Source organism: Abramis brama (assembly GCF_963993115.1).
Source record: "Abramis brama genome assembly, chromosome: 17".
NCBI classification, from domain to species: Eukaryota; Metazoa; Chordata; class Actinopteri; order Cypriniformes; family Leuciscidae; genus Abramis; species Abramis brama.
The window spans coordinates 4,320,348-4,464,526 of NC_139979.1; the positions used below are offsets into that span (position 1 = coordinate 4,320,348).

At 36.4% G+C, this 144,179-nt stretch overlaps 6 protein-coding genes across 7 annotated transcripts in view; 4 read left to right on the forward strand and 2 right to left on the reverse strand.

Annotated features, from left to right (window-relative positions):
* Nucleotides 1–4,684, forward strand: part of gpatch3 (G patch domain containing 3) — a 6,764-nt gene extending 2,080 nt beyond the window's left edge. Inside the window, exons 3-7 of the mRNA XM_084088018.1 lie at nt 1,488–1,662; nt 2,757–2,816; nt 2,944–3,065; nt 3,432–3,559; nt 4,371–4,684. Of these exons, the coding sequence (XP_083944144.1) occupies nt 1,488–1,662; nt 2,757–2,816; nt 2,944–3,065; nt 3,432–3,559; nt 4,371–4,557 (672 nt within the window). The 3' untranslated portion in view covers nt 4,558–4,684. The remainder of the gene's footprint in view (nt 1–1,487; nt 1,663–2,756; nt 2,817–2,943; nt 3,066–3,431; nt 3,560–4,370) is intronic.
* Nucleotides 4,685–5,804: 1,120 nt separating this feature from the next.
* sacm1lb (SAC1 like phosphatidylinositide phosphatase b) lies at nt 5,805–23,523 on the forward strand. The gene is made up of 20 exons (XM_084088622.1): nt 5,805–5,918; nt 7,638–7,735; nt 8,802–8,876; nt 11,137–11,264; nt 12,329–12,478; nt 13,596–13,655; nt 14,045–14,078; nt 14,293–14,394; nt 14,470–14,555; nt 16,493–16,579; nt 17,105–17,173; nt 17,260–17,339; nt 17,416–17,514; nt 17,608–17,746; nt 18,148–18,217; nt 18,318–18,390; nt 18,480–18,573; nt 19,718–19,810; nt 20,216–20,273; nt 21,005–23,523. Exons 1-20 carry the CDS (start codon nt 5,890–5,892, stop codon nt 21,139–21,141), a joined length of 1,761 nt encoding a protein of 586 aa, XP_083944748.1. The 5' UTR covers nt 5,805–5,889; the 3' UTR covers nt 21,142–23,523.
* A 434-nt stretch (nt 23,524–23,957) lies between these two features.
* On the reverse strand, nt 23,958–39,387 carry slc6a20 (solute carrier family 6 member 20). The gene is made up of 11 exons (XM_084088621.1): nt 39,103–39,387; nt 35,994–36,134; nt 35,808–35,899; nt 34,657–34,884; nt 33,462–33,572; nt 33,142–33,383; nt 31,709–31,871; nt 30,343–30,547; nt 29,197–29,356; nt 27,630–27,795; nt 23,958–24,537 (listed from the first exon to the last, which is right to left on the reverse strand). The coding sequence occupies exons 1-11, from the start codon at nt 39,224–39,226 to the stop codon at nt 24,364–24,366; spliced, it is 1,806 nt and encodes a 601-aa protein (XP_083944747.1). The 5' UTR covers nt 39,227–39,387; the 3' UTR covers nt 23,958–24,363.
* A 6,645-nt stretch (nt 39,388–46,032) lies between these two features.
* ggctb (gamma-glutamylcyclotransferase b) lies at nt 46,033–51,313 on the forward strand. Its single transcript, XM_084089117.1, has 5 exons — nt 46,033–46,239; nt 46,882–47,036; nt 48,127–48,272; nt 48,417–48,549; nt 50,973–51,313. Exons 1-5 carry the CDS (start codon nt 46,176–46,178, stop codon nt 51,147–51,149), a joined length of 675 nt encoding a protein of 224 aa, XP_083945243.1. The 5' UTR covers nt 46,033–46,175; the 3' UTR covers nt 51,150–51,313.
* A 1,086-nt stretch (nt 51,314–52,399) lies between these two features.
* nod1 (nucleotide-binding oligomerization domain containing 1) lies at nt 52,400–62,493 on the forward strand. 2 transcript variants are annotated; one of them, XR_014603252.1, is made up of 11 exons: nt 52,400–53,083; nt 55,618–55,792; nt 55,879–57,679; nt 58,558–58,641; nt 58,721–58,804; nt 59,608–59,691; nt 59,864–59,947; nt 60,040–60,123; nt 60,221–60,394; nt 61,185–61,268; nt 61,862–62,493. XR_014603252.1 is itself a non-coding variant. In XM_084089641.1 (11 exons), the coding sequence occupies exons 1-11, from the start codon at nt 52,913–52,915 to the stop codon at nt 61,932–61,934; spliced, it is 2,808 nt and encodes a 935-aa protein (XP_083945767.1). In that variant the 5' UTR covers nt 52,404–52,912; the 3' UTR covers nt 61,935–62,493. The 2 variants fall into 2 exon arrangements, 1 of the variants encoding a protein (XP_083945767.1); XM_084089641.1 differs by having other exon boundaries at nt 52,404–53,083; nt 60,221–60,304.
* Nucleotides 62,333–107,408, reverse strand: znrf2b (zinc and ring finger 2b). The gene is made up of 5 exons (XM_084089642.1): nt 106,669–107,408; nt 85,140–85,235; nt 67,077–67,182; nt 66,811–66,893; nt 62,333–65,455 (listed from the first exon to the last, which is right to left on the reverse strand). The coding sequence occupies exons 1-4, from the start codon at nt 107,063–107,065 to the stop codon at nt 66,836–66,838; spliced, it is 657 nt and encodes a 218-aa protein (XP_083945768.1). The 5' UTR covers nt 107,066–107,408; the 3' UTR covers nt 62,333–65,455; nt 66,811–66,835.
* Between the last annotated feature and the right edge of the window lie 36,771 nt (nt 107,409–144,179).

Sequence of the window (144,179 nt, forward strand, 5' to 3'; positions counted from 1 at the left end):
TAGGGCCGGTGTGGTGAAGTATCCGGTAACTCTATAGTGATGGGTCCGGGCTGAGGACCCAATTAGTATGCCAGTAGTATGCCTGATCTAAATCTGTTCTCGCGATACGTTAAGGCAGTATCAGTGCAGTAATATCAGGTAAAGCTCATAGCACGATCTTCGGATAACGTTAGCTGTATGCTATGCTACTATCTAAGCTAACTAAAAAACACACTAACAACGAGAAATGTTTAAATTCACAATCTATAGCTTCGGTTAAATACTAGTATATGAAACGTATAATTTAAAATACATTAAATACATTAATGACTCGTTATAACGTAGTACAAACGTCTTCTATAATAAAGTGATTTTGTATGATTTGTAACCAGGCACTAAAGCGATTACCCATAAAACGTGCTTTGAACCAATCGGATTGCTTGGGTCCTCAGCCCGGACCCATCACTATAGAGTTACCGGATACTTCACCACACCGGCCGATATGTTGAAGATTTTCAAACAGCGCAGGCTGCTATTTAATTAAATAAATATATCCGTTTGAATTTTATGTAGATACACACACACACACACATACATACATATATATATATATATATATATATATATATATATATGAAATAGTAATATAATTAAACAAGTGATTTACATAAATAATCATTTTATTTAAATAAATATATATTAAATAAATACATCCATGAGTGAAGCATTAGTGAAGAGATGTTCATTTATACACACGCAACTCATAATACAGTATTTCAGTATCTCCTCAGAATGGCTCTGTTTTATATTCATTTGCTGGCAACCCGCCAAAATAAAAGCTTAATGGTTTAATGTTTGAAAATGAAGAAATAAAGACTAAATATTAGTATTGTAATTTTTACAGTTGTACTATAAAAAAGTTATTTTTCTTAAATACTCTATTTTACAGTACAATGGTATTATAACAATATATTTATTATTTTGTTTAATATTTTTTTATAGTCCATTATAGTTTTTAATATTATTTTATAGTCATAAAACAGTGGGAATGTGGCCTGTGAAAACACAAGTAAAGAGATATTTTATTAAAACATTCTGGTTACTGAAAGACGGTTCTTGTAAAGAGTAAACCATACTGTGAACACCTTTTACAGTTTTTCACGTTTTTCCCAATTCGTTCAGCCCTAAAAGGATTTTGCACTCAAAAAGTACAAAGCCATTTTATCAGGTATTTATTTATTAGATTTCAGATTATATTTGTTTTCTATGCAGATGCAATTCCCATTCATTCTAGAATAATAATTCTTTCCATATAGAGCTATTCAAGTCATCTCGTGACAATTTCTATATTTTTTCTTATTGCAGAAAAACTAAATATTGCATTGTTGTTGTTTTTTACAGTATCGTACAGCCCCAATGCGAGTTATTTACAGGGACTTTGATTTGCTGATGAATGTTTTTGCGGCCAGATGAATAATATGTGCATGTTGAATGTGTGCTCTCCGCAGGACGATGACCGCTGTGAGGAGTGGGAGCGTCACGAGGCCCTCCACGATGATGTCACCAGCCAGGAGCGCTCCAAGGAGAGGCTCTATGAGGAGGAGATCGAGCTCAAGTGGGAGAAGGGCGGATCGGGCCTCGTCTTCTACACAGACGCTCAGTTCTGGCACGAGGAAGAAGGAGGTACCATTGGCAAACAGTTTTGGTTGAAGAAATATCCAGCCCAAGTTCTAATAAAATAGCTGAGTACGTCCAGTGTATTATAATCTTAACTTTGTGAGATGTGCTGCGTCTGGAGCTGTATGAGTTCATATTGAAAGAATAAAGAGAGGAGCCCTCTTGACCCAGTAGATCAGATTTCAACTTGCCCTGACAAAATTTTCATTGACCCCGAAAAAAATTATAAATGTAAACCAAAAGAAAAAATCATAGTTTACATTATATTTTTTATTTTATATATATATATATAAATAAATACATCCATGAGTGAAGCACTGTGTTCATTTATACACATGCAACTCATAATACAGTATCTCAGAATGGCTCTGTTTTATATTTATTTGCTGGCAACACGCCAAAATAAAAGCTTAATGGTTTAATGTTTAATAAATGAAGAAATAAAGACTAAATATTAGTATTGTAATTATTACAGTTGTACTATAAAGTGGTTATAAAATAGTTAGAAAGAAATTTGTAATTAATTTTCCATAAATTAAGATTTTATGATTGTATATTTGCTTTTTTTATAATGAAAAAAAAAAGATTTTTATTTCATAAATTAAGATTTATCATTTTATATTTGCATTTATCATGTATACAATATAATCAATAATAAAATAATGTAAATTAGGTTAATACTTTTCAATAATAGTACAATACAGGAAACCCATAAACAGATGTATTTGTTTGTTTATTTTTACAATGATCAAGTTGGTTTTCATTTTCTGGAATGCAATTATTCATCATGTTGTATTTATTTGGCACTTTTTCTAATCACGTTGCAGCATTGCAATGGTAACAGAAGTAACTTTTGCTGAAACACGTTTGCTAAAACATTATGACCTGATTTTGTAATTTTCATCCTATTCTTACTGATTCTACCAACTAAGACTATCACAAGTTATTCTAGCATTTTTGACTAAACCTGATCTGTGTTAGTGAAATAGTTTAACCAAGCTGATAAGTTCAACAAGGCCATCCTTATAGTAAAGGAAAAGATGCTCGATGTGCATCATTATTGCTCATGTCTCATGTTGCTTATCTTTGATTTTTCACAGATTTCGATGAACAAACAGCAGACGACTGGGACGTGGATATGAGCGTCTATTATGACCAAGGTAGATCTTCATGATTAGATAATTATGACTGCTTTGATTTAAACCCAACGCAATTACAGACTGACAACACCTGAGTCCTGTTTACATGACATCAAACACAATGCATTACTGTGATTGTTTTCCTCAGACGGCGGCGACATGGACTCCAGAGATTACGTGCGCATGCGCTCTGAAAGGAGACTTCGGGAGGGTCTGGACGGGCTGCCGGGACGCCAACAAAAAATCGGCAACTTTGAGAGGTTTACAAAGGTTTGGATGTTTTTATAATCCACTGCTCAATAACTCACAAGTGTTGTCGGCGCCGATAGCCTCGTGGGCAAGTGCGTTGATATGTAGCGCCGCTGTGCTTCAGGCAACCAGAGTTCGAGTCCCGGCTCGTGGACCTTTCCCGATCCCGTCCCTCCTCTCTCTCTCTCTCTCTGCTACTTTCCTATCCTAATAAAAAAGGCAAAAATGCCAAAAACTAAAAATAACTCACAAGTGTAGACTAGTGATAGTTCTTCGCTTACCAATTTCAATGTTTAATAGCATTCGTTACGTTTGTACCGTTAGTCGCACTTTAAATCGTGAAACATTTTAAAAGGATCTGTGCTTAAAAGCTATTGTGTGTTGTAGGGATTCGGCAGGCGTGTGATGGAGAAACAGGGCTGGAAGGACGGAGAAAGTCTCGGGAGCAGCCAGGTGGGAATAACGGATGCTTTAGAGAGCGAAGGACAGCATCCCAACTGTAAGAGAGGCTTTGGGTGAGCGTGGACTTCACTGATCTACTGCACCGCTTTCATTTGCTTCACACATGATATCCTACGACTATTCTTAATTCAGAATGATTCATCAATCATACTTTCTACATCTTTACTGATTTTTATGAAGTAAACATGAGAATAACTTCTATATTGTTAGTAATATTTCAAGGTGAACACTTTATTGAAGCAACGTAGGTTTACTTGATTGTCCATACACTATTAATTTTGTACAAATGCAAGTATCAAATATGATCCATCAGTCTTTTGAGGAATGTTTATGTTCATCTCTCAATCATCATTGTATTGCATTATATGTTTTGAAACTTCAGAGCTTTGATCATAAAACTTAAGCATTTAAATATCATCTTTCTGAGACACATTATTGGCAGATAATAATGACTGATATTTATATGCATTTTATGTTAGTAGTCCATTTTAAATATCTCATTGATTTACAATACAAGCTATCAGAATTTCATCTTTTTGCATATTTTTGCTTAGTTTGGATCTTTGAATAAATTGGTGTTTTTTCCACTCCATATTCTCACTCTATCATACTATATGAGCCTTAAAATCCTGATGTATCAAATATGATACTTAAACACATATCCGAACTTCATAAAAGTCATGAAAATGTATTGGTCAAAAGATGTAGGAAGTCTGTAAATTACTTATTTTTCTCCACATTAGTAATATATCCTTTTATATCCTTAAAATAATTTCTACTCAACATTTTTGTGACTTACAGTAGACAACATTTAGGCTAGACTGATACATTATGACTAATGATTTAATTTCATATGTCTTGCAGGTACCATGGAGAGAAGCTCAGCTCATTCCTTCCGCTTAAGAAACCCAGAAAAGAATTTCATATATCAACAATTTATGATAAACCTAAAGACATTGATAAAGGTGATGAACTCCTGCGGCGTCAACCGAGCACCAGCATGAAGCACAGCCTCTGGCGGCCAGCGCACAGAACTGACTCCTCCAGATGACCGCTGTTTTCTAGTGATATTCACTAACATTTTATATTTATTGTCTGTCAAAGAATGTTCTTACACAGAGCTGTAAATTATTTTTCTGTAATTTCTGTATTAAATGTTTTCAAAGGAAAGAAACACACTTTGGTTTTGTCTGAATAATCTTTACACTGTTATGATGTGAATGTGCAGATGTCGTCTTCATCATCGTCATCATCATCATTATTACATAGATACAAATGTTACAGAAATTACCTTCTAAAGTATTGACAATGTAAGAAAATGTATGAAAAATCATTAATGCAATGTCATATTTAAGAAATTCTATATTTATTTTGAAAAAGCTTTAGTTTGCTAACCATATATTCATACACCCTCAAAATGACTATTAGTAATCTTTATCACTATTTTATTTTAGAGTAGTTTCTAAAAGAAGTTCTAAATATAAAAAAAAATTATACTAATGTGGTGGCAAACAAAATTCCATCACTGAATAAGAGACAAACATTTCCAATTGTCTTTGAGGTTTTATTTTCTTGCAAGAAAAGGCCAGCAGTCATACAGTCAACACAGAGTGTGACAGTGAAGGTAGGTCATCCTTCCTTTTTTATAGTCTTGACTCACAGAATGTTATCTTTCTAGGCCAAATTGATGGTATTTTCAACCATATGTGAAACATTCTCAGACATGTTCATCATATTTTACCCTAGAGTGGAGGCCCTCCTGTCACGAACCAACACTCTTTACCATTCCAATACAACTCCATATTAGAATAAGGTTTGTGTTTGCTCTTTTACTGTCATATAATGGTCACACACATCTTAGAGATACAATTTCTTCCACAACTAACATACAGGTGAAACTCGAAAAATTAGAATATTGTGCAAAAGTTCATTTATTTCAGTAATTCAACTTAAAAGGTGAAACTAATATATAGACTCATTACATGCAAAGTGAGATATTTCAAGCCTTTATTTGTTATAATTGGGATGATTATGGTTTACAGCTTATGAAAACACCAAATTCAAAATCTCAGAAATTTTGAAAATTTTCATAAGCTGTAAGCCATAATCATCAAAATTATAACAAATGCAGGCTTGAAATTTCTCACTTTGCATGTAATGAGTCTATAATATATTAGTTTCACCTTTTAAGTTGAATTACTGAAATAAATGAACTTTTACACGATATTCAATTTTTTCGAGTTTCACCTAATTGAGACTTTTATTACAAAATGGGACTTTTATCTGTCCTCCAGAGTTCATTTCCTGTTGATGTTCGCTGACTGTCGCTAGATTCCCGCTGCTATTGACACGTCACGAAGGTCAGGAACGAATTGATGGAAAAATGGCGTCCACCTACAACACCTTTAATCTGTGAGTATAAATTCACTACTCTGATACTCTGATACTCTGATTGATAACTGATTATCGATTAGATTAATCGAAGAGAGATCATTGGTCATCTTTGATCTGGTGAAGTCTATAAATAGTCTAAGGAAACAGCAGTGACTTGCATGTTCAGTGAACTACAGGCTGTGACTCAAAACCTAAGTGAGCTGCCTACCTAGACAACATTTTTGGGCAGCATTCTATTGAAGTGCTTGTCTAGACAGCACGTAAAGGCACTATTATTCCCCAAAATGTTAGTATGTTGATAGCTCGTGATGTTCTGATACACAGCTGGTGCTGCTGGTCATCAATCATGGTGATCAGATTCCAGTCAGTTCACATCAAAAATCAAACTAAAATTGTTTTATTGATGGTCAGCAGTAGATTGCTTGAACCTCTTTGCAATTCAGCTTCCTCATTTTGTTGCTGTTGTTGACATTGCTGGTGTTGATGATGATGCAGATGCCAACATCTTACAGAAATGAAAATATAAACCATATCAAGAAATAAGTCCAACTCCAATCAGCATAATTTGAAATATATATATATATATATATATATATATATTTTATGTGTATATATACAGTACCAGTCAAAAGTTTGGAAACATTACTATTTTTAATGTTTTTGAAAGAAGTCTCTTATGCTCATCAAGCCTGCAGTTAAAACAAAACAAAACAAAAAAAACAGTAATATTATGAAATATTATTACAATTTAAAATAATGGTTCTCTTTTTTTAATATACTTTAAAATGTAATTTATTTTTGTGATGCAAAGCTGAATTTTCATCAGCAAAAACATTTTCTCCAGTCTTTGGTGTCTTATGATCCTTCAGAAATCATTCTAATATGCTGATTTATGATCAATGTTGGAAACAGTTGTGCTGCTTAATTTTTTTTTTATAACCTGAGATACTTTTTTCAGGATTATTTGATGAATAAAAAGTTAAAAAGAACTGCATTTATTTAGAATAGAAATCTTTTGTAACAATATACACTACCATTCAAAAGTTTGGGAACAATAACTATTTAAAAAAAAAGAAATTAGTACTTTAATTCAACAAGGATGCGTTAAATTGATAAAAGGTGATGGTAACGATTTATATTGTTAGAAATGTTTTTATTTTGAATAAATGCTGTTTTTATGAATAAATGCTGTTAACGTTTTACTCATCAATGAATCCTGAAAAAAGTATTCCAAAAAAATATATTAAACAGCACAACTGTTTCCATCATTGATAATAACTGAGTATCAAATCATCATATTAGAATGATTTCTGAAGGATCATAAAACACCAAAGACTGGAGTACTTGCTGATGAAAATTCAGCTTTGCATCACAAAAATAAATTACATTTTAAAATATATTAAAAAAGAGAACCATTATTTTAAATTGTAATAATATTTCATAATATTACTGTTTTTTTTTTTTGTTTTTTTTTTTTAACTGCAGGCTTGATGAGCATAAGAGACTTCTTTCAAAAACATTAAAAATAGTAATGTGTATATATATATATATATATATATATATATATATATATATATATATATATATATATATATATATATATGTAGAATATGATCTGATTGATGATTTCAGTGGCGCATATTAATGAAATGAATGTGAGTGTTATGCCCTCACCTTAAACTGGATTTTACTACATTAACTACAGATAATCTTCACTCGTCTCCTCTCCTTTCACAGGCACACGACCCCTGAGAAGTTCTACATCGAAGCCTGTGATGATGGTGTTGGAGACGTCCTCGCCATTGACAGGGTGTCCACAGAAATGACCCTTACAGGTACAAAAGAGAACTGGACGCTTGAAACGCAACTCAAACGCAAATATTTCTCCTGCAGCGTAGAATTGATGAAAGGACAGACACCGTCTGTATCTGTACACACTGAAAAGTAACTTACCTCATTTTATGAGGGTGCTTATTGCATAAATGCTTGAGATGAAAGCTCCTTTGAGGTCACAGAAGCATTTGAATGAATCATGTGTTTCTCGAGTCATTCCTTAGTTAAACCCAAATTAGGATGCAAATGAAAAGTCATATTTGGTAAATGATTAGAGGTAGATCGTAATGGGGTTGTCAATGGTTCACAGTTAAATATCTAACATTTCTGATAAATACTCAGTGTAGTATTATCAAAATAATATATCATTTTGAAAAATATATCTCATTATTTAACATTTTAAATGATATTAAAATTATATATTTTGATTATTAAAAATAATAATTATCATTATTATATACACTGCCTGGCCAAAAGAAAAGTTGCTGCTTGGATTTAAAAAGGCAAATGCTTAAGAGTCTATGATTGGATCATTATTGCAGTGATTATTATTTTCTAGCATATGTTTGGCAACGGTTCTTCTAACCCTAATTGATGGAGCTTTTCATTTCTTAAACAACCTTGTAGGAAGACACATCATGGCCATATTCCAGGATGACAATGTCAAGATTCATCAGGCTTAAAGTGTGTAAGAATGGTTGTGAGGAGCATGAAGAATCATTTTCACTCATGAATTGGCTCCTGTCCAGACCTTAAATTAAATTTAAAGTGTTTGGGATGTGCTGGAGGAGACTTTACACAGTCTCTTGCATTGATGCATGTCTTGATGGAAATAACATCACATAATTTCTCAATTATCAATTTGAGGTCAATGCATCTTGACATTGTCATCCTGGAATATGGCCATGATGTATCTTTGTACATGCTTGTTTAAGAAATGAAAAGCTACACACTCCAATCAATTTAATAATATATTTAAAATATATATTATATTTTTCCTATAATATAATAAATAAAAAAACAGGACAGATACTGACAGATAAGCTTAAAATGATGTCTCTCTTTCAGTGAGGAAGGACGTCCCTCCTTCAGCGGTGACACGACCAATATGTGGCATCATGGGAACCATACGGCTGGTGGCAGGTACGATGTCTGAAAATGAATTGTGAGTCATAAATTACTCACCCTGTTGTTGCTCTAACGCCGTTTGCCCTTCTTTCTTTTATGGACACCAAAGGAGAATTTTTAAAAAATGTTCTGCTCGCGCTCGTCCATATAATGGCGGCGAATAGCGACCAGCTGGTGTCACAGACTGATGCAGAAGTATCACAGAATGATCCCATACGACACATGCCGTATATTCCAAGTGTTCTGGGGTGTACGATATGAAATTGAATGTAATATTTAATGAAAATCTTGACCTCGGCCGTTGGTCTTCTGTGCACGGCTGCACAACGTGCATGTTCGTTTGACTCTGTTAGCGCTGTAGTTCACTCCGTCTCGCCCAGAAAAAGCACACAAAATCAGGATTAAGAAACACGCATACCTTCTTCTCAGAGGTGAATATATTCGTCATAACAAGAAGTTATCGCGTTCACATCTGTCAACTGTCATTCTGACTGTCATCAGACAAACGGAGTTCTGGTCCGGAGATATTTAACTCTGTGAAGAAAATACACTGATTCTTCTAGGCGTTGTTTCGCGTTGTGTTTTTGTTCATCTTGATTTCTCACATTGTGTGCTTTTTCTGGGTGAGACAGAGTGAACTGCTGCGCTAATAGTTTTACGAACACGTCATGTAGCTGTGCACAGACCAATGGCCAAGGTCAGGATTTTTGTAAAATCCATTCAATTTTATATCGTACACCCCAGAACACTTGTAATATACGGCACGGGAGCATTCTGTGATACTTCTGCATCTTTTTTAAAAAGCTTGATGCTGGTCGCTGTTCACTGCCATTGTATGGACAAGTGTGAGCGGGACATTTTATAAAAATTCTCCTTTTTCGGTCCATAAAAAAAGAAAGAAGGGCAAACGGCATTAGAGCAAAAACAGGGTGAGTAATTTATGACTTAATTTTAATTTTAGGGTGAACTATCCCTTTAAATTCCACATTTAATAAAACATCAGTTGAATCTGTTAACATTAGTTAATGCACTGTAAACTAACATGAACAAACAATGAACAATTAGGCTGCGTTCACACTGCAGAGCTTAATGCTCAATTCCGATTTTTTGAAAAAAATCGATTTTTTTGCAAGGCCGTTCACATTTCCAATTAAATGCGACCTTTTGTGATCTCCTGTGTGAACGTGAAATGACCCAGAAGTGACCCGCATGCGCAGAAGAGTACTCAACGGTCAACGACGTCACTTGTTGTTTGCGGAAGTAGCTAAACTTCAACTAACTGTGATTCTCACACACACACACACACACACACACGAGTGCGCGCAGCGACCGTTACACAAGAGCCAGACAGCAGCCGCTGACCTATCTAATATCAGCACAAATAAGTTAACATAACGTTAGTCATATATAATGATGGTGGCCGTGGGCTTTTATTTATTTATTTAATTAACGGGCTCGTCGAGGTCGACCCGTTCGGCAGATTTACCTCAGCTCGACGAATATGCAGTCCGTTTTCAAACCGACGACTACTTCAACGCAGAATTATGACGTTTTTCGCGTATCAATGACGTGCGGGTCGGATACATGCGACCTGGCCGTTCAGACTGAAGTCGCATTTCAAAAGATCGGATATGTATCGGATTTGGGACCACATACCCAAGTGGCCTGGGTCGCATTTGAAAAGATCGGATCTGTGTCGTTCAGACTGTCATGAAAAGATCAGATACAGGTCGCATAGGGGCAAAAAAATCGGAATTGGGTCGTTTCAGCCTGCAGTGTGAACGTAGCCTTAGATTATTAACTGCTTTAAAGGGGTCATCGGATGCTCATTTTCCACAAGGTAGTATGATTCTTTAGGGTCTTAATGTAAGGTTTGTAACATACTTTGGTTAAAATTCCTCAATGGTTGTGTAAAACAACACCCTTTTTGCTCTGTTCACAGCGACCCGTTTCGGTGCATGTCTCTTTAAATGATAATGAGCAACTGCTCACCCCTTATTGAGAGTGTTTAGGCTTTTTGAGGATTAAAAAAAAGGGAGTGAATGGATTTTTTTCATTGTATGGTGTTTGTGTCCACCAGACACATTTACATGTAAACACCATATAAAAGTGAATTTTGCATCCGATGACCCCTTTAAAATATATTGCTCATTGTTCGTTAATGTTAGCTAATGCATGTACTAATGTGAAGAAATGAGACTTTATTGCACCTTAAAATGCATTCTGAACTCTCATTCTGAATGATGCTGAGCCCTGCTCTCTCTGTTTTTTTCAGGCATGTATCTCATCGTCATTACAAAGAAGAAGAAAGTGGGTGACCTGTTTGGCCACGCGGTCTGGAAAGCGGCTGACTTTGACATCATTTCATACAAGAAGACTGTTCTGCATCTGACTGATAATCAGGTTGGGTCGTTTTCCATAAGCATGCGTAGAATTCTCTTCCATCATGTGCGTCACTGGTGTCACCGCAGGGAAGTTATTATTTTGACTGGATTTTTGCCCACAATATTTATGGGACTTTTGAGCATCTCTTTATTTAAACAGAACCAAACCATGATCTTGAACCATTGAATTCTTCAAAATGTATTTATAGCCGAGATATTTTTGTTTTGCTTTAAATTTGGAGCGTGTATACTTTTGCTGCCTTTTCTCAAGAAAAGTTATCCAGGTCACATTTTTCCCCAACAATAATAAATAAATAAAAAAGATATTATAATAATATAATGCATAATGTGTTCTTTAAACAGGCAAAATAATATTTGAATGATTTTAGGGCAATGTGTGCCCATGCTTTCGACAGTTTTTGTGAGAATCACCCTTTTATAGTTTAGTGTGTCAAATAAATCAACCAAAATTCACTAGAGAAACAATGTGACATTGAATTTTTTTTGAAGAAGTCACACTTGTAAAAGTTGCACTCTTAACATGTTCATTGACTACTATTAGCAGGGCTTGACATTACCTTTTTTGCTCACCAGCCACTAGTGGTTTTCCAAAGTTACTTGCCATTCAGTATTTTCACTGGCCACAATTTTGACATTGATACCATGGAGAAAAACTGCTATATAGATATTTTTTTAATAATATCTCGTAATTTGGCAGCAGGACTATTAGGCTGCTGTCACTTTAAGACCTGATGCACTGATCCATTATTCTGTTACACATGCGATTTCTTTCTCAACTGTTTATATTCATTTAAAACATAACTGACTGTGTTTACATGAATAGTCACCAAGACCGGCATTTTGACATTATTTTGTGTGTTTTTGACTGTTTAAGCGCAATAAGCAGTGAAAAATAACTCAATTTATTACTGAGGGGCCTTTATGTGTGCACACTTTTTAGTCAGCAGAAATAAAAACATTATTCAAGTAAGTTGGGCTGCTTTCTCAAAACATTCCCTAAATGCAGCCTAACTTAGAAACGTTGTCTTATCGAAACTAATAATGTTTCTATGGATCTTCCAGATGCAAGACGACAAAGCCTTCCTGTCGATGATCAACAGCGTCCTGAATACAGACGGTTTCTACTTTGCCACGGACTATGACCTGACGCACACGCTACAGCGCCTGGCCAACACCAGCCCAGAGTTTCAGGAGATGACCTTGCTGGAGCGGGTGAGAGAGATGCTCAGTTCCAGCGTTTACATGCGTTTAGCAGACACTTTAATCTAAGGTGGCATACAAATGAGGAATACAACAAGCAATTCATTTTAAAGGGAACCTTTTTTGATTTTGTTTTTGGGGTCTACTACAATAGGTTTTCATGCTTCTAAAAGTTCAATAAACATAATTTTTCTCATATGTGACCCTGGACCACAAAACCAGTCACATGGGTCACTTTTTTGAAATTAAGATTCATACATCAACTGAAAAACTGAATAAATAAGCTTTCCATTGATGTATTGTTTGTTAGGATAGGACAATATTTGGCCGAGATACAACTATTTGAACATCTGGAATCTGAGGGTGCAAAAAAATCAAAATATTGAGAAAATCTCCTTTAAAGTTGTCCATTTATGTTTGCGATTGTGCTGCATTCACTCACAAAAATGTATGGTAGGAAATTTACAAAATATATTCATGGAACCTGATCTTTACTTAATATTCTAATGATTTTTGGCATAAAAGAAAAATCTATAATTTTGACCCATACAATGTATTGTTGGCTATTGCCACAAATATACCCGTGTGACTCGTGACTGGTTTTGTGATCCAGGGTCACATATTTTATATTGTTGCAGAACCTCTCTTCCCAGTCTGTCAGTTTAGTTCCTGTCTCTATGAAGCCCCTGTTAAGTTATGAACATATCTATCATGCAACATCACAGTTCTGTAATGCTCATTGCTTAAAGCAGTCTTATCATGATGTGTTTATGGTAACACTTTTCAATAAGGTTCAATTAGTTAACGTAGGATAATGCATTAACTAACAATAAATATGAGCAATACATTTGTTACAGCAAAATAAAAATAAAAATACAACTGATTATTGTTCATGTTAGCTCAGTTCCATTAAATATTATTAACAGATACAACTTTTGATTTTTAATTATGTATTAGTTGTTAATGTTAAAATTAACCTTTCATTTCATTGTTAGTTCATGTTAACTAATGTTAACAAATGGAACCTTATTGTAAAGTGTTACTGTTTTTATTTCATGTTTTTCTTGTGCTTTCATGAGGTATGACAGATGAAACTGTTATTATAGCCTCTTAAAATTGTTTTATACAGGCGGATCAGAGATTCGTGTGGAACGGTCACCTTCTCAGAGAATTCATGGCACAGCCTGAGGTAAACGCAAGATTGTTTTAGGTCGAGCTACTATTTTAAGAGGAACTCATTTAGACATTGTGTAGAGCACCACATGTCTCTGGGCCTGATTATATGTAGAAAAATCTGGTTACACTTTATTTTAAGGTGTTATTGTTACAGTGTAATTATATATTTAAGTACTGAGTAATATTAAGCAACTACATGTACTTACTATAGAGTTAGAGTAGGATTAGGATTTGGTTGAGGGTTAGTTGCATGTAATTATGCATAATTTACTGTTATTACTATGGTAAGTACATGTAACATATGTAACAAGGACACTGTAAAATAAAGCATTACCAAAAATCTTTATCTAAAGAATGAATTATGTTCCCTGGTTCTTTTTGACGTTGTGTTTTCTCTTACAGCTACACAAATTCGTCTACCCGGTTGTTCACGGCTGTATCCTTTAACCAGACAAACATTTGTCATCTCTGACACATTTCATTCCACATAAGTGTGTGAAATAGAAGTGTCTGTGTTCACTTTCAGAGTTTATTTTGGGCCTTAAATGTCTTGCATGTATGAATAACACTGTGCAGTGCTTATAATGTCTTCATATGTCACTGTCCATACGCTCTCAGACAGATATATAGTCCTTAATCTCCGCTCACAGTCATCACTATGAAGTCGTGCTGCATCAACGGCAAAATCTTTGACTGGATCATCGTTTCCAGGAGGAGCTGCTTCCGCGCTGGTGTCCGCTATTACGTCAGAGGTACGCTTGTGCGGTTTGAGACGGTGGCTGTTTTTGATTTATATGCTACTAAATGCTCTTCTCTTCCTCTTCCAGGTATCGACTCTGAGGGTCACGCGGCCAACTTTGTTGAGACGGAACAGATTGTTCAGTATAATGGAGGAAAAGCATCATTTGTTCAGGTAAGCCTCTGAAATGTAAGCATCCAAATATCAGTTTTCATGCTGTTATGCTAATCCATTTATTGAGGAATCATCCAGGGGTGCGTTTCCCGTACAACGACGTAACTCGCTGGTTAACTACCATAGTACGATGCATCGTTGAAGAAATCAACTAGCTATACACGACTGTTTCCCAAAACCATACTGTCACAAATTGGTCGTTCAACCACGTTGTTTAATGATGTCACGCTCCTGTTGGAGTAATAACTTATTTTAATGTATCTGTTTGAGATTGAATTAATACTAGACGTTTTGCTATAAATTACGGACATGGCATCTGAGGACTATTTCTCATTTTTCTCAGTTATTTTGCTTTATTTCCAGATTCAATCATAGGCTCGTTCTTATGTAGTAGAGCACGTTCGCACATGCGCACTCAAAACAACGCTTTAAATCTCTTGACAAACTAAAAGATGTAAATCACATTTGTATGTATTCTAAATAAAAGACACAGGTTGTGCTGAATGTCAGCTTGCTTATTTTGCTCACGACAAGGATTTATTAAGTCCACATGTCATGCAAACAGGAAACTATGATTGAAACCACAGCTCGAGAGCTGTCGTTCCAACCACACAACTTTGCGATGCTGTTTGCGAATGTTCGTTAGAACTATGGTTTCGGGAAACACTAGACGCGCTTCCATTACAGATTTGCGCAAAACTTTTGCGACTTTTTTTTTCTTTCTTTTTTTCTTCTAAATATCGATAAAAAACTATTGCGAAATGACGCCGTTTCCATTAACCGATGTTATGCGACTAAAACGTAATTTTTCATTCCAAAAATCATGGCAACGGACCTTGGTAGGTTTATCACAGCCACCGCACTAGACATTATTATTATTACTGGAAGGAAACGTAGGCGTGTTATCCAAGCATTAATGGCAAGGAAAGACCCTTATACTGTGAGCGGCACATATGAGGTGTTTCTGGGTGTTTCTCACTCATTTCTGCTTCGAGGTCTTGATTGTGGCACCTCTATGAGGTTTAGAATCCAGTATTTCTGTAATTCTTTTGTCTTTTATGAATTTAATAAAGAACTCTGTCTCATATTCTGTCCAAACACACCGCGCCTTCTAAGTCAGGTGACCTGTTAATGCTCAAAAACTGTTTCCATTGCAGTTTTGCGAAATATTCCTTTTTCGAACTGCCTGAAAAACCACCTCATGCGAGCGTAAAAACTTTTTTTTTTTGATTTTATGAGTTTTTGCGAAATTGACGTGTTTCCATTGGGCGTATATACAATTCGCAATTTCAATTTGAGCAATTTGAAGGGTAATGGAAACGCGGCTACTGACTCGTTGAACTATGCTGGTAACGACGGAACTTGCGACCATAGTTGGCTAACGATGCTTTTGGGAAACGCACCCCAGTGTAGTTTCAGTGGATAGTCTGGAGGAATTTTTTTGAGCTCTTAATGTTGGAGTGAATCTACATGTCAAATTAAACGGTTTTATTTAAAATTGAATGAAGCTTGGTATCTCTGCTAAATGTCTGTCCGTTGGCTCGATTCTCAAGGGTACAAAGACAAACAGCATCTGTGGGCAGCAGAGATGAATGTCACAGTGGTTTGATGAATCATGAACCACAGATATCAAATAAATATGTGCTTGTTTTTGATCTGTGAATCCATGCAGCCGTTTAATGTCACGATACTTACAGATTTAGACCCTCATGTTTCCTTTTCCCACAGTCGGGAGAGGAAACTTACCGGAATGTTGCTCTGCTCTTGTTTTATTTTTCTTGAATTTGTCTCCAATCTGAATGCTGGTTGCTAGTTTTCAATGTCATTTAATGAGCAAGAATCCCAACATTTCTTATAAGACAAAGTTGTGCTTTCTTTTGATATGTTTTAATGAATGAACGAATAATCCAGTAAATCTCTGTAATCTTTGTCCACAGACTCGAGGCTCCATCCCGTTCTACTGGTCCCAGAGACCGAACCTCAAGTACAAACCAAAACCACAGATCAGCAAAAGCATCAATCACGTGAGATGCTTTCTTTATTTTTCTTTCTTTGTTTTATTTGAGTCAAAACAAATAATATTATATTATATAATATATATTAAATAATAATAAAAGCCCTTAAGATATTGAGATGGGTTGATCTCATTGTTTATTTAAAACTTTTTTTAATCAATTATAAAGTTCTCTTTTAAACTTTAGATTAAAAAAACAACTAAATTTGTTTTCAAACCGAAAACTTGTTTATTATTTATAGAAAGAAAGAAAGAAAGAAAGAAAGACAGACAGATAAAAGTATTTATAAGTAGATTAATCATTTTAAATTGTGTATATTAATCAGTCTGCCATTATTGTGTGTCTCCATTTGTGTACCTCTTCTCTTCTCTTCTCTTCTCTTCTCTTCTCTTCTCTTCTCTTCTCTTCTCTTCTCTTCTCTTCTCTTCTCTTCTCTTCTCTTCTCTTCTCTTCTCTTCTCTTCTCTTCTCTTCTCTTCTCTTCTCTTCTCTTCTCTTCTCTTCTCTTCTCTTCTCTTCTCTTCTTTTCTCACAGCTGGATGGTTTCCAGAGACACTTCGACTCTCAGATCATCACGTACGGCAAACAAGTGATTCTGAACCTGGTACGTTGCCTGTATTTGCTCCGTTTACACTGAGGTGTCGCTCCCAGGCTGGAAATATCTCATTAAAATTTCTTTTTATTCTCCAGGTAAATCAGAAAGGCTCAGAAAAGCCGCTGGAACAGGCCTTTGCAAAGATGGTGGACAGTCTGGGCAACGGCATGATCAAGTGAGTCGATAAGAAAATCTCATAAAGCACTGATACAGATCCACAAATGCCGAACTCAGACTGTGTTCATCTGCAGGTACATCGCGTTTGACTTTCACATGGAGTGCAGCCGTATGAGGTGGCATCGCCTGCAGATCCTGGTGGACACGGTGGCGGAAATGCAGGATGAGTTTGGGTATGTGTTTGCATGCAAAAAGAGTTTTATCTGTTATCATCTAATGCTCCTGGGCATAATTTGAATGCTCTTATTTGTTTATTTTTTCAACAGCTACTTCCTGGTGGATTCAGACGGATCAGTCCAAAAGCAGCAGGACGGGACGTTCCGAAGCAATTGCATGGACTGTCTGGATCGAACCAACGTCATCCAGAGTCTGCTGGCCCGCCGCTCGCTGCAGTCACAGTTAGAGGTGTGTGTGATGAGACTACTTATTATCCTCCATGGGACTGTCATTAGACCAAAATTCACATTAAATTAAGGGTGTGTGATGTCACGATTATAAATATAGCGAATATCACCAAGTTATGGAAGTATGTAGGGAAATTTTAGCTATATTGCCCAGACCTACGTCAAAAGATGAGTCATTATTTGCGGTCCGTTTTGCCAGAAGACAGACTTTACGGAGACTGTTTGAAATGAGTGTAGTGTCTTATATGAGCTGACAAAATCATCGGCGATGCGAATGCAACCAGAAAACGTTCCTAGGGGATCCACCCTGATGGCTAGTTCCTAGATCTATCCGGTAAAGCTTTTAGTTCCTGTCTGTTAGCTGTGAGGTTTCCTCATATTTTATGTCTTGTTTATATGTAGAGGATGGGAGTTTTACATGTGGGGCAGCGGATTGAAGACCAGGCGGATTTTGAAAAAATATACAAGAATGGTAAGCAAAACTTAATGCTGATATTCAATATTCTGGCTATGTGAGACGGTCTCATTCATACCCTTTCTCTTCTTGCTTTCTTTGTTTTTATTCCCTGCAGCATGGGCGGATAACGCCAATGCGTGTGCCAAACAGTACGCCGGCACAGGAGCCCTGAAGACTGATTTCACACGGTAAGAAGGACCGTCTTCTGCTCTGCTTGTGTCTGAGAGTAAATGGTTTAGATGGATTGTAGAAGATGATTGGTTCTCTGTGTCCTCAGGACGGGAAAGAGAACCCAGTGGGGTTTGCTGATGGACGGGTGGAACTCCATGATCAGATACTACAAGAACAACTTCTCGGATGGGTTCAGACAGGTGAGCCTCACATGGACAAACCATTGTTCCTTAATTTGTCTTAAACACATTTTAAATAGTATTTTAACATTTTAAAAATGTATAGTTTATGGATTCAGTGGAAACTGTTAGCTCCCCGCCATTGACAAGATTTTTCTTCATTTATGACACAACGCTTCCCCGCTGTTAACAAGTTTTCCCAGCAATCCATGTTTTCACTGTTATACGGTAATACACACCCTTCTGAAAGAGTACAGAATCTCTGGATCAAAACACAAGTGAAGAAGCAACAAAAACAAGTAATAGAAGCTTCGCTTACGCTGATGGAAGCTAACGTGATCATCAAAAATCCAACAGTATTTAAATCAAAACAGCCTAACGTTAGCGAATGAAATGTCGAGCCAGGAAGAGTATAGACTGAAGCTTTAGGGGTGTTGATGGACTCAATCTGCTCCATCTGTGTTTTGATCATCGTTCTCAATCCCATCCAGACAAAGTCTTTGAACAAAACTGGGAAAATAACGTTTTTGTCAAAGAAAAAGATATTTAGAAAAACACTGGCACTGACAGCCAACTTTTGTATATATAAAAAAAATACACTGGCATGGAAAGTGTTCCAAACCCCTTTGACAAGAAATATTATAATGCATATTATTATTATTATTATTAGTATTAGTATTATTATTATTAAAATACTAATGCTTAAATAATTTAACTGTTTTAAAAACATTTATTTCAATTTAAATATTGATTGTTTTCATTTTAAAAGAATTAATTATTATTATATACAATGCATTTTTATGATGTAATGAATTTTTTGTAATTGTTTTATTTTCATTATTTTTCATTTGCTTATTTTTTTTATTTTACGTTTTTATGATTTAATTAATTTATAATTTATATTATTAATTATATAAAAATTAATAATACATTTGTATCATCTCATGAATCTTCTCAGCTTGGAAAACCCTTGTCTGGTGTAAATCAGTAGCAAATGCAAAAAAGACGTGTTGTGTTTAATTTCTTTGCTGTGTCTGTAGATTTCAGTCTTTTTCTCGAACAAAGCATCATATGACTTCAAAACACTCATGAATCCTATTAATTTTACACTGATCTGTAGATTGCAAGAATTCATGCTGTAAATAATATATATATTTTTCTCCAGGACTCCATTGACCTGTTCTTGGGGAACTATGCTGTGGAAGAGGCAGATATAAACACTCCTCTACATGAGCCCAAAGACTGGAAGTTCCTCACGGTAAGAAGCTCTGAACCCAGAGGAAACTTAACTACATTTGGCCTTTGTCCTGCTTGTCTTTAGGTCTCTTTATTTGTTTTCAGCAGCAGAATATAACAGAATTGTATGCAAGATCATTAAACCCCGCCCCTTTTTTACAGTCCACTGAGACTCCATTTTTGAGTGTCACGCCCACATCTCAACATCCAATCAAGACCCGACCTACATTTTTTTTCAATAATCCATTACACTATAATGTACATCACAATATGGAAAAAAAATATGTCGCTACTTCCATTTCTTCTCGAATTTAAACTTTCTGAATCAGTATTATTTTTGGCATTGATATGGAGCTTGAGATTAATATTGTCAAAAGACTAAAAATGATTACAATCAGTGCTAACATTTTTTCCCCCTCACTTTCAGCTGCCGATCATCATGGTGGTTGCTTTCTCAATGTGCATCATATGTCTCCTTATGGCTGGTAAGACACTGATTAACATTAATGTTAATATTAATGATAATATTAATATCAATATTAGCATTAATATTAAGGCAAGACACTACAGTCAAAACCATGTTTTTTTTCATGCACTGGTAAATTTTGAGATTTTGGACTATTTTGCTTCCAAAACACGTCGTCTTTCAGAATAATGGAAAGGGAATTTAAGTGTTTATTTTATTGCACTTTCCATCTGTAGATTTCAATGACAATACATATCTTTGATATACTTATCGGTGAGTTTTTCTCCTGCACCGAGTCAGAAATCTCCACTTCAGCAGCTTTACACACACCAAACTTTACAGTTTTATTCATATATCATTCACCTGATATACATTTTATTCCTAATAAATAACATGGTGACATGGATTTATGAGAAATCCAGAATCCCCTCTGTAAAAACCTTTATGTCAACAAAATTGTGAATTATTTGTGATTAAGATTTCTGTTCTGGAAATATATGCAAATATGTGCATATTTAATTAGATAATGCCTAATTTGCATATTTCAACACAACTTTTCAGAAAACTTTCAATGCAACATTTTTTTTGTTGCAATTCTTATTGTAATTAATCAACGTGACGATATCTTTTAGTTAACTTTTTTTTTTACTCCAATCACCCTTAGTGTCTTGTTTTAATAGTGATATTGTACTATTTGAATTAATATCAGTGCCTGTGTGAACGGTTGCTCATTCTCCTTCTGTTACCCAGGCGACACCTGGACGGAGACTCTGGCGTACGTGTTGTTCTGGGGTTTGGCGAGCGTCGTGACCGGCGGCGTGATCCTCTTCAACGGCCGGGACTTTGTGGACGCGCCCAAACTGGTGCAGAAGGAGAAGATGGACTGAACCTGCGTGTGTGGGAAGCAGCTTGGTCCCATCGAGTCTTCATCCTCCTCCTCCTCATCCTCAGTCCTGTCTTACTCTCAGCTTCACCGGGCCTGGAGCCTGTACTGAGGAAGAGGACGAAGGCCTGGGGCCGGATGGGACCGAACGCACGCGCTGCTCTCCACACGAGGATCGTATCACCCGGGACCATCTCACAGAGATCCCATAATTCCATCTTACATATAGGCAGCTTTACAGGCGCAAAATCAAGCACCTTAGACTTGACCATGAGGTTGTCGGCCCCGTCCTCGTGGTTCACACGTCCCGACGGCGTGTTTTCATAGACGCCCGTGTCTAATCGCACACGCCTGCCGATATTCCACCGGCGCTCACAAGTCGCAGCTCTCGGACTGTTTGTGGAAAACCAAACGCGTTTATATCGCATCTGCCGTCACACCGAAATCATTGTCTTGTTTTCTAATAAAGATACGTGCACAATAAGATACATTGGTAACACTTCACAATAAGGTTTGATTTGTTAACATTAGTTAACTACAACGAACACTTACTATTAATCTATCTATCTTATTATTAAATTATTAATCTTAATTTCAACATTTAATGCATTTTTAAAATCCAAAGTTATTTGTGAACAATTGACAAAATATTGCTCACTGTTAGTTCATGTTGGTTAATATATTAACTAATCAAATTAAACCTTAGTGTAAAGTTTTACAAGAAATGTTTTAAGGTTCTGTATGTTAGCATTGGCTGATGCAGTTGCTAGCATGAACTAACAGTGAACAAGTTTATAGCATTCATTTCTGAACGTGTTATAAATTAAACATGAATCACCATTTAATATTATTTTCTTATTATCTGTATTAAATGCAGTACAATATTGTTCATTTTTAGTTTGATGCAAACAAACCGAACCTTATTGCAACAAGTTTTGTTCTCAGCGAATATATTTTATGCTAAATTAATTTTTCTTATCCCGTTAGCAGTTTTTCTTCTGTTAAGCAAAAAAAAATGATTGAAACAAGAAAAAAACAAGACAAAAATCAATGTAATTTAAAATATATTTTTGAAAACAAATCTTAATATCTTCAATTCTGCATTACAGGGAAGTGTTTTTGTTTGTTTGTTCTGAGAGTGCTTTATAATTTATACATTTTTTACTAGAAAACAAGACGAACAGCATTTTGCATCGCGGCAGCTGCAGCATTTTGTAGTGAATTTGAGACGGACCCAGACTTCACGTGCGGTTAAATGGACTCGTTTTATCCTCGCCTTCAATATCACGGTCTTCCTCAGTCTTGAGATCTGGGAGCTTTTACGAATGAACTGTTTATTAAAGTGATTCAGCTGAACGAACTGATTCTGTTTGTAATCGAGACTGATTCGTATGAATCTTAACTTGGGACCGCAAGCGTCTCATTGTCCAAAGGAGTTTACAGCAGGACCGTCCCATCACTGAAGCGCTGTGCCATATCTCTGTGTTTCTCTCACGAGTGAAGGATCAACGATGCCTTATGTTTGCTGTGCTCTTCATCCGACCCCTCTGCATCTTCACTGCGGGATGTTCTCCTCATGTCTGGCTCCTGCTTGGGCGGAGAACGTTAAAATGATGTTAATTATTGTTATTAAAGTTATTATCATGAAGTCAGTTTCGGTCTAAATGGAAAAGAGTAATGACGAACGCTGTCACTCAAAACTAGTTTTATCCGCATTGACCGGAACATGTTTGCATGACATTCCTGGCAGGAATTTCAAAACCTGCTTTGATCAAGCTCAAATTGAATGGGAATAACAGGCTCAAAATGCCACAGCAGATCAGCCGAAGCGAGCACAAACCGTGACCCGTGTGTGTGTGACCCGTGTGTGTGTTTGTCTGCAGGGGTTCGACCAATTAACAGCATTCTCTCCACATGAACTCGATGGCCAGTCAAATTCAATGTTATTGCAAGAAAAAGTTGCACCTGTAGATTAATAATTCTGTCATTTATGTGCGTCGTTCCAAACTTGCATAACACAATGAGACGTTCATGCTGTTTATAGCAATAATTCATTGTGAACACATCTGTCAATCTGCAAAAATTATGATTTTATAAATCATTAATAGGATTCATGTGTCTTTTGAAGTCGTATGAAACAGACTGAGATTTAAGTCGGACTCTGCTGAATAATGTTTTTCTCAGAAATATCACGATACATAAAGTAAAATGTATCGCTAATGCCATTTCATGTCGACTTTAATGAGCAGATATTAATGCCATGGCAAAGAAACGATATGAAACATGGAAATGCATGTCTTTGAACATCCAGCAACACTGTAAATCTAGACGTTTATTTCAACTTGTTTTTGTTTTAGTGATGTGATAAATTCATTGTTTATTTGAACATATATTTTCCATGCATTTTCAAGACTCAAGATGCTAAAGACCAATAAAGTAAATATTACAGAAAGGCTACAAAAATATCCAATATAAAAGGAGAAAGTGCACTAAAAAAAAGGTAATGCTAAACACTACAATACACAAGTACAAGTTCAAGACTATAATATTCTTTGATATGATTCTGTGTACAGTAGGATTTTTTTATTAAGTGCTGGCAAACAAGATATTGACACTTCATCAGGACTTCAACTCAGTTGAGTCCAATAAAACATACAACTGATGTTTTGGCAAGAAATATATGACAATTATTATCAATAATTCACTGATATTCCTCAGAATGTTGATGTTTTATTACTCCAAATACACCACATCTTTCGCTCGCTCTATATACTATATATATATATATAAAAATAAAGAGCAAAAAATAATGAAATACAGGGGAAAACGTTCATTCATTTGTTCATTAGGCATCCAAAAAATTGTGATTTGACGTACAAAATTTTATTTACTACTAAAATAATACAAAAAGTTATTTACACATAGTTTTACACAATTTCATACTGTTTCGTACTACATTTACTGTAGTTCACAGTCCAGATATTCAGTGTTTGGAAATGTGTCTGCTGTTCATATAATGTATAAATAGTTTTATTGTTGCCGTAAGAAAAGAAAAAAGTCCTTTTGATGAATCAGATTTTCAAATGTAAATGTAAAAATGTTTTAGCCCTAATAGTGTTCATAACACGAGGATGCATCAGTCAGATACAGAAATATATATATCGTTTCTCCAGCTCACAAAGTAAAAATGGTCCCAAACGTGTGTGTTTTCCACGAGTCTTTGAGTTCAGATGTCGGAGGACACTGTGTTGAGTGTTTGCGGAGGGACGGGTGTTCCTCTCTGCTTCCTCCGACAGAAGGCGTAGAGAGCCGAGAGCGGGACACAGCTGACCGAAGACACCAGCAGGAGAACGATGAAGACCTGCCCGTACACCGGATACTCCTTCACCACTGACTTACCCTGCGTCACAGAGGAGGGAAGAAACAAACAGTCTTTATCTAATCATTGCTTAGCTTTGAACCTACAACTGTTTGGTTATAAGACCATTTATTTTCATTTGACATTTTTATGATTTAAAGGATTAGTTCACCTCAAAATGAAAATTTCCTGATAATTTACTCACCCCAATGCCATCCAAGATATTCATGTCTTTCTTTCTTCAGTGGAAAATAAATTAAGTTTTTTGAGGAAAACATTTCAGGATTTTTCTCCACATAATGGACTTCGATGGCAACCAGAATGTTGAAGTTCAAATCAATGCAGTTTCAAAGTGCTCTGCATGATCCCGGTCGAAAAATAAGGGTCTTATCTAGCGAAATGGTCGGTCATTTTCTAAAAAAATAAAATTAAAATTTATATACTTTTTAACCACAATTGTTCGTCTTGTGCTGGTCTGCGACGCGCCACGTATTACGTCATCACGTTGGAAAGGTCACGAAAAAAAAGAAAATAATAATAATAAATTAAAACTAGGGCTGTGAAACGATTAATCGCATCCAAAATAAAAGTTTGTGTTCACATAATATATGTGTGTGTACTGTGCATAATTATTTTGTATATATAAATACACACACATGCATGTATATACTTAAGATTTTTTTTTTATTTATACATAAAATATTTATATATAATACAAATTATATATACAGTATATTTAAGCAAATATTTCTTAAATATATACATGCATGTGTGTGTATTTATATATACAAAATAATTATGCACAGTACACACTCATATATTATGTGAACACAAACTTTTATTTTGGATGCGATTAATCACGATTAATCATTTCACAGCCCTAATTAAAACAAAGATGTCGGATGATTTTGAAGTTGGAGGAGAAAATGAGATGGAATCGCAGACCAGCACAAGACGAACAATTGTGGTTAAAAAGTATATACATTTTTTTTTTTTTTTTTTTTTTAGAAAATGACTTGTTTGATCGTTTCGATCGTTGATCGAAAATGATCGTTTCGCTAGATCATTCCCCAGCTGGGATCATGCAGAGCCCTTTGAAGCACTTCAGAGACCCTTTGAAACTGCATTGATTTGAACTTCAACATTCTGGTTGCCATTGAAGTCCATTATGTGGAGAAAAATCCTGAAATGTTTTCCTCAAAAAACTTAATTTATTTTCCACTGAAGAAAGAAAGACATGCATATCTTGGATGGCATTGGGGTGAGTAGTTTATCAGGAAATTTTCATTTTTTAGGTGAACTAATTCTTTAACCCTTTCATGTACAGAGGTCACTACAGTGGACGGCTATCTCAAAAAGCACTTTCTTGCATTTGCATGAGTTTTGATCCACAGTTGTACCTTGAGAGATCTCTGATGGAATCACGTCCTCATGTTCTGATATCAAAGATACACGAAGTTCAACTTGTATGAAGTTTTCGCATGATTTTATATAATTTTATTGATTGGTTTGTTAAACACACAATATTGCTGTGTTATTACTGTATTATGTTTAATACAGTATATCCTAGGTTTAAATCATAAACGCATGCTGTTCATTAAAGTGGACATTTCAAATCTTGTTTTTCAGAGCAATAAAAACACACAGGAAAAAAAAATCCTGACTGAGGTTATCATAATTCATGCATGAAAGGGTTAACTAGCCTAACTTGTAGTAAGAGTTTATTGGAAACTAAATTTTACATTTTTATGATTTAATTTAATTGGGTACCACTTGACAATAAGGTCTCATTTGTTAACATTAGTTGATGTATTAACTAACATGAACTAACCATGAGCAATAGGCTACATTTATTTCTGTATTTATTCATCTTTGTTAATGTTATTAATAAAAATCCAGCCGTTCATTGTTTGTTCATGTTAGTTCACAGTGCATTAACTAATGTTAACAAATACAACTTTTGATTTTTATAATGTATTAGTAAATGTTGAAAATAACATTAACAAAGATTAATAAATGCTGTAGAAGTGCAGTTCATTATTAGTTCATATTAACTAAAGTAGTTTACTAATGAAACCTTATTGTAAAGTGTTATTTATTTTAAGTAAGTTTAATTTTTTTAATTTTACAGTTTTATAATTTAAGTAATTCTTAGTAAGTGTTATATTTTGATTGTTTGTATTTTAGAATTATTTATTTTCATTTAAAAAATTTATAATGAATGTAATTGTAAGTGTTTTTATTGTTTTTATTTTAAAATTATTTTAATTTTACATTTTCACGATTTAATTTATTTTACTAAGGGTTTTATTTTGATTCTTTTCATTTTAAAATTATTTATTTTTATTTTACATTTTTATAATTTAAGTACATTTTAGTAAGTGTTTTCATTTTACATTTCCATGATTTAATTAATTTCTACTAAGTGTTTTAGGTAACACTTTACAATTAGTTAACATTAGTGAACTACTTTAGTTAACATGAACTAATAATGAACTGCACTTCTACAGCATTTATTAATCTTTGTTAATGTTAATTTCTACATTTACTAATACATTATAACAACATTATGTTGTCTTTGTTAACATTAGTAAATGCACTGTGAACTAACATGAACAAACAATGAACAGCTGGATTTTTATTAATAACATTAACAAAGATTAATAAATACAGTAACAAATGTATTGCTCATTGTTAGTTCATGTTAATACTGTACATTAACTCATGTTAACAAATGAAACCTTATTGTAAAGTGTTACCGTGTTTTATTTTGATTGTTTTTATTTATTTATTTTAAAATTCATGTTACATTTTTATAATTTATGTAATTTTTACTAAGTAGTTTATTTGAATTGTTTTTCATTTAAAAAATATATATTTTCAGTTGACATTTTTATAATTTAACATGATTTCATTTATTTTTATAAGTTTTATTTTGATTGTTTTATTTAAAAAAATATTTTTCATTTTACATTTTCATGGTGTAATCCATTTTTAGCCTGTGGTTTATTTTGATATTTCTTTCGATTTTACATTTGTATTGTTTCATTTTTCATTTGCACGATTTAATTCAATGTCAGTTTGTCATCCACTCCTAAATGCCCTGGAGTTTCCCAGTTTGACCCGTGCCGTACCAGATCTTTGTCCCAGGCCTGATAGGTCGGTGTCCCGCCCCGGATGTAGTTAATGATGTAGAAGATGAAGAGGCTGATGAGGAGTACGGGACTGATCACGGCCCACATCAGCTTCCAGTACCAGTTCGGCCGATGCCCCAACATGTCCTCGATGTCTTTCTCAAACCTGTGGAAGATGAACAACAATAAATCAAACATCAAAATCATCAGAGACATGAAAATCTGTGCTTTTTTAAAACTGAATAATTGTTTCCTTTTTTAGTTTTACAAGGTTCAAAGAAGAACAAATAACAAAGTTAGCATAGGCAATATTTTATTTATCTCATATTGCATTCATGTATGTTTGGCTTTCAGTCATACTTCATCAGTCCAAACTATATTAAGGGTTAAATACAAGTATTTGAAAGCGCATGGATCATACAAGACAAAGACATTTCTTAGGCCACTTATGGGCACAACATTTTATATTGGGTCTGAATAAATAAATAAAAAATATTACTTGCTAACAATTCTTCATTATTCATTAATTCTTAATTACTCCAACAATATTTAGTTGGAGGATAGTGATCACTATTTTTACTGGCTGCAAGTATTATATAAGAAAATATCTGTCTTTCCTGGTTATTTTTGTAGAAGAAATGGGGATTATAAAAACCTGATTATGCTTTTCCATACAAATATCCTCCAACAGTCGAATTCACGACGCAAAAATTCAATTCTTCTTTCAATTCATGAGTGTCAATTTTCAGTTCAGGAATCCCAGCTAGCAAAAATATATTATTAAAGTTGTAAAAACGTTATTTCGGAATGCTCTCTGAAAGAAATATATCATTTTTTGAAAATGTTTTAAAAAGGCTTTTTCTTGGTTATGCGAATGTAAAGAGAACATTCCATTTCTCAAACGTTTGTTACTTTTGAATGTTCTCTGAAATTCCAAAACAAGTAACATTAAAAAAACGTTACATGAACGTCCAACTAAATGTTTCATGTTTTGTTCCGTGAATGATGTATAAATAATGTTTTTGTGCTGAACATTATTAATGACCAGATAACTTTGCATGAATGTTTTATAAACGTTACTGGAAGAATGTTTGTTAAAAATGTACTGAATTGCTTAAATTCAACACTTTAAAAACTGTTTTGTTTGTTTTCCATCAAGCGTTCTCAGTTCAGGAATTTCCTAAATGAACATGCATGTATGAAAAACAACCATAATAACCAGCATTATTATAATCCTCAAAGAGTTTTAAACTGTGCAGAGCTTATGAACACATTTACAGATGATTATGTGACGTACAGTGAAGAATTACGAGAAACAGTAAGAATATTATGAGTTTAAATGCTGCAGACTTTAGCCCTGACGATTATAAAAGACAGATGCTTTTTTAATCATGAAAATGTAAAATATTAATTTTGACCTTCTGAGGTTGGAAGGATTCCTGAAAGAAACTGCATTTACTGAAAATGAAATGCTTTGTAAGAGTTTTGCACCCTACTTTGTGCTTTTAAAGTGAATTCAGCCCTCATGATTGGAGCCTGTAAAGTAAAGAGTCATTGAGTTTCTCACCTTCTCAATCCATAGATGTAACACACACTGATGACTTCAATGAGGACGATGAAGAGCAGAGAAAACGTTGCGGCGTATTCATTGAAGATGGTGAACCAGTAGTTGCCCGAACGGCTGGTGAAGCCGAAACCCAGAAGAAAGCAGAGAAGACACACCAGACCTGGCAGAAACCAGAGGAAAACTATCAGAAAGCAGACTAGACCTGAGAGAAGCGCTCATGAAACACATATACCGCTGAACACACATGATTTCACTTAGGAATTAGAAAGAGGCAGAAATATAAAGAGCATATGATCATAATTAAGCAAAAAAGTTTAGCGCGATTCTGTATAATTGCCCCTGCCAAACAAACAAACGTATAAACAAACAAACATATAAACAAAAAAAAAACATCAAACAATATATTGTGTAAAGTAAATAAATAGATGAATGAATGAATGAATGAATAATTAAGTAACATCGAGAATATTGGGATGGTTTTGTAATACAAATAAAATAAAAATAATAAATAAATAATTAATTAATAAATTAACTTCACGAAAACTGGGACAGCTTCGTAATACAAATAAAAAAACAAAACAAAAAAACCCAGAATGAATTAATTAATTAATGAGAAATTAAGCAACATCAAGAATATTCAGATGGTTTTGTAATACAAATTACAAATACATAAATAAAAAGATGAATGAATGAATTAACATTGGGATAGTTTTGTAATACAAAAAAATACAATAAAAAAATAAATATATATATATATATATATATATATATATAAACCAAAAATAGATGAATTATGGACTGCATGATATGAATGAATGAACAAAAGATGGGATGGTTTTGTGATGCAGGCTCATAAAAAAAAAAAAATGTAATATAATATTTACTAAAATTTCACTACAAAAATTTGAAATATTATCATTTTACTTAATCAGCTAAGCCGACAAGGTTTTCACCTGACAGACAGTGATCTAACAGTGGTCACATATCAGCCATCAGCATAGCTGCCGTTAAACCAGTTCAAACTACATTATTGACCAGTACAAGGCAAGTTTAGTGCGCGTTCATGCTGGGTTCTGCTGGTCAAGCTGCAGTGATACACACCTTAACCAGCTCGTTCCAGTGACACACCAGCTGCATCCTTCTTACCGTTGATGGTCTCGTTGCTGAGTGTGCGTGACAGAAACTTGAGGTCTCCCAGTGGAGTGATAATGGCCGTGACGTTTCCCAGCATGCTCCCCATCCCTAACAGCAGCAGCATGACGAAGTACAGCACAGACCACAGCTGAGACAGAGGCATGTTCTTAATGGCCTCACTGTACACGATGAACGCCAGACCGGTGCCCTCCACCGCCTGCGCACACACACACGCACGCACACACACACGGACGCACGTGCGCCCGCACACATGCACGCACGCACACACACACACACACACACACACACACACATTTACAATTAGAATGCATCCTTGATGAATAAAAGTATTAATTTCTCTCTCTCTTTTTTAATCTTACCACAAATGTTTGAATGTTATCATTGTTTCCAAATGTAAATCAGCAGTTTTCAACATGGATCATTATAAGAAATGTTTTATTTTTATAAGAAAGGCAAATCAGCATATTGGAATGTTTTTTGAAGGATCATGTGACACTGGCGTAATGATGCTGAAAATTTAGCTTTGATCAAAATTTGACAGGTACTGTATTGTATCGCTACACAGCGATTTTTACACTAAGAGTTAGGGTTAGGGTTAACCAAAGACTGACAAGTTTACCATATAAAGTTTATAAGTAATTGTTTTTTTTATATATATATATCTGTTTTGTATTGTTTGTATGGTATGTTTCTGCTACATTGTATCACTTTATTTATGTTTTTTCTCTGAAAAATATTTATACAAATATATTTTTACCACCCATATTGACATTTTTTATATTTTGGAATATATTTAAAAATATATCTGAAAACATATTTTTCTGCTGTATGGGCAAGGTCGATTTACAAGGGAATAGGAGAAAAGAAAAACAAATAGAAAAAGTGGACAAAGAGTAAACAGAGTGAACAAAAATACAAATATAGAGAGAGTAATAAGTAAGCCTAACACTGTAAAAAATTATTTTCATGATTTGTTATCACAACTTTTAATCTTTTGTCAAATCAACTTAGATAATTAATGTGGTTCAGATAACATAATAATTTGAGTTTCTAGTTATTAAACCAATCTCTTTGTTGTATTAACTCAATATTTTATTTTCAATGAACTCAAAATTTTAAGGCAACCAGGTAACTTACTTCTTTAAGTTAAACCAACAATAATTTTTTACAGTGTAAAATAAAATAAAATAAAATAAAATAAAATAAAATAAAATAAAATAAAATAAAATAAAATAAAATAAAATAAAGCAGAAATAGATATATAAAATTCTGACAGTAAATTGGCCAGTCATTGATCACTGTCGCTGTGTAATGTGGACAGTGATCTCCTGATGCGGTGATAAACAGCTCAGTTTACCGTGTCCAGTTCCGCCTCTAGACTGCACTCTTCGATCTTTGAAGCGATGGCTGCAAACCTCTCAGGATGAGTGAAGTTCAAATGACTGATCCAAGAGCTGATGTTCTCAACGCTGATGGTGTCCTCAGACAGATCGAAGGTGTTGAGCAGTAACAGCCTCATCCTGGATCAACAGAAAATGCTTTCTGAAAACTGATCTGAAGAGCTTCCTTGGGAAATTACAAGAGTTTCATCTACATTGTTTATTGAGCAGATAACACTCATATTACATAAATTGTCTGTGTACTTTTTTTGGATGTTAAAATACTTTCTTGTATCACAATTTGATGTTCAGAGTCCCAGATGTCTTTCCGTGCTCACGGGCAAAGGAGTATTTGAAATTATTTATTTATTTTATTTTTTTACTTTTGTCCGACTCAGTTTAAGACGATATTTTGATTCCCCAAATTAAAACAAGCACGTTTACAGGGATATTCAGATGCATGTTCACATTTAAACATCATATTCAGAATAAGGCTGCAACCTGAATTTGAACAGAATTTTGTGTGCATGTAAACACACCCTAGTGGAAAAAAACTTTATTATTTAAAATACATTTATTTCATACTAAGTATAATACAAATCCATTAACATATCGCTTGAGACTTACTGATATTAATATTATAATACATTTTTTGGAGTAGCCTACTTCTTCATTGCACAATGCACATTTCATAATATTAAGCCTAAAATGTGTTTAATATCACTATTAGTAAGGATAGTATGATCTCTGTATAATATCTTTAAATGCAAGATATTTAAAGTGTACCTGAAGTATACTTGCAATAGTTCCACTTTAGCACAACCAAATATACTTAAGTAGGTCTATATCTTTATAGCAAAATTAGTTGTTCAGATTTAGAAGACTTTAAGCATATCAATTTACTATACCAAAAGTACAATAGCTGGGTACATTTATTAAATAAGTACATCAATATTTAAAGGTATTTCTAGTGTACTTATATTAAAATCTATGTGAAAAACATTTATTATTCTATTTATTTTTCACTAGGGCAGTGAATGAGTCCAATGACAGATGAGGGGAGTGTTTTATAGGAAACCTATTTGAAAACCATCATTATTGTTGCAGATTTCATGACATGTTCTTCTTTTTCCAGAGAGTTCTGTGAATAAGTGATGGATGAATAGTTTCCATATAATGTCATAAACATTCTGAAAGACGTTTTCTGAAACAAGCTTAAAGATAAACTTAGAGAAGCCAAGAGATCATAAAATGAACCGACTGCCAGCATTCAGTTTAATGTTTGATGGAATAAAATAATGAGAGAACGATCATTCATTCTGCACATGTTTGTTAATCTCTCGATAAGATCACAGAATTACTAAACCTGATGTTCAAACTCACATATGTCAGAACATCGCTGGCGTCTCACCTTTCCAAACAGCTTTCGTAGTTGAAGGTGGCTTTGAAGCCGTAGATGGCGAAGGTCACGATGCTGGCGAACACAGACGTGCCGCTGTTAATGAGTGACACGACCACGGCCTGCCTCTCGAAGTTATTGTTGTGGTGGTTGTAACTGGCGAAGGCGATCAAAGAGCCGAAGCCCAAACCCAGAGAGAAGAAGATCTGAGTGGCAGCGTTGATCCATGTTTGAGGGTTTGCTAACTGCTCCAGCTAAACACACACGGGTTTAATGCACACTCAACTCTCAGAAATCAATGAAGAAGCAACCAATGATCTGGACTTTCTTACCTTGGGTGTGAACAAGTACTTGACTCCGTTCCAGGCCCCGTGTAGAGTGACACCACGGATCAGATAGATGATCAGAACCACATATGGAAACGTAGCTGTAAAATACACGACCTGTGGAGGAAGGTCAACGGTACAACGGGTTGGAACTAAATGAAATGAGTAAATTAGCTGGTTTCTCTAGTAGTATATTTAGTATTATTATTTTAAAATATTCCTGTGATCAAAGCATCATGTCTTCAGTGTCACATGATCCTTCAGAAATCATTCTAAAATGCTGATTTGGTGCTAAAGAAACATTTCTGATTATCATCAATGTTAAACACAGTTGTGCTGCTTCTTATTTTTGTGGGAACTGATTTTCTGGGATTCATTGATGAATATAAAGTTCAAAAGAACAGCATTTATTATCAATAGAACTTTCTATTTCTAAATTTCTTTATTGTCTTTTTTTAATCAATTTAATGTGCCTTTGCTAAATAAAAGTACAATTTATTTTTTTCTCTTCTTTTCTTTTTTTAAATCTTGCTTACCCCAAACTTTAGAATGGCAGTGTATTATCTTTTCTTTTTTTTTTAAATACATATTTTTTTTAAATATATATATAAAAATAGAGCAGCTAAAACTGTTTTCAACATTGATAATAATAAGAAATTATCTTAGAAGGATTTCTGAAGGATCATGTGACGCTGAAGACTGAAGTAATGATGCTCAAAATTCAACTTAGAAAGGAAAATTACATTTTAAAATATATATTTTTAAAAAAATATTTAATTTAAATTGTAATAATATTTCAAAGTATTACTGTTTTTACTGTATTTTTGATCAAATAAATGCAGCCTTGATGAGATTAAGAGACTTCTTTCAAAAACTTTCAAAAACCTTAATGTTTGCAAACTTTTGACCTGACCGGTAGTGTGTACATATATATATATATACCATCATACACACTAACACACACATACACATACATATGTATGTGTGTGTGTGTGTGTGTGTGTGTGTGATTATGATGATTTATGAAGTGAAATCCGACAATTAAACTATAAAAACAAACCTTTCAAAAGATCATAATTAGTCAATTCAAAAACATATGAATCCATTTCAATGTTTGATGTTAAGGATGTTCTGTTTACTTCTGTACAACAGACGTTTTTGGTGTTCGTCACCAGTTGAGAATCAGACGGTTTAGTCTCACCATTCCGGTAGATTTGACCCCTCGGACGATGAACAGGTAGACGATGATCCAGGCCAGCAGGAGACACAGCGCCTGGCCCATGTGAATGCCTCCGTTCTCATCGATGGAGGACGAGATGTTCAGCGTCTCGCGGAAGAAGAAGTACTGTGTGGGTGAAGCCACCTCACACTCCTCCAGATACCCCGTCCGGTTACTGTTGACGGGACACTCGGCCCAGGGCAGCACTGACTGCAGACGCATTAACACCACAAGACGTTTATGAGCCACAGATCCAGGACAACAACTTCATCAAGATCATACTCATTATAGTTCCACTTGAGTCAAGCAAATCTTTTCAGAAATGAATTACGAGCTACTAAGAAAAAGTTCTCATTTTAGTTTTACTCTTCAACACTGAATAGATTTTAAGATTTTAGATTATTTTGCCATTTTCTGCATAAGTAACAAAGTTTAGTTTGGTTTACACATCAAAAAGTGATTTTCTTGTCTCGTTTTCCAGTACAAATATTCTTTACTGAAGATACATTTACTTAAGATGCAAAATAACAGTCTTGTTTTGATAAAAGTTAAGTGATTGTTTATGCTTAAAATGAGAAATAATATCTAACTTATTTCAGATTATGCCATTGACTGATTTTTTTATTTAGTTTTAAACATAACATTGAGTTAACTTAATATTTTCCTTGTTTTAAGCATAAACAATCACTTAATTTTAATACATTTCTCCCAAAACGCATGTTATTTTGCATCTCAAATAAATGTATGTTGTAAGATTGTACTGGAAAGAATTTTGATGAATTTGATGATGCTTTTAGCTGTCAATAAAAGTGTAATCCACATTTGATTTTACAGTGAAAAATCCATTTTGCAGAATTAGCATAAAATGTTGGTTTTGACCATCGGCCTTCCTCATCTCTTTATATCAGCATTGGGATAATTGATAAGCCCATATATACTCTAAATGCTGGGTTGTTTTAACACAAATTTGGGTCAAATATGGACAAACCCAGCCATTGGGTTAAATTTTTTAATTAATTTTTTTAACCCAGTGTTTGACCTAAAATTGGGTTAAATCAACCCAGTGTTTTATAGAGTGTAAAAACATTATTCTCTTCATAGAAACATCTACATTTATTTTTCAGTAAACTAACCTGAAATGAATGGAAGAGATACCAGAAGCTCCAGGCGTTGATGACGTTGTAGTACAGACACAAGTACATGGAGGTCACAACACTGGCAATGCCTGAACAATGCATGTACAGATGAGGATGATAAAGGATGATATCTGATCATTTTATGGCATTAAATGTCTTGTAAGTGAAGTACGGGACACTGACCCAGTCCACCCAGATACGGGCTGATGGCGGTCCACGCTCCGATGCTGCCCAGACGCATCTTCTGCCCGATGGCCAGCTCCATGCAGAACAGAGGAATCCCCTCCAGAACCAGCATCAGCAGATACGGGATCAGAAACCCACCTGGAGAAATACAAACACACATTAAAAAAAAGGTCACTTTAAAGTCAGCATAAAACGGAAGTTGCGATCGTCTTTCCTTCCCTATTGTGACGTATATTTAAGTCAAGTGGCTTTTGGAACAAGAAAAATTATATTGGGGAATTGAATGGATGGTTGTGGTTTGCTATTGGTTGATCTTATGTGATTGACAGGTGGCCCCGCCCTCGCGCCAGCAAACGCATCATCAGAGAAGAGATGTTGCTGCAAGAGGGAGGAGTTAATTTGATTAGAGATTACAAGGGTAACATGCATTAAAAAAAAAAAGTGATGTGCATGGATAAATCATTGAGAATAAATATGACAATATTTCATAAAAAAATAAGAACTTTGATTTCATGGTGACTAACCAGTAGCCTTCTAGAGCTCTTTATCTCTCTTTATCTCTCTTTATCTCTCTTTATCAACACCTATTTCATCATTGTGTGGCTTCATGAGGACTAAAGGACTAAAACTTATCAATGTAAAACTATAAAAAAAAAAAAAAATGTTTTCATTAGCTGAAATGAAAATAAACATTACCTGAAATAAAATAAAATAAAAATAAATAAAAACTTTAAACATATTTTATTTCAGCTAGTTTCCAAGGCAACATTTCTAATTTTCATTTAGGTTAAGTTAAAGTTCTAAAATAACTCGCATTAAATAAACTAAAATGTCATATAAACTATATAGACATAATAAAAATGAAAAAAAAAACTAAATCACACTAAAATTTACTACAATTTTAACTAAATTAAAAAAATAAATTATATATATATATATATATATATATATATATATATATATATATATAAATATATATATATATATATATATAAAGAAAAACTTTAATACCATATTTGTGATACTAAAATAGCACTGGATGGATTTCATGCATTTTTTACCAGAGAATTTCCATGACTTTTTCAGCCATTTGTATAATTCACTTTAACAAATCAGTTTATAGAGACCTAAGCATATTTCAGGAATTTATAGATACAGATTATAAAGTTGGTTATTATTCATGAAATCGCCATTTTGAAATTACTTTCATAATATGAAATTTGAAATAATTTAAAAACATGCAAATTCTAGATGCATTTATGTCATGCAAAATGTGATTACTAAGAACATTTCATTACTGAAAATCATGTTAGGTACATTCCGTGTTATTTGTAGGCTACAGTGTAAATTTGAGCACTTTGGAGGTTGAGCAGCTCTAACTCGCTCTAATCCTCACAGGAAAACAGGATTACTCTGGATCATAAGGGAATTTTGGAATATTTGACAGCATCATGCAAATCAGCAGTGACTGACTGCGCATAACATATCCTTTACGTTTGTACTTTGATCGCATTGCTAAACGGTAAACAGAATATTTGTGAATTGTTATTCAGGAGATGCTCCTCAAAGATGCACTGAATGCATAACCAGAGACGTTTAGCAGACGAATGAAACGGAGGAGAAATGTTAATCAGTTTTCTGTCAGATGAATCTAGAAGAGCCTCGGCTAAAGTAAAGCAGGAATCTCAGCTTGACTTTCCGCTTCCACACACAATTCCCACACTAAATCTGACCGTAGAACAGCTGATATGTGCTGAGAATCTGGATGAGACGCCCAATGAAGTCGGGGACGATAAAACTCTTGACGAGAACACTGACTTTCTGCACAAACAAGTGAAGAGACAAATATATCTAAGAACTACTAAAACACTTACTTCACTAATCTAACACTTATCTTACTGCAATTTCATTCAAAGAAAATTGAAAAATTGAAAAGACCTGCATGATCTCTCTCTCTCTCTCTCTCTCTCTCACACACACTTGTTTTTATATCTGTATGTAGACTCTCCATGGACGTGATTTATTTTATTGTACAAACTGTATATTCTATCCCCCTACACTTGACCAAATGAGTGTGTGTGTGTGTGTGTGTGTGTGTGTGTGTTCGTGTGTTCTTGTTTAAGGACCAAATGTTTCAAAAACATTATGATTTATGATTTAATAACATAAAAAGACGCACTAGAAAATCTAAAGTAATTGCTATTAATTAATAATATATAGTAACAGCCACAGTGTAAAAAGTAAATATTGCCATTTTGGTACCACTTTATTTTACAGTGTCCTTGTTACATATGTTACATGTACTTACCATAGTAATACAGTAAATTATGCATAATTACATTCATCTAACCCTCAACCAAATTCTAATCCTACCCTAACCCTATAGTAAGTACATGTAGTTCATTAATATTACTCAGTACTTAAATATATAATTACACTGTAACAATGACACCTTAAAATAAAGTGTAACTGCATTTTTTTACTATTATGAACTATTTCTACCTGATCTGCTAGTGAAAAATCTTTTATTGATGTAATATATTCAGCTTGATTTAGTCCTATTTAATACAAATGAGCTCATTTAGACATGGCCACATTAAGTATTTTTTGCTCATTAAATTAAAGGCATAAGACGACTGACATCATGTTTTATCATACATCATTTCATTTTGTATGCATTGCAGTTAATACAGATCAAAATAACATCTTCATTTCATGTCCAAATGTTCAGACCTTTATAAAGAAGTTATTGAAGGGATTAAACTTGCATTGAAGAGCCATGCTTGTTTTTCCACATGCATCCCACTGGTAAGACACCCATGAGCATAATCACGGAGGATAACGATAATGACTACAGTGTAAAATACATAATCATCCAGGAAAAACTCTTTATACATACAGCTATTTTTTTTTTTTTTTACAAAGTAGAGTTGTTATTTATATTTCTAAGATTTAAAACAGCCAAAAAATAAAATAAAAACTCCCTTGGAAAGAAATATCAAATTCCACATATTTTGTTCTGTTGTTGTTATCAATGTCTCTGTCAATAACTAAACAATCTACACTGCAAGCATGAGGAGAAAAAGTAAAACACTAATCATCTTACCTCCTCCATGCATTTGGCAGAGATACGGAAAACGCCAGACGTTCCCAAGTCCCACTGCATAAGACACACATGCCAGGACAAACTGCATAGGACTGTCCCAGGACGGACGGGCTTCCTTGCTCATGATGATGATGATGATGATGATAATGTCCTTCCACACTGTCAGCTCGCACAGGAGGAGATCAGTCACACTGCACTCTGCAAACAGACAAATCCCCAGAGAACGACGGAGTCTGGGAATATTTCAAAGTCCAGTGTGCTAATGTGAAGTTAAACTTGGAGTGTAAAGTGGGAGTTTTCTAATGAAGCCGGAGGGAGGGACGGAAAGTTTCACTGGCGAGTTTATCTACGTAATTCAGGTGAATGTTTGATCATAGTGAGTTATCTCCTCAAACATTCATTATCGTCTTTTTATTGCAGTTTGTAAAGAGCCGAGTACTTTCAGTAAAGACACAGTAATTACAGACACTAGGCTTTAAAGGTGTTTTTATTCCATGCCTGTCTGTCGCTTCAATCTATATGTGTTGTACAAGTTTTAGCAGGTTTATCCACACTGTTAGACTTTGCCGCAATTTTACAGTTACTTACCGCAAAAAAGCCCAGTAAAATACCACTTATATTATTTACGGTTAAGTACTGTAATATGCACTGCATTATGGGTATTTCTTATGAAATTTACAGTAACTTACTGTATATTGAATTTACAGTACTTTACTGTTTACGCAAAAGCAGTAGTGCTACTGTAAATTATTTTTTGAAGTTTGTATATGCATATTGTATTTATGTTTTAGGCATTAAAATATCATATGATAATGTTTTATATTTTTCCCCCCATCTTGTTCTGCAGATGAAAATCATGAATCTGCATTCTCATTTTTAATTTTTGGATTATGAAACACTGGATGTTTAAAAGTTAAATAAAATAAATAATAAAAAATAAAAAATAAAAAAACACGTGGATGGAAGGATTTAAAATTAGTTCTTAGTGAGAGACCAGAGTAATTTTTATATTAGCATTTTCTCCAATAACAGAATAAATAAATAAATATATTGTACAATATATATGTAATAAATAGACCTAAATATGTACACAAATTCACAACTGGTTCCCATACAGGCAATATAAATTATATAAATGTTTTATATAAATTTTTATTTTATTTCAAATTAATATAAACTTCATATATAAAAACTTTGCTTACACCTCACAAAATTTAAATGATTGAATTTGTTTACACTGCAGGCCTTGATGCCCAATTCTGATTTGTTGGCTATATTCGATTTTTTTTTTTTGACCGTCCGTTTACACGTTCTTTCAATTGTGACCCATATCCGATTCATGTGTTTACAATTGCCATACTATCTGAAACATTGCGCATGCTTAAAGGGTTAAATTATCTTACACAGATGGACAAACATGCTTGATGCTAGCTTTGCGATGTATGCAAAGTTCGCCAAACATCACCATGATTATGAGGCGGAGGAGGACGAAAAGTGCCATCATGGCAGCCTGTGTATATGCTTCAGTTATTGTGTGCGAGAGAGATCTCAGGACTGGTGGGAGCATATTGTGGCGAGCTTTAACGAGAAGCAGTGGGTCCGAAATTTTAGGATGAGTAAGCCAACCTTTGATATGTTGTGTCAATGTTTGTCCACATTCCTCTCCTACGACGCTTCGACAGGCCATCCATCCCTTTGCGGATGCGCATCGGGGTTGCTCATGTCGGAGAGTTAGGAGAAGTAACCTAATGCCTCAGAAAATCCGATCAGCCTGTTTACATGACAGTCGCATTGGCACATATCCGATTTATATATGATTTATTTCCACATATGAATGAGGCCTGAAACCGATCTCGAAATATCTGAATGCATGTGTTGTTTTTTTTCTGTTTACACTATCATAGAACACATCCGATCTGTCACATATGAGCAAAAAATCAGAATTGGGTTACATTTCACTTGTAAACGAGGCCTTAGAGCTGTTACACTCTACATGAAAGGTCATTTTCAAAAATCCATAATAGGGGCACTTTAATTTTCCTTGCTTTTATTTTGTGATTATTTTAATTCCTTACTGTGTAAAGCACTTTTAATTGCCAAAGTGTATCAAGTGCTATATAAATAAAACTGCCTTGCCTAATGTTGCATCACAATAAATAAATAAAATGGATGTAATTGATTGTGAGAGTGAATAAAGAATATGCTGATGTACATGGACTCAAGATTAAATTCAATACCATTCATGTAAAATATAAATAATAAAATAGTGTAAAATGGGCATAATACTGTAAAATGAAATTGCGGTAAGGGCATCATACTGTAAAATGAAATTGCGGTAAGGGCATCTTACTGTAAAATGAAATTGCGGTAAGGGCATCTTACTGTAAAGTTAAATTGCAGTAAGGGCATCATACCTTAAAACACATTTACAGTAAGCTACTGTAAAGGGGAACTTACGGTAAGTTACTGGCAATAGTGCTGCCAGTAAGTTACCGCAAAAAATACGATAAAATGTCTAACAGTGCAGTTAAAATGTAAAATCTTGCTCTTCTTGAAAACTTTTGACTTGCATAAATATTTATGACATCATCCTGAACAACTTTTGTCCAATCAAATGCTCTAAAGAATGAGAATATCCCTCCCCTATAAAACCACCTGCACATGATGTCCAAGTGGTTATCATGATAGATTTGTTTATTTTAAAATTGTGTCTATTGTGGGCTTGTTGGTCACATGAAATAGACGTTTTGCATTTTAAGATAATGTGTCAAGTTTAAAACAGCTCAGAAAAAAAGTTCCATTCTGCGTCATTTTGGTAAAAATGTAAAATTAAAATAAATAAATATTCTTAAATAAAACACTTACACTTTGCAGAAATGCATTCTGGATTCTGTTAAATTTTTTGTACATTTTTTTAAAATAAAAACAAATCAAAGTAAAACACTTAACTGTGCAAAAATGCATTCTGTTCCATAAAACAATCATCCATGTGTCATGACTCCGGATGACAAAGGTCATACACACCTCAGACTTCTTTACCTTTAACCACTTAGACTGAGAATGCAAACACTGCTGGGAAACATCTTCAGGCTATAGGTGTGTGTGTGTCCTTTAATAATCAACTAATTGACAATAGTTGTGTACGTCATGTAGAGCTATATTGTGCTCCACATTTGACGTTTTGTATTTTCACAGGTGCGTGACCTTGATTACTTTATGAAATAAGAAAAAACTCGTCTGTTTTACACAATCAGCGTACGCAGTGAACATTATAAATATGATATGAATATGCATCACTAATATGCACTGCAGACGTGAGATGTATGAATCAGGCATTCGTTTTTAAATGCCTCTTTAAACATGCTTGACTTTTGTGGATGCAGCATCATGCAAGACCAAATGATGACATATATCAGGGATTCCCACACTGGCTTATGAGTTGATGAGAAGCTAATAATTAATTAAATCATAATACAAATAAAACAATTTTAAAATAAAAGTTAATCAAGATATTATATAGTATTAAAAAGATGGAATATTTTTTGTTTAACTGCATGTCATGTGACCACATTAACCATCGAAAAAGCATGTCAATGTGTTGTTAAATTATTGAAATATTAACTTAAAATCTCACAGGGACCTCAAGTAAATGTTTTAGCTCAAAGAGGTTCGGCCTGCAAATACTCACATACATACTTGCCATTATTTAACTAAAACCAAAACGATAAAAAACATTTTAATAAGAATAATAAAAACTATAAAAGTAGGCCTGGTCTATAAAATAGCCCAATTCTGCCAGAATAAAAAATGTCTGATAACTGGGGGGTTACTGAGATAAAGTGAGTAGGCCTAGTATTTGGCTTGTCACATCGGGAACAGACAAGAAAGGGAAACATTTCCCCAATGCAATGGAAGAGTTCAGTGACAGGTGCGTCCCATCTGCGGACGTCTCATAACGCACAATGTGACCGAAGCTTCCTTCATTGGAGGATCGCTGCAGGCGACACAGCTGTAAAACTGCATGCAAACTTGTTTTTCCACATGCATCCCACTGGTAGGACACCCAAACGCGTGTATTTGCTCCAGGAGTGACCCAGGTTTATTTGATGTCTCAGCAGCCTCACTGCTCGAGCCGCTCTGTCCCGCAGTGATGACGCCATCGTTGTTCTGGAACGGGAACAGAACATGAAGCCGCTCAACGGGAGGCACACACAAAAACGAGCACAGGAACACACACACACACACACACTCACCCGGGATATGCGAAGTGGAAGTGACTTTAAAGAACTGGCAAACATTCTTCCGATAACGTTAACAAAACATTAATTTAAAATGATAGCACAAAAACGGTATTTATAGCCTACATCGTTCATGGAATGTATTTTTCCACCCCTGAAACGTTTTAGTTTAAGTGCTTGTTCGTGTAACATTTTTAAATGTTACTACTTGTCTCGGAACGTTCAGAGAACGTATTCCTGACTCTGTCCTCGTGGGAAACTAAACCAGTTTTCTGTGGAAACAAAGAAACCCTCAAACAAAATCAAATCTTTTAAAGATTTTATGCCAGTTAGCCTACATCTTGTCAAACCGAGAGACCAGTTCGTCCCCTAAAGTGCTCCGTGTATATAAACTAAAACCAAAACTGTTAATGGAATTCTAAATAAAATAATTAAAGCTCTATAAATAAGACTAGTCAAAAGCCAGCCATTGCAATTCATTAACCATTAAAAACTGATCAGGGGTGCGTTTCCCGAAAGCATCGTTAGCCAACTATGGTCGCAAGTTCCCTCGTTACCAATAGAGTTCAATGGACATTGCGATGAACTTGCGACCATAGTTGGCCAACGATGCTTTCGGGAAACGCACCCCAGGTCTCGTTTATTTATAACTTCAAGTGTAATATGCCCTCTGCTGGCATTGCATCTAAATTGCATTGCATCAGTTTATGTGCAAATCAGTGAAGCTTTAGTCTTTATTTTATTTTCAGATGTGTTACAAACTTAACCCTCTTGTTTATGCGGGTCAATTTGACTCATTTTGATTTTTGAGTTGTCGTTAATATCGGTTAACGAACCTATGTTCATCATGACTAGTCTAAATCATGAGAAAAATTCAAAATGCCAAGAAAAATTATTTTTGACATTTTGTGACTTTTCCTCATTTAGGGTCATGAACATGCATACAAAGTTTCAACACGCTGATTTGTTTTGACACGTATACACTTAATTTCGATTACGTTTGTAATGTTTGTGCGTCAATCTGACCCACATATTTTAATGTTTTAAGGCAACTGTACAGACCCAAAATAATATATATATTTTTTTTTTACAACCCCATGAAGCTAAAAATGAGCTTTCCCCTGCTTATTTTAATATGTAAAAAATATTTTGTCAGCCACAGATGGAAAAAATGAGCTATTGTTTCTTTTGTCAAGCTATCTGAAATTTTAACCTATGTTGTTTTTTGTTAATTTTTTTTACCTTTCCCCATTTAGGGTCATGAACATGCATGTAAAGTTTCAATACGCTGATGTTTTGTAAAATGTGCAATCAGACATTTTGTACGACCTTGCTGTTCATGGGGCTCATTTAGGGGTAATAAGGTTCATTAGTATTTATTAATCTTTGTTAATGTTAGTTAATAAAAATACAGCTGTTCATTGTTTGTTCATGTTAGTTCACAGTGCATTAACTAATATTAACAAAAACAACCTTTGATTTTAATAATTGAAATGTAGAAATTAATATTAACTAAGATTAATAAATGCTGAAGAACAAAACTGTTTAACTGTTGTCAGTCCCACTTTTTGAGCATAGACAACTTAAATTGTTATAAATCTGGAATACTTCGGGTCACTCTCAAACTCAAGTTTGGTTGAACTCAAGGCAAAACGTCACTGATTATTGCAGAAGTAAAAAAAAAAAAAAAAAAAGTTTTAAAAGTAAAGTTATAGAAAAAGCTATAAAAGTTTAAGTTTATGAGAATATAAAAATTGCTTTTATATATTAAATATGTATTTTACAAAGCTTGTTTAAATCTAAGAAAATCAAAGCCAAACATCTGAACAAGTTCTGTGCCAAATTTTTGAACTTTTAAGTAAGATTTTTTTGGGTGTAGTCCTAAACTTTCCACTAGATAACATCCAGGCTTTACTGATGACCAGACAAGGACTTTTCGATTTCCATATATGGGTTGAGTGATCTGAACCATATATATTTGTAGAATTTTCAAAATAGTAGACATCCTATTCAGAGGTAGTTTGGGCAGTATCTTAATAGTTGATTTGAATTCAATCTCTAAAACACACAAACACATACATAAAGAACCAGATTATGAACTGGCACCACATCACAAATGGAGAATCTATAGCTATTTATCTATTGCTCTGTCATTTCTTTTGAGAATCAAATATGACAATTATTGCAAACGTCCCACAGGTGTGGGGAGGGGCAGTCTTAAAAATAGTTGTTAAAAACATTTTTATAAATCATAATTTCAGCTATTTATTCTTTGTAATGTGTGAAAATAGTATGTTTTTTTTTCATAGTGTGATTTTTAGGGGAATTGTATTGAATCCAATTTGACCTGCTCCACCAAGGCCGTACCCAGAAATGGAACAGTGCACGAGGGTTAAAGATAAGAGATATGCAATCATTTGACAAAGATACAAACATTCAGGCAATTATTGACAGGTTCAAAAGGCTTCAATAAACAATGTTTTGTTTTTAATGCACATGAAGTTTAATACAGTTCCTGTTAAACTACAAAATACATAGTATCTATATTCACATTTATATTTACCCAATGTTTATTCATAAGAATTTCACAAAACCTATCTTTCTGAATTTCAGATTCGTTGAAGCTCCTCTGGAGGCTCAATGTTTGTCTATGTGAAGAAGTGTTAATCAATAAACACGAATGGATCACATTTACATTGACTCAACAAAAGCATTCGACCACTCTGGGTTTGATGAGAACAAAAGGGGAGGGAAGGGAACCTCCCACCGTCCAAATGTCCCGCTCCAGCCGTCTCTCCGTCGACAAAGAACCAGGTCAACCCTGAAACAAACACCATGTCCTCCTGTAAAACCCTCTTCATGCTGCTCGCTGCTGGATTCAGCCTTCTGTATTCGGCAGGTGGGTGATGAAACGCTTGATGAACTTTGAGAGATGTGTATCTGCTCTATCATTGCTTTATGTCCGGTTTTCATTGTTAAAGCTCGCTTGCTCTTGTTTTATCAAACACATATGGGTGGATGAGTATTGAGGGTCTAGAAACAACAAATCTAAACCAAGAGAACCTAAAAAAAATGATTTATTGTTTTAGGTTCTCTTGGTTTAGATTTGTTGTTTCTAGATTTCTTTATTTATTAAAACACCATGTTCCTACACTGATAGTCACTTTGCACATTTATGTGTTGAAACACGAGTGAGATGAAAGCAACATGATAATAATCAGCTAAAATGCCAGTTTTGGGTTGAGTTTAAGTGGTGAATGTTCACCACCCTGCAGGTTATTCCTGCTGCTTCCACTAGAGGGACAGTTGGGAAAGTTCTTTAGTGTCAGATGAATGCAGTGGAATGGGACACAATGGATTTGCATGAGAATGGAGTGTTGCTGAAAGGTCCTGTAACAGAGGTGTTTTCCATCTCTGTCACGCCATTCGCGTTGCCTCTGAACCCTGCCGACCGTGATTCCACTGAAATCTGTCCATTTCCTCACCCTGTCCCTCCTCTTCCTCCTCTTCCTCATCATCCTTATCCTCCTCATCCTCCTAGTCCCTCTGCCCTCCGAAGTCTCAATCATGGACAACAGCACCGATCACAGGAACGGATCAACCTTCCTGTACTTTGCCTACGGCAGTAACCTTCTGAAAGAACGACTGCAACTGAAGAATCCATCAGCTATCATTCACTGTGTGGCCAAACTGAAGGTATCTATCTATCTATCTATCTATCTATCTATCTATCTATCTATCTATCTATCTATCTATCTATCTATCTATCTATCTATCTATCTATCTATCTATCTATCTATCTATCGTATCATTCTTGCGTTCTATTATTCTATCTATCTATCTATCTATCTATCTATCTATCTATCTATCTATCTATCTATCTATTGTATCATTCTTGCGTTCTATTATTCTATCTATCTATCTATCTATCTATCTATCTATCTATCTATCTATCTATCTATCTATCTATCTATCATTCATTTGTTCGATCATTCTATCTATCTAAGGCTCTGTTTACTCTTGGTATTAAGATGTGTTTTGCTTGATTGGATCACAAGTGGACGACTCTAAATACAGGTGTAAACGGGGTGTAAAACGTTTTGAGCTTGTCCACTTTCGACCACTTCCAGAGGTAGTTGAAAACGCATTCGACTGGATTGCTGTCGTAGTGTAAACGCTCATTTGGTCGAATGTTTTTGAACAGCCGCAAAAGACCGACTTCTCTCCGCCTCCTGATCTAATGCACAGACATTTTGGGAAGCGCTCTAGCAAGACTGGATTAAAAATTTGCTGGCTGAAGATCCAAGTTTGGTTTGAAGATGAAAAAAACGTACCAAGCACAATGTTCTCTCACCATCCCTGATTTCTTACACACACTCACAGCGTTCGGCTGGTCTTGCGTCTGTCAGAGCATAAACGAAAGCTGATGCTCTCCGTATGTTCTCCATCATCTCTGTGTGCGTTCACATGTAAATTAAGCATAGTTATTTTGTCCATTAGATCGAGTGATCTAAATAAAAAAATAAAATAAATAAAAAACACATTCACCCGCCTATAGACCGTCTCCTTGAAGAAATCAGGACAGAAGTGGTTGAAAGTGGACAAAAGAGACGGATTAAAACAGGTGTAAATGGGTATGCGTCCCTCGTCTACTTGCGATCCGATCGACCAAAACGCATCTCAATACCAGGTGTAAACCTTTCTATCCACTGATCTATATAAGATCATATGTAATTCATATAGATCAGTGAATCTGTCTATCTAACTAACTTGTCAACTCCTCTAGGACTACAAGCTGGTGTTTGGCAACCATAAAGGGGTCGCGAGTCAGCGCTGGCAAGGTGGTGTTGCGACCATCGAGCACAGCCCAGGTGATGAGGTGTGGGGGGTCGTGTGGAGGATGAACATGACCGACCTTGAGTCCTTGGACCGGTAGGAGCTTTCAGACCCACAACCCACACTTTATAAAGACAAATGAGAGATCATTATGTAAAAATGTTGCATATACCTAATTAGCAGTAAGCAGAAGTAAGTGAATGATGGAGGTCCTCATTTGTGCTGAATGTTCTTCTGCAGTCAGGAGAACGTGAAGATGGGGACTTACAGCCCAATGGAGGTGTTCGTGTCCACCAGTGACCAGGATCTCCACTGTCGGACATACATCATGAACAGCTGTGTGTATGCGCCACCTTCACCACATTATCTAGAGGTACAGTCTCCTGCTTCCTGTAATGTCACAACAAACATGAGGCTTTAATCAGGACTTTAGTTTAGCTATCAACTAGCAAACTTCCATGCAAGTCTTGAGATGACAACATTAAAGGATTAGTTCACCTAAAAATTTAAATTATCCCATAATTTACTCACCTTAAAGCCATCCTATATGACTTTCATCTTTCAGCCAAACACAGTCGGAGTTATGTTAAACAAAATCCTGGCTCTTCCAAGCTTTATAATGGGAGTGAATGGTACCTGAGATTTTGAAGCCCAAAAAACCTCATCCATCCATAATAAAAGTGATCCATACGACTCCAGGGGATAATAACGGCCTTCTGAAGCGACGCCATGCGTTTTTGTTCGAAAAAATTCCATATTTATAACTTTATAAACTTTAATCACTGGCTTCTACGGCTGTCCGTGAGTCGAGGTCTGGCGGAAGAGTGACCTCTGATCCGACGCATTTTTTACCCGACGATAATCTCAAGAAAAATAAATTTGATCTTTGGCTGCATTTACACTGCAAGTCCTAATGCACTGGTTGAATATTTTGACCCTGATCCATTTTTTTGTCCCACCTGTTGACATCTACTTAAGATAAACTAACTGTGCGTAAATTTAAGGGATAGTCATCATTTACTGACTCTCCTCATTTCAATTTGTGAACTGGATCCACTGAATCATTGAAAGATCCGAAAACGTCTGAATTAAGAGGGGCTTTAAATAATAAATGAATGAAGCCGATTCTGTTTTCCCTGCATCTCTTGTGTGTCGAAGCAATTAAAACAACAGAAACTTGTGCTTCTCTAAACAGAGTAATCTGATATCATTCTTCAAAACAGAATGAGTTTGTTATTTGTGCTGCTGGGAAAGGACAATGTTGTGGTGTTTTTTTCTGGCATTTACCCCGGCCGGCTTTGTAAGTATGACACAATAGAGCACCGCCAGCAACTGGGTCAGTGATGCTGCCCTTCACAACAGAAACACATTAAACCGAAGTATCTGGAATATCTGGAATCATTTTTATACAAGAGTCTCTGCCACAAAATAACCGTTTTATATTTATCTATTGGACGTTACTTTAAGTAGACGAATTAGGCAACCAGAACATGTGCTTGTTATGGCTTTATTAATAAATCTCTCATCATGGAAACACTGTTCTAGTTACATGCACTTTAAACAATTTGTAAAACCTGTAAAGATTAGTTTGTGACACTGCAGAATCATTTAATGATGAAAAAGTTATGGCGATTAATAATAATAATAATAATAATAATAATAATAATAATAATAATAATAATAATAATAAAGTTTCTGTATTTACATTTACACTATAATTCAAAAGTTTGAGGTCAGTTAAAAAAAAAAGAGAAATTCTTACTTTTATCCAGCAATAAAGCATTTAAATTATTCAAAAGTGACAGTAAAACATTTATAATGTATTTATTTGTATTCCAAATAAATTCTGTTCTTTTGGACTTTCTGTTCAACAAAGAATCTTAATTTTCTTGATCAGTTTCCACAAAAATATGAAGCAGCACTGTTTTCAAATAATAATATTTCATTTCATAATAAATGTTTCTTGAGCAGGAAATCATCATATTAGAATGATTTCTGAAGCATCATGTGACACTGAAGACTGGAGTAATGATGCTGAAAATTCAGCTTTGATCACAGGAATAAATTACATTTTATATTAAATATATTCACACAGAAAATATCACTTTTAAATTGTAATATTTCACAATATTACTGTTTTTACTGTATTTTTGATCAAATACATGCAGCCTTCAAGAGACTTCTTTCAAAAACATAAAACAAATCTTTAAAACCCACCCAAAACTTTTGAATGGTAGTGTACATTACATTTATGAATTTAGCAGATGCTTTTATCTAAAGCGACTTGCAGAAGAGGAATAAAAGCAATTCAAAGAAAAAAAATCTAAAATGTAAAGAAAAAAGTCAGTTAAATAATCATCACTTGTTGTCATTTGTAAATGAGTACATTATTTAAAGTTTAATTACTATTTTGTATTTTTATTTATTTATTTATAGTTGCTATTATTACTATTGTTATTGTTGTCTTAATATTTTATGTGTGTATAATTATTTCGGCGGAAAGAGTTATTATGGGGAAAAAAGTTATAACTTTATTTGAATGAAGCTTTCTGTTAATGCTTTGAAAGTTTATAAATAAATTATAAAAAAATTAAAATAAATAATCATCACTTGTTGCCTTTAGACGTACAGACATTTGGACACAAAACCGATACGCTGTCCGCTTTACTCTTCCTTTTCTAAATGACCAGAATAGACTTTTGCCATCTATCATCATAAAATGGAGTTTGAGAACACAGAAGGTGTGTCCTCTGTAGAATTCAAGTCTGTAGAAACGAAGTGGCTTGTGTGTTGCAGGTTATCGTGATGGGTGCGGAGCAGAACGGGCTGCCGGAAGACTACCGGGAGAAACTCAAGTCTATCGAAACCAACAAATATGAGGGACGTCTGCCTGTGATGGACGAACTGGAGGAAGCTTTGAAAAAATCCAAAGAAAGGACACAAGAGATTCTATCTGATGATTTACCCTCATAAATGGTGTCCATGTGCACCCTTATCTGTAGTCTACAGAGTGTACACCACATCACAATGCTAAAGGACAGGTTAGTTATGTTGTTTATGCAGGACAAGAAAAATGCGCAGTGTTCGTAATGTATGGTAGTAAAACAATACAATTCCATAAAGTATTTTCTTGCCGGAATTAATTGTGTTGTGTTTTGTTATTTTTCACTTCTGATTGTCATGTGCCAAAAAAATTAATAATAATAATTAGATCTGATTCAACCAATCGTGAGGTTCAGTCTGGGATTTTAACAATATTCTCAACTACTTATTTCCCTTCTGATTTTAATCTAGACAACACTGGTTGAAACTTGTTACCATGGTATATTTTTGTAAGAATATATACATGATATTTAGCAGTTTAGTAAAACTTCCCAGCTAACAGGGAATGTTCTCAGAACTTTAGCTTATGTTGGGGAAAAGTTCTCTTAAAGTTCTTAACAAACGTTCTTCCAGTAATATTAGGTTAAGGGTATCTGGTCTTTAATAATGTTCTCAAAATGTTAGCACAATAACATTATTTACCTTTTTTGTTTTTACCTTGTGAAAAAAAAAAGATTGATCCAACTAACTAAAGTCTTTTTATTAAAATAAACAATTTCATTTAAAATAAATAAATTAATACATTTGATTAAAAAAAATAATTAAATAAGAAAATCAGTGTAAAATGTTAAAACAAATAAATAAAAATAAGATTAAAATAAATGAAATATTATTTAAATGAATAAATAATAGGCATATATTCATACATTTGATTAAAAAATGTTTTATATAAAAAATAAATACAATAGGCTACATAAAACTTACTTAAATCTGCAACTAACAGTGAATTACAAACTCAATGAAGTAGGCTAATAGAAACTAAATAGTTAACACATTTATAATATACAATTTTCACAGTATTAATTAGGTCCTTGTAGCCTACATAAAATTATAAAGCTATCTTTTAAATTTTAGGATGGGAGTCCCTCTCATACCAATCCTCATAAAATATCACGGCATCTAAAAGATTGAAAAGCCCTGGTTTAGAATAACATTTACATGTGTATAGGCTAATGTTCCCATAATGTTTACAAAATGATAAAATGGAATGTTCCATTGGAATGGAACGTTCACATATCCAAGAGAAAAAAAAAAAACGTTTTTGTAACATAGATGTTTTGGAATGCTAGAAAAACGTTCTTAGAACATATTTTTGTTGGCTGGGTAATAGCCTTCCAGCAACAACAGCAAAATTATGAATTATGAATGACTGAGGGATTGTTTTGTTTCTCTGACCTCTCCACACAACTCATACTCAAACAATGTTGACAGCAGAAATGAGCAAATCCAGGGTGGGTTTCAACTTTCACCAATCCGGATCATGTTAATTTCGCCATGATTTTAGTTTCACTTCCTAGTTAACATGGAAGGTGCGGAACCAAGTAAACAACAGTCCGTTCAGTCCGTTTAACCTCGCGAAGTTTCTAAAGTTTGTACAGATAGATAGCCTCTTTCATTTTCCGTTTTCTTTTGAGTGAGGACGTTGAGATGGCTAAACTTTCTTACAATACAATATAGCGTCATTTTCTTCTTGAATCTGTGAAAATCTGGTTTAACTCGTGCTGATTTTGTTCACACCGACTATGACTCTGCGGGAACAGTCCGGTTACACCCTGCCCGCGCGTCTGTAAAGACTGGTTTAGATTATCATTAGGGTGTTGACTAACTAACCAGCTACAGTGTCCTACTGTAAAATGGGGTCTTGCAAGAAGGGGTCTCACCTGAAGCTGCTGACTTCACACCGCGAGCTGCTGGTGGAGCAGGTGAAGAACACACAGTGTATTCTGGACAATCTCCAGATCAACGGCTTCATCTGCACTGAAGACATCGAGATTATACAGCGCAGCACCACCAAAACTGACCAGGTATACAACACTAGAATTATATTAAAGTACTGATATCCAATACTGTACCTGGCTGTACAAAAATAGTACAATATTTACAATAAAATAAACAGGTTGAAAGGTAATTACAAGTCGTTACAGTACTTGTGTACTTTTTTTTTTGAGTATAACTAAATTGTGCTACTTTTACTTGAGCTCCAGGGTGACAATGTCAAGATTCATTATTAGGCTCAAATTGTGAAAGAATGGTTGGGAGGGAGCATGAAGAATCATTTTCACACATGAATTGGCTCCTCTGAGTCCAGACCTTAAAGGGTTAGTTCACCCAAAAATTAAAATTCTGTCAGTAATTACTCACCCTCATGTTGTTCCAACCCCGTAAGACCTTCGTTCATCTTCGGAACACAAATTAAGATATTTTTGATTAAATCTGAGAGCTGGATCACTCCTCCATAGGCTTCTAAAGACGTTATAACTTGCTGGCCCAGAAAATGCATTAAAGACATCGTTAATATAGTCCAAGTGACTACAGTGGCTCAATCGTAAGTTTATAAAGCGACGAGAATACTTTTTGTGCGCAAAACCCCCCCAAAATAACGACTTTATTCCACTATTCATTTCCTTCTCTCTGGGCCTCGAGTTTTTTCATGTAGTGTTTTAGCGCAGCGCTTCTGTGTTGTACGTCACACGCATCACACACATGACCAGCGTCGGCCAATAGTGAGCCTACGTGTGACGTACAACACAGACGCGCTGCGCTAAAACACTATGTGTGTCTCTAGGCCCAGAGAGAAGGAAATGAATAGTGGAATAAAGTCATTATTTTGGGGGGTTTTTGCGCACAAAAAGTATTCTCGTCGCTTTATAAACTTAAGATTGAGCCACTGTAGTCACTTGGACTATATTAACGATGTCTTTAATGCATTTTCTGGGCCAGCAAGTTATAACATCTTTAGAAGCCTATGGAGGAGTGAGCCAGCTCTCAGATTTAATCAAAAATATCTTAATTTGTGTTCCGAAGATGAACGAAGGTCTTACGGGGTTGGAACAACATGAGGGTGAGTAATTACTGACAGAATTTTCATTTTTGGGTGAACTAACCCTTTAAACTCATTGAAAGTCTTTGGGATGTGCTCCAGTCAAAATCTGGATGCCTGTGTCCATATAAGGGATTTAGGTAGGCAGGTTAACTTTATTGTCCAAAAGGGGAAATTCTGCTTGGGCACAGTGCAGAGTTGCTTCATAAAAAACATCACAAAACACATCGACAAGAACCTGAGAAGCATCGACATATTGTATTTCACAAACAAAAAAAACAAAACAAAAAAAAACAGAAGAAAAAAGGGCATTGTTGACAACATAGTTCCATGGATTAAAGTGCAAGTGCTAAAGTGCTAGTGTGGTTGTTGCACATTGCTCCATTGCACTGAGGTTTGTGTAAAGTGCATAAGCTAAGGTGCTAGTATGTTTATTGCACGTTGCCCTATTGCACCGGGATCATAAGTAAAGTGCTGAAGTGCTCACATATTTATTGTACACAGCTCTATTTCACATCATTCAGCAGCTTAATGGAGGCTGGCACAAATGATAATTTTAGGCGATTAGTTTTACATTTTTGTTCACAGAGTCTTCTTCCTGATGGCAGGGTTTCATATTCAGGGAAGAGGGGATGTTGAGGGTCTGATTTAATTTTCATAGCCTGTTTCATAATTGTCTGATCATACAGGCTCTGTATAGGCTCATAGTCTCTCCTCCCTATAATTTTCATGGCTGTTTTGTGCCTGTTGGCAAGCTTGTTTTTCAGCTTAACTGTTAAGTTGCCAAACCATGCACTAATTCCATATCAGATGACACTCTCCAATTTTGCATGGTAGAAGATCATCATGATCAGACTGCTCACACCATACAACCTTAGACGCCGTAGAAAATAAAGCCTCTGCTGCAGTTTGTTGCACAGGTTGTCAGCATGTGTATTCAGCAAAGAAGACTGTCGATGTGGACACCTAAGTATTTGTATGAGGACACCTGAGTTACTTCTTGGTTTTTAATGACTACTGGCTCGTGGTCTGTAACTTGCCTCGAGTCGAAGACCATCTCCTTTGTTTTTTGAATGTTTAAAATTAGATGGTTGGTGTCACACCATTTAACGAATGCGTCCATTTCGTCTTGGTACACAGAGGAGTCTGCATCCTTGTACAAAAGGCTCAGGATCGCGGTATCATCAGCATTTCTTGGAACATCATAAGTTACTCTTACTTATATTATTTTTCTGTACTTCTACTTATACTCAAGTGAATTACTTCTTAAGTAGCAATACTTTCACTTAAGTACAATATTTTAGTACTCTTTCCACCTCTAAAAACAACTTCATTAGTTACATTACATACTGTAGTTTTATGTACAAACATTTTTTATTATATAACCATACACACACATGTATTAACAGCTAATAAACAGTACCTGACATAAGTTATATTATTATAGTAATTATATAGTGTATTTCTTGTAATTAAGTCTTCATTAATTCTCTACTTAACTCATTTTTGGACATGCAGGTACGCAAAATTTTGGAGCTGGTTCAGAGTAAAGGAGAGGAGTGCTCAGCATATTTCATGCACATTCTTCATGAAGCATACGATGCTTACATTGATCTGCGGCCTTGGTTTGATGATATTCAGTACACACCATTAGACACTATAAGTGCCATACCAGTGATTAACACAGATCCGAGTGAGTTTTTCCCCCCATTTAAAATATTTGCATTTTAAAATATTTATGCACTTAATTGCAATTAACATTTTTCTTCATCTTTGCAGTTAGCAAGTACTGTGAGAAGCTCAGATGTGAGCTGGGAAGGGACACTCAGTTTATCATGTCCTACTCTAAAAGTGAGGAGACGCCGCTGGAGGATCTTTACATGGACACACAGATGGAGCTCCTGAACGACAGAGGTGAGAGCTTGGGATACTTACAGAGTCTGGATGAGCTACTAGGAGACCAGGGTGTCTTCAACCAGCAGGCTGAGACGATCTTCATCACTGGTGACGCTGGCATAGGCAAATCAATTGTCCTTCAGAAACTGCAGAACTTGTGGTCCCAAAGGGAGCTGAAGACGCGTGCAAAGTTCTTCTTCAAGTTCAGATGCAGGATGTTCAGTGCCTTCAAGGAGACGGACGAGATCTCGCTGAAGGATCTGATTTTCAAACACAACTGCTATCCAGACGGAGACCTTGATAATGAGGTTTTCACCTACATCTTACGATTCCCAGAGACGGTGGTTTTCACCTTTGATGGATATGATGAAATCCAAATGGATTCTGACTTGGATAATGTGCCTGAAGTGGTCTCTCCAGAAGAGAAGACTCATCCGCTTCTGCTTCTCATGAATTTGCTTTGCGGAAAATTGCTCAGAGGTTCTCGGAAGATCCTATCTGCACGAAGCGGCACCGAGATCCAAAGCAGAGTAATCCGGAAGGTGGTGTATTTGAAGGGATTTTCACCTGAACACCTGAAGAGATATACAGCTCTCCATTTCCCAGAGAACGAACATAGGACATTGGTGACGGATCAGCTGGACGCCAACCCTCACCTCTGCAGCCTTTGCTCCATCCCATTGTTCAGCTGGATCATCCTCAAGAGCTTCAAGCATCTTCATTCGGTTTATGATAACTTCGAATTGCCAGACTCTTGCATTACGCTCACAAATGTCTTCTTGCTCCTTTCTGAGGTCTTTCTTGGCCACTCAACTGCACGGCCTGGTCTTTTGAAACGGAGCCCGAGGTGTCCCACGGAAACCTTTAAAGCTGGTGAGCAGAAGCTTTCGGCCTTTGCTCGGCTAGCCTTACAGGGTGTAGAAAGGGGTGGGCGTGTCTTCAGTATAGAGGAAGTGACGTCCTGTGGTTTGGACGACGAAACCCTTCAATTTGGCTTTCTGAGGCCTGCTTTACATTACGATGCATGCGGAGGCTCTGCTACCTTTGAGTTCCTCCATGAGACCCTCCAAGCCTTCTTAGCGGCTTTTTCTCTGGTGCTGGACTCCAAAGTCTCTCCTCAATCCATTCTAAGGTTCTTCTCCAAATGGGAAAATAAGAAATCTCATCTCTCCTGCTTGCATTGTCTGGGAAAGTCAAGACCCAGAGATAAAGACCCCTTCCAGAACAATTTCCAATTCACCAACTTATTTTTATGTGGTCTCTTGTCCAAACCCAATGCTGCACTCCTAGAGCATATCGTTCCACCAGCATCATTGAACCAAAAGCGCAAGGCGCTCAAGTCCTATCTGTCCAACAGCGTGCGGACTCATCTTAAGGGCCTCCCTCGTTCTCCATCTACAGACACTGAGGGCTTCAAGGTACACGCGATGCCAAATTTCTTGTGGATGCTGCGATGCATATTTGAGACGAACAGCGAGAATGTGGCCAAGATGACGGCCAACGGCATATCGGCAGATTACATTAAGATTGCCTTCTGTAACATTTACTCGGCTGACTGCAGCGCGTTGAACTTTGTCCTGCACCACCGAAAGAAGCACCTGGGAGTCGACATGGACAACAATAACATCAATGATTATGGCGTGAAGCAGCTGAGACCCTCTTTCAGCAAAATGACTGTTGTAAGGTAAGAAAAGCCAGGCAGGGTTTAGCTAAAAGGGTAAGTTCACCCAAAAATGAAAATTCAGTCAGTAATTACTCACCCTCACGTTGTTCCAACCCCGTAAGACTTTCGTTCATCTTCGGAACACAAATTAAGATATTTATTATGAAATCTGAGCGCCGTCTCAGAAGCCATAGGCTTCTATGTAATCGATATCTGCCATCCCAGAAAAGTTAGTAAAGACAATGTTTAAAATAGTCCAAGTGACTACAGTGGCTCAACCTTAAGTTTATCAAGCGACGAGAATACTTTTTGTGTGCAAAAAAAACAAAAATAACGATTTTATTCAACTATTAATTTTCCTCTGTGTGGGTCTGAGTGAGTTTATGTAGTGTAACAGCGCAGCGCTTCTGGGTTGTACGTCAGAACGTAGCTAACAACTGTTAGCTCACTAACCCCAGCATCACACACATGACCAGCGTCGGCCAATAGTGAGCCTGCGTTCTGACGTACAACCCAGAAGCGCTGCGCTGTTACACTACGTGAACTCACTCAGAGGCCCACACAGAGGAAAATGAAGAGTTGAATAAAGTCGTTTGCGCACAAAAAGTATTCTCTTCGCTTGATAAACTTATGGTTGAGTCACTGTAGTCACTTGAACTATTTTAAACATTGTCTTTACTAACTTTATGGGCCAGCAAGTTTCAATAACATAGAAGCCTATGGAGGAGTGAGACAGCTCTCAGATTTAATCAAAAATATTTTAATTTGTGTTCCGAAGATGAACGAAAGTCTTACGGGGTTGGAACAACAAGAGGGTGATTGTGACAGAATTTTCATTTTTGGGTGAACTAACCCAAAGCTTGAGAACTAGAACGACAAATGACGTTCCTACCTTTCAGATTATGTGTGAATCAGCTCACAGACAGCGGTATTGAGGTTCTGGCAGAGGAGCTCGTCAGACACAAAATCATTAAGGTCTTGGGGTGAGTTCATCCGTCCATCTTTGTTTTGTTGTTTGAGTTTTGTTTAGGCCTCATTCTACCCTGTTCTCTGCATTTACAGCCTTTACAAAAACCACATCACAGATGTTGGAGCCAAACTAGTAGCAAAGATCATTGAAGAATGTCCACACTTGAAGACCGTCAAGTAGGTATTACAGAAACATACCCCGATAGCACAAGTACTTGTCACATGATCATTCAGAAATCATTCTAATATGCTGATTTGGCACTCAATTATTTAAAAAAAATAATTCTTATCATCAAAAGGTGATGCTGCTTCATATTTTTTGTGGAATTTTTCTCATGATTCTTTAGAAAGTATTTATTTGAGATGGAAATCTTATTATAAATGTTATAAATGTCTTTACTGTCACTTTCGATACATTTTTAATTTTTAATTAATTACATTACCCAAATTACACTGTCATTCAAAAGTTTGGGGTATCATGGTTTCCACAGAAATATGAAGCAGCAGCAACTGTTATCAACATTTATATTAATACAAAATGTTTCTTGAGCAACAAGTCAGCATATTAGAATGATTTCTGAAGGATCATGTGACACTGAAGACTGGAGTAATGATGCTGAAAATTCAGCTTTGATCACAGGAATAAATGACAGTTTAAAATATATTTGCATACAAAATAGCTATTTTAAATTGTAATAATATTTAACAATATTACTGTTTTTACTGTAATTTTGATTTACAAACTGCAGCGACTTCTTTCAAAAACATAAAAAGAAAAAACTTAAATTACAAACTTTTGAGCGACTTCTTTCAAAAACTTCTTTACAAACTTTTGAAAGGTAGTGTATGGCATTAAAAATAAGATTGCACCAAAAAGTTATTTGACAGACCATGATGTTAACGTTTAGACTTTTAACCGTTTTGCAAGTGTGTGTATTTCTTCCTTGTTTTGATTTGCATTTTTTTTGTTTCCGATATAGGCTCGGCTGCAACAACATCACAGGTGTGGGTGGGAAATACCTTGCCAGTGCAATTCAAAAGAGCAAATCTATCTTTGACATAGGGTAAGAATATCTAAGGGAACAATTAAACCCCACCTTTTAAATGATATTGCCGTAAAATAAAATAAAAGTTGCTCTTTAAAAAAAAAAAAAAAGTATATTTTACAGAAATATTTTATACAAAAACGATGGTGAAAGTGATGAAAATAAAATTGTTCAAATGATTTGGTTGTAGAATGTGGGGTAACTCGATCGGTGACGAGGGGGCAGATGCGTTTGCAGAGGCTCTGAAGAATCACCCCAGCCTGACCAACCTAAGGTATAAAATGACTCTTATGTCTCCATTCTGATAAATTTAGCTGTCAAATAAAGAACGAGCCGTCTGAGAATGATTATTGCATTGCTGTTTAGTCTCTCCGCCAATGGCATTACTTCTCTTGGTGGAAGAAGTTTGGCAAAAGCACTGAAGCAAAACACAAGCCTTCACATCTTCTGGTAACAACAGAACGTCATATTTTCTCATGCATGTAAAATAATATCCTTTTGATGATTGTTCCCAGATGCATTCTCACAAAATGTGCTTATTTTTCAGGTTGGTACAAAACAAAATCTCTGACGATGCAGCGTCAGACATTGCCGATGCTTTCAAGTCCAACTCTGCTCTGACACATCTGATGTACGATCGATAATTCCTCAGTATTTCAGAAATATCTTTAAAACTGTTTCACTGTTAATATCTTTACAACTGTTTCACATATGCAAGCATGTAAGTGGTCATTTCTGCATCTAAATTTACAGCATTAATTTTGTGCAAATGCAATTATACAACTATTTTATTGCTCCATCTCACATGCTTTGCTCAACAGAATCTAATATGCTAATCAACATACAGTGCTATGCATAAGTTTAGACACCCATGCTAAAGTTGACTAAAAAGAGGAATAAAAAATCATCTTTTGGAAATTGAACTTAATGCCTTAATAAAAAAAAATAGGACAAATCCAACCTTTAAGGACACCAATTTTCTTTGTGAATGAATAATGTATCGTAAATAAATAAATGTTCTTCCTTAAAATACATGGTGCATAAGTCTGGACACCCCTATGTTAAATTCCCATAGAGGCAGGCAGATTTTTATTTTTAAAGGCCAGTTTCTTCATGGATCCAGGATACTATGCATCCTGATAAAGTTCCCTTGGCCTTTGAAATTAAAATAGCCCCACATCATCACATAGCCTTCACCATACCTAGAGATTGGCATGGTTTTATTTCAGTTAGCCTAATAGCTGGTTTGATTTGCATTGAGAGATGATCTTATGGAAAGTACTCCATGCCAATCTCTTTAGCATGGGTGTCTAAACTTGAAATATCTCACTTTGCATGTAATGAGTCTATATATTAGTTTCACCTTTTAAGGTGAATTACTGAAATGCATGAACTTTTGCACTATATTCTAATTTTTCGAGTTTCACCTGTACATGCCAAGTAATGAACCTCAGGTCTGTGTGCACAATATTTGCTCCGACAGATTGAATAATCTGTTCGACTCTCTACAGGCTAATGGAAAACGAGTTGACCATTCACGGAGCCAAACAGCTGTCTGAAGGCTTGACAAACAACACTACACTGAAGGAAGTCAAGTAAGACCTGTGAAACTTAGAGAGTTTGCATTATTTTAAGGCATAAAAGTTGTAATAAAAGATTATTCTGCCTTCATAGACACCTTGGTTAAGTAAAATTTTAAAAAGCATTGCATGAATGCCATTAATGCTCTATCAATGATGGTCGGGGTGAAAAGTAGTGATAAAATTGACTTTTTAACCCAGTATTAGTATTTGTGCAGTGTATTTTATTGCATTGACTTGGCAACATGCAAACTCAATTAAAAAAATGATTGTGAGTTGAGTCTGTATACTCTTAAAAATAAAAGTTATTTGTTGGCATCAATGGTTCTGTAAAATCCACAGAACCTTTCCATTACACAAAAGGTTCTTTATAGTGGAAATATATTCTTTAGATTATTAAAATGTTCTTCATGCCAAGAAAATCCCCTTTTGGAACTTTTTTTGGGAGCGTAGTGTTCAAAATCACACACTCAAGAGGTGTCTATGTAGGCAGCTCACTAAATCCTGGACCAGAGCCCTAGTTTACACGAGAAGATCACGTCACATGACGACGTCTTCCAGTTTCACACATTTCCACATTTTCTGATTTGTTTCTGATTTGTTCACAGCATTAAAGGAAAATGTGTTTCTGAAGAAGAACAACAACTCTTTGAGGGCGACAAGAGGCTTCGCTTCCGCTAAGAAGAAAAAGTAAAACACGTGATTTGAGAAAAGACTGTGAGAAAAGAAGGAAGTTGGCGTAAAGCCACGGACGTTGGTTTACTTCTATAACAGAAGCGCCATCGGCTGCGAAGGCAACACTGATTACAGTCGTTGAGTTTCACACTAAAGCCAGAACTCAAGAAATTACATCAAGGCTGGGATATACTGTACAGATGAAAATTATGAATGTCATTTTTATAGATATATTTCAGTTTGCTCTGAAAAGGGTGACACTTGTGCACTTATAATGCCGCTTTTTCAGTTCAGAGAAATCATTATTAATCATTTTAGTCAATTAGATGATTAAAAACCTGGCAAGTAAAAATATCACCAAGCTCTAATTCACACACGCACACAGAGAGACGTCCAGACAAATATTTAAAGATCTGTGCTTCAAAGAGTTTGCTTTTTTAATTTCATTATCTCTGTACATAGTTTTTTTTTTTTTTTACATATATGGAATGTTACAATATCTCTAAATCATTAAAAAAAAAAAAAAAAAAACTTTATGATCACCCGGGTGGTCACTGTTAACATACATAGACAAGCTCCTGTTGAATACTATTTTGTTCAACAAGAAACGTTTCCTTTGCATCAGGTTCCTCTCAATTGCTGTAAGGATGAAACTAGATCAGACAGATCTTTACCTGATGGAGTTTGGTGGCACATTAAACATACAAACAGAAAAGACAATCCATCTTCTATATCAAAAGATCCAGTCGGATGTATCAGGGCTCAGATCTGCTGGAAACAGACGTTTGCACAAAGCAGCAAAAAATATGAAAGAACATCAAAACATAAAAAAATTTGAAATGTGAATTTATTTACTTAAATGATATGCCATAAAAGGTGTTTTGCAAGTGGTCTGGTAAGGCTTTTTAAAAATAGTGGTGTTTCCCATGCAATGTATGCGCAATAATGTCATCTATCTTCTGTTACGTGACCAGAAAACCAAAAACAGACTCGCACTGAAACAGGTTCTCGTCACCCTCAACATACATGATTAGCAGCATTTTAAAGCTATTATGGCACCTTTGATATGCCAGGCTGTACTACAGTAATAATCTGACAGTGGGAACACTGCGGAAAAACATTTTCTTCCTCAGTATTTTTCAGTAAAATATCAAGCAAAATGATCAGATATAAAGTTTTGCTTTCCTAAAAAAACACCCTAAGTGAGTTTATGCTCAAAACAAGAACAAATATCTGCCAAATAATCTTGTTTTTCTTGTGACTTAAGCAGATTTTTTAAAGCATAAACTTACTTAATTTTGAAGCTATTGTCAGAAAACAAGACTTAAGTTAATATCTTAATGTGTGCATTTCAAGTAAATGTTTGTCGATTGAAGAATGATCAGATATTTATATAATTTATATATATAAGATAAAAATAATGAAGAAGAAAATCTTTTTTTTTTTTTTTTTTTGCAGTGAAGATGCTTTCCAATTCAGCTTCAATTGGCCATGACTAGTCCACAGGTCAAATTCATCACCAAAACTAACACCTCATATAAACCTAACCACGTAAGGCTTTACGTGAGACTGGTAAAAACAGAATGAATGTAAATCTATAATAATAAAAAAAAAAATCCCTTGTAGAATCTCCGATTAGTAACTCTAAAAAACTAGTTAGCAGCGCTTTTGTTTGAAGCGGTCAAAGCCTACTGGAGAACGACCACCTTTCTCCAAAATATGATATATTATTATCTCCAGCTGAAATGTGAGTGTTTAAATGATATAAATCACACACATGCCGTTCAGACTCTATAATTTAGATCAAACTATATGAACTGCACAAAATAAACAGATTGAGAAACTGGTGATAAAATCCCAAAGTCGACAGAGACATGAAGCTTGTTCCAGCAGCTACAGGAGAATTAAAGACAAACACAACGACAGAATTATTCAGCACAATCTCAGGTCACATTTCAGCACAAATAATCAAAGCCATTAAGATTTGTCACGTTATTTTCATAACAATCAAGCACGTGTTCTGTAATGCAGAACGTACGGGTTATTACTGGAACACATGATTTTTAAAATGCAAATCAGCATAAATTGAGAGCAGTACAATACTATCATAATGTATAAATACTTATACTGAAGGGGTGAAAATATGAATAATTCTCATGAAAATGTGTTGCAATGTGAAAAATATTAAGCTTTAGAATTAATTCCTTTGATTTTGAGGTGAAATATGACCTGGAGATTTTGTGAGATTCAGATTTGGCCTGATGTGGTGCCTTCCATTTCTCATATAAAATGGATGATCATATGATTTGATGCATGCACAATGAGTAAATAAACATAAAGAGCCCTAAATGACATCATAGCTAAAGACTGAATCTCACCAAACCTGTCAAGAAATGTAATTTTTCATCACAAAATTATATTTTGCTTATAGAAAAAGGAGAAATTTTAGGACCTGTTGCATTATTTTCATAATTAACCACACCCAAAATTCAATATATCGTAATTAATATATTGATAATTATGATATCATCATGGTGGTATTTTCTGCGCCACCTTTATTTATTGTGATTGTAATAATAATAATTGCATTACATTAATATTCCCCAAAAACAGACTTTTTTTTTTTTTTTTTTTATGCAAAATATAATTCAGATTTTTTTTCTTCTGATTTTGACCTGGACATGTTTTGATGAGATTCACCCAAAATAATGTGTTGAATTAAGGCCCAGATTTGTCTCAAGACAAAACGTTGAATGTTCATGTGATGCACCTGCATAAGTGATCTTGAGATGTTCAGACATCATGGAGAAGAACCATGTGAGAGGCTACAGTGAATCTTTATCTGACAGATATTGCTACGAGACTCGAGATGTACAGGACATTCGTCCATCTGGGAATCCAGAGAGAAAACGGCTCCAATGCGAACACAACCGTGTCAGTGTCATGAAAGACAGGGCACTTCTCAGTATGGCTCAGGGCCGACCTGAATCAGGGGGTCACGTGTCCGTCATATCCAGGTGTCTTTCTACGAACATCCGAAACGCAGCCACTTCGGCCCTTGAGATCTGAAAATTAAGGCACTGAGAGACGCAGTCCCATTTACCAGAAAGTTTTGCAGAACAATCAATCACCCGATCATCCAATAATCAACGACATAAGAGTCAGCTGACCCCGAGTCCGGCCAATCAAAGAACGTAAAACAGCCAATGAAACGAACTGCTAAATCAGCCTTCTTCACAAGTTTCTGATTGGAAAACTGTGCAATGGAGGAGAAAATCTCAAGGGTCTCGTCCTCTATTGTGGTTTTCATAGGTCTGCGATGTGGAAAGAGTTTCCCTGAATGAGTTTTGGCACACTAGGGTTTGTATGGCGACTAGGGAGAGTCGTGCTACGAGAAGAGAGGGACGTTCTGTGATCAGGACCGTCCTGCTCGGCCTGAAGAGACCAAAGTCACAGTGTCTGTGAGGAGGAAGAGAATTCACATTGCTGTCCGCTAGTGGGACACGTCGCTTCTCACGACCAGGAGGCTAGAGACATGAAACACAACGCAAACAATTAAAGAGTGTTAGAATGATTTAAGGCAAGACCATTGGTTTTTTGTTTTTTATAAACTGGTCAATTTTGAGATTTTGGGCCATTCTGCTTCCATAACGTGTCTTCTTTCAGAATAGTGGGAAAAAAAACCCATCCAAATACACATTTAAGTGTTTATTTGATTGCATTTTATCAATTTTGCATCTAGATTTCAATGACAAAGCATATCTTTACAGGCAATGAGTCAGAATTCTTCACTTCGGCAGGTTTATAGTTTTATTCATATCTATTTTCTGAAGGGTTTTACATAGAGGTTTGTTTTTATATCATTCGCCTGATTTAAAGAACATTTTATACCTAAAAACATGGTGAAAATGTATGTTTTATGGCTGTAGACAGTATTTTCTGATTTATTTACTGTGAAAAAGAGAGATATCCATGTAAAAACACATGTTGAACAAAATGAAACAAGAATTTTGGGTAACACTTTCTTTTAAGGTGACATAATTACACTTTTCTACATGTACTTACAATAGTAATAACAGTAAATTATGCATAATTACAAGTAACTAACCCTAAACCAAACCCTAACACTAACCGTAACTCTGTAGTGGGTACATGAAGTTAATTAATATTAATCAGTACTTATTTGAGTAAGTACAATGTAATTACGTCACCTTAAAATAAATTGTAACTGAATTTTGATCCTGGCGTTAACTAATGTTCATATTTATATTCTGGAAATGTATACAAATTATTGTATATTTAATTATATAATGCCTCATTTGTATTTTCAAACATATCACACAAAATTTGTAATATAAAAAATGTTAGCATTTCTTAAGGTAATTAATCAGCTTGGGAAGTACTGTGATATCCATGTTTTTCATATTCACCTGGAGTGTCTTGCCTTATAATAATAATAATAATAATAATAATAATAATAATAATAACTGCATGCAGTTGAAGACAACATGAAACTGTTTTAGTCTTTAGTTTTGAACTCTAAAGTAATGTATATTTCAGTTTTTACACTGATTTCAGATTCATAAATAATCAGTTAATATGAAATAATTTTACCATGACATAAAATTACTAAGATTTTTTTGAATAGCATATAACATCATGTCATTACATGTGACATTATGTTAACATTTTACATAAAGTGTGCTGATTTAATCAATACGACTAGGGACATTTTTTTTTTTTAAAGAACATAAACAGTGTACATTTTTATTTAAAAGCACATGCATTTAAATGCCATCATGTCAATAAGTGAAATGGATCTCTCTGACATTATTGATGTACACGTGAATTCACTTGATTCAGGAGTGTGAATGTGTGTTACCTGTGCAAAGGTGAGAGAGGCGCTTTTAATCTGAAGGATGTTCAGGACACGATCGGTTCACTTCAAACCACTCATCAATACAGCTGAAAGAAAGCAGTGTTAATATAAGAGAAACAAACTCGTGTCACTTACACACACACACACACACACACACACACACACACACACACACACACACACACACACACACACACACACACACACACACACACACACACACACACACACACACACACACACACACACACACACACAAAGAGCTTTACCCTTTGTGATAGATGCAGAGGCAGGGCAGGCGAGCGATGGTGTCTCCCTGGACCAGATCCTCCAGACATATTGCACATTCTCCTGCGTCCTTCGACAGGACGTCCTCTGAGAAACGACAAAGAGGAACACTCAAAATCAGACAGAGCCTCTCTGAGTGTAATCAAACCCTGAAAGATTGTAAGTAATTCATAAATCAGGAGGATTAGGATAGTTTGTGGCCAAAGAACTTCCATGACTTTTCCAGTTTCATTTGATAACTGGAAAAGGAAAATATGAACACACACACACACACACACACTAGAAATTAACATGCTTTAGAGCTGTCAACACAGTGAGACACTTCACTTCAGGTTACCGAATTGAACCTGCTAATAAATGCAAGTCACGCTGCATAAACACATCAGATCAATGACTGTTATATCTAATAATTTTCATGAAACTTCTGTGTAAATCATTCATGACATCTGAAATGCTTTGAATTAAAGACAACAATATAAAAACAATTTACCCAGAATGTAACTTGCGTTTCATGAATCAGGCCCAACATGTGGGAGTCAAAGTATCTGTTATAAATGAGCAGAAGGTGGCGCTGAAGACCAATTTTTCTGACCACTGACTCGTTCCTGCTGTTTACATGCAGAAGAACTGCACAGGGTCCAAATCAAACACTCACAAACGATTTCACATCTGTAATGTGATGCATTTCAGCATGAAATGAGATATTAAATGAGCAAAAATTCATTAATTGGTTTGTGATAATAGATTATCAAGACAAACTTTTTAGTTACATGCACTGATGAATTATTCACAATAAGACGTGGAACATGATGAAGTAAAATAAGATCAAGTTTGATTTGAGGCTGAAAACTGAAGCAAAAATAAGAGCTAATGTTTTGAGTTCGATAAACCCAGATGTCAGCGGTCAGTGTTTGTTTGCAGACAGAGGTGAACACACACCTGTGGCCCTTCACACGGGACCATATGAGGATTTACATATAAACACAACACTTTACAGCCTGAAGGCCCTCATTTCACACAGCTGAATATTCATTAGACATGTGACTGTGCTTTATATGAATCTAAACTAGATTTGCATAACCTGAGGGAATAGTGCTAAAGTTTGAGCTATGTTCAGGTTGTGGTACTTTTAGGTTCAGAATAAATTAAATGAAACACCCTTGCAATCACTCACAACACCCTAACGACCACATAACACCCCGGCAACCACTCACAACACCCTAACGACCACATAACACTCACAACACCCTAACGACCACATAACACCCCGGCAACCACTCACAGCACCCTAACGTCCACATAAAACCCCGGCAACCACTCACAACATCCTAACGACCACATAATACCCCGGCAACCACTCACAGCACCCTAACGACCACATAACACCCTGGCAACCACTCACAACACCCTAACAACCACATAACACCCCGGCAACCACTCACAACACCCTAACGACTACATAACACCCCGGCAACCACTCACAACACCCTAATGACCACATAACACCCCGGCAACCACTCACAACCCCCTAACGACCACATAACACCCTGGCAACCACCCACAGCACCCTAACGACCACATAACACCCTGGCAACCACCCACAAAACCCTAACAACCACGACACCTCAGCAACCACTCACAACACCCCGGCAACCACTCACAACACCCTAACGACCACATAACACCCCGGCAACCACTCACAACACCCTAACGACCACATAAAACCCTGGCAACCACTCACAAAACCCTAACGACCACGACACCTCGGCAACCACTCACAACACCCCGGCAACCACTCACAACACCCTAACGACCACGACACCTCGGCAACCACTCACAACACCCCGGCAACCACTCACAACACCCCGGCAACCACTCACAACACCCCGGCAACCACTCACAACACCCCGGCAACCACTCACAACACCCTAACGACCACATAACACCCTGGCAACCACCCACAGCACCCTAACGACCACATAACACCCTGGCAACCACTCACAAAACCCTAACGACCACGACACCTCGGCAACCACTCACAACACCCTGGCAACCACCCACAAAACCCTAACGACCACGACACCTCGGCAACCACTCACAACACCCCGGCAACCACTCACAACACCCTAACGACCACATAACACCCTGGCAACCACCCACAGCACCCTAACGACCACATAACACCCTGGCAACCACTCACAAAACCCTAACGACACCTCGGCAACCACTCACAACACCCCGGCAACCACTCACAACACCCTAACGACCACATAAAACCCTGGCAACCACCCACAACACCTTAAGAACCACATAATACCCCGACAACCACCCGCAGCACCTCAACAACACTAGCAGCTCATTTTTAGCAAATGTCAAATCTAGTTTACATGCAAACCATAAGCGTTTTAAGATGCTGCATCAATTTTAAAATCGGTTCTTCAGTCTCCTGCGTAGATTTCCCTCTGCATCTGACATGAATCATAAGTACAAGACTGACGCGTGTTCCTAGACGTGCTGATTAAGTGTTTGGTAATCGATCAGATGAATGTGAACTGTGGTAGTCCGTGTGTGTCACTGCTGCTTTCCACTCTATATCGCTCCACACTTTAGTGATTGATGGAGAATCAATGTCACTTAGACATTGAAAACTGAGCACACGCAACAAAAACAAATCATGACATATAACACAAAAGAAGCTCAGTTTTTCATTAGACTTCTTGTTCAGAACAAAGCAAATAAACTTTAGAGGAAACTGAACAATTTGTGCTTCAGTGAGTTAAAAATCTCAATTGACTCTCTTCACACCGACTGCGTATGTTTTTGCTAAAACCTTAGTTTTATGTAAGATTCCAGTATAGTATTCTCCCATAGCAAACTGTGGCTGCAAGAAAACACTTTGTCATATTATATCTAACAACTGTCGATCACAAATAATTACATTCTATTATAAAGTAGTACATTATATACACTTAACTATAGTAAGCATAACTTTTTAGTAACGAGTTCTAGAAGCTTTAAATACCTTTATTGTGAAGGTGGTAAACAAAAGCTAAACAAAATATACACAAATTTCATGATTTTAATAACCAGGCACTTCCTAAAAAACACTTAAGAGGAAAGAAAAGAAAATGAATGTCAATATCAATGCTTGAGTATCTGAGAGTTTATACATTCAGCAAACAGAGATCTTAATAGTCTAACTGTCTGGAAATTATCATCATCTTATGCTAATATGACTTAGAGTTCATTAGTGGGTGGGAATTCCCAAGGAATAGACATCATATATCAAACAGAAGTGATCCGACACAAATACAGACCGGATTAGAGTCGTAATGTTATACGGAGCCACGCTGCAGCTCTCAAACTATTCTCATCTATCAGGACAGTGACGTTTATATGCGTGTCCTGAACTCTTAAAGGTGAAGTGTGCGAATTAATGTTGCCTACATAATATGAACTCAAACATTTCTCATAAATTGATTTCATTAATTAATTTTATAGTTCTATACTCTTACTGTAAATCTATTGACTCAATTTGGCCTGTTTTTATTTCCCATAATGAATTTTAGAAACATCTCAGCCCAAGTTGATACTTGAATGAAACAAATCTGTGAGTTTTGAAAGAGAAACTTCTGAAGAATATATTTGACCAAATACTTCATAAATAATTTTTATATTTAAAATGGGTTCAAATGAGATGAATTCTGTATTTTCCAGAGTATTCCTGTAATATTAACACCATCTTGATGAGCAATTTGCAGAGATGCGTATCAGAGCTGTGAATGTCACTGGGAACGCTGTTAAACCGCCCAGACTGTGACATCTGCGACACTCGCTGGCTAAAATAAACAGAGTCATTAACTGTTACATAATACTGGATAAACCTTCCCGTTATGGCCGGCGCATGAGCGGTACACTGGGTCACATGAGACGGCAGATGACAGCGGCGCATGGACTCTGAGCGACTGACCTCAAGTGCACAGGGTTGAATTCCCACTGGGAACTTTCCAGATCTGGGAACACACGGATAACATGGCAAACCAAGAGCTGAGCTGGCCTTATTGGGCCAATCTCACCCGTCAAGAACAAATCTGGGTCATATTTCACACCAAAATCTAAATAAATCATAAAAATCCATATTTTGTATAATTTATAATTATATTTCCCAACCGTCTCTTAAATATATAAGAGCCCGTTGGGATGGAGCTCACTAAAAACCTGTCAAGAATGCGTCCGGGTTGCATTCACCCCAAATCAAAAAAGAAAATATGCAAAATCCAAAAGAAAATGGGATCATTAAGACATTCGTTTATTAACAAATAAGCGAATTTAGCTCCAAAATTTACTTCAACGAAAAATATCAAATCTTATTGGAAAATGAGAATGCAAAAAAAAGTATTTTAGCAATAGTAAATATTTGTTGTACTGCCTTTACTGTTATTTTTACTATTATTTTTACAGTAAAATATATGTTTGAGAATACCTTAGAGAGTACCAGGAATAACACACACACACACAAAAAAAATAAAAATAAATAAATAAAGTGCCCCTTTAAAAGGTTCCTAATTTTGTTTTGGAGTCTCCTACAATAGGTTTATGTGCAACCAAGCTCAAAAAACACTTTCATTTTCTCATAATATACATTTCAGCATAACCTCTTTTCACAGTGTTTGAAATGGTTCGATCAAGAATTCGGTCTCTCTAAATTCCTCCTTTCCTAGAGTCTACTCTGCTCTGATTGGTCAGATGGCCCAGTCTGTTGTGATTGGTCTACTCTGCTCTGATTGGTCAGATGGCTCAGTTTGTTGTGATTAGTCTACCGCTTACAGCACGTGTCGGAAACGAAACACTCATTAGCATATCTGAATTTCAGCTCCAGAGGCTTCCACAGCGCCTGATACTACACAGTGATACTAACAATAATGACAGCGTCAGTCAAAGTGGATTTGCTTTTGCAGCGCAGAAAACAGCTTCTTCTTGACATGAATAACACAAACCAAACTCTTCCAGGGCTCAGCTACAACTACAGTGTTTGAGGGCGGGTCAAAGTAGATGATGTTCGCGGACAGCCAACGAAGACCATGCAAATTTGTAACAAACCTACGTAGGTTCAAGCAGGAAGTGACACTGGAATTGCTGACGGCTCGTTTAGTCAGTTCGGAATCTACGGGTTCTTTTAGGAGACAATAACTTTTTATTTGTCGTGGACTTTGATCTTTAAAATTTTGCAGACCTTCTACATTCACAGACAGCTGAATATTTGAAAAAGCATAATATGGGCACTTTAAAAAAATCTGTATGCATTACAATCATGAGAAGTTGGAGTGAAATATACTAAATTGTCATGAAAACAATATCACAAGAAAAAAAAAAAAACCCTGCTAAAACACTGCTCCAACTAATCCATTAAAATTAAAATTTAATTTAAAACAGGTTGTGCTTAGGGAAATTCATGGGCACAATTTTATTTGTCCTGCACACCAATAAGATTCTGTTTTTAAGATAAACTTTTGACTGCGATACTTGAAGACAACATGTTGTGAGTGAGTGTGTGTGTGTGTGTGTGTGTGTGTGTGTGTGTAAGCAGAGCTCAGCTGTGGTGTCAGTGACACTGACACAGGCAGAATGTGGACTGAACTTGTACGACCCGTCGTACGACTGCAGTGATTAGAACCAGCAGTCATGACCTTGAGAGAGTGACGGGAACAAACAGCCATGGAGAACGCCGGGAGAGACACTGTAAACATAAACGCCTGCTTACAGTTTACACACACACACACACACACACACACACACACACACTGCATGTGCTGCAAATGCAAGTACACAAGCCAGTCAATATCTACCTTGTACATGCTCAAAGCCGTATCGAATATGCAATAACTTCTCCTTCAAGTCTTTCTGCATTTGCATCAAGTTAAACTTATCTGAACTTGCTGGAAACATCAGTCGCTAATGTTTGTCACCGCAAGCCACTGAAAACGAATGAATTCTTGTTTTGCCGCTGAACAGGCTTTACTTTGCCCTTTAAGACACACAAACGCAGAGGGAAGTCTTGCAGGTGACGTCACTGTAAAGGTTCCTCTCTCGTGTCTCTCTGATTGGCCTCACTGCACAGATGATGTCACGATCCACATCACACCCTCATCATGACCCTGCGCTCTCTAACTTGGCACATCCACCAACATCAGACGCAGAGAGACTGCCGGGATGTCCGGGTCATATTCACCCCCAAATCAAAAGGAAAATTATGCAAAATGCAAAACAAAATAGCATTAAGACATTAGTTTCAAGAATTAAGCACATTTAGCCCCCAAAATATATTTATTCTCATTAGTGTGTTGCAAAACAACAATATATTATTTGTACACCACGGTTTGTTGTACTGCATATTTATTCATATAAAAAAATAAATAAAATAAAATAATAATAATATTATATATATATATATATATGTTCAATTACCTTTGAGAATAATAGCAATTACAAAAGCACTGAAAAATTAAAACATCTGTATGCATTACTTGATAGTTTCTATCAATCGCTTGTTATATTCCTCATTTGTAAGTTACTTTGGATAAAAGTATCTACTAAATAAATAAACGTACATGTAAATGCATTGCAGAATGAAAAGAGTGAAATGTGCTTAATTGTCATGAAAATAATGTCACAAAGTAAAAAATAAGGGTCCTAAACTGGACAGTTACTTTATGAAATATATAGCGTAATCTATTATATTTTTCTTTCGATATTAGGTAAGACCTGGACAAGTTTTCATGAGATAAGAAAAAACAATCACTGCACACATTTTAAATGGGCCATTTTTGTACCTTTTAGTGCCATTTAATTCCTCAGTATATGAAATCAGTCATCTGTAACTTATAGACATCAGTATTGGCCGACCTCTAAATCTAATTACATCTATCAGCTAAAACCCTTTAAATAAGTGATCCAAAAGGGCATTGTGGCTGTCTACTTTGGAAGATTTTCTTTTCCTTTTTCTTTTTGTGGTCTGTATCTACGAGAAAGATGAGTATTGATTACCTCTTTATCTCGCAATACTTCTGCTGATAAACCCCATTCCCAAACCTGCAGCTACAACAACTGAACACTTTTCCTGAGAGGAAAAAAAAAACATTAATTTGCTGAAGTATGGAAAGAAATGTCTATGTGGTGTATGTTCAGGAACCTGCATGTTTACTTGCAGCACTGGAGAGCATGATGAGATTGATCACTCATCAGAGAGAAAACACACAGGGAAACTGTACAAGAGCCTGTACTCTTGATTCTCACATGAACAAACAGGTTTCATGACCTACAAAATATAATGAGGGTCCTAAAATGGACAGTTCCTTTATGAAATATATAATCAGTTATATTTTTCTTTTGATTTTGGGTATGACCTAGACTAGTTTTCATTATATGAAATCAGAGATTAAATAAGAGCAAACTATTGGTCACATGAGGACAAATGAGTGGCGACCTCATGTACATCATGATCATGCCTTTAGTGCGTCTGTGACTGAAGCGTGTTATTATTTCCCCCGAGATCAGGAAGCAAACATCCCGTATTTGATCCGAGCTCACATCTCGCCGCAGACGTTCGAGTTAAAGGTCGCATGCCGCTAGCAGCGTAGTTGGCATGGTGACGCTATTCCCTATGGCTTAACATAAGATCGGCAAATTATTCACCCTCTCAGGGGCCGGTTCACCCCGTCTCACCTCGGGACTGAGCACCACATCTGTATTATTAGGTTGATCGAGGACATTATGGCACCCTTACTGTGAAATCTATAGATCCTATAAAGTAATTAAAATGCATGTCGCAGCTGGACAACCCTTGATGGATCCCTAAGCAGGAGATTAGACTAGCCGGTTACCGAGATACAAGATGATCACTAGCATATATGGTTAGAGAGTCATGTAAAAAAGATGTAACTAGATAAACAAAGACAAGCTAAAAAAACAGGAATAACCTCATAACAGACACGAACTAAACCTGCAGTCTTTTTCTGCATTTCCTGTGCTGATTTTGTGGTAAAGTCTGCTGAGAAGATTTAAACATGATAAAGTGTTAAATAGAGCTGACAGAGACTTTGAAACTAGTTTGTCAAGCCGCTCAATAGGAAGTTAACCCTATGAAGCAACTCTATCATATTTGATACACACAATTCTAAGGCCTCTCAAAGGATCAACATGATCAAAAGTTTGAATTTGAAAAACCTGATGTACACAATCGATTACATGCCTTCTGTTGTCTGATTGATAGTTTATACTTTTTGCAGTTTTACTAAAAATCATGTTCAGATGACAGCATCAAATATAATCAATCAGGTTTTTGATTAGTTTATTTGTTCATCTCTCAATCATCAATGTATTGCATTGCATTATATGTTTTGAAACTATACAGAGGTTTGATCATAAACTAAGCATTTAAATATCATCTTACTAAGACATTATTGGGAGACGACTGATATTTATATGCATTATGTAAGTAGTCGCTATACTGTCATAAAGATCTCATTGATACATTACAAACTATCAGAATTTAATATTATGTTTTGACCATATTTATATCAGCACCTGAACCAAATTGCATATGTTTGGCTCAGTTTTATTTTCTAAATAAAATGTAGGCGTTTCTTTCACTTCATATTCTAACTATATCATTCATCAAATATGAGCAAATAAAATAAACAAATAAAATTCTAGATCTAAACAAATTCAAGTCAGATTTTGTGCTACAAACATCCATGACAGCTTTTAACTTATCCATGCTGCCAAATAATTATAATAAATGCCAACGTGAATTATAAAATCATTTTAGTACGACCATTCAAAACCTGAGGGTCAACCATGTCGCAAAGCGATCACCAACAGAATCATTTTGGGCGGGGATTAATGTAAACACAGATATCAGATACCAGTCATATCTAAAGTAAATGTCAACAGGAGGAACAAAACCCCCCGGGGATATGGTCAAAAAGAAGATCAGATCTGTGCATTAAGACTTGCAGTGTAAACACAGCCTAAAGCTTCGGCCCTAAATGTAACCCTCTAAACCAGTGTTTCTCAAACCTTTCGACTCTGAAGCCCCTTATTTTCCACAATAATATTCAAAAGCCCCATGACTTTTCCAGCTGTTCATGATTAAAGCTACAATATGTTTGTTTTTTTCGCCACTAGGGGTCGCTAACCTCTTACAATAACAAAGGCGTAGGTTGATGACGCATAAGCGGAATCATGGAACTTGCCGTCATGTCGAAGGATCTAATAATGTTTATGGATGAGTGAATACACTGATGTTTTTAACATGTATGGTATGAAGCAGGGCGCAATTGCTAATCAGAGACAGATATCAGCAGCACACGCGAGTCCCGCGGATATAAAGGAATAAGGACATTTAATTCTACCGAACTACCCGCAAGTGCAGAATTACTACTCACACAGGTCAGTTTATTTGACGAATGAAACTTGTGAGGTAACGCAGCGGTTTCACTTGGTCTACACTATCACACTAAACTGCATTTGAGTGTGTTGAAAGTTATAATGTTATTCTATGTGTTAGTTTATTCCATTGCGTTCAGAAAATCAAATATTTCTTGTCGTACCAAGGACTAAACGCCTTCATAAAGGTGACCGCACTTTCACTGTTATGGGACCGAGATTATGGAGCGGGCTGCCTCTATCTATTAGATCTGCTAAATCTATATCAGTATTCAGGAACTTGCTCAAGGTTAAGGTAATCTCAATGTGGTGTCTATAGTGTGAGATTTGTTACTATGTATGTTTCAGACCTGCAAACTTAAGGGGGGTAAGATAAGATTCTTGATAGCACTGTGTGGAAAAATATGCTTTTCAAAAAAAAACAAGTGGTTTTATTAATTTTAAAGTTTAAGCTTGAGTAAGCAAACTGTACTTTTTATGTAATTTATGTAATAAATAGAACCTTATTGTAAAGTGTTACTGATTAGTTAGTTATAAACCGATTCAGACGTCTCCTGAGTTCACTGTTGGAAAGATCAGTTGTTTTAACCATTCATTAAAATTAATCGGTTCAAAGGAGTCATTAGTTCGCGAATTGGACGTGTCATGCGCGTTGTGTGATTATCCCAGCAGTTAGGACATGGACATCCAAGATTTGTGTCAACACAGAAAACATTTCATCACAATAGTTTTTTTCGTTTAATTAAAGTGTTGTTTTATGTCAGCTGAATGTCCGGATTTTTTTCTCCAGAGAAGATAAGACAACTTATTTAGCACAATTCACACCAGCGGTAATTCAGGAAAAAAAAAATCTCCGAATGCTCCACATGAAACTTTGGTCTTCCGACCTTTTACCACCGTGTCAATTTATTTAGATTAATATGTGCGAGGGAGAGAGAGCAAGACAGCGCTTAGTTTGGAGACGGTGAAGTCTTGTTTATACTTTCGCCTGGCTCTCGTTCTTTCAGTTAAACATGCGCCCTGTCACAAGCGCAGCAGTTCATCTACATTACTCACGATCAAATAAGACTTTGGCGGGACAAAAATTAACTTTGGCGGGCGCTAAAACAAGTTCAATGCAGGAAAATTCATGCGTGAGTTTCCATTAGACTCGCACAGTAGCCAGGCGTCTCATCCAATGGCGACTGGCGAGCTCAGTTGACGCTGTGTGCTTCAAGATTCTGACGCAAGTGCTAAGATTCCGATTGGCCAAGAGAAAAAGTGCTAAGATTCCGAATTTTCCAATAATGTTTCGCAATTCTAGCCTGCATGGCATGTTACTGTGAGTAACAGTAAAAAGTTTGCAGGTGTGATGTTTTATATTTTATTCTTTTTTATTTTAATGTAAAGCACTTTGGGCAACCTCGGTTGCATTTAGCAGTGCTAAATAAATAAATAAATAAATAAATTAATAAAGAGAGAGAAAGAAAGAAAATAAATAAATAAATAAAGAGAGAAAGATAAATAAAAAAAGAAAGAAAGAAAGAAAGAAAATAAAGAAAGAAAGAAAGAAAGAAAGAAAGAAAGAAAGAAAGAAAGAAAGAAATGCTCATCCTCCATGTATCTTGAAATGGCCTGATACGTTTGTCAGTTCTGATTAAGTGGCACAGGAAGTACAACAATATGGGGACATCACAACACACCGCACACGCGCACGCATGCGTCACAGAGTGGCCCAGTCAGCTGAAGAGCTAATTAAAGTTGAACAGAGCGCTATGCTCATGATAACTCAGAGCGGACAGTTATCGATTCGGCCCAGCTTTTCAGAGCCTTTTTTCCTGCCCTCACAATCTCGCTCTTAAGAAGTTGGCGAGGCTGAGGGATTTCCTGTCACACGGCCAGAGTCTTAGCATGCAGCACAGACTGCTGGGATCCGCTACGGGCTGAACACGTTCTCCTTCATGCAGGACACGGAGTGACACAGGCTGAGCAGTGCAACAGGACCAGTATGTGTGGCTGCTGTGCATCATGGGAATGCTTAGCTCAAAGTTTCTTGCAGAGCGAGATGAATCGGACATGTTTGCACGTTCAAAAACGTATAAATGCAACACAGAGTAAGACGCTGAGAGGTGATGCACGAGCAAAATATAAAATTTACTGAAACATTCAAGCATACTATTTTCATTTTTGTTAAAGCATTAAAGGATTTTGCAACATACATACATACATACATAACATGAAGAATCAGCGTTTTTGAACGAATCTCTTGAATGAATGATTCAATGAGAAATACATGTGTCGCCACCTACTGGTGTAACAATGCAATTGATGCATTTATTTGAAACGTCAAGTTACTTTCAAAAGATGATTTACTCTATTTTGGTCGCTACCGAAGACATCAGTGTTTATATCCGAACTAGAAACTTTTATCCCAGTACTTCTGTGATCATTTGAATTGTAACAGAAATAACGATGCTGTTTGTAGAGCTTTATGACAACCGTGGTTTAACAGGCAGAGCCAATAAGATCACGTGGGTGTTTAAATCGATAATCGTGCAGTTCTAATAAATATATAGGATTTTCTAAATAGGACAATAGGAAATTCCTAATGTGAAATATATTTATTATTAATTTAAAATATTATAATTTAATATGAAATATCTATTTATAATTTGCTTCTGATGCTTTAAAAATAATGGGGAAAAAATTTATTAAATCCTACACCACATTTTTTTTTGGAGATTTTGGGTATTGCCTGGCATTTTCACTTGATGTTCCCTCATCTAATGGCTCTTGATCTCCTGAGTTCAACTAATAAATATTAATGAACTGTGTTTGCTGAGAGTGTTTAATAAATGTGGCAAGCATCTGGTTCCTGACTAGCGCTTCCTTCCAAACATCTGAGAGCTGAAGTGAAGATACAGACACTACAGCGGTTTATTCATCATCTCTATTATGTTCACTGCCAAGTGCTCTACGCGTGGTGCTGTGAGTGTGTTTGGCCCAGATTAGCAGCAGAGGCCATGTGTTGAGACGGGCCCCGGAGGGAGAGCATGCATCTGGTGTTTGGTGCTCTGTGGGCTTCAGCGAGAGGCAAGAGATGGAGAGACAAACTCACACACACATTCCTCTAAAGCCTCAAGAACCTGCCATGTTCACCAGGTAAATGTTATCCATTTATATTCCATAATCTGACATGTTTCTGAGTAAAACAGAATATTGAACGAGAAAAACCGAAGGACAGAACTTGATTTCATCCATGAGGAGTTGACTGGAAGGTGATTGTAAAATAAGAAAGAGAGCAGCTGAATTTTTCTCTACTTTGATGAAAGATTATAAAGACAAAAAAATGTTTCTTTATAATAATATGCACAGACAAATTGTTTAATGCGACCAGGACCAAAATAACACGAGCTAAGAAAGTAAATAGAGTAACTTTTGACTTCATGATAACTTTAAAGATAACCTGTAATCATAATTTATAAGAGTTTATATTTGCTTCCCTGATAAATGTCCTAGTAAGTGCACAATTCTTAAGTATGAATTATGTTTATTTTTATATTGTATGTATGCAAGCATGTATGTATGTATATGTGTAATATACCTAAACCTTTAACAATTTGTTTTTAATTATAAGAAAGAGTGTTTCCTTTGAAAACACCACAACTATTCATAGCCATTTTTAGTGCTGAATACTCCATTTCAATCATAAATACGTCACATTACGGAGATTAAATGTGCTGCAGATGGATTGGAAAACTAGTTTATACTGCATAATATTCAGTACACAGCCTACCAATATACTAAAACACACCAAATAGAAGAACTGAGGATAAGGATATATTATGGAAGGATAAAACAGCATGAAGTTATTGTCCACAGAGGTTTTTAGAGAAAGACATGATCCTCATTCAACCAGCCCCATTGATTTTCATTTTACCGCTGCTTTATTTGCATCCTTCAATGCTGTTGTGTTAATGTACTAAAATTAGCTGCTGTCGTCAATGAGCCAGGGGGGCATTTTTCACTCTCAGCCAAAAACTAGGGGTAAGTAATGGAATAAACCAAAAAGTGGTGTCAAGAAAATGTTTTTTTTTTAATAAAGCCTTGCACATAAATCAACTTTAATTAATGTATATTTTGTAATAATTCTGTTATTCAGTAAATACAGCTCTCGAATGATGGCGTTGATCAGGCTTGACTTTTCCTCCAATGGTTGTTCTCCGTCACACAAACCTGGCAGCCACGGCACTAACCGCTGGAAATCTCATGTTGTTTTAGATCAGATTTTTCACTATAACATCTCTCGGTTTGGCACATTCCCCAGCTGCACGGAGGACTCTATCGTCCCGCTGAGTTTATGGAAACTGACGATGCCTAAAATCATGACAAAGGGCTATAAAAACAAGATGACTAAAAGATTCAGACTGAAAAAGAGGACAAATTCACGCTCGGGTTGAGGATTATGGCTGAACGGATTCTATATGATATTAACTATATAAACTTTTTAAAACGATGATAAATGAGTCAGTAGAAAGCCAATGAAGCCCTGTTTACACCCACTACTAACGTCAGGTCAAGACTCACATTCAACAGTACAAGATCAGGGGCCAGTTGCAGAAACATAGCAACTGTGTCTTAGTATGATCAACTAGCAGTAAGTTAATCAGTTTTAACATTTTTGGTATCAAATAAGACCAATCTACACTTTTATTTAACGGACTTCAAGTTATGAACAGTGTTAAAGAAAAAAAAAAAATGTATGACTAACTTGTAAAACTAGTCTTAGCAGTTTATGCAACAGGCAGGACTAGACCCTCAAAGACCCAGAAATAACAATGAGCAATCCACTCAAAATGCCATGTTTGCTGTGAGAAAAAAAAAGAAGATTGTGGAGCAAAATAGTGTAGACTTTTTACTTGGCGCTTTATCAATATTAAGTCACAAAATCAAAGACCCTTCAGTCAATGAAATCTGATCAAAAATCTCATAGGCAGGTCCAATTCAATCACATAATTTTGCTGTTGATATAAAATTAAGCAACATGGGTTTTAATTGTATTTGCAAAAAATAGTATTTGCTCATTAAGTTTTCTAAAGAGCATGTCATTAAACTAGTTTCATGACCTTTCCTTGTCTTGACAAATAATAATAATAATAATAATAATAATAATAAAATAATATAACTTTAGTGCTTTTAAAGGAAATGCACAAATATACATTTTAATAATAATAATAATAATAATAATAATAATAATAATAATATCTTTTAAGTCCTTTTAGAGGAAATATTAATTGCACAAATATTATCATCATTATTATTATTACTGAAATGTATAATTATGCATTTCCTCTAAAAGTATCTAAAAGAGTGATACAGTGAGGAAAATAAGTATTTGAACACCCTGCTATTTTGCAAGTTCTCCCACTTGGAAATCATGGAGGGGTCTGAAATTGTCATCGTAGGTGCATGTCCACTGTGAGAGACATAATCTAAAAAAAAAATCCAGAAATCACAATATATGATTTTTTAACTATTTATTTGTATGATACAGCTGCAAATAAGTATTTGAACACCTGTCTATCAGCTAGAATTCTGACCCTCAAAGACCTGTTAGTCTGCCTTTAAAATGTCCACCTCCACTCCATTTATTATCCTAAATTAGATGCACCTGTTTGAGGTCGTTAGCTGCATAAAGACACCTGTCCACCCCATACAATCAGTAAGAATCCAACTACTAACATGGCCAAGACCAAAGAGCTGTCCAAAGACACTAGAGACAAAATTGTACACCTCCACAAGGCTGGAAAGGGCTACGGGGAAATTGCCAAGCAGCTTGGTGAAAAAAGGTCCACTGTTGGAGCAATCATTAGAAAATGGAAGAAGCTAAACATGACTGTCAATTAGGGATGTCCCGATCCGATCACGTGATCGGAAATCGGGCCCGATCACGTGTTTTCAGACTCGATCGGAATCGGACGTTACCCCCCGATCAGGACTCGGATATATATGTATATATATTCTCATTATTTTTTAACACATCTATAGTTATGCGGTGGCACAGAGTTACGCCGGTTTCACACTGCACGCGTTAGCAGAGCGTAAGCAGCGCAGGAGCAGTGCGTATGGTGAGCAGGAGCAGGACACGCGCGTTTTGCTTTCACACTGGCAGCGTTTGTCACGCGCGGCTGAACCGCGGGTTGTGTACAGACAGAGTCTTGGATAAGTTGGCATTGCTTTTTTTCGTTTTCAAATACATTTAAGAGAAAAGACTTGTCAAGAAGCTTATTTTATTAATAATTTCATTTATATAACTTTTGGTTCATCTTTGTTTTTATTGTTATGGCAACAAGTTTGTTTTTGGACATTTGTTTTCTTTTTAAATTGCTGTTGGTCATTTGATTGACTGTTTAAAACACAATAGATATCATCAATGCACTTTTTGGATAAAACTGCGGTGTATTTTGGCCATGATTAATGTATTGTCACTTTAATTCAGCAAAAGCGGCGCAGCAAAAATAGATCGCGGCGCTGCTGCTCTGCTCTGCCGCGCCGCCTCTGCGTGCGGTGTGAATGCTCTAATCTGCTAACATGGTCGGCGAAAAAAAAACACGCTGCACGCTCTGCTAACAGTGCAGTGCGAAACCGGCGTAAGAGTTAGGAGTGTAGTTCCTAAAAGCACATTACTGGCTTTGCAAACACTGTGGCACTTTTATTTTTTATTTGTTTACATGCCTGCCGGGTATTTTAAGTTGAGGTGCTATTTGTTTATATAGGCTATTAGACTTTTTTTATATTTACTGTTGCACTAAAGTCCAAAAGTGAAGAATTTATTTATTACTTGATTGTTCAAGCTACCTCACAGAAGTGCTCTGTTTGTTAACAGAGTTGTTGAATGTTAAAATAAGGTGAATTAAATAAAAAATAAGGAACATCCTGGATCTGTTTTTTCGCTCTTCTTTATTCTTTTTTTATGTGTAATAGAAGTATCGGATCGGGACTCGGTATCGGCAGATACTCAAAATCAAATGACTCGGACTCGGACTCGAGGGCAAAAAAACCTGATTGGGACATCCCTACTGTCAATCTCCCTCGGACTGGGGCTCCATGCAAGATCTCACCTCGTGGGGTCTCAATGATCCTAAGAAAGGTGAGAAATCAGCCCAGAACTACACGGGAGGAGCTGGTCAATGACCTGAAGAGCTGGGACCACCGTTTCCAAGGTTACTGTTGGTAATACACTAAGACGTCATGGTTTGAAATAGGGGTGTCGCAATATACCGGTATTGACGATAATCGTGATATTCAAAGCATGAAATATCGACATCGTGTTAATTTAGAGCAATACAATATACCGCATTGGCGATATTGGCGTTTTCTAGACGCAGCGCTCGTCCGCGCCCGCGCAGCTAGAGTGAATCAGTGAAACACTGTCCACACCCGAAAAAAGAAAGCTCGCCAGTATTAAGAACAGAGTTCTTCGGCTTCAAAGAAAACAGCACCTTAAAGGTGGTCGCACACCGGACGAGAAGCGCAGCACCACGAAATTCGAACACATTCTGTGAGTGTACACACACCGGACGAGAAGCACAGTGCGGTTCTATTCGGCGTCTGTCCGCGGCGCCCAGCAACGGCTCAGGACCTTGTTCAAAATCCTGCCGCGACACAGAGCGCAGAAAAAAGTGTTCAGATCACAGACTCAGCAACTATTGTATTTAATTGTACAGTATAATCATAACATAGTACAGACATTATCTCAATTCCATAATGTCCTTAAACAATGATATTGCTGGCCATAAACTGAGAAAGTGCGTGTCCGGTGTGCGATACCTCGAGTTGTCATAGACGCGATGCGGCTATTATTTTACTAGTCATCATGGAATGGGAAACGTGACATTAACTGTTAACAGGGGGTTTCTGTGTTCATATATTTAATAAGGGGTGATTATTAAAATTAAGAACCCCGTTTTCTTTACTCATCTTATTTTTGTAGCCTATTTGTATTTGCACTTGATTTTTTTATATTTAAATCTGCTATCTGCATGACTTTATTGGCGCCAGTGCAACAACAGGTTTAAGAGCTTTTCAGTTCTTCAGGAAACCTTCAGACAGTGTTTGGCTTCAGTTTGAAACCAGATAATCTTCACATGCTTGTCTTCCTTCACAAAAATTTGCCATAGATTGAGTAGCACGCAAGAAGTAAAAATGCATGTGCCTTGTGTTTATCAGTATCCTTATGTTTGTTGGGTAAAAAAGAAAAACTATATAAACAAGTAAAAATTAATTTGACTGATAACTACGTTTCTGTGCAAGACACGAACTGCAACCGCTGGAAAATTAGATGTTTGAACATGACTGCACAACACTGCAACAAATCACCAATCCCTATTGTGAAGCCAAATCGTTCCGTTCATGCCGGATAGATTGTGGACTATAAAACAGTGAAAGGTGGCTGCCAGGTCTTAACATGAGAAGCAACAGCCAGAGATAATTACAGCATTACGCTCTCCTCTGGAACCTGAAATACATCCAAACACAATGCCTTTCTTTCTTTACAGGAGAGACTCAAACATATTTTCCACTGTATAAGCATTTCACTTCAACAAAAACATTCTCACCGTTGTACGTCACTCTAGGTTTTGTCAAGCACATGACCAGATGAAGGTCCATTTCATCTGAAGAGATAAACTTGGAGCAGACGGGGCACTTGAAACCTGTGAAGAAGAAAAAAAGGAAAATAATATGAGTTTAGGACTGCAATGAAAAATCAATAATGGACTGTTTACACACAGAATGTGTTTTTGCATTTAAAACTGAGACTCGCAGTGCAGAAAAAAAAAAAAAAAAAAAAGCAAGGCGAGTTTAAACCAGTTCAACTTGACACAGTCTTCTAAACACATGGTGCTTATGTGCAAGATACTGTAAAAGATGTGAGTGGAACAGAGACATCCATGTAGTGCATGTTAAACCGGCACAGAGGAATTCAAAAACACATTCTATGTGAACAAAACCTAACAATCTCAGTTTTGAGATGGGTTGTAGTGCCAAAGACCTTTGAGTTTCTTTGTTTATCTGACGATAGTTTTCTCAAATGAAATGGTGTGAGATGGTAGACGCTGAAAACACCATGAAAACGGAGACATGCAGAACAAGCAGATTTCATATTTCAACAGCAGTCTTTTGTGTGCTTTAATATTCACAGACACTAGTCCATAAGGCCGTGTGTCCACCAAAGCGTTTTTTCACACGGCTGGCGTATTTTTTCAATTGTTTTCAATGGGAACGCCGCGTTTTTAAAACGTCATGAGCGTAACAAGGCGCTGAGTGTTTTTTTCAAGCTGAAACACTCGGTGTTTTTTACCGGTCGCCGAGAGTTGAAGAATGTTCAACTTTGGGTAAAACGCAGCGCTCATCACTGTCACTTTTTACTTGACAACCGTCAAGTAAAAAGCCATCAACCGATTGACAATCACTTTTTACCCAACCGTCCAATCAGAGTGGAGGAGGGGCGGGACTAATACCACACCGACCAACTGGCACATTCTGCTTGTACAACGTCAACAGATGACGACAAGAAGCATAATAACGGAACAAAATAATTTAAAACAAGGGCCAGAGAAAATACGTTACATTGTATCGACATTTTAATATAGAATCAACACAGAAACAAAATATGTGTGAAATGAGATACTAGTAACACTTTCGCGGATATTCCGTATCATAACAAGCAAAGCGTCTCAACTGAAAACAATGCTGCGCTGCCAAAACGCTCTCAAGCGCCCATAGCTAGGCGTTTTCAGCAGGCTAAAAACATTTTGGTGGACACACGGCCTAAAGCAATGTGTTTAAGTCTACAGCCCTATTCTTTTTATCAAATTCTGTGAGATTCTGTATTCTGTAAATTTAATTTTTATGACTGGATTCCACAACGAGATGATGATGATGATGATGATGATCAGCTGACCAACCAGAAAAGGTTTAAAGGGCTCTAAAAGACAAGGCCGAGCACGAGACAGAAAGCGAGACACACAATAAAGAGGGTTTGTCTCGCGTGGAGTGAGTCGGGTCGTCTCAGTGTGGGCAGCTGAAACACACAGGCTAAATACAGCTGAACTATGACAATATGAGACATTCTCTGAGTCTGGATGAACACGCTCAATGATATGATTCACTGGCAGCTGTGCCGAGAAGTGGTCTGAGGGCGTCTTGTGACACCACTGACCCGTGACGACCTTGTGACAAAATTTTCAGTCACTTGGGTGCGACATGCATTGCGGGTGTTCTGAATAAATGTGCTATTGAAGAAGAGGCGACACAAATGACAGCTTGACATCTTTCACAGTCAAGAAAACAGCTATGAGGAGACAAATATACTGAGGCATACATTTCTTTTTACTGAACTGCTAAATGAGGACCTTTCAGAATTAAAGACATTATTACTGCAATATTTGTCTGGAAAGCTGATGTCCATTGTGAAAAATTCTGTATAACTAAAATTGAGCTACATGGATAATAATTTAACTAATTCAGAAAAATCTAGAATATCTGTTGTGTTTTACATGGGACTTCAACTTCATCTCGGTATCTTATACATTAGAGCAAAAAATGGTCAGCCAGACGCCTTAAGTAAAATATCTACATGAAGTACCCACTGAGATTTAAGTTAATATTTTAATAATTTAATGACATTCATAATTTATATTATTCATAATAACAGTAAAAAAAAAATAATAAAAAAAATAATAGGAATACTAATCATAATAATAATAATAATAATAATAATAATAATAATAATAATTATTATTATATTATTAATGATTTAAATTCAATGTCAAATTAAAAAATTGGGCTGCACAATTTAAATAAATTTGAAATCTTTTTTATAATTAGAATAATAATAATTATTATTATTATTATTATTATTATCATCACTATACTTTATTATTATTATTACTACTACTACTATTATTTTATTTTGATTAATTGTGCAGCCTCATTATTTTTTTTTTTTTACTAATTAAAAAAAAAAAAAAGATCAACTCACAAACCCACATTTGGAAAACCCTGTATTAGTGGGTCACAATTCTAAAATGGGTCATGGACAGCATGTAAAAACAATGCTAAATTCAAATAATACAATGCAACTAGCCATATAATCATACAGTTATTATAGGTTATGCAACATGCAAAAGTGTGATCAAGATATCAACTACTCAAACAGACGTGCATTTGACTGACCTCATCCATATTAAAGATGACATTGAGACAGGTTAAGGCAAGCTCACACTACACAACGTTTGGCTAGATTTTGCATTGGCAGACTTGGAACATTTTCAAACCACTTTGATATTATCGCCACGCAATCTTTTAGTGTGTGCAACGACAAGGTGGAAGTAATCCAGCCAATCACAGTGCAGATGGTATAAATGGAAAAACCTCAAACACCTGCGTGAAGTTCGTGAAAAAAAACACAGACAATCAGAAGTCTTACAGTCCTGTAGTGTGAGCTTGCCCTTATGTGCACAGGCCACCAGAGATCACCTGAATGCTTATATCACTATTTTTGTTTAGCATATCATTAAGAATAGTTATTCAAGGTGTTGGTGCTCCTTAAAAAATGATAATAATAGCTTGTTAAGGGAATCTTTAAGTGGAATCGGAATCAATCAGAATCATATATACATGCCTTAAACCAGGGGTCGTCAAGTAACTTTGGCCGCGGGCCAATATTTTTTTTAGCCAGTAGATGGCGGGCCAGCTACACAGAGTAGGCCTATGGATACAAATGAAATACTCTTATATAGGCCTATAATCGCAGAACATGATGGTCCGTCACCGTCCGTGGATCATTCGTTCAATCGTTTTTTCAAATTAAAACCAAAAATAAAAAGATGAAAAACGACTTGTTTTTCCATTATTTATTTCCTGAACTAAAATGAAAAAACGAATAACGACAGGTTTTCTGATTTTCTGATTGTGCTCAGATCAAAAATAGAAAAAATTAATTACTGGATTAGATTAATTTAACACCTTAGGCATATATCAATGAAATCATTTTAAACAGATCAAGTACTACTGTGGTACTATTATTTTAATAAAGGTGTGAATAGCAATCATACCTCATTCGCTTACAGTCCGACTTTTGAACTTTATTCCTTTTTTTTATTATTATTTATTCGGGACACACACATACACACCTAAGGTTTAAGGAGGTCTGCGCGGGACTGTTTTTTTTCCGTCCCGCTCCCACAAGATTCTATTCAGCAACCGCTTAAAATACACTCGGTGTTCACCCGCTTTATTTCCCGACCTGACGGTCCGCAAAATTTAGATCTCGTTTCCATAATCTCACATTCAAATGTCTCTAACGGAAAGAATGAGATTAAGTAGCCTATAATAAATGCTATACAAAAATTGTGTTCGTGTCAATTAGGCTATTTTAACATTGTACTGTCAGCAGAGAAAAAAAATGCCACAGAAAAAAAGGTGGTCAGAATTAAGTGCGGATACGCTGTCAAAAGATGTCGGGAGTGGGCTATTGTCAGTCAGACCGCCCGCTCAGTCCAAAGTACACCAGAGTTCTGACCGCTACCGTCTTTTGACGCGCGAATGGACACAAAGTGGTCAAGCGTATAACTAGACGCGGCAGGCGCGAATTTGACGCGCTATTCGCGTCCGGTGTGAACGCACAGTTATACTTTAAAATGTAATCCCGCGCCGCATGATTTCACATTGTACAATGATTTCACACAGTATGACTACGCGACTACGGCTTTTCTCAAGTAGTGGAAGAGTTTTGTGCAGCATTTAGGACTTCCAAAATAATCCGGCGGGCCAGAAAATATTGCTGGCGGGCCAGTTTTGGCCCGCGGGCCGCCAGTTGTCGTTCCCTGCCTTAAACTAAACTTCTGTCCCTAAAGAACATTAACAAGACCTGAAAACGAACACTAGTTGAGGATTAGACTGAACTGGCTAAATGGAGATCATAAGTGCACTTTAGGCTATCTGATTTCTCAGAATAATACCAGGCTGTAGAGTTGAATGAGTCAACGATGATTACCTGCGCCAGGTACACAAAACCTGCTTTAAACAGCGGACAAAAGCAAAGCTGAAAGCCGACTCCAGCCCGTCTGCTCTCATTACAGCTGTACCAGTGTTTAATGACTTCATCAACTGTGGCGCGTTGTACAACGGTCACTAAGTGCTGAGCATTATTTACTGTAAACTATTATTGCTGGAGGACTCCTGAGGGACAGCCATCCTGCCACAAAACACGGCAGAGTAATAGTAGCAGTTACCCCTGCTGAATCGCCCATCAAACTTATTGGCTTCATCCCATGGCTGAGAGAACAATAACCATAAAGAACCATACATTTTTAAAGAAATTTGACACAAGTACACTGTAATAAAAAAAAAATATTTTTAATAAAAATGGTGGAAACTGACAATTACATATTGGCTGAAAAAATTACTTCAAAATAGTTATCCCCATGCAAAAAGATGCATTGTATTAATCATAGCTTAAGGTCTTCAAATAAAATTAAAAATGTATATTCATAACATATTTATTTGTGCTCAGTCAATCTATCAAGTCGAAGTGAAAAATCAGTGTTGGCTGAACAAGTCCTACGTAAAAAAACTAAAAAAACTGAATGCACATGCAAAAAATGTGCCCGAGGAAACCCGTTGGTATGGAGAATTCAAATGTGGATGCGCTGGAGAGTGAGTGAAGACCGAAACAAACATTCCCAAGAGAATACAAATATTCATTGTCTCAAGTTCCAAGACGTAATGATGAATAGTGAGCACTGAAATTATTCTCCAAAGTTTTTCTTTAGGACCTGATATAAAGTTTAAATGACATAGAATCGCGAGTTCATGCATTCATTGGTTTCATGATCTTGTTTTTTTCCGGTTACCACATAATTATCTGATGGTAGGCAATAGTTCCTATTTTCCTCATGTCATATATGTCTAAAATACTGTTTGATTGACTTCTGAGATGTAATTTGTGTGATATGTGCAGGTTTTTAACCTATGCATTGCAGTTTTTGAAAGTTTTCTTCACCACATCAAGACTTTTTGAATGCATTCATTCAGTGTTTTTCCTTATTATTTTCACCAAATATCCTGTGTTGGAACTGATTTGTTAATAAAGTGAAAAACAAAACTAAAAAACAGACATTATGGCATGGAACGCACATTTCAAAGTAGAATAACTGGCTGTAACATTGTTTTTCGGAGAAACAAGTATATAAACTTAGCACGTTTCCTAAATCTCTGCAAACATATTATGGTTTTTGTGCTTTAGTACAGTAAAAAAAAAAAAAAAAAAAAAAAGGACACACAACACCTTTAAGCTTTGTACTTTCTTACATTTAATATAAAACAAAAGTTTAAACTTTTTAATGCATGCATGTGTGTGTGTGTGTATATGCTGCACCGCTCGTCTTACAACAAACATCTCTTCTGCCCAGATCCCATGTAGGCCATATCAGACTGAAGGCCATCTATCAGTGTAAAAGCATAATGATTTGTTCTGAATAAAACATAAGAGGCTTAACCGAGACCTGATGGCTGTATGTCCTGCTGGAGCGTTAGGCACAATCCCAATCACAATCCCACAGTCAACGTCCCCTTGACCAGATCACCACCCGTTACCATGCAATCAGAAGGTTAAATCCAAACCGTGAAAGAAAAACACTGAGAAAATAGACAAAATATGGTGGTAGACTGATATTTTGGCTAGGAATACTACTGACTATATTGACTTATGAAAATAAATTCTGGAACACAACTATAGACAAAACTGGGATACGGTTTATAAAGTTAAGAAATAAAGAGAAGTAGAGATCTGTTATTGTAAATTGCTCCAATGCAATCTGTTGAACAGATGGGTGGAAAATAGCCATTCATTTTAAAAGTGCACTCAAAAAAATGGTTTTGTGTCACTGTTCTTTTTACCCAAATATTTTTTGTTTAAGTAACACATTTATTTTACCACCAAAACACTATTGTATTGCGTTTAATTAACTTAACCTGTATCATTTTCAATTTCCACTATACTTATCAATCGTTAAACTAATGTAAGGGGTTTAATTTCGCGATTAAAAAAAACCTGGATGTGACGATTTCCAACGTATAGGATGAAGACGGCGTGCGAAGAAGGTGCATGGCGTCAGAGCTAGAAGTATCAGCCAGGCAAGAACATATAAAGTTAATCTAAAGGCAAAGTCTTTCATTTCTGTTCGGAAAGTCTGTTCTGGGATGCTTTTAATATGTTAAATAAAGAAAAAGTCCTTAAAATAGACTAGCATTACATAAAAAGTAAGGTGTAATTTTAATGTCAGTTTAAACCAGGGGGGTTTAGGGTTTCGAGTAGGCCTACATGAGTTTATTTAACAAAAGAAATTGCATAATCAAATGTACAAATAAAACACCGCTTAGTCTTCACTGCATGAATTAATATACTGATTCTTATTAAAGTTACAAAAGTTATTCAGTCAAGAGCAGTGAGTGATTTCTCCTTGTCTTTTGTTGTTTGATTAACATTAAGCACACAGACGGAGGCAGGTTTATTATCCAATATATTATTACACGCACATTTTCATATATATATATATATATGTGTGTGTGTGTGTGTGTGTGTGTGTGTGTGTGTGTATTATTATATATAATTATACAATCAAAATGGCCACAAATTAGCACTATAGGAACATTTGGAAAAGTTTTCTTCCAGAAAACAGAATAAATCTGTGTTTTCAGTGCTGATCTTTATAGATATGTTCATACAAATACACAACAGTGGTCTCTATATCAAACCATATAAAAAGACAAAAAAAGAAGCAGATAAAACATTGTACAATTCATTAATCTACAGTGTAACCCATCAACAGTTCACCCATAATGAAACTCATAATCGACACAAATTGGCACTATTAATACTCTTATGACAAGCATCAGTACCTTCATATTGCAGTGACTTTCATTTGCCTAGGAATACAAGACAATAAAAATTCAGCACTGTCATAAAAACTACGACATCACTTCTAAACATCCAGTCAGCAAGAAAATTTCACTTTTAAACATGCCGGCCGGGTTGGCAGGTGGCACTACTAGTTCATCTCTCGCCTGAGTTTTATTGATCGGCACCTGGCTCTCCCTGCTGGACAAACCCATTTCAGTAATCATGAATTGAGTATATTTCAGAGCGTCTGAGCAAAGGCATCTCTCACAGAGAGATCGATGCTATTCACACATGCAGCTCTGTGAACGCTCTCACTGGGAATTAATGACTGTGTCTGGAGGAAGGAGAGTAAAGCAAAGAGGCAGAGATCCTCGGGAGAAGTGCACGCGACTGGGGAATTATGTAAAGACTGCATTCTTACAGTCTCTCTCCTGGGAAAGGAAGGAAGTTGTTGATTTTTGCAGGAAACTATGGAAATACAGACTGAAGGAATAAAACATTATTCTGTGGTGATCATGCAGTCAGACAAGTAGCCTACAACACATACTATACGCTCGCTTTCTTTAACACTAGAACTACCAAGTCAGTCATTTTGAATGTTTTAAAATTTTGCAATGTAATAACTTTGTTGAAATAAAACCCATGTAACTATAGGACCCTGACTTTTCCTAAATGTTTCTATATTTTATTCTATCATTGTTACTTTATTAAAATTACAAGACACAAAAGAGTTTTGAGTATTTCTACCTTGAATGGCCATAACAGTCATACTGACCGTGTGCATTTGCATACGACCGTATGCATACAATTTTCATGGTAATTTTACAGCATGATATTTTTGCTCGCTAAAACAAATATTGGTTACTAAATCAGTTCATTTTCTCACATTTTATTATATTTTCACATTATTTTCCCGTGACGGTCAGAATGACTGTTTTGGCCAGTTTGGGACATATGCGTTTCATATGTGCCCATAAAGGTTTTACCTATGCATTGAAATGCATATTGGCGATGTTTTTGTAAGTTATTGTATTGTAATTTCCATGGATGAATACATTTGTTTTCATTTTACAAAGAAAATAATAGAAAATTTATCACTTTCGACTTTGTATCTGTAATTACAATAGCTGTTCTGTGGTTGTCGATTAACTAATACATTTTCACATACATTAGAATTAAAATGCAGTGTTCTGATGTTTATTATTACCTATCCTAATATTACAGATCCATTTATTCTTAGATTTGATATAGCTTATTGAAATTATATGCAAATAATGTATGAGTGGTCAGAATGACTGCTATGGCCATCATAGTAGTTATAGTAATCAGGTAGTACTAGTGTTAAGGACATTCAAAGAGAGTCAAACCAGCTTTACTGTCATGATCAACAAGGTTTACATTGTCTACAGGCATTTGTTATGGTAACTACACTATCTGTAATTTTCACTCTTCTGCTTTAATATTTTCATCTGCAAGTCATAAGTGAGAAAAAGTCTGCTAAAGATGTTAAGACTAGGGCTGGGACGATACACCCATCTCCCAATTCGATCACGGAGATACTTGCGTGACAATACAATATATATCGTACGTATCGTACAATATGTAAACATCTGTTTAATATTTTAGAAATACGTGTACTATCAGTCAAAAGTTTGGAATGTTTTTTTGTTCATTAAACATTAATGCTGCATATATTTGATCAAATTCAGTAAAAACAGTAATTCTGTGAAATATTTTTACGTTTTAAAAGAACTGTTTAAAAAAAAAGAAGTGGCAAATCATTACTCCACTCTTCAGCATCACATGATCCTTCAGAATATTTCACAATATAGACATTACAAAAAAATAGCTAGATTGTTTCATTTAATACCATGTCAGCATCTAAGGCTATTTTTATGGCAAAAATTCAATTACAAAAATAAAAATATCATATAAATACAATAAAACCAAGCAAACAAACAAGTCATATTATCATTAAAAAAAATATGTAAATGTTTTAAAACATAAAAAAAATATGCTATTATTCCTAACTTTGACTGGCAGTGTTAATTTAAGTATTTTATGTTACACTGGTTGTCCTTTTCTTATATAAACACTTCACATATTTACATATAGGTTGACATTTACACAGATGACATTTGATCAGTCATTAAGTTAAATGTCAGTCTATTCCTCACATATACACCATCATATGACTTCAGAAGACTTGGAATGAGTCATATGATCTACTTTTCTGATGGTTTTTGTCTTTTTAAGAGCTTTACAGTAAAAATGCACCTTCGATCTATAGTTTTGCAGCAATATGCCTCTTTCTCTTCTATCCCGTCTACTTTCTGAGAACAAACCCCACCTGACCTGCATAACTGCTCATCTCAGTGTTCATGTGCAGTGTACCTGAAAATCAAATGTTCTTGAAACAGTCTCCGTTCAGATGGGGAGAACAGCCCATATAAACCTACTGAAAGTCAGAGAGTCAGACAAACAATGCAGTGAAAGTGGACAATTTACTTTTGTTTTGTTCTTGAGGCATGAAATCAGGAACTGGGAAATTTCAGAGCGGGTGCACTGAAAAGATGCATTTGCACAGCCTTTTTTAATGCAGCTCCAATGCAGAAGTATGTCATGTGTGTGCATGATCAAATGCAAAGGCCAAAATAACACCTGATTTCCCCAATTTTCTCCTTATCTGTCATTGGTTGGTCAAATAGATAGTCCCGTGCCCCAAACTCACCCTACTGGATGAGTCAAAGTTGTGATGCTCAAACAAACAGATCTATGTTTTGAAAGCATCACAGTCCATTTTTCATTTAGGAAGCCAAACTAACCATGACCATTAAGCCAATAAACAAAAGAAAAAAACAAAATAAATTCAGCTCTACACAAGAACCACACTTGGAAGTTGATTCTCATGCACAGTCAATAAATACAGTATACTATATATGCTGATAGTGAACAATAGAGACCGTGTTTGTTCATGATCTGAGGCTAAAGCTTAATATCTCCATTGCGTCAGGTGTCTTTATTAAACCTTTAATCACCACATCTCCATGAGATCCATGTCTCTGGCAGCAGACGGTCTCTCATCAGCAGCGGCGTCTGCGCAAGGTCTCGCGCTCTCACCGTGTGTGTGTGTGTATGTGTGTGACTGACGCAACCAGGATAAAATTAAATCGCTGAGACAATGACGAGCACACAATACCACAGGGTTCGGCCTGCAATTTCCCTTTTCATCCACAGTAAGGAAACTGATCAAGTTTGAGGGAGTGTAAAGAGAGCTGATCTGCGGACACAGAGATCATTGTCTGAACAGACATCTGGATAAAAAAAACACAAACCAGGCGGATGCAAAATAACAGATTATCAAAAAAAAAAGTTTTTATTTTTTTCCCCGAGGTCTATTTATATAAGTTTTATAGTATATAATACTACAGGTATAATATACATCAAAATCATCCATTATTGACCATTTTCCATTCTTGTTTTTTGCTGTTGTTCACACTGCCCCAACAAACAACAAAGATTTAAGTTCTTAAAAAAAAAAAAACTAGAAAAAAAAATGAACTTCATAGGCCCTAATTTAAGTAGCTGCCCTACTGCTGATGATAGTACACATAATACATTTTGACAAGGTGACAAGAAAATGACATTAATTCACAGAACTGAAATAAGGTGACTGCGGCGTTCCATTTTACACACACACGAACACACGTGAAGGTTTTCTGGGAGGTTTTAATCTGGATTGTGCCGTATAATCCCTCTGGCAAATAGATTTCAGCACAGCAACAGCTCAATGGAGCACGTCAATACTGTGTGCTTGAATGGCTAATTCAGAGTTTATCTATCAGTGGTGAGAGCAGGGCTGGGAAATATGGGCAAAAAAATGATAACGCAAAAAATTTTCATATCAGCTGATATCGATAATTATCACGGAAAATGTAAAATCTATATTTCTTTCAAGTTTAAAGGGAGATTTTTCCTGCTGAGTAAAAGTTTTAGAAACCAGACAGTTTATTGTGGAGTTAAACTTCTCTTTACTGACAGAACATGACAAAAACTTGCCAAAAAGTTGAACATTTCAGAAATGAGGTAAAATATTCAAAACATTTATGATAAGGGTTAGGGTTCAATGTTCAAAAAAGGTGAACAGTTCACAAATCTGAGGAAAAATATTCAAAACATTTATAATGATAAGGTTAAATTAAGGTTCAATGTCCAAAAAAGGTGAACATTTCACAAATCTGAGGTAAAATATTCAAAACATTTATAATGATAGGGTTAAGGATTAGGGTTCAATGTCCAAAAAAGGTGAACATTTCACAAATCTGAGGAAAAATATTCAAAACATTTATAATGATAAGGTTAAATTAAGGTTCAATGTCCAAAAAAGGTGAAAATTTCAGAAATCTGAGGTAAAATATTCAAAACATTTACAATGATAAAATATTTTTTACATCAAAATGTGCATGAGTTAACTTACGATTACCAACAGAATCGTTTTGGGTGTGGATTCATGTAAACACAGATATTGGATACCAGTCATGTCTAAAGTAAATGTAAACAGGCGGGACAAAAAACAAAAACGGATATGGTCAAAAGATCAGATCTGTGCGTTAAGACTTGCAGTGTAAACACAGCCTATATGGTATCTATGATAACTGTTAGAAAAACAGCAGCCTGAATACATTTTTACTATAAATACAAAATGCACAAATGCTACAGCTCAACAAGAAATACTGTAATTATATTCCATTACTCCTTCAATACAACATGTCCACATTAATAATACAATAACATTTATATATATACCATATTTTTTTTGTTATATTGCGATAATTTTCATTATCTTTTAATCACCCAGCCCTAGGTGAGAGACATTATGCACTTACATGGCCAGAAAGAAATAAGAAAACAAAATAAGACTACTGACACACACACACAAAAAACACGCATGAGCGATACGGTACGTTTGAAGGTCAGTCCTATTGATGGAGAGGCCGATTCAAGTGAGGGTCCAGAGAAGAGATATTTATAATTCATAAAGCTGTCAGCACAGACGAGCAGATGGACTGGGGAATAAAACGGCTGTTTAGTGTAAAAAATGTCAGAGGCATCCTACCGTAACTTATCGTAAACATGCTACATTTTGACAAGGTGACACAACGTCACCTTATAGGGTTGAATGAAGGCGAGGAAGCGGTTACCCTGATACTACATAAATTAACTTTTTCTTCCATGGACAACAAAAGGAGAAATTTACTGGATTCAACCACAAGCACTTTTCTTTACAGTCAATGTAAATGAGAACAGACGCTCTAAGTTATTTATATATTTTTATATATATATATATATATATATATATATATATATATATATATATATATATATATATATATATATATATATATATATTTTACAAGTATCCTAAAATTCACACGAGATTTCTTTGCTCTATCACCTAGCTCTAGTTAGCACAAACCTAGTGATGTTGAACACACACTGTGTATTCTCTGATTCTCAGACTATAGAGATGAGAACACTGAGGAAGAGAAAAAGTAACCTATTCAAATCACAGCAGGTTACCTGCACTTCCTGTTTACAGCTTACACAGGAAGTGACTAACTATCTGACCAGCATGTAAAACAACAAACCGCAGTTTGCTTTTTTAAAACAGCATTCAAGGTGATGATATTTTTTGAGCAATGCATCATCACCTTTAAAAGCCATTCATTTTGAAATCAGACAGAACTCAAACCCTATTCAGAGATTTCAGACAGGACGAGTTTTCCCAGAGGAGGTCATTTTAGTTTCACAAGAAACTGTGTGATTTCAATCTCGTCATATCGAACGCATCTGTGTGTTTTTCCCTCCTTCACACAACCACAACCAATTGAAATCACAGAGCAAATTACCCACTGTCTTTGGGAAAACTCATCACGTCTAATCCTGACTGGAAAGCCAATCAGATTGAAGAATTCTACTTTATGCAAAAAAAAAACAGGTAATGTGATGCGGCGATTACCAATGGGAGAGCAGAGTTGGATATCAGACCGAACTCAGACCACCTCCTCCAGGTAGTCTCGGGTTCGGTACCCCAGTGCGCACCCGGGTCCGCATGACAGCGTTCACATTAGCGATATTTCATGCGATCCGTGCCCCGTTCCGAACTAAACTGCCAGTGTGAAAGCACCCTTAAACGCAGCCCAGGGGATCTCAATGTCCCTGAGGTCCACTTGAAGAGTTTTGTTCAAAACCTAATCAAACACACCTGAACAAGCTAATCAAGGTCTTCAGGATTACTAGAAAGTTACAGGCAGGTGAGTTTGATCAAGATCAGAGCTAAACGCTGCAGGAAAAGTGGACCTCGAGAGCTAGAGCTGAGAACCTGACAGGTTCCCGTCTATCATGGACGAATGAAGAGGAAGCAGAATCACGAAGCACTTCACCTGAGTTTAAGGATCTTGTGAATGCAGATTAGCTGGTGATTATTCAGCAATCAGGAGACACTTGAGTGCAGCGCACCTGCCATAAAACCAAACCAGTGGGAAACTGAGAATCGACTGGCGGCGGCATCTAATGTGCCGTATGCAGTCAGTGAGAGAGACAGGACACTTACTTTCTCTGAGCGCGCAATTAACTAGACGGCATGAGCTTGTGTGCGCGCTGCATGCTTGTCTGCATAATTTGCATATAGAACTTTCCGGTCACTTCATCTGGCCAAAATGTCACTCTTACTTCATCTGAAAGGTACAAATCCAACCCATGGGGTGCAATTTGACTAAAATCAAGATAACAGTATTGAAGGAATAAATTAATACCTCGTCAAGAAGTACTCTCAGAGAGACGCACCAAAACAAATGCATACTACACATAGTATGCACATTTTCTGCATGCATAGAATACCTGGATGACCTACTAAATTTGTTAAAATAAGCAGTAAAAAAGAGCCTTTTTTAAAATCCCATTTGTTATGTGCATAGTAAATTGTGCATCATTGCAACGAATAATATCCTGGATTCCTGTAGCTGAAACCGTAGAGCATTGTGCTAGCAATGCCAAGGTCATGGGTTTGATTGCCAAGAAGGACATGAACTGATCAAACGCATACCTTTGGATAAAACTTTGGATAAAAGCATCTGCCAAATGCATAAATGTGCATAAGATTTAAAAAACAAAGAAACTCTATATGTAATAATGCTGTTTCCAGAACATCTGAATGGAGCAGCAGTAATGATGGATACAGTGCTGTGTGCCTGCCGTCTGCTCGCAGAGATAATCACACAACTTATAGAGTGTAATAAGATTAAATCCCTGCCTTCATGATGCACAGATGATCTAAACGTTCCGTTCACCTAAGCACTATGAGGTTCTCAACACTATAAAGGCCTGTGGAGGAACAAATCTAACAATCTTCAATAATAGACATCGTGCAAGAACACAATGTGGTGCGTTACAAAATAAGATACAGAGTCATATAAAAATGAGTGTCGCAACCGTTCATAAGCAGCTCTTCCTGCAAATGACAAGTCTATTTAAAGCTGCAAGTCTTCGCCAGCATTTTCACTTCTTAAAATCTACTTTTGCTGTGACATTAAGTTCCCTATGCTTCCTGTGCTTATATGCATAGTGTGTCCGATACAAAAATGCTTTTAATTGGGTGAAAAATCATGAGTATATACACAGAATCAGTCAGATAACAGTTGGCTAAACACAAACATGTTTCAAGGAATCTAATTTCATGTCTTTCCATCGACACTGATTAATCTGCTATCTATCCGCTGTTTAAATAAAAAACAAAAAAACACTAGTTTACTCCCATTATAATCATTAAATCTCATGCAGATGGCACCACATACTTTATCTGCCTGTCCTTGAAAAATTATTTTAATGATTTTCACTAGTGACTATTCATAATAATAATAGCTCTGCTGATGTTCTCCATCAGTGTCCATTATTAGACCTAATATCCATGGCAGAATATATATATATATATATATATATATATATATATATATATATATATATATATATATATATATATATATATTCCCACAGAAGTCTTCTTTTGAGAATAAACAGATCCATAGGGTCTGTTCTGCATCTGATTTTGATGCGTCCTCTTCCTGTTTATGCCCACAGGGAACCGGCTGTTCCTTTGTACCTTCTGTCCTGCAAGTCACTCAATACCGAATCTTCCAAGGTGGTTCAACTCCACAACCACAATGATTTTCTGCAGGAGGACAAATTGCAATTTGATTATGATTTGTGTTCCACTAAAGAAATAACAACAAAAGAGTTGCAAAATGACAAGAGGGTAATTGAATAATAAAAGTTCTTGACCAGGTTTAGAGCTCTACAAATGCTGACAAGCAATATATCAGGCTAGAAAAAAACCATGGCTCATTGAATTTTCCCTGAGCAAATCAGAGTCATGATGCTCCACATTTTCGGTCAGCCTGTATAATAAACCTCTCCATATGTACAAAAGTCCAAACTTTTAGCTCTGCAAATACCTTTAAAAAGAATGTGGAGTCAGTCATGCCTCGGCAAGAGATTCAAAATCACCAGCACTTGTTAAAACAAGCCTGTGATGAGACCCTGTGTAGTTGCTGTTAAAGCGCAGCACAAATATGAAGCAGGACTATAGTTGGGCGATAAATCTGTGACTAAATTAGAGATGCATCTTGACATTTACATATTTTCTCAAACTCAAAATGATACTCATATAAATTTTGATTTTTAAAAAAAATCCAGACACGTTATGAGTTATTACTTAAAATGTTGTGATTAACTAGAGCTGGTTGTTTGAACTAGTGTGAATCTCAACATAAACAAAAAAAGTCAAGAACATCTCTGGGTTATATTTCACCTGAAAATAAACAATGAAATATTTGACACAAAAAATAGGGCCTATTACTAGGACTAGATTTTTATATCACAACAATTAAGCACATTCCCTCAAATGACCAATTACATTTATGCATTTGACAGATGCTTTAATCCAAAGCAACTTTTTTTTGTCAAAAAAATTAATTTGCATTTGCAAAATATCGGTCCAATCATGGCAGTGTGTTGTTATACTGCATTTAATTTATTGCTAATGATATAAATAAATAAACAAAAAAACTTTTTTGCCTAATATTGCAGATGACTATGAATGCAATGAACAGCAAATCGATACTACTACTCACTGTGCATCAATGATATGGGCAGTGCATGAAGGCCTTGGACGATTCCCTGTCTATCTGATTTAAAGCGGTCTGTTAGAGACGCAGTGAAAAAAGTAAGACCGGATTGATGTCCATGTCAAATGTGCAGGACACAGCAGCGGGGTGGGACATTGACTATCGATTACTGGATCCAGGGGCGATGTTTGCGCATGCACATAGACTTCATAAAGCATCTCGTATGTGTGAAATCTTCCCGACGACCCAGTCACACTGAATCTGTGACGTGCTGACGCAGAAGCATCACCAGCTGCCGAAGAACACACGGAGAAGGACAAACTTGGACTGAGCTGATGGTATACAAAGCGTGACAGTAGAAATTAGTTAATAAACAGAGATTGTGCTACACTGCTTATACAGCATTAGATGTATTTGCATATTAGGCATTTTGCATAATTAGCATGCAAGTATAGAAAATAGGCTGAAACTGCTCGCAGTGCTCCTGGCATGTGTGAATGCCGTCACCTGTTAAAATAAATGGCTTAAAGGGATAGTACACCCAAAACTCTCGTCACTCTTGTCATTCCAAAACCATATAACTTTATTTTTCTTCTAACTTTTTTTCTTCCAAACACTTTATGACTTTCGTTCTTTCTATGATATTTAGAAAAATGTTGGCGTCCAAACAACACTGGACCCCCCACTCACTTTAATTGTATGCGCACACACACACACACACACACACACACACACACACACACAAAACAACACTTGAGGAATTCTTCAAAACATCATCTTTTGTTTTAAGAAAGTCATACAGGTTTGGAATGGCATGAGGGTGAGTAAATGATGACAGAAATGTTCATTTTTGGGTAAGGTATCATTTTAAATGTTCCAGAGGCCTTAGGTACCAACGTGTGTGTGCATGTGAGAGATATATGCGAGTGGCGCAGAGATTGTTGAAAGCTCTTTGAGCAGCGAGTGGAACGGAGCCAGTCCTGGGAGTAATGCAGAAGGGAAGGGAGGCGGTTTATCCATTAAAGAAGTGGAGTTTGAACTGCTGCGGCAGCAAACCAGCCATCCAGACTACTGACCCATTCCCCAAACAGAGTTCAAGTTCGAGCTACGCTTAATGCATCGTTTCCCTGATGTCAGCCGATTCCCCATGAGAATATGTCTTTTGCTCCCCATCTTTGCTCTAGTTATCTGGTGATATTCATTACATGCGAAATGAATTGCTGAATAATAGTTTTAAAATCAGTGCAGAGCAGCAGTCTGAACTGATTCACTAAAACCTTAAAAGCCCATCAACACAATAACCTACCCTAACTATAATGATAACGATATGATCATTTATTATAAGTGCCGTGCGTGCTGCAATATTGTAGTTTCCCCACTTTAAAGGGGACCTGTTGTGCAAAATTCACTTTTAAACGGAGTTTGAACACAAATCTGTGTCGGCAGTGTGTGCACAATCACCCAATAATGGTAAAAATCCACACACCCATGCTTTCTGTGGAAACGGCCCCATACTGTTTCTCCAGTTTTGCTGTTGCCAGAGTATCCGAGGCACGAGCTGTAGAGGTACAGCCCTCTTCTGGAAAGGGGGGTGGGGAGCAGCAGCTAATTTGTGTTTAAAGATACACAAATAAAAAAAAATATGTTTTTGCTTCCGCCCAAAAAGGGGCATTTTGGGCTTGGTATGATAATTGATCTGTGGGGTATTTTGAGCTGAAACTTCACAGACACATTATATTACCTCTTGTAAAAAGGGGCATAATAGGTCCCCTTTAAATGCTAAAGCTCTTTAAAAAAAATTATATAAGTGATTATATTATGTGGAGTCTGCTATTCTTTTACATTTAGAACGATTTTGAACTATCCTTATCGTCCTTGGTGTGAACATGCCTTAACTCTGTTTTAAAAACAAAAAGGATATATGCAAATGTTTTTTAGATTTTTTTTAAATAGTTTGTCAGGCTTCAATAAACTCTTCCATTTAATTATTATTATTATTATTTTTTTTGTCTAATGACAAGATCTTGTGTACATTGATAACACTTTGTGCATGCATGTTCTCAGTGTTCTCATATTAATATTAATAACGTAATATTTATCAGCCAGATTGGTATTGGACGATCACAAACAATATTAAAATATTTGTTATCTCTATATTATCTGTATCTCTAAGTTAACTAACTTGCAGTCTTGAGTGAATGTGCTTGCACTTTGGACATCTGTGATGGTCTGCATTCAGGTGCAAAAGCATGCAATGGAGATATGTATGCTTTGCTTTCATTTCCTCAGTCACACACTGTCCATCAAAACAACGCTGGACAAGACCGCTGATGATGCACAGTGTTTTGTAAGTCATTTACATAAGGTAAACATTGACAGACGATTGGTCAACTAGTAAAAATAAGTAGATGTGGAAGCCTAAGACATATCAACTATATGCCAACATGTGCTACCACCATCAAAAACAGAAACGTTAGTGCACAATAGCAATCATTCACCAGCTTGTAGGCGAAGCCGTTCCGGTAAAGAGAGCCGCACAAAGCCTGTTGAGTCAAAGTCAAGTCAGAGAAAAGCAGACAGCAAAGGGGAGCCACAACAAACACTTCCTGGCTTTCATTTAAAGTGAGAGTGAAGCAGGGGGAAGGCAGTGTGTATTTAATGTACACACAGTTTGGCTCACTCTCTATTTATGTGTGTGTTTTACTGAGTGTGGACAGTATGAACATGGACCACGTGTCAGGTGGCCTGAGCTCATGCATGACCGGCAGAGGATTTTTTTTTTTAAACCAAACGACTGGATCTGGTTTCATTGGTGGTTTGCAGTGTGGAAATGGTCTAGATCTCCGTCAACAGATTTGTAGGACATCAGAGCTTTAAAAGACAACATGAAGTTAAAACTAACCGCATTTATTGTCTATATAAAAAGTGTTTGCTCTTATTGCACTTAACTCATCAGTGCATGGCTAGCTTGAAAGCAGATTTAGTTTTTGGTGTGATACCAGCACACAATGCATTACAAATATAGTTTGGAAATCTTTTTGGATAAAACTGGTTTTATATTACATATATAATATGTTTAATAAAACGAGAAGAACTGAACATGGTTACAACTCTTAGAAATTAAACACATTCACTAGAAGTGATAGTCCTCTCTGATGTCAGCTCATTAAAAGAGTGTTTTCAATCTTGTGTGTGTCAATACAGCAAGATCTCTTTCAAAACTGTATTACACTGATCAACACTGAAACGTGCAGAACTACACTGGTTTTTCTATACAGTTCTCAGTCTCTTTTTACACTTCAAGTCACACAATTAAAATAAGAAGTTCAAATAGAGATCTAGATAATAATCATGACACGACACAATGATTTTGCCTCCAGGTTTGAGGCACATCTCCACATATGGTAAGCCTGTTATAGGAAGGATTCCCCTGTGCTTTTTGATAACAGAAAATGAACAAGTCTCATTTCCCCTATAAAAACTCCCTTCTTGATCTCATCCACAGTCGGTTAGAAGTCATACTCAGCCAACGTTTAAAGATTAACTACAATCACCAGTAAGAGCCTGTTAGAGAATTAAAGTTCAATCCAGGCCACAACGACTGGGGATATTCCATCCATCCCAATAACTGACGGCCTCACCTGCCTTTCCCACTGGATTTGAATATTCCAGAGTCTGTGTGTAAGAAACAAAGAAGGGCCCATACAAAACATCAGCGGCAATCTCACAAAAACACGTACAGGCCATATTTCACTTCAATACAAGAGAACAAATGAGGTATACTTAAAGAATATTGTACAACCATTATGATTTTTTTGCTCTGAGACATTATTTTACATGACATTTTGCCTCCAAAATCATGCATCTGGACATTTTACTTTTAGGTAAAGCTTTCCTGTAACTCAAACTGTAAAGCATGGTGCTATCAACACCAAGGTCATTGTCATGAACTGAAAGATTGTATGAATGCATGAATTGTAAAAAATGAGAACTGAGTCAAATGTGAAGAGAATTATAAGGGTAATGAGAACTGTGAGTCAAATGTGCATAATGCAAAACAAAACTTGTTGATATGATGACCAGAACCTGTTCTGGACAGTTTTCCTGAGAATCGGCCATTATGACCGCTCTTTATGAATCAGATTACTGAACAGGTTCTCAGAAACACAACCACACAAAGACCCGCATGACGACTGAACTAATCAGAAATAAATTATCACTCGCATGCATCTACAACCACAACAAGGTTCCTCAGAACATGTTGCAGTCTCTTACCATACCACTGTTGCACCAGCATGTTACCATGCATCTGTAAAAAAAACCAGCTTGCACATAACTGCACAAAATATAGAACAAAAGGTTCATCACATCCTTCAATAAGCTCACCATTTTGATTCAACTAAAACATATTCTTTCGTCACTATTGGAAACCACTAGGTTGGTTTAACCTTATAGGTGGTGGTGTGACCTAGTGGTTACCTAAAAGTTGAAGGTTCAAACTCTACAAGGGTTGATACATTAATTATTTCCATTGTGAACTTGATCATGACATAAGCTGGGAAGTAGAAAAATAACAAACATGACCTTGACACCTAAGTTTAACAACCTCTCAAACGTATTATATACACAGTGCTCTTACACATTTGCACTGATATAAATATAAAAACGCTGATGGACATGGACATTACATGTCGACCACCCATGTTTACAAGGATTAAAACAAGTTAAAGGGATAGTTCATCCAAAAATGAAAATTCTGTCATCATTTACTCGCCCTAATGTTGTTTCAAACCTGTAACGTTATGAGTTTTTGAACACACAAAAAAGATAACGTTATTCTGAAGAATGTTGGTAACCAAACAGTTGATGGACCCCATTGACTTCCATAATATTTTTTTCCAAATATGGAAGTCAATAGGGTCCACCAACTGTCAGAATTTTCATGTTTGGGTGAACTATCCCTTTAAGTATGTCATATAAACTACCAATAACTGTTACCTCCAAAGAGATGAGGCGACAGGTGAGCAGGTAAAGATCCGATCAGCAGTCTCGGGGTGCCGGTTGACCGCTCTCTCTCTCCGCCGTTCTCCTCCGGTGTGCTGTTACCGGACTCTTGAGAGCTATACGCCCCGGAGTTCGGTATATTAATGCTCGACTGGGGTCGCACGCCCGGGCCACCAGTGCCACCCCCCACGGAGCGCGTCCTGGCGGCGATATAGTGAGAAGCCACTGCCGCTGATGATGATGATGATGATGATGAAGTAGCACCTGATGTGCTGTGCGCGTGATATCTCATCGCAGCCGTTCTGCCGCTAACGTTACTCGACGGGAGATCCGAGCCCGAGTACGCTCGCGTGCGCCCGTTGGCAGCGGGACTGCTCTGTTTGGCGCCCATGCCAACCTACACTTCCCTCCGATTTTAATTATTAAAGACAAACAAACAAACTCGCCTGTTACATTTGACTCGTCCGACGTCACGCGCGCGTCAGCGAAACTTTTACGAAGGCTTTTAAATCGCTGTCAGCGTGAAGTTGCGGGTGTCCGCGCTTGTTTTTGCCTCATGCGCTGTTGTTTTCTAACTAACGTCCTCTGTTCCATGTTGTGCGTGAGAAAGTAACGCTCTGACGCGACGCTTCCCTCCTAAACGCCGCGCCGATCGCTGTTGTGTTCGCGGCGGGCGGTTATTACACAAACTGAACGTGTTTAACTGCCGTACGTGCAGAGTGCGTAAGCGAGCCGGGGGCGGGGCTTGCCGAATGACGTCATAATCTCGTGAAATAAGCCCTAGCTGGGCGCTCCCTCAATATAGTCATATTAATACATAACACATAAATATTTTATTCCCAACAAGACTAAAGAAGTCCACTTTAAGCTATTGTACAATATATACCCTGTAAATTTGACTGTCTAAATCTGTAGATAGACCTTTTGTAGTGAGGATGAAACATGCAAATGAATCATTCTAGTATGCATTTATTCTTTTCTTGTGAATTAATTCAGAACGTTTGGTCCAATTCTTTTTCTCCTATCTAGTTAGAATCCCTATTTTTGCCCAAATGTTTCATTTAAAATATAATATTTGCTACAATAGGCTACTGACTCTTCCAACAATTCCAATGACTAGCTTAATATCACAACATTCACATTAGCCTGTGTTCAGGCTCATATGAGACTGATTAAGACACACACACGCACTGTTATTGTTTTTGAATGTGTATGATTATCTGGCTAATTCTTCTATCTATGCATGTTCCTCCATAATTTTGCATGCAGATATTCTTGTGTTGTTTGTCCCATCTGGAGACGTTTACGTGACAGAGTGGACAAGGAACCTCGCCTCACGTCTATAAAGAGCATTAGGCAATAACCCTGTGCATTCATGCCAAAACAACCCACTGGAAACACACTTGAGTGAATGTGAAAACATTCCCAGTGAATTGTACTCTGAAGTATTGAAAAGTAAACTTCTGCTTTAGAAACAGTCCTACAAAGTAAACAGACTATATGGGAGGTTTTCTCATTAAAGTACAACAAATTTGAGTTTTTGTTTATAGACTGATCACTGACCATGGTCACACTCAAGTTCGTCCATCTTTAGGGATGATTGTATCTGAATTGTTTTGCTTGCTTGAGGTCAGTGCGATTGAGACTCTTTGCCAGGATGAATGGCCATTGTGGAGACCAATTACATTTTACATTAAAACTGTAAAAGTAAAATTCATTTGATTCGGTTGTTGGCTCAGTAGATTCACAAGGGTTTTATAACATCTTCTGAAAAAGAAAATCATATCAGAGGGATGTTATTGCATTGTCAAGTTATTGCATGTTGATGAAAGATTACAAAGATAACCTTTCTTTGGAACATCATACAGATGAAGCATTCACAATAAAGCAGAGCTGGAAATATACGGCACAGATTTGTGAGTTGGCAACTGTTGTGTGAAAACTGTTGTGTGAGAGCGGCAAAGAGGAGAAATGAGAAGCGGAGAACTCATGCATGAATTTGCACAAACATTCACACTAACAAATGAACACTCAGAGAAAAATTCTTACATATTCCATCAGAATCAGATTAGAATTGACCAGATCAATACTAGAATGCATTACACGGTCTACACGAGGTCAGGGGTCAAGACTAACATTCTAAGAACTTTAGCTAACGTTCTAGCAAGGTTCTCTTTCAGAAAGTTAATAACGCTCTCAAAAATTAGCACAAAAACATATACATCATGCATGGAACGTATTTTTTTTCGTAACGTTATTTAAATGTTACTACTATCTAAATGTTATCTAAATGTAATGTTCAGAGAACATTAAAAAAATAACATTCTCATTATGTTTGAAGAATAATGTTTCCTTAGCGTTCACATAAAAAATAAAAAAAACTCCTAGAAAAAAAGTTTTTTAAAACATTAAAAATTTTACTTTTTGAATGTTCTCTGAACATGGGGACTTTATCAGAACATATTTTTTGTTAGCTGTGTTTTATAAAAGATGTCAATGCAAAACACATTTCTTTCATTTGAACCCAGTCATGGACAGAACGGTCGCTTCTCCCAGCTGTCACAGTGTAACATCTTTAATCTGTACATACAGTATTCATTGGTGTATCTATTTTGTTTCTTGCACAAAGAGACTTACTGGGGAAAAGCACACAACACTCACTGACACTGTCATCGATCATGTGACATAAATGGGTGAACTTTCAACTTTTCCACTCTCTCATTCTGCTGTGCATTCCTGCAGGAAAATGTGGAGGAATTTCCTGGAATGTCAGCTGTAAAAAACAGAAAAAGAGAAATTTATCACAATAACCAAATGCATTTCCAATATGGCTATCTCAGTATAAAAACACTAGAAATATTTCTGTGGTGGACCTTTACAAACTATTTTCATATACGCTATTCACAAATTAAATAAAGGGTAGATTATACTTGATTTATATTTTTTTGTACTTAACTTGAATACTGCATTTCAGTGTGTGAGATGTAATGAATCAGAAGTGTTTGAGAGACAGAGTGTTTGAACTACAGCTACTGCTGAAATTAAAGCAATGCATTTAATTAATTAAAGCCATCGACTGTAATGTTAATAGTCCTTCTTAAAACAACTGCTGCATGCTTAATTTAAAGTTTAACAATTTAAACAGGATTCAGAAGGCAAAAAAGTTATATATTATATTTTTGTATACTCAAAATTTGAGTAACATTTTGAAACAGGACCCAGCTCATCATTTGCCTGAAGTCTGAACAGTTTAAAAACCCCTGGAAATAATAGGCTAATGATAATAAATCAAAACTTGAGTCATTCTTGAACTTTTATTAACTTATATTACAGAAACCCCATATGAATACATAACTCACGTTATATTTCAAAGTAAAAACCAAAGGACACGACCTCAAGAATCAGATGAAATATGAGACAATATTGCCGCCTGCTGACTATTAGTAGAACTGCAAAACAAACCCGTTTAAAGGGATAGTTCATCCAAAAATAGAAATTCTGTAAATATGTACTTATCTTCATTACAAACCTGCATTAGTACAATCAATACAAAAAATAAATACAAAAAAATGTCAGGGAAGGTAACGGACATTATAAATCGTTTTGCGATTGTTGCTGCACATATTGTCATGTAATTAATTATTGTTTGTTGCTTTGCAATGTTTGGCAGATTTTATTATTTGCTTTATATTTAATTGAGAGTAACTGTAGGAGGGGTACAAAGATAAATAACCTTTATTTCCTGTAAAGAGAGCTATAAATAGCAGCAGGAATTCAAGAAGTGAAAGTGAACATACAGTGTTTTCATTCAACCACTTACAGTTTGTCCTCAACCTTATATTTGAAAATATCATTCTACAATATTTCATCCATCAGTTACCAATGATGACTGAATACTGATTATAAACAATGTTCTCTGAATTTCGATGTGTAAGGACAGAAACATACGATAATTTAAGTATGAAAAGACAAATATTTGTAAATAATATGTTTAGGGCCTAAGGATTGTTATAGGCCAGTGTTATTTTAGCATCATTGAGATACGATTGTAGTTTCTATTCATATTTTTAATTAGTTTTATTTTTATGTTTTCAATTTAATTTTAGTTTTAATATGTTTTTTCATAATTTTGGCAAGTGGCCCGCTCACGTTACTGGAAGATATTGATTGACAGCCGGGTCCCCCTATCGCATTTTACTACTTTTAGTCTGATCGCATTTTAATTTTTTGCGAATTGATTTGAATAAATAATGACAACAACATATTTGACTGATCATTAAATAAATGTTTGAAACGAACAATGATGAATTTGGTGTAATTTGTTTCGAATTGGGACTGGGGAATCCCCGGGTGAACATGCACATTGCGTGCAAAACAGTAAAAAACGTTGAACTTGAGACAGATATGGAGTCGTCAAATTTTAAACACAAAAGTGGCTTTCAAAAGCGCAAACGAAAAGAGGAATTTGATAAATGAATTAATAAATTACCAAAAATAGGAAGCTTCTTTAAAAAGATGACACAGGGGGAGATCGAGATTGAGATGGAGCAAGAGAGTGAAGCGAGTAAAGCACCTGAAGCGATTGAGAATGCCCGTGCGCGCTATCTGGATCTTAATGATATGATGGACAACTTCGCACAGAGGAAAGCCCGGAAAATGCAGCTATAATGTAAGTGAGCATCTTTTTTTTATGTATTTGGACCTAGGCCTATGTGTATATAGCAGTGACAGTAACAGTAACAATGTGTTATTATGGTGCGCCATCACCAGCAGTTTTTTTTGTTGTTTGTTTGGTGCGCGTAGCGTCATCACGTGTTGTAGTAGGGGGGCCCGCTTTGATAATCCTGCTTAAGGACCCGGTGTTGGCTCGTTACGCCACTGGTACTGTATGATTATGTTTTATTCTTCCTTGTCATTTGTTCGTCATCTTCGCTTTATTTTTCACAAATAATACAAAAAATATCATGATAAAGAGACATTTGGGGGGCAGAACAGTGAAGGGAGGGGTGTGGGTGTGTTTATTTGGATTGATTTCAAATATCAGTGTTCAACAATGATTCTCAGAAATCTTAAATCGCTTACTGTGCCTTTAAGAGCATTTTGATGTGCACACAATAATCCTCTCACGTCCCTACTGAGGATTTCAGTGTTTCTTTAAGACGTAGCAGAACACAAATACAGTTATGTTCTAGACAGGTTCCCCTGAGCGGTCTGGATCACCGCAGGCCCTCAGCTGTGCTTCAACACAGACAGATTGAACAGCCCATCAAATGATGAGATCTGCCTGTAGGATGCGAGCAACAGCGGGCGGATCAGATAAAAGCAGCCGCTGCGAGTGATGTTGGACATTCCCGGGACACCAGCGGCTGTAATCGAGAGAAACAGGGATGCGGGAAGAGACGGTTCCGTTGGAGCAGATGAAGATACGGAACCCCGGTGGAGACAAACTCAGCTAATCAATCAACTCACCATGGGGAACAACAGACAGCTGCTGCTCACAAGAACCAATCGCTACTGTAATACCTGTGTGGAATTCCTATTAAAACTCTCATGGATTCCTGTTTCCCCCTTACATCAAATATTAAAGTGTGATCTATCTATCTATCTATCTATCTATCTATCTATCTATCTATCTATCTATCTATCTATCTATCTATCTGTCTGTCTGTCTGTCTGTCTGTCTGTCTGTCTGTATTTACATCTATCTATCTATCTATCTATCTATCTATCTATCTATCTATCTATCTATCTATCTATCTGTCTGTCTGTCTGTCTGTCTGTCTGTCTGTCTGTCTGTATTTACATCTATCTATCTATCTATCTATCTATCTATCTATCTATCTATCTATCTATCTATCTATCTATCTATCTATCTATCTATCTATCTATCTGTAGGCCTGTACACCCTTCAAAAATGCTGTTTATAACTTCAACCTTTCAGCCAAGACTTTGTAAAGCCAATAATGGCGTATAATTAATGGCATGTGTTTAGACTTGATTGTGGCTGGTCATCTCTATGGAGAACTGTCTTTTTTATTTATTTTTATTTTTAAATGGAACACAAAAAGAGTTTTATTTCATAATGTCCAGGTTGATCTAAAACAGATTTAAGTGTGAACTGTTCCTTTAAGGCTGGGACACTAAGAACAGAGTCATTGATGAAGTCTTTTCTGACGCTTCTGACCCACAGGATCTCTGAGTTCAGTCGCCAGCAGGGGTCAGCATCGCCTCAGTGAGTTTAGTTCAGATGCTCATGGGAAATCCCTACAGCAACAGATGGAGGCAGAGCTTCACTTCACTGTACAGGCTCTACATGATGCGCATTACAGTGAACGACAGAGTTTAATTCCCTTCACATGTTCATCCGCCAAAAAATAAAAAAAAATTTAACAAGAAGAAAAAAAACCTACTGGATAATTTCTGTTCCTTTTTTCTAAAACAATAATTTCTATATTATTATTCTATAATTACTATTATTAGTCCCTATCTGTAGGACTTTAGGGCTTTTAAAAATAATTGTACTTGTTTTGAAATTGATTGAAACATAATTCAACTGAATTAATTATAACTTAAGGACATGAAAATGAACAGGATGGAAATAAAGAGCTTAAGTTATAGTTATTGAAGTGAGCTGATTGACGGTTCATTTTCAAATGTGATAAAACCGCATTCATTTGTTCTCTTTAATCATTTCTCAGTCTGAGAACTGAATGAGACCCAGAGGTCAGATGTAAACCGGCTCCTCTGAGGGACGTGGATCGGCGCTTCAATAAGCCAGGTATGTGGGAGTTTTGGGAATTGAGGTGGAACAGGATTAAAGTTCAATTAAAACACTGATGATCTCGGATGACCCCATTAATTCTTCAGCATGCATCTAGCCTTTTGGGTTTGAGACCCCTGATGAAAAGCAAATATAATGAAACACACTGTGTGTCTTCTGCTGCAGTCAGGTCAGGAGGGCACTGCGTTGACACATACTCTTGACAAGGTCACACACACACACACACACACACACACACACACACACACGCGCGCACGCACGCACGCACGCACACACACTTTCAGTATATTAGTGAGGACATCTAATTGATGATTTTTATATGGAGGTGATGATATCTGCTAAAGCTCAACCCTATACAACCCCTAAAGAAAAAAACAACAAGATTAATTTGATGTATACATTTTTAATTTTAAATATTTTTTGAACAAATTAGTGATTTTAAATAACTAAATTTAAATAAACACACACAAATACACATACACACACACACATATATATTTATATACACACACAATTTTTGATTGTTTTTAAAAAAAATTGAGGAAGTGATGATATTTTGTAAAGCTCTATTCAACCCTAAAAACAAAACAAAGATTTTATAAAACAAGATTTTACAAAAATGCAATACTTAAAAAAACAATAATAATATTATAACGAATTAGCCTGTTTTTAAATAACTACATTTAAAAACAATACATTTAAAAATTTAAAAATTTTAAATAAATTAATTAATATTTTTAAAAATGTATTTTTGATCATCTTTTATTTTTATATAAATAAATAGTAGATAAATACATCTAAATAAATAAATCTTAAATAATCTTATAAATAAATATACAGGCAAACAAACTAACAAACAAATAAATATTTGGACACATGCACAATTTGTCACTTAAAGGCGTTTGGCTCAAACACATGGTGTCCGAAACTAAGCACCCACGAGCAAAGATGGCAGCATTCAAATGGTATACTTTAAGTGATGCATGAACCAGCAAATGCCATGCGGATGAATGAGAATACTGACAGACAGATCTCAGCCATGAGCCACTGAAGTGCAGCAGCAGATGTCCATGAATAGTCACATTTCTGGACATCTCCTGCCTCTCTTCAGCTTTGATGAGCTCATCGGTGTGCTGTTTGCCTTGTGTCGACCGGTTTATCCCGCGGCCACGATCACTCTCTTCATCAAACAGCCTCCAGCTGCAGTTGACTGACAGCTCCAGTCCTTTCAGAATAAAATATCAGCCTGCAGTCACTCTGCATTCCTCCAGGAGACTCGCTTTAGTTTTCTACAGTCACTAAGACCTTCAATACTTGGGTCACTTTTTTTTAAAAACTCTTCACACAGAGAGCACAACAGCTTTTATCATTGCTTTGGCACAAAATGCATTCAATTACTTCTTCTTTCAAATTTCATGAATTCTTGTCTCATTTAGACACAAACACAGCCAAAACTATACCTACAGGTATTTACACATATTTACATGACTTTTTCAAACACTTGAAGGGTTAGTTCACCCAAAAATTAAAAAATCCCTCTCACCCTCACAACGTTCCAAACCCATTCCAAAGACTTTTGTTCATCTTCGGAACACAAATCCATTGACAGCTACGCAACTACCACTTTGACGCTTCAAAACGTTAACAAAGAGATCATAAAATTAATCCATATGAATTGAGTGGTTTAGTCCAAATTTTCTGAAGAGACTCGATCGCTTTATATGATGGACAGATTTCATTTAGGCTTTTATTCACATATAAACACTGATCAGCGAACATAAACAGAAGCTCAACCAAACCTGCTTGACACGCAAGAACAAAACCTCATTGGTTCTCGCTGAAGCTCAAACGTGCTGCGTAACACGAGAATGAACCTCATTGGTTCTCGCAGAAGCTCAAACGTGCTGCGTAACACGAGAATGAACCTCATTGGTTCTCGCAGAAGCTCAAACGTGCTGCGTAACACGAGAATGAACCTCATTGGTTCTCGCTGAAGCTCAAACGTGCTGCGTAACACGAGAATTAACCTCATTGGTTCTCGCTGAAGCTCAAACGTGATGCGTAACACGAGATTGAAACTCATTGGTTCTCGCTGAAGCTCAAACATGCTGCGTAACACGAGAATGAACCTCATTGGTTCTCGCTGAAGCTCAAACGTGCTGCGTAACATGAGAATGAACCTCATTGGTTCTCGCAGAAGCTCAAACGTGCTGCGTAACACGAGAATGAACCTCATTGGTTCTCGCTGAAGCTCAAACGTGATGCGTAACACGAGAATGAACCTCATTGGTTCTCGCAGAAGCTCAAACGTGATGCGTAACACGAGATTGAACCTCATTGGTTCTCGCTGAAGCTCAAACGTGCTGCGTAACACGAGAATTAACCTCATTGGTTCTCGCTGAAGCTCAAACGTGCTGCGTAACACGAGAATGAACCTCATTGGTTCTCGCAGAAGCTCAAACGTGCTGCGTAACACGAGAATGAACCTCATTGGTTCTCGCAGAAGCTCAAACGTGCTGCGAAACACGAGAATGAACCTCATTGGTTCTCGCAGAAGCTCAAACGTGATGCGTAACACGAGATTGAAACTCATTGGTTCTCGCTGAAGCTCAAACGTGCTGCGTAACACGAGAATGAACCTCATTGGTTCTCGCTGAAGCTCAAACGTGCTGCGTAACACGAGAATGAACCTCATTGGTTCTCGCAGAAGCTCAAACGTGCTGCGTAACACGAGAATGAACCTCATTGGTTCTCGCTGAAGCTCAAACGTGCTGCGTAACACGAGAATGAACCTCATTGGTTCTCGCAGAAGCTCAAACGTGCTGCGTAACACGAGAATGAACCTCATTGGTTCTCGCTGAAGCTCAAACGTGCTGCGTAACACGAGAATGAACCTCATTGGTTCTCGCTGAAGCTCAAACGTGCTGCGTAACACGAGAATGAACCTCATTGGTTCTCGCAGAAGCTCAAACGTGCTGCGTAACACGAGAATGAACCTCATTGGTTCTCGCTGAAGCTCAAACGTGCTGCGTAACACGAGAATTAACCTCATTGGTTCTCGCAGAAGCTCAAACGTGCTGCGTAACACGAGAATGAACCTCATTGGTTCTCGCTGAAGCTCAAACGTGCTGCGTAACACGAGAATGAACCTCATTGGTTCTCGCTGAAGCTCAAACGTGCTGCGTAACACGAGAATGAACCTCATTGGTTCTCGCTGAAGCTCAAACGTGCTGCGTAACACGAGAATGAACCTCATTGGTTCTCGCAGAAGCTCAAACGTGCTGCGTAACACGAGAATGAACCTCATTGGTTCTCGCTGAAGCTCAAACGTGCTGCGTAACACGAGAATTAACCTCATTGGTTCTCGCAGAAGCTCAAACGTGCTGCGTAACACGAGAATTAACCTCATTGGTTCTCGCAGAAGCTCAAACGTGCTGCGTAACACGAGAATTAACCTCATTGGTTCTCGCAGAAGCTCAAACGTGATGCGTAACACGAGAATTAACCTCATTGGTTCTCGCAGAAGCTCAAACGTGCTGCGTAACACGAGAATGAACCTCATTGGTTCTCGCTGAAGCTCAAACGTGCTGCGTAACACGAGAATTAACCTCATTGGTTCTCGCAGAAGCTCAAACGTGCTGCGTAACACGAGAATGAACCTCATTGGTTCTCGCAGAAGCTCAAACGTGCTGCGTAACACGAGAATTAACCTCATTGGTTCTCGCAGAAGCTCAAACGTGCTGCGTAACACGAGAATTAACCTCATTGGTTCTCGCTGAAGCTCAAACGTGCTGCGTAACACGAGAATTAACCTCATTGGTTCTCGCAGAAGCTCAAACGTGATGCGTAACACGAGATTGAACCTCATTGGTTCTCGCTGAAGCTCAAACGTGCTGCGTAACACGAGAATGAACCTCATTGGTTCTCGCTGAAGCTCAAACGTGCTGCGTAACACGAGAATGAACCTCATTGGTTCTCGCAGAAGCTCAAACGTGCTGCGTAACACGAGAATGAACCTCATTGGTTCTCGCAGAAGCTCAAACGTGCTGCGTAACACGAGAATGAACCTCATTGGTTCTCGCAGAAGCTTAAACGTGCTGCGTAACACGAGAATGAACCTCATTGGTTCTCGCAGAAGCTCAAACGTGCTGCGTAACACGAGAATGAACCTCATTGGTTCTCGCTGAAGCTCAAACGTGATGCGTAACACAAGAGTGAACCTCATCAAGAGAACATGCTTGAGCTTCTGTTTACAACTGATGTGTGAGTTGATGAATGTTTATATGTGAATAAATTCAATCTGTTCATCATATAAAGCGATCGAGTCTCTTCAGAAAATTTTGACTAAATCGCTCAATTCATTTGGATTAGTTTTACGATCTCTTTATGACCTTTTTGAAGCGTCACATTTTTGGGTGAACTAACCCTTTAATAATACAAAACTGAATAAGACAGTTTTTAGGTCAGAGTTTATTTTGTTGGTTGACAACTGTGCTATATGGAAGAATAGCTTGATTTGAGTGTGTTTTGGTAGTTTAAGTGCATTTTTAATGTGAAATTTACTGCCTTGCCAAGCTAAGTCTGGTAAGGAGAACTGTGTGGAGAGTTTTGCAAAAGTAACCTAAGTATTGAGAAATGGCTCCTAGCGATTGTTCAAAAAGAAAAAAACCTGTAAAACGGTGCTGTTGGACAATCTGGAGTGGAATGTTGGAATTACAGGTTCCAGATTACGGTGATAACATCAGAGAAGATTTTCACATTATCAAAGTATTAAAATATTTGTCTTTTAGGGTGTACATTCCTCACAAACATCAAAAGGGCGAAAAATGTGCTTATTAATTGCCCGGAATTTTTCTCTGTAATTCCAAGTCAATTTAGACAGAGATGTCAATCATGCGGATTAGGCTTGTTTGTCGTCGCCGTGGCGCTGACTGCCGAAAAATGAATAAATAGGAAGATTATGCGGTCAGAAATTTGGACTGATTTCATTACAATTTCATCATGGCTTCGTCTCAAATCTCTAAATTGCTTATTAAGCCGGATTGTAATGCTTGTTCCTCTGTCAGCACTTCAAATAAGCCAGATATTAGGGCACTTACTCATTTTTTCAGGCATGCAGGAGGGAAAAATACTGTGCTGTTTTACCTTGGTGCTTTGTGAACACACACATGTTGGGATTTCATGTTTTATGGGGACATTCCATAGACATAAATGATTTATCACCTAAACCTTCCCATCACAGAAAACTTTCTGCATCTTTACATTTTCAAAAACATCACTAATATGATTTTTAAGCTGTTTTCCTCATGGAGACCAAAAAATGTATAAAAGGATTATGGATATTACCATCTTTACCAACAACATGTCCCTGGGTTTACCTGAACCACACCCACCCACATACACACACACACACACACACTTGATGTGCAGGACTGCTGCATTTAAAGGAGAGTTGTGTTCACGGCCGAGAATCATGTTTGCTGTTAAAGGAATAGTTCATTCAAATATGAAAATGATGTAATCAATAACTCACCATCACGTCGTTCCAAACCTGATCTGTGGAGCACAAATAGATGAGTGAAAAACAATTTAAGAACCATTAACATATAATAACAGTAGTTTGAATGACTCGTGAGCTATATGATGCTTTACGTGAAGAACTGAAAATCTTACTCTCTCTGAAATTACATCCGCATCCAGACTCAAAATGCCTGCATGTTGCACCAGGTTTGATGGCAAACACCTTTGATTCTTGCAGAATGCAACCGCGTCAGTCTGAATATGCAGAGGATTTCAAGAAATAAGCAGGCTAGTTAAAGTGGGCATTATAATTACCTACCAGAATAATAACACAAGCAATTTAACAACATTTGAAGGAAACTCTAGAGAACTGAGGTTTATTAGGTTTATTAGACCCAGGGTTATTGTCGTTAACAAACTATTAAAAGTTTTGTTAATGGAAATAAATCTATAAAGAAATGTAAAAAGAAAATACATATTAGATAAAAAACAAACAAACAAATGAAAATTAATGAAATAATTTGACTCACTAAAATTGGTAACTGGAAATTAAAAAATTAAAAATTAAACAATGACAAAATGACAAAAGCACAACAAATGCGTATTAAAAATGAAACAAAATATAAATTAAACCTAAATAGTAATTTAAATTAAATTAAAAACTAATAGAAATTACAAAATCACAAAACACAATATTTTCAAATGAAAACTGAATATAAAAAAATAAAAGCCAAATACAAATATTAAGAAAAAGTTAACAGTATAAAAATAATACTTAACACTGACATGTAATTGTAATGCATTTACATTTATGAACTAATAAAATATATACTTTCAATGCAATGTCTGTAAAAGTAAATGTAATGCAATGCGTACGTGGCTGATAAAGATATGCTTTCAAGGACGCTGGTGTATACAGTAATCTGAAGCATACTAGCGCGATATTAATGTATTGCCAAAGTGCTGGCATGAATCAAAACCCTCTCAGGTCCAAATGAGCTCAAGCTGCTGCAGGCGCCAACATTTATTTCATTGCTTTTCAATTTGGAGGGCCATTTGTCCGTCTCTCAACGCCTGCAAGGCTGCTGTTTATTTTCTGTCTGTCGGAAAGATGGCACGTCCCGCAGGGCAGGTGAAAGGGGCCTGTGTCTGGTGGCCGATGGCCGTCCGGACGCTGCATTTATTCACACCATGAACATGGCTGTAGGTCCACGTTTGGATTGCAATAAGAGAAAAATGGGAACTCCATCCAAACTCAACACTCAAAGCTAATCATCGTCACCTCGCGGTTCCCTCCCACTCTCCATCTCAAACAGCCGGCCGGGATCGAGCTGAATGTACGGTCCACCCAAAAGCCACCGATCTCCTCATTTGCCTTGACTGATGGAAAACATTAAGAACATGTTGACATGTCATGTTAGTCTTCCACTCTCTTTGAGCTCATGCAAGCAAATAACGCTGCCAAACTTCAGCGGTGAACCCTTCCAAGAAGTGAAGATTAAAAATACATACTTGCATTCAACTTTGAGGATATTTAGTCCACCAGAAAATGGATGACTTGTGTTCAAGGGTGTATGAATGTTTCTTGTCTTTCAACTCTGTAAAATACAATATTTGCTGTGCCACTTTTTAAGTCTGGAACTATAACAGGCTGCGTTTACATTAATTAAAGGTACACTATTCAACTTTTTTTTTGTTCAAAATGAGTCAACACATCATCAATCCTTCTTCCAAAGCGTTTTTGTCTTACCCTGATTCACTCAGTGTTTATATTTTAGACCTGTCAGGATGGTTTTGGTGGTAAACTGTGTACATATACGTCACTCACCAGTGCGCGTCTCGTCATATCCGTAAATAGAGAAAAGTTGCTCCGGCTGCGTTGACGAGTGCCTGGTGTGTGAGTGGCATGTTAGTTGTCACAATGAGCGAGAAAGGTCGACATGGAGCAGCTAAACCTCCAACCTCTGGGGAATCACCTGTTTAAAAAAAAAAACAGAACAGGAGTGTCTGCTATAGCAAAAAGAGAACGCGACAGAGCTCGTAATAAAACATTAGCTCAGCTTTTTGGAGAACTGAGAGATTTGAATGTTATAAAAGCGGAGATGGCATTTTTATTACTCAACAGGTGAATAAGGTATTATATTGAACAGATAAATTGCTATATGCAGCTCTCTAACAGAGTTCAGTGTAAAGCAGTATCTATTGTTTGACGTATACGTGAGTATAATGCAATTCTCTCTTCTATGGCTTACCCAATTCATCTATACATAAGATCCAATATATTCAGAACTCCGCAGCTAGGGTCCTTACTCCGATTTTACGCAGACTTTCGTATTCAATACAAGATACACCTTATCACATTCAAAGTGATATTGAATTCTATGTGAAATTTGAATTCTATGTTTATGTACCACTATCTATTATGTTATCCATCTCAATCTATTTGTATTGTTTCATGTCATGTTTCTATGTCATGTTTATTTGTACTATATTGTAAAGCGACCTTGAGTTTCCTGAAAAGCGCTTAATATAAAATAAACGTATTATTATTATTATTATATAAATACAAAAATTTTTAGAACAAGAATTTATAACTTACTAAAAAATAAAAATACAATATTAACCAAGATAAGAGAACCGTGAACATGTGAATGTGTTGTTAAATTATTTAAATATTAACTTGAAATCTAATATATAGCCTATATTAATTTAGTTTAGAATCACATTTAAAAACGACAGAATTTGAATCTAAAGTGCTGTACAAGTAGTATAAAACTGATTTTTGGGAACAGATTACTTCAAGCAAATATATTGTTCTGGAGTCTCTGATGCTGGGAATAATTTAAAGTTTTTTGAAATAAGATTCTTATTAATTTCATATATATATATATATATGTGTATATATATTGTTGTATTTTGTAATGCCTTATATTGTTTTTACTTCACTTCTTTTCAATAAATTTGATCATAAAAATATGTATTATTATTATGGAGTAATGTAAATAATTGTTATTATTAGTACTTATATTTAAATATTATTTATAAGTATTGAATATATGTATAAATGACAATACATAAAATATTAATCACTCTCACTCTTAATTGTTACAAAAAATCTTGAATTAAGAGGAGAATCAGATTTGAGTTTTTAGAGTTTTTTGAGTTTTGCGCAGATAATCAGATATGCATCACATTTAAAACGACATTAGAAAGTGGCCAAAATCAGATCTTTATGCTCTTTATGCATGTGCAACAAGATTTGATCCTGGAATTAGCTGATGGTGTAAAGCATTCACAGTGTCGATGGATTCGGCCAGCTCTGCTCCTCAAACGCTGTGTGTTCTATCAGAGCTGGTGTAAAATGCAGGGCGTTTCTGTAAATGTCAGGCTCTTGGCACTCACGCCACAGCAGATGGGGAACAAAGAGGAAAGGGAGAGATGAGGATGTCGGGAACGTCATGCCGCGCTCCGGCCGCGCTCCCCTGATGAATGAAGATCTGGAGTTGTGTAGAACTGGAGCCAAACGCAGCCGATGAACTCCAGGACACGCAGTAAATCACTGGGCCGCAGTCAGGAGGTCATGAACTTCTCCAACAATCAATTCTTCACATTCTGATCTCTTTTTCTTTCTCTCTCTCTCTGTCAGGGTGAGAATGAAAACACAAATGAGATCTAATCAATGTTTCAATTGTTTCTAGACAGCAAGATTCATAGAGTTTGCTGAAGATTCCAGCTTTCAGATGTTTCTCCTGAGATAAAGTTATAAAACAGATTTTGATTCAATTTTTTTCACAAATAATAAGCCACAAAATGGCCTGCATCATCTCAACACAAAGTTCAAATCTAATGAAACTTGGACACCAGGATATTCTGAGAATGCATTGCAAAAACGGCCAAACTCCACCATTAGGGGGCGCTATACAGTAAATAAATTAAAAAACATCAAACTTCAGAACTGATCAAGTTGAAATTGATGTGCTGCATGTCTTAAAATAAACAATGAGACATCAATAAAAGTGGCAGCCAACAGCCAACAGCCAAAAAAAAAAATCCTTATTTATTTGTTTAGTTTCCTTCCTAAAAGTTTTTTTATATTTTATTTTTTATTTCTGTACACATTTATTTCATTTCAAGTGACGATTTATTTATTTTTTGTATGGTTTTAGTTTTAGTAAATGATAATTTAAGAGTGTCTTAAAATTCTGACCAAAAATAATCAAAAAGAATTCTGAATAATCAAACTCTTTGGCAAATATTAGTTAATGCATTTTCAGGTGTGACCCATAATGCCTTATTGTGATGTAGCCAGTATTTTATTTCATACTGTTTTTATTTTCCTTTGGCTCCTACAGTATTTTCTCACAAGCATGAATGAATGAAACATCAATTCAGCTGAAGTTGATCCTTTAACGAAGCATAATGGAAGCATTCATTAGGTCTCCTAAGCAATGAAAGAGCAACAACTGAGCAATAACATTTTCCTCTGGGTTTGTGATTTCTGTCAAAAGCTGGTGGTTTGAAGAAATGATCTGAGCTCGTTTAAATTTACACATCATCTGCATGTGTGTGATCGAAAGACAGAAAAATAGAGGAGAAGAAAGAATGAATGAAGAGGAAATGTGTGTGTGGTTTTCTGCAAAGCTTGTTTATAATTCATAATTGCTTTGGCCTGGGGACGTGCCAGCTGTATGAAACCAATTCCATCTGTTGGAATCACGCATGCGAGGTGAGAGACGGGAATACGCACAGGCTATAAATGCAGGAAAGCTTACGCTCGCAATCATGCATGCACACATACGTATAAACATGCACATTCTGAACACACACCTTCAGGCCATCTGTAATACGGCTCATTGCTCGCAATGCTCTTCAAGTCATGGTCAGGATCAAACAGAGCGCTCATGTAGCACAACACACACTCCAACGGTTTCGGGGATGTACGAATCACTCAAGTATTGTGATGAAACTACCATGAGGAACACCATTCTGATAGAGCATGGTGCTCGCAAAAATAAAACAAGCCAGCAACAAGTTTATTGTAACACATTCTAACACTAGATGATTGCTGTCCATTTGTCATACACACAGAACTCCTCAGAGAAGCACAGGTTTTAACAGACTTCGGCCAAATAGAAATATGCATTTGAATTATGCATCTTAGAATTATGCATTCGATGTCTCAAAATGCAGCTCACTATGTCCTCTATGTTTCACTGATTTCACTAGTCATTTTATTCTCTCCAGTAATTCTTATAATTTAATGAACAGCTTTTTTTCATCTCTCCAACTGACTGTTATCAGCCCGGCCGCGGCTGTATTTATTCGCTGCCTTTGGCTGTAATATTTCCCCATAACGATTCTGAGAAAAACGAAAAAACCATTTCATATTTCTCCAGCCAAAGCAGGACATAAACTCGTTTCCTCTGATCTGCATTTTAGAGGTTGAGCGAGCGCCAGTGGGAAGAGAAGTTTTAGATGAGAAAGAGGCCGAGCACATTTTCCGTGTAAACGCTGATTCCAGGCATCTCCTGACCTTTGACCCCGTTCTATATCTTTGATCTCTGTACCGAGAGAAAATGTAAATGAAGGATGGCGCTCACTTGCTGGATGATCTCACATGATTCAGTCCAGCGTTTGTCTTTTAGTGATTGGGAAATGATTGGATCACTCATCATTTTGTCGACTTTTAAGCAAGCGTTGTACAGCCAAAATTAACATTCATCAAGCATCAAATTGGAGTAAAGATTGTCTTTGGTGTAAAGACATAACATGCAGCAGTTATTCAGTTGTTGGCTGGTAACTTTACTGGGAATTGAACTAATACACGGTTTAAGAATGAATATCTGACCCTTGCTGATGCAATGTGAGCAATTCATATGTAAGACAAACAGATTGTAAAAGAATAGATGTGAATAAATGTTTTTTGACAACCATCAGAAGTTGATATAGGAGGCCGTGTGACGACACGCTTGTGGAATATTCCTCACATAATACAGTGTATATATATATATATATATATATACACATACACACACACACACACACACACACACACAGTATATATATATGTATGATGCTGCGTTTATCACAATGATCTGCTGTTTGTCACAAATATAGACTAAATATACTGTAGATAAATATAGAAAAAAACAGACAAAAATATATTTTAATAAAGAATTATATAAATGTATATTATAATTATATATAAATTGCATTTTAATATAATTAAAATAAATAGTTCCAATAATAAATCTAGATCAGCAGATCATTGTGATATTTATTTTAATATATATATATATATATATATATATATATATATATATATATATATATATATATATATATTAAAATAAACATTCATTATAATAAAAACATATTTAAGCAATATAAATTTTGTCAATTGTCCAGATAATAATAAATTGATACAATAATAAAATTATAAGTTGAACTCTGATCATCACCAACGATTGAATGAATGAGATGTAAATGCCTCTGAATCGCTGTCACATATGCATTCACACGCATGTATATATGCGTTAACTAACATTACCTGAGCCTGAGCCATTAAACGATGACGAAAAATCATGATTTAAATGTTTAGATTTAAATCAGATGACCAGATATCAGATATGCATCAGATTTGAACATGCCCTAAATAATCTCATATGTGCTTTACTGTTACACACAGAACTGACTGACGGTGTAAATGTGGCCAAAGAAAGTGTTTTCATGAAACCTCACCTTCAATTTAAAGGTTTCATTGCAGTGAGCAAAACAAAGAACAAGTGAAGTAAATATGGGCACCTAGATGGAAAATGACTAAATTTAACTTACGAAATATGACACTCTGCATTTTCTCAGCAAACAAAGATGCCTTTCAGCAAACTGCCCTGAAATAAGGTTCATATTAAGCCTCATTTTCAGCATGGATAGGATCCAGATCCAAAACGTTCCAGAAATTATAACATTTAGAGATGAATAAAATCTGCTGGAACATAGGGGATACTGGGGAGGAATGCTGACCGGAAAAGCCTGGAAGTTCATCTACTTCTCCCGCAACGGATGGAAGGAAACAGTAGTGAGGAACAAAGTGGTAATCGGCACAGAGATAACGTCATTATCAAGATGGGCGTGCAGCAGTTCACTCAAACGTGTTCTCAGGACTCTATTAAGAAAAGGTTTTCCTGTCTTTCCTGAGAACTAAAATTCATGCTAAAGATGATCTGATTGTGTGTGTGTGTGTGTGTGTGTGTGTGTGTGTGTGTGTGTGTGTTCCTGGCAGGCCGTCAGATCTAAAATCTCTGAAATGGGTTTCCACTGCGATCTGAACAAAACAATCCCAGATTCCCAGAAATGCTCAAGATACTCCCTAAAGTCCCTAAAGACACATGGTGATATTAAAAAAATGAGATGGGAGGAAAAATTATATTTTGATACTTTTGTATTCCCCTGAGAATGTTATATTTTGATTTTTTTTTTTGTGGCATTTTACTCTAGTAAATGTATTAGGAATGTTTAGATCTTTGTACTGGAAAGCAAGATAAAAATAATAAATAAGAAAATCTTTTTCTTTTTTAAATCAAAGTTGTAATTTGGTCATATTATGCAAAATTATCCAACTAATACAATACATTAATACATTAAATGTAAAATGCAACGTCCAACCACGAATAAATGATGATTTGAGTTGTGTTGGAAATTACATTTGCTCATTAAAGATCAGGAACATTTTTTTATGTTTAGTCTTCCTATGATTATGTATGTCCACAGTTGGACATTTTTAGTAGACAAATGAAATGAACTAGCGAGTGTTTATACGCTATAACATCAGCAGTCGTACAGAAAATGTTCAATCTCTGAGGAGCTCCACATCTCCTGAGAGTTCAGTATTGTTTGCTGGTCTTGTTTGGAAGTCTAAATCTGATTCTCACCTGTTCACAGAAAAGCCTCTGAATGAATGGTGAAGGCCTGCGGGCAGGGTATCCTACACCCTGGGAACGTCTCCAAGCTTTTGTACATGTCTGTAAACAGATCTGCTCATCATTTATTTACAACAGACCATTTCGTCAACACCCAGTTAGGCCACGGAGAAGATACATGGAACGTCCCACAACATCCTAATGGAGGTTCAACACACAATGGAGATGAAATCAACAAGGACACCCTGAAGAGAAGATAAAGAGACACAAGTGAGACACTCAAAAACACCTTGCTTTTTGGCTTGAGGACATATACAAAGACATAAAAATGTAATATAAATCTAAATGAATTTAAATATAAGTGCATATACAGCTGTAAATAACATATACTAACAATAGTCACTGGTTTCCATTGCAGATTTGCGTAAAACTTTTGCGATATTTTCTTTAAAGAATGATTGACTTTTAAAGAATGATTGACTTTTAAAGAATGATTGACTTTTATGTACACCAGGTGACCTGTAAATGCGAAAAAACTGTTTCCATTGCAGTTTTGCGAAATATTCCTTTTTCGAATTGCCTGAAAAACCACCTCATGTGAAGCTAAAAACATTTTTGCTATATATGGGAGTTTTTGCGAAACTGACGTGTTTCCAATGGCCGTATTTTCAATTCGCAATTTAAATTTGCGCAATTTGAAGGGTAATGGAGACACAGCTAATGAAACAGAAGTAGTGACTGATATTTTCCTCCATATTGTAACGTACATACAAGTGTAACGGATTATCGAAAAAGAAAATGTAGGGCGGGACTTGGTTCTGTGTATCGGTTGTTGATTGGATGTTGAGACGTGGGCATGGCAAAAATGCTTGCAGGGGATTGTGAGAAAGGGTTTTCTCGTTTTAGGCATAACCTCACTTCATTTTGATCAGTTTTTCTTATTTTATGTTATGATATTTACTGGAAAACAAGACAAAAATACTGAGGACGAACAGCAGTTTTCGAAATGATTTCCAATCAAGTTGTAATGTTGTCAAATTATGCAAAAAGTGTGAAGATATTATTATTATTATTTTGGATTAAAAAAATAGTTTGTGCAAAAATATGTACAGATGAATTTTTCACAATTAGATCAATAACATGCATTTAGAAATAAAAATGCTGAATTTAAGAGGTTTGTCTGCACTATTTTTTAAACCCCTTTGCACATCTGACAAATAATTTTACTTTGCTGCAAAGGCCAGCTGGTTTATGCCAGTTAGTGATAGTTAAGCATAACTTAGACTACATCCCTGGGCCATTTTCTTGTTCCTTGACTTCACAAAAAAACAAAAACAACATTTTTGTTGGATAAACTGGATATTGAAACTTGTTTAACAGAATGTTGTAAAACTAGGCAGGATATGATTGACTGGTCAAATTCTGCTATACTTTAGCAGTGCTTATGTAGCACATCTATTAACATTTGAAGGCATACTAAGAGATTTGGCACATAATGAGTGTCATGGGAAGAGAGGTTTTAATCATCGCCTTTGTTCTCTCCGATGAAATTTAGTAAACAGAATTCATCTGGAAAACAAAACAGCTTCTGTATGTGCCGTGCCATAAATCAGGAAAGTCTTTGGGTTTGTTTTTGCCGTCTGTAAACACAGGCACGTCTGCTCATTACAACCCTTCAACACAATGCGAAGAACTCGCTTCACCTCTTTGATTATATTGGGCTCTCTGCAGGATCCCAGACTCTCGTCTCATTAGTTTTCTCCAAATGCCTCTCAGAATTTGTCTTACCTCTGTTGTGAACCCATATTCCCCCCCTGCGGAGATCTGAATTCTGGGGATGTTTACCCAAAACAGTGGGGCGGTCTCTTCCAAGCCGAGATTAAACTTCAAGTATAACCAATCATGTCTTTCTGGGCTGAAGCCCTCACATTTTCTGCCTTCAGACCAAAAGAGATTTATTATAACTCCTTCACCCAGGGCAACAACACAACCAACCGAATCACCCATAAAATGACTTGCTTAGAGGTTAAAACTTTACAAACCGAAAAGAAATAAATCTAAAATTGGACAACAGCTGGATTTTAGATAGTTGTTGTGACCAACGGCACTGAAAACATCGGCTGACCTAGATACACGTCTACTGATAAAACACAACATGAGGCGAAATATCAAGCACAAAAAGGCCTGAAGACAGAAATTGTGAGATCATCCTCCAAACACAGGCTGAAAAAATTAAAACCTGTTACCCAGCTAACACAAGATCTAAGAACGTTTTTGATAATGTTACCAATAAGTTACATTTATGTTTAAAATTTTAAATTTGTTATGCAAACATTACGGGAACATTCTATTTGATCATTTTGCAGACATTATGGGGATGTAACTTTTGAGTAACATTTTTATAATTAACATTTCAAAGAAGTTATACTACGGGGCTGTTGAATGCTTGAATCTGATTGGTTGACGAACGTTCTAAGGTGTGCAATTATTTTCAGGGAAGTAGATCCAGGCAGATCTCGACCGCATTACAGTTCCATATCACTTCGCCAAACGAGTTCAGTTATTTCAAAGGTCATTACAGCCGACAACAGCAAAAGAACCAAAACCCGCAATGACACTGACCCAAGCAAATAAATATAGTAACAAACTAACAAATTAGTTCCGTGTTTTTTTTATCTATCTATCTATCTATCTATCTATCTATCTATCTATCTATCTATCTATCTATCTATCTATCTATCTATCTATGCTTGTGGAAAGCTACTTGTGATGAATGTTGTGATGAACTTTCTCTTTATTACCTGTGTTTATTTTACTATATTAACATTATTTCAGTTAATGAAACATCATTTTTTTACTGTGAGTAAAATATAAGTTCATTTTGTAAAACCTAAAATATTACTGCCATTTTTTACAGTAAAGTTCTGGCAACCAGAAGGTTCATTGGGGTTCTATATAGAACTCTAGGGTTCTTGACTCAATTTTAAAGAACACTTTATGCCAAAAAGGTTCTAATAAAGAGAAATGTCTGACATTATTGCATGTTTAACAGGTTGCTTAAAAGTTTTTTCTAGTGATAAAGTATGTTTATGAGCAGTTTAATTAATAAAATCTAATTAAAATAAGTAAATCTAATTTAAAATAAAATAAATCTTTAAAATGATCCCATAATGGGAACCCCTAAAAGGTTCTGTAAATTAAACAAAGAAAATCTGTGAAAATGTACTGTATAAAACAGCAGAACAAAGAAGAAAATGTTCTATATATGAAGCGCCTGACAGAACCTTTTCTTCTATGTTCTGCTGTTTTAGTACATTTTCACAGATTTTTTTAGTTTACATTCCTCCAAAAGTGCACAAACAACAGCATTTTGATACTATTATTGTTCCATTTTTGGCTTTCAGGTTTTGCATATGTTCACAATTAACACAGAGACGGAGTCCGATTGCGGTGGGACTCTGGATGAAATCATAGCTTTAGCTAGAATATCTTATTGGACTTTATGACTTTGATCAGCGAGGAGAACTAGAATCCCTGTAAGAGTTCAGCTGTCTGTGGATATCAGCCAATCTCGGATCAAATTTCACAGACAAACACAGGGAATAAGAGATACAGAAGATCTTTTGTTGAAACGCACGATGGACGGATCTATATTCTGTTTCTCGGGACGTGACACCTGAAGCAGAAAGAGACATGTTTTGGTGCATTTACACCCATTCTGCAGACTGTATGTTATTTTCCCAGCAGACAGTAGGAGTGATAATTTGCTTCAAGGAAAGTGTTTCAAAGAAACTAGTAGTTCTTTATGCATCTGAAATTGAATGGCGAACCACAGATAGACTATAATCTCACATAGTGCAACTGAATGCAATAAAGCTGCAGGCCAGTTGCTTTTAGACTGGACCAAAATTATTCACCATAGAATAGTCTTAAAATCAAACACTGAAATGTATTAACAGAATTTTAAAGCCAATAAATACAGCAAAAACTAAGCTTCCAACATAGACACAATCAAATCCCTTTTTAGACTTCTATATGTAAACCTCTTTAAAAGTTAATGATTAACAATGCTTACAAGTTGTGGATTTTCTGTCAGGCCCAGTGTGGTTGCCACTGCTTTGTTCTTCAATAATAGACACTTAGACTTTTTGAATGTTGTATGTACAGGTGAATCTCACAAAGAAACGCGTCTAGGCAATTGCACCACTATATCAAAAGAAAAAAAGAAGAAAAATATTTGTTTAGCATTTGGATTGTTTTGCAGTTTGACATATTACTTTCATGGCAATTATACACATAGACCCCTAAATTCACATTATTGTAATGCATCTGGATATTTGGAGTTGTTTTGTAATTATTCTCAATAATGTGTGCATGTTATTGTAGTGGATAACATTTACATTTACTGTATGCATTTGGCAGATGCTTTTATCCAAAGCGAGTCGCAACTTTGCATTGCATTCATGGTATACATTTGATCAGTTCAGGCATTCTCTGGGAATCGAACCCATGACCTTGGTGTTGCAAGCCCCGCATTCTACTGTTAGAGCTACAGGAATTCTACAGGATAAGGTTTCTTTCTGCAAATCTCATGTTGTTTATGAAATTGTGTCAAATCACACAAAGTAAAGAAGGACTCCAAAGCCCAATGCTGAAATGCATATGATTGAAAACAGCATGTAAACAAAACCGCTGTCTATCTGACCATCAATGTTTCTTTCTTCACACAAAACTAAAGATTCAGTCCAAAACAAACTGGAAAGGCCGAACCAAGGGATCTACAGGAACTACAGGCGTCTGTGCTGTATGAGACAGATCATATTCCTCAACGCCTGCCATGTGTTCGTCATAAAGTGTCAATTCGCTGCCAAGCACGTTTGGAAGAAGTTTGACAGTTTGATTTGGTTTTGCGGGTGTCCCGTTTCAGACATGCGACTGACTGTTATTCCCGATCCCAAAAATCAAACGTGAACCTATGCAGACATTTCAGCGGGTCTCTTAAGTACAATAATAGCAAACATTTGGAATCATTATCATCATTTCGGGCTCACAATCAAACCTCAGCAATCCTGAATATTCACAGGGTCCAACGTTAATACTCGCCAATGCCAAAGTGAGTAAAAACGATGCCTTTGGTGAGTAAATAAAACATGATCGCCAGTTGGCCGGTAACTTGCAGCTTAAAACAGGATTTTAATGGTATTATAAGAATGATCATCTGATGTGAGTGATGCAAGTCCTTCTGTTTTAATAAAAAAACGACCGGTAGGGGAGGATTCAGAGACTGCAGCCGCTGTTTTCAGTAAACATGGACAGAGATTACATAATCGTGGATTTTTAAGGGCCTCGAGATAAAAGACAGTAAAAGGCCCCTTAATAGGTGCTTTGTGCACCAAAGCCTAGTGAATTGCCTAAGACTGCATCAGATGCGCACTACTACAGATGTGTCAAAAAGCAGGCAGCATATTTAAGGTGGCACCGTAGCAAAAACTGTTTTCAACATTGATAATAATAAGATTTTTTTCTTGAGCAGGAAATCATCATATTAGAATGATTTCTGAAGGATCATGTGACACTGAATACTGGAGTAATGATGCTGAATATTTTTGATCAAATAAATGCAGCCATAGTGAGCATAAGAGACTTCTTTCAAAAACATTATCTTAATGATTCCAAACTTTTGACCAGTATTGTGTGTGTGCATATTAATAACATATGTGACATTGTTTTATAAAAGCAATTTTTTTTAAAGCACTTGAGAACATGTTATAGTGATTTTACTTTGATAGAAAGATATAGAAGTGGGTTCTAGACACACCTTGATGATGGATTATTCTTGAAATCTTACCAAACTGGCTCATGCATTCATTCTGATGCATAACAAACTAAACTCTTAAAGGAATAGTTCACCCAAAAATAAAAAATGTGTCATCCTTTACTCACCCTGATGTTGTTCCAAAGAATTTCTTTCTTCTGCTGAACACAAAAGAATATATTTTGAAGAATGTTGGTAACCAGACAGTTGACGGTAGCCATTGACTTCCATTGATTACCAACATTCTTCAAAATATCTTCTTTTGTGTTCAACACAGGTTTGGAACAACATGAGGGTAAGTAAATGATGACAAAATTTCATTTTTGGGTGAATTATCCCTTTAATGCCACTCATTTACTGCATTTCTAGCATATGTTTGGTTTTCTGTGAAATAATAGCTTTGAATAAACAAAGGCTAAAGGCTCCATGTCAAGCTGAAGAGAATATAAGACTCACACATGTGCACAAACACACACTGGATGGAACAGAATATCTCAGCGGGATTGAGGACGCTTGTGTCACGTGATCATCTCAACTGGAACAGCACACTGATTTCTCAAGTGAATATTCCAGAACGCTGTCAAAACAGATCTGATTTTGATTCGGCACAGAGGACGTGCGCACACCTCTCTGGATCTGAGTTCAAAGGGGCGATCCGGAAAGTTTGATGCCGGATCTCACGAGGGGAAGCCAGCAGATGCTCGCAGTTTTGCTCAAGGCCAGCTGCTGCTTGCGTTCAGATATATTGACAGATTTTCAAAATTACGGGCTTAAGACTCTTACTTTGGCTTCGATCAGTGGAGTCTTTGTGTTTGTCTGGATCTGAGATCAGAGAACTGGACCAAACTCCACACGTTCCGGCTCTTCCTGCTGGAAACAGGATAACTGCAAAACAAGGAGAAATTTTCTCTAGTTTAGTGATCAACCTGGTTCAAATAAATTAAACTAGTTACTATTGTTTTACCTGAACTTCAAGTCTTGTTTTTAGTGTGTAAATAAAAAATGTTGTTGGTCACTTCAGTTAACGTTAGTTAATGAATTAGAAATTAATTTGTTACAGTGTTTATTAAACTTTGTTTACATTAGTACAGCAGTTCATTGTTAGTCCATTAATTAACGCCAGATACAACTTTTGATTTTAACAATGTATTAGCAAGGTTTTTACAGTTAAATAGAACTAAAAACATTAAAAAAACACCTTCTTGTTAATTGAAATATAATAAACCCACTAAAATATCTAAAAACTAAAAATATAAAAATGCAAACTATAATAGTATCTCCATACTAAAATAACAGAGATTAATACATGCTTTGGAAGTATATCTTTCATTGTTAGTTTAATATAAACAAGTTCTAATGTAAACAATTGCAACATTACTGTACACTCAAATGTAAGCCTTTTATTAAAAGATTTAAAACAATTCCATCAAATTGAACTGAACAATCCTTAATCAATTATTAAATTAAAATACGTAAGGATTATTCAATTCAATTTGATGGAATTTTTACTATTTATTAAATTGCGTAAATCTTAAAAAAAAAAAGGCTTAAAACTATTTTGAGTGTATAGACCTGCTGCTCTAAATGATTACAGTCCGTTTACAGAAGATGAACTTCATTTCATGTCTCACAGATGGAAAGCATGAGTGTGAAAGGTTGGATGAAGATGAGAATCTCACCATCCATTAACCGCAAATAAATCAAACCACACCGGTGCAGAACTGGAACCAGAACACAACCACTTTGTGCCTAAAACCTCTAATAGTGTGCGATGTGATGGAGGGAATTCGGCGGCTCACAGGCTGACTGACTGAAGCCCTTCTGAGACAAAATACAGAAGGAATGAGAAAAGTAAAGAACGAGAGAAATCGAAATAGACAGAAGCGGCTGACAGCTGGCAGGCCGCTGATATCCGTCATGCTATTGGAGAGACTGTGTGTGAGAAAGACAGGTCATGAAATTTACATGGCCGCACTGCTCTGGAGCGTATGAAGACGAGCTGAGACCCGGATCCCCTGACGCACCTTTGAAGTGCAAGTTGAGCTGCTCAAATCACTGCTGCTCACACACATCTGCACAGAGCAGAGCTCCATGAGATTCTCTCATTACACACACACACACACACTCTGACAGAACCATCTCAGGACGTGTGCAACGGGAAACTCTGCAGCATTTCATCTCACACAAACCTCAATAACACTGTGTGTGTGTGTTAGCAAACCTGAGCATGCATCTATTTACATATCTATATATCTTTTGTTGAATTGATCTATCTAGATATAGCGTTGGATCTATTTATTCTTCTGCCTATCTGTTGCTTTATATCTAGCATTGTATTTATCTATCTTTGTATAAACATATCTATTGTGCATCTATCTACTGTAGAATCCATCACCGAACCTGATTTCACCAAGTTCAACATGTTCCTGGATCAACATTCCAATCAACCAATCAGATTTGAGGGAAAAGTTTACAGTTTATGCCAAGTTTAGGCTTACAATCAGGGATGAGTGCTTCTACATCATTGTTATTCACCGATCATTTCCCTCTTATTTTAGGGAACTTATGGGTAGGGTTAGGTTTAGGGATAGGGATAGAGTTGGGATGATATTTTCAGACAGGAATGTTGTTCCAGGATCAACAAAATATGTTGACCCAAGAACACGTCAAACTCGACAAAATCAGGATGTGCAGTATCCAGCTACATATCTATTGTTGCATCTATCAATCCATCTTTCATTGTATCCATCGTTGTATCTATGCATCTTCATATCTATTTATCATCTAACTATCCATCTATTGTATCTTTGTGTGGCGAGCAGGGTGGTTACGAGAGTGCTAGTGAGCGTCCCCTGAGAGCCACGCTGGTCTCGAGTCTCACGGAGGAGATCCGGGCGGATAAAAGGAGGAGTGACGACAGTGCAAGGAGACAGAGGACCAGGCCTGGACTTTATGTTGTGTTTTTATTATGTTTAAATGCGGCAGTTGTCCGCAAGGGGCTGCCGTTTTACTTTCATTTTGGTGTTTATTTTATTAAAAGTTACATTGATCGTTTGCCGGTTCCCATCGCCGCCTCCTTTACGGAGCCTTTAGCTTTAGCTCTAAGTATCTGTCATCTATCTATCATCCATCGTTGTATCTATGTATCGTTATATCTTTCGTTGCATCTAACTATCCATCTATTGTTGTATATATCTCCATCCATCTATCGATCATTCTATCTATCCATTATATTCCTCAGTGTGATTTATAGTCATCTGGTTGATAATTGTACGAGTCTGCAGTGTCTACAGTCATTCCAGATCAAAACAGTTCCCAGTAAAACAATGGTGTGTGTTGGAAGCGGTCCAGGTCTCTGCCCGTGGCACCATGGATTCCCTGCCTTCTGTTGCGCCTGCACAGGGACGCTTGTGTGTTTTGGTTCAAAGCGCGCCGCTTGTTGTTTTGATTTGAGATTGTATTTGTTTCTGCCTGATAGATGTCTGCAGGCAAGATTCAGGGCACTTCAAACTGCCTCGAACGAGAGCCAAGAACCAGAGACAACTTCTGCTACTGACATCCAACGAGCAAACGGTCTGTTTCAGGCAGAAGAGAGCGTTTCAAATACAATGTTGTTCAAAAACAAAATCTTTTTTTTTTTAAAAAGTCCATAAAAAACATTTGTATTGTTGCAAATTACTATTGACTGAAAAAAAAATCATCCCTCACTCCAGTGAACTAAATCATGATGGTGTCATCCTTAAAGGGATACTTCACTGATTAGCATTAAGCTTTGTATCAGTACAAACCCGGTAGTATTTTCGAATGACCGTGCTTCCCTCCCTCATGTCCCCCTGAGACGAGAGATTTCTGTATTGTGTGTCTGGAAAAAAAACTCTGATGACGCAAAAATCGTCATTTAGCGTCATCAGAGGCCAGAGGCGAGAGACTACAGCCAGTAGGAGGAGCTTGTTCCGCATGTCTTCAACCCGCCCATAGGGGGATCTCACGATAAAACGCCGTCTTTTCAGTTTCGAGTCAACTAGTAGCCTAGTTGTGTCATTTCTTCCGATACTGCCCTCTGTAACCGGTAGGCGTGGCTTGGGAGTGGCCTTGTAGGGCAGCGAAGCAAGTGCATTTTGGGAGTTGTTGTCTTTCATCCACATGAGCCAAAAATACATTTTCTGGCTTTTCTCAGTCTAGAAGGCACCAACTTCTAAAATAATTTCACATTTCTACAACATAAATGACCCAATTTAAATACACATTTATCTTTCCAGCGGTGAAATATCCCTTTAAGAAATCATTCTAGAGTCGGTACTCAAGAAAAAGCTCTTACTATCTAAAGACAGTTGAAATTGGTTGTGCTACTTAAAGGATTAGTTCACTTCAAAATGAAAATTCTGTCATAATTTACTCACCCTCAAGTTGTTTCAACCCTGTATGAGTTTCTTTCTTCTGCTGAACACAAAAGAAGATATTTTGAAGAATGTCGGTAATCAAACAGTTGATGGACCCCATTGACTTCCATAGTATTTTTTTCCATACTATGGAAGTCAGTGGGGTCCATAATATCAACTGTCTGGTTACCGACATTCTTCAAAATATCTTCTTTTGTGTTCAGCAGAAGAAAGAAACTCACACAGGGTTGAAACAACTTGAGGGTGAGTAAATGATGACGTGAACTATTCCTTTATCTGATGAAAACACAATACATATTAATAATGTCTTCCGATACATACACATGCATTTCTAAAGTCAAATTTTGGACAAAAAAAAAAAAATGCAGTTCAGTTTTAATTGGTTGCTCAGAATTCAGTGTAATAAAATGAAATACACTGACAAGCATTTTCAAAAAAGTTTGACAGAAAAAGAAATACCTAGGATCTGAAAACACCTCTTCTTAGTCACAGAAACTTGACCGCAATTACCTTGGAATTCTCCAACATACCACAAGTCACATTCCCTTTCTAGTCCTGCCTCTCTCGCCTGATCTCCATACAGCCTGCACGCGGCCTGTGGGATTCATTATCCAGGAACGCTCTTCCAGATTCTCCATCTCTCCCCCTGCAGCAGTGTTTTGCCCTGGAGCGCTGTATCTATAATTCATCCTTTATCTGGCCCTCACACTCGTGTTTGGTGTTCTACACACTCATTATCCACATCACAAGTGCCGACCGACTGCCTCGCTGCTCTAATGCTGATCTTTGAGGGCTGGTCGCGTATCGACTGTAATCCGAAGTAAACACGAGCCTTCGCTCAGCTACATTATATTGACGTGGTTGTTTTTTGTCATGGGCCAAAGATGCCTGGATATCTGCAGAACAAGTACTTTATGCTTCAAATGTTTGTGACATTGTACCGGATGTGATGTTATTCAGATAGCTATAAACATCTCAACAGTTTTACCAACTTTAACCAATTTTCTCAGCAAGATTCTCTGCAAACTGTTGCATGAAGTTGACAGCCGTTGATCTGAAAGACAAAACCAAATGTAGAGGTTTATACAAATGACCGCTACAGTGCCACTTAGTTGTTGTTTTTTTGCACTGTGCACAGCATTTTTTTCTTGTTATACTGTAAAAAATATCTAAACACGGCAAAACTAAACACCTTTACTTACAAAGTGAAATTACACATGATATTATGACTTATTTATGGACAAAAACAACAAAATCAAGTGAAGTGTATGCTAAAAACAAAAAGAAACTCAATTTATTTTCTTTTTAAATTGTTTATATACACCACTGTTCTTAATCCGTTTCTTATTACCACAGCTGCATTTACTAGATCAAAAATTATGAAATATTACAATTTAAAATAATGTCTTGAATATATTTCTATTTTAATATACTTAACATTTTTATTTTATTTTAATTTACTGTTCAAAATATCAAATTGACATTTTATTTCCTTTTATTTTTAATTGTCATGTATTAAAGCACTTTAACATGCAGCAGATTTGAATATGCAACCAGAAATAATTTTTGAGAGTTTGCACTAAGGGAAAGATTATCAATAAATAATGACTAACATTTGGATCCGTTTCTCAGATAAATGACTTAAAAAACGATGCATGGTGCCTTTGATTGATTGTCTGACACTACATGGGAAAACAACAGGTCAAACATTCTTGAAAAATTCTTCTCTTGTGTTTCACAATGGACAAAAAGTTATACAGGTTTGAAAATGTCATGAGAGGGATTAAATGATGATTGAATGATTATTTTTTTGCTGAAATATTCTTTTAAGTTGTTTATTAAGTATATTTTGACTGACACGTTGCCCTCAGGAAGGTTAAGTCTGCCCCTAAGCTCATTTCAGATCATATTGGATAACCTTGTCTGCTTGTCCGAGGCCAGAAAGATTAACATAAACGTCTGAGATGACAAGCATCATGACCCTAAAACTATTTTCAGCCCTTTGCATTACAGACATTGTTACTCGACTACATTACTTCACGTCAGATCATGCCACAGCAGAACCCTTTCAGAGCATACGACAGTGAACACAGTTTGACCAGGTAAATGAAATGAATCTTTAACTCTGTTTTGCTATTATGAAACTGTATGAAAACTCCCGAGTCACAAGATGAGGAAGAATCATGAAACTTGTCTGATCTTTAGGAAACTTAAAAGTGCATTAAAATCATCATAATGATGCTTGATTTTAGATCAGCAATATATTGTGGACATTCAACAAATCATCCAGAACTAGATCACAGTAACATTCATGGTTCAGGGCATTTCACATAAAAGGTCTTTGTGCTTGTTTTTATGAGCAGGTTTCTTGTGCTGGTTGAACCTTTGAACTCCACTGAAGCTAAAAACATCCACCCATTGAACCTCATGAGCACCACATGATGATCTCCATTCAGAGCAGCTCTGTGATTGAGTTAACCTTTTAAACAAGGTTATAAGAGGACGGGAAAACAAAGAGTGACATACAGTAGAAACACAGAGAGAGAGAGGACATGTGTTGGAATAACCAGCTAATATTAATCCAGATGAACATAAAAACCTTTTTGTTTCTCCTGATTCTCGTAAGGACAGTTAAAGCGATGTCATCATTTACTCGTCCTCATCTCGTTGCAAACCTGTATGACCTGAACACAAAAAGAGATGTTTGAGGTTTTTAATACATCTAAAGCTCATAGATGATTTTTTTCCTGTCAAGCTCCATGTACAAAGATAAAAAAGCACCATATGTATCATAAAGTGTCATTATAGTAGTAGGCTATACTTCAAATCTTCTGAAGTCATATGATGCTTTGTGTGAGGAACAGACTCTGATTTAAGTTCTGATTCACCAAAAATCTCTTTCTTATTATTTATATAGCACTTTATGCAATACAGATCGTTTCAAAGCAGCTTTATATTAATATGCAGGAAAATTTAATGTAGTGAAGTTCATCAATATGACACTAATTAGATTTTAAAGTAAAGCAGCTCTACAGACGACAATAGTGTCATTATTCAGCTCAATTCAGTTCAAAGTTGATTCAATTCATTTCAATAACAGCAGCAATGCTGCTGTAACGAATGAATCCACTGGAGGCAAGATGGAGCGGACCCAAACGCAACTTTAATAATAATAAACAAAATCAAACATAAAGGTTGTAAGCTGGTAACAAGAACAAGAACAAGAACAAGAACAAGAACAAGAACAAGAACAAGAACAAGAACAAGAACAAGAACAAGAACAAGAACAAGAACAAGAACAAGAACAAGAACAAGAACAAGAACAAGAACCTGGACAAAGAATAAACACAACTAGAAACATTCAATACTAGACAAAGACACAGGGCAAACATGAGGGCTTAAATACACAAGACTAACGACTAGACAAGGGACACCTGTGAACAATGAAACAATGAACCAATGACAACATGACACATCAGACAAGGGAACACATGGCAGGATCACATGACTTGAACAAGGGATCACATGACATACATGAAACAGGTACAAGGAACAACCCACAACTTGACAGCTGCAATATTAGCATAATTTTTTTTTGTTTTATTATTTTGTGTTCAAATTCAGTTCACATTTTTTTGTTTTCCGATAGTGTTAGTGCAGTTAAATCCATAATATTGAATATTAACTATCTATTAAACGTATATATTCTATATTTCTATAGAAAATTACTTAATTTTAATTGTTAGTCAAACATTGTTTCAAAAAGAAGAAAATTGGAATAGTACTTAAGTAAAACAAATGCATAAATGGGAACATAAAGACATCGACGACTTCTGTCTAATTGCTAAATGAAAGCTCCACAGCTTTTATTTGACATTTCCTTCCCAATCGGACATGGTCTTGTAACAGTGTTTAAGTTGGCATGCTGTGTTCTCAGCCTAAAGAAAGAGAGCGCTGAATGCTGAGGAGAAAAGCTGAAGGATGAAGAAAGGGAAACGTTGCACTCCCGAGTTAAACGCGCAGCTGAAGCAACAGATGCTGCGCCAGATCGCCGTGAATCAAGCAGATCCGTGGCGTGTGTCTTTACACATGCATTCAGACTCCACAAGCTTGTTTCTCTTGCTTTATCAGAGCCAGCGCTCAATGGAAAACCTGAGTCTTAACCACACATCTGTTAGCAATCGCGTCACTGTTCATTGTACAATACAATGGCTTACTTGGGACTGTTATCAACTTTCAGGTTTGTTTGGATAATAGGAAACAAATGATACGGTCAGATTCTAATACAGACCTAAAAATAATAGAATTTCACTTTGCTTGAGAAGTTACAACCTTTAATCATTTCTGGCATAACGTTAGCACAGAAAATAATTGCGTTGTAAAATGTCTAATTGATCCTTTCTGAGGTGAAACTACATTAAAGGGGCCATATACAGAATTCAGAAACCCTTGTTATTAGCAACACCAGTGGCCGTTAAGTGAACTGCAGCCAGCAACATATTGCCAGAGCCCGTCTACGGAGAGCCTGCCCACTCCCTATTAAGTCCTATTGTACCGAATTTTGGTTGTAGTTCCACCAGAGTTCCACTGGGGGCGATCGCCCATGAGTGCAGAATGAATGGGAGTCTATGGCGCTAGATGGCTAAATTTGTCTCTTTCACCCGATTGCCGTTGAGAAATCTCAGATTTGATTGTAGGTTTTGCAAGTTCAACATGGGTTATAGGTCGAAAGTTGAATGAACGAGTACTTATGTCCTTTCGATTTCTTACAAGTTGAGTTGTTGTTGCCCATAACACGCTAGCATTCTGCTAATGAACGCTGATTGGTCAGTGAAGGACTGATTACGACCAGAGATACCGCTTGATGGCATCGTGGCATCCGAAGCGGGACCAGAAACAAACAAAACAAAAACTCTTCTAGCACGTGTGTTTACCTGTGTCAGCTGTGTTGTCGATGCCTCGAGTGAAAAGAAAGTGCAGAGCGCGAAAGCACCAAAGTGACTGAAGGATTGCCGTAAAGCAGTATCTCTGGTCGTACGATGTGTATGACGTCATTGACACTTTAAAAGACTTTTTAAAGCAAATAAGTGACTCTAAAAAATCTAACACCCAGCAATGTGTAATTTCTTTGCATCTCCTTTCAAATACAACATTCAAATTACTAGACAAAAAATTATATACTGAGAAAAGTGGATTTTGATGTGTATAGCGCCATAGACCTCCATTCATTCTGCACTCGTCCTGTGAGCGCCCTCATATGGAATCAGAGTGGAACTGCAACCAGTTCAGAAGCCGGAAGTGTACTGAGAGTGAAACTTCTCGCCTTATTAGACATTCTCTGATATTGCTCATGCTCGCACTTGTGCACATGTAAAGTACAAGAGACTGAATGTGATTCAGTGCCCTAATATACTCATGGCAAAGTTATTTTTCGTTCTTTGCCTAGAAGTAAAAAGAATTTCGAAATGCCTTTGCACCGAACATCCCGACTCCATCCACACCGCCGAGAGCGACGTTTAGATGAATATGTAAATATGTGCTGCATGCTTTCTTCTCAATAACAAAATAAACCAACAAAAATGACAGTGGTGAAAAAACAGCCGTTCAGAAAGCATCTGATCATAGCGATGTGAATATGTTTGCACCAGCTCTGCTGGCATCATGTCGACAGAAGAGGTCATTCAAATTACACTGTTATTTGATTATAAAGTATATTTGAGACTACTGAATTAGAGAGAGTTTGAATTAGTCCCTTAGACACATGACATTACAGTACAGAATAACTCTTTTGGCAGTATCCAGAACATCGTATAAGCATTAATTTCATGTGTCTTCGAACAGAAAAGAGGCTCTCTGGAGCGTGCAAATAAAGTCCTTCATGTAAAACTAGATGTACCGCATGGCGGTACAAAATATGACCGCCGCTCAGGCCTGCACTGGCTTTCCACAAAAATAAAATTGTGAGGCACACTAGCACACACACGCAAGGTCTCTCGCTCTCTCTCTCTATACGTTCTTATCCCGGTAGACGTAGAATCCACAGCTAGATCAATGAGAAACCCTATGATTACAACGACCATCATTTGAAGTGTCACACAGTTCTGAAATTATCGTACATTATAGGATTTTTTCCATTATTGATCGTACATCGTACAGAGGTCGAAATTATCGTACAAATACGATAATTATCGTACATCTGGCAACACTGCTGTGCGTGTATGTATGCGTGCGTACATGTGTGTGCGCGTGTGTGTTTGTGTGTGTGTGTCTGTGCATGTGGATTTGTATGTGTGTGTATGGGTGTGTGTCTGTGCGTGTGGATGTCAGTGTGTGTGCATGCTTGCGTTTGTTTGTATTCCTGCATGTGTGTGTGTGACAGTATCATCCTAAACCAGCAACCCTTCGCTCAACACCACCATCTACAGGCCGATGAGTGTACAGTCACTAAATGTGCACATAAATGAATTTATTTTATACCCCCCCATGGATGAAATTCTACGAAACTTAGCATACCCCCAGAGGATGTCAAGTTAATCATACACATGAAATATGGTGCAGTTCTGAACATCTCAACTGAAGATAGGGACGATTAAAGCAGAATAATATTGCATTTTCATTTTTTATGGGAAGGGGCGCAAATCACAAATGAGTGATTATGGGCTAGGTTGATGTGGGCCCTTAAGAGCAACATACCATAAAAATTTCTTCATCCTCGGTGCCACGGTTCAGGTAGTTATTTAGGAAAAACTGCATTTTTTGGGTTTCGGGGGGCCCAGCGCGGGGGGGGAGTGGCCCCCGGGGACCAAACGAAATTTTTCCGTACAAGTCTAGTGGGGCTACATGCCCACCAAATTTCATGTTCCCCGGTGTTTCGGTGTCCCTGGTATCGTTTACGAAAAATTCAGTAGATGACAAAAAAAAAAAAAAAAAAAAAACTTTGACAATCCCTATATGACCGCTTTCGCTAGCTATGCTAGCGGCGGTCATAAATAGTATATATACTTATACTTATACATACTAAGTATGAAAAATCTGTGGGTTTTTTTCAAAGGACCCTCCCATTCAATTTC

Excerpts from the sequence above, each read along its gene's own strand:
- sacm1lb (XM_084088622.1), top strand. The coding sequence starts at position 5,890 with ATGGCGTCCACCTACAACACCTTTAATCT. Across the intron at positions 8,877-11,136 it reads AACCATACGGCTGGTGGCAG|GCATGTATCTCATCGTCATT; the intron begins GTACGATGTCTG and ends TGTTTTTTTCAG. Across the intron at positions 16,580-17,104 it reads TCAGCAAAAGCATCAATCAC|CTGGATGGTTTCCAGAGACA; the intron begins GTGAGATGCTTT and ends CTTTTCTCACAG.
- nod1 (XM_084089641.1), top strand. The coding sequence starts at position 52,913 with ATGGGGTCTTGCAAGAAGGGGTCTCACCTGAAGCTGCTGACTTCACAC. Across the intron at positions 53,084-55,617 it reads GCACCACCAAAACTGACCAG|GTACGCAAAATTTTGGAGCT; the intron begins GTATACAACACT and ends TTGGACATGCAG. Across the intron at positions 59,692-59,863 it reads AAATCTATCTTTGACATAGG|AATGTGGGGTAACTCGATCG; the intron begins GTAAGAATATCT and ends ATTTGGTTGTAG.
- slc6a20 (XM_084088621.1), bottom strand. The coding sequence starts at position 39,226 with ATGAGCAAGGAAGCCCGTCCGTCCTGGGACAGTCCTATGCAGTTTGTC. Across the intron at positions 27,796-29,196 it reads TACATCTATGGATTGAGAAG|GTTTGAGAAAGACATCGAGG; the intron begins GTGAGAAACTCA and ends CATCTTCCACAG. Across the intron at positions 24,538-27,629 it reads AGGCCTGGGACAAAGATCTG|GGTAAGTCAGTGGTGAAGGA; the intron begins GTACGGCACGGG and ends TCTGTGACGCAG.
- ggctb (XM_084089117.1), top strand. The coding sequence starts at position 46,176 with ATGTCCTCCTGTAAAACCCTCTTCATGCTGCTCGCTGCTGGATTCAGC. Across the intron at positions 46,240-46,881 it reads CAGCCTTCTGTATTCGGCAG|TCCCTCTGCCCTCCGAAGTC; the intron begins GTGGGTGATGAA and ends TCATCCTCCTAG. Across the intron at positions 47,037-48,126 it reads ACTGTGTGGCCAAACTGAAG|GACTACAAGCTGGTGTTTGG; the intron begins GTATCTATCTAT and ends CAACTCCTCTAG.
- znrf2b (XM_084089642.1), bottom strand. The coding sequence starts at position 107,065 with ATGGGCGCCAAACAGAGCAGTCCCGCTGCCAACGGGCGCACGCGAGCG. Across the intron at positions 85,236-106,668 it reads GTCGCCTCATCTCTTTGGAG|GTTTCAAGTGCCCCGTCTGC; the intron begins GTAACAGTTATT and ends TCTTCTTCACAG. Across the intron at positions 66,894-67,076 it reads CTCTGCATCTATCACAAAGG|CTGTATTGATGAGTGGTTTG; the intron begins GTAAAGCTCTTT and ends GCTTTCTTTCAG.